Below are 144,179 nucleotides of genomic sequence, written 5' to 3' on the forward strand. Positions count from 1 at the left end.
TAAGACACTAGTTCGGCCTCAGCTGGAGTACTACTTCCAGTTCTGGGCACTGCACTTTAGGAAGGATGTGAAGGCGTTAGAGAGGATGCAGAAAAGATTCCAATGGTTCCAAGGGTTAGGAACTTCAGTTATGAAGATAGATTGGAGAAGCTGGGTCTGTTTTCCTTGGAGAAGAGAAGGCTGAGAGGAGATTTGATAGAGGTTTTCAAAATCGTGAGGGGTCTGGACAGAGTAGATGGGGAAAAACTGTTCCCACTCATGAAAGGATTGAGAATGAGAGAGCACGGATTTAAAGTAATTGGTAAAAGAAGCAAAAGTGACATGAGGGAAATTTTTTTCATGCAACGAGTGGTTAAGATCTGGAATGTGCTGCCTGAGTGTGGTGGAGGCAGGTTCAATTGAAGCATCTAAAAGGCAATTGGACTGTTATATGAAAAGGAAGAATGTGCAGGGATACGGGGAGAAGGCAGGGGAATGGCACTGGATAAATTGCTCATTCGGAGAGCTGGTGCTGTCACAATGGACCAACTGGCCTCCTTCTGCACTGAAACAATTCTGTGATTCTGTGATATAATAAAAGCAAAATACTGCAGGTTCTGAAATAAAAACAGTAAATGCTGGAATTAAATACAGCAATGCTCAAACAGCTCTCTTAATTAAATCAGAAAGTGCTGGAAATACTCAGCAGCTCTGGCAGCATCTGTGGAGAGAGAAGCAGAGTTAACGTTTCAGGTCTGTGACCTTTCATCAGCTCTCTTAATTCTCTCTCTTCCCCCAATTATCAAAAAACAGAGACACTCTGCAAAAGTTCCAGAAAAATTCATGAAATTCAAGTTTTTAAATCTCTCACCCTCAGTCGTAAAAAAAATCAATCAAGATCAGATTTTAAAATCTCTCTCTGTCTCCCTCCCGCATTATCAAAAAATCAGTAGATTAAATCCAGCTCCCACTTTTAAAATCTGTCTCTAAAAGCTTTTCAAATGCTCCAAAATTTACATGGCAGATCCTGCAGCGAAGGGAATAATGAATGAAAATGCCTACACAGGCTAATATAATAAAAGCACAATACTGCGGATGTTGAAATGAAAACAGAAATTGTTGGAAGCTACAGCATGCAGGTAGGGCAGATTAGTATGGAGAGAGAATAAAAGTTAAAATTTTGTGTCGGCGCTGACTACTGCTGTTGATTGACATGTGCAGTGGCCAATAAGCTTCGCTTGTATTGCTGAAAACTTGGAGAAATGATAGCTAGGCAGTGTGGTTCTCACTTGCCTCCCAAACATCATTTCCGCAGAAGTCGGTAAGCCAATGTCGAAGGATGTCACTCTCAGGGGTAACATGGCGATCTGGAACTCTTGATTTGTCACTCTGCACTTGCAATCAACATCTTAACGATGCAGACCATTCGCTCAGCAAGACTTTTGAGTTGAAGTAATGTGGTGAGGCAGTCATATGGCTTGTGCCCCATTTGGCACACATATCCCTAAAAAGTTTGCTAATGTACTGTGGCCGGTTGTCTGATACGATTTCTTGTGGTGTACCAAACAAACTGAATATAGCGCTCATTGTGTTTGCAACAGACAAGCTTGAGATATCTTTAATCTGCAGGATGATTGGTAACTTGAAGAAATAGTCTATGACTAAAAGAAAATGATCACCCTGAACAGTGAACAGATCTATCTCAATCTTGGACCAAGGATGCGATGGAACTTCGTAAGGGTTTAAAGAATCCCTATGCTGATTCAGCTGCTCCCTCTGGCATGCCTCGCGCATTCTCATGACCTTTTCTATATTGCCATTAATCCCTAGCCAGTATACAGTTTCTCGCGCCAGGCACCTTGTCCATTCTATGCCCATATGCTCTTTGGTGCAACGGCAACAAAATGTCCTGGCGAAGAACTTCAGGTATAGGTACCTGCTTACGCTTGAATATTATGTCTCTTGAAATGCCTAATTTATCTCTATATGGCCAAAAACATCTCGAGTTGGTTTGCACTTCCTGAATCATGTCTGAACAACCTTCGAGAATGACTTTCCACAGTGCCATCAGTAGTGGATCTCTAGCTGTCTCCTCTTGAAGCCAGATGCAATTTGTGTTGACTGAAACTCATCAAGTTAACTTTGAGTGTATCCTTGACTTCGATATCCAAGATATCCACTTGCAAGTCTATCGAAACATGCACGGTTTTCTTCAGATTCGGTAACCTACTTAAGAGTGTCTGAAGTGATCATTCTGTTACCTGGTTTGTAGCAGACTTCGCAATCATATCCTTAAAATTTGATGAGAAGTCTCTGCAGTCTAGGTGGTCAATGGTTTGTGCCAAATCATGTCCAATGGTTTGTAGTCCGTTTCCAAAATGCATCGTTTACTGAAGAGGTATAAAAAGATGTACTGAAGAGAATAAATAAAAATAAAAAATAAATAAATATGGAATCTTGTTACCCCGAACACAAGAACCAGAGTCTCCCGCTCTATGCTTGAATAATTTGATTTCACTTTTATTAAGCTCTTCGAACCAAATGTGGTTCGACCAAAAGAGCATAATGCGCGCCCCAATCCTTTCTGAGATGCGTCTACCTCTAGGCCCGTTTCCTTCATTGGGTCATAATATTGCATAACACTTGCTTGCTCCAACAATACCTGTTTCAGTGATTCAAACGGGTGCTGATGGTCTTCCTGCCATAGGTACAGAACATCTTTCCTCGGCAACTGTCTCAGCGGCGATGCTCGCTCTGCCAAGTTAGGTATATATGGTGCCAAGAAGTTAAGTAATCCAAGGCACAGCTGCAAGTCCTCCTGGTCCTGGGGAGTTGCATTGCTTTCACGTCCTCTATTTTCCCTGGACCTGGACGTAAATGGAACGGGAGTATTTTGAGCCAAAAAGGTTGATTTGACTCACGTTCACCAAGCACTTCTTACTGTTGAAGACAAGACCTTCATGACGAGCTGCTGCCATCAACAAGTGTAGATTGCAGTCATGTTCCTCTTTCGTTTTTCCCATTATCACAATATTGTCTGGAATGCATATGAATCCTGGCACTTACTCTACAATTCTATCCATGTACAGATGGAACAGATCCTGACTAACACATAAGCCAAAAGGCAACCTCTGAAAGCAGTATCTCCCAAGTGGCGTCCTGAAGTTAATTATCTCTTGAGACCCTTCTGCTAGATGAACAAACCAATACTCGTCTTTGGTGTCCAACTTGGAGAAAAACTTTGCTCCTGAGAATTTAGGATTCAATTTCTCTAGTGTTGGAAGCTTGTGTGAGCATCTTTTTAATGCAAGATTCAGCTGCCTTGGATTAAAGCATACCCATATTGTGCTGTCTTTCTTTATTATGCATGTAATTCGGTAGCAGCAGAATTCAACCATAACCTTATAACCTCATGGTCTGGCACATCACCTGCTCTACCATTACCATCAAACCAGGGACCGACCCTAGTTCAATGAAGAGTGTAGGTGGGCATGCCAAGAGCAGCACCAGGCATACCTAAAAATGAGGTGTCAGCCTGGTGAAGCTACAACACAAGACTACTTGTATGCCAAACAGCGGAAGCAGCATGCAATAGACAGGGCTAAGTGATCGCACAACCAACAGATCAAATCAAAGCTCTGCAGTCCTGCCACATCCAGTTGTGAATGGTGGTGGACAATTAAACAATGAACAGGAGGAGGAGGCTCCACAAATATCCCCATCCCCAAGGATGGGGGAGCCCAGTGCATCAGTACAAAAGAAAAGGCTGAAGCATTTGCATCCATCTTCAGCCAGAACTGCTGAGTGGAGGATCCCTCTTGGTCTCCTCTTGAGGTCCCCAATATCAAAGATGCCAGTCTTCAGCTAATCCAATTCACTCCACATGATATTAAGAAACGGCTGAAGGCACTGGATACTGCAAAGGCTATGGCCCTGACAACATTCCAGCAATAGGGGCGGCACAGTGGCGCAGTGGTTTGCACCACAGCCTCACAGCTCCAGCGACCCGGGTTCAATTCTGGGTACTGCCTGTGTGGAGTTGCAAGGTAGGTGGTAGGGAAATATAGGGACAGGTGGGGATGTTTGGTAGGAATATGGGATTAGTGTAGGATTAGTATAAATGGGTGGTTGATGGTCGGCACAGACTCGGTGGGCCGAAGGGCCTGTTTCAGTGCTGTATCTCTAATCTAAAAAAAAAAAATTCTCCCTGTGTTTGCGTGGGTTTCCTCCGGGTGCTCCGGTTTCCTCCCACATACCAAAGACTTGCAGGTTGATAGGTAAATTGGCCATTATATAAATTGCCCCTAGTATAGGTAGGTGGTAGCGAATTATAGAGACAGGTGGGGATGTGGTTGGAATATGGAGTTAGTGTAGGATTAGTATAAATGGGTGGTTGATGGTCGGCACAGACTCGGTGGGCTGAAGGGCCTGTTTCAGTGCTGTATCTCTAAATAAATAAAAAAAATTAAAAAAAAGTACTGAAGACTTGTGCTCCAGAACTAGCTGCACCCCAAGCCAAGCTGTTCCGGTACAGCTACAACACTGGCATTTACCTGACAATGTGGAAAATTGCCCAGGTATGTCCTGTGCGCAAAAAGCAGGACAAATCCAACCGGGCCAATCACTGCCCTATCAGTCTACTCTCGATCATCAGTAAAGTGATGGAAGGTGTAGTCGACAGTGCTATCAAGCAGCACTTGCTCAGCAATAACCTGCTCACTGATGCTCAGATTGGGTTCCGCCAGGGCCACTCAGCTCCTGACCTGATTACAGCCTTGGTCAAACATGGACAAAAGAGCTGAATTCCAGACGTGAGGTGAGAGTGACAGCCCTTGACATCAAGGCAGCATTTGACGAAGTATGGCAACAAGGAGTCCTAGCAAACTTGGGGTCAATGGGAATCAGGGGAAAAACCCTCCGCTGGTTGGAGTCATACCTAGCACAAAGGGAGACAGTTGTGGTTCACAGAATCACAGAATAATACAGTGCAGAAGAGGCCCTTCGGCCCATCGAGTCTGCACCGATGCATTAAAACACCTGACCTGTCTACCTAATCCCATTTGCCAGCACTTGGCCCATAGCCTTGAATGTTATGACGTGCCAAGTACTCATCCAGGTACTTTTTAAAGGATGTGAGGCAACCTGCCTATACCACCCTCCCAGGCAGTGCATTCCAGACTGTCACCACCCTCTGGGTAAAAAGGTTCTTCCTCAAATCCCCCTTAAACCTCCCGCCCCTCACCTTAAACTTGTATCCCCTCGTAACTGACCCTTCAACTAAGGGGAACAGCTGCTCCCTATCCACCCTGTCTTTGCCCCTCATAATCATGTACACCTCGATCAGGTCGCCCCTCAGTCTTCTCTGCTCCAGTGAAAACAACCCAAACCTATCCAACCTCTCTTCATAGCTTAAATGTTCCATCCCAGGCAACATCCCGGTGAATCGCCTCTGCACCCCCTCCAATGCAATCACATCCTTCCTATTATGTGGCGACCAGAATTGCACACAGTAATCCAGCTGTGGCCTTACCAAAGTTCTGTACAACTCCAACATGACCTCCCTGCTTTTGTAATCTATGCCTCAATTGATAAAGGCAAGTGTCCCATATGCCTTTTTCACCACCCTATTAACCTGCCCTTCTGCCTTCAGAGATCAATGGACAAACACGCCAAGGTCCCTTTGTTCCTTGGAACTTCCCAGTGTCAGGCCATTCATTGAATACTTCCATCTCACATTACTCCTTCCAAAGTGTATCACCTCACACTTTTCAGTGTTAAATTCCATCTGCCACTTTTCTGCCTATTTGACCATCCCATCTATATCTTCCCGTAACCTGAGACACTCCACCTCACTGTTAACCACTCGGCCAATCTTTGTGTCATCCGCGAACTTACTGATCCTACCTCCCACATAGTCATCTATGTCGTTTATATAAATGACAATCAATAGGGGACCCAGCACAGATCCCTGTGGTACACCACTGGACACTGGCTTCCAGTCACTAAAACAGCCATCTGTCATCACTCTCTGTCTCCTACAGCTAAGCCAATTTTGAATCCACCTTATCAAGTTGTTGTTGGAGGTCAATCATCTCAGTCCCAGGGCATCACTGCAGGAGTTCCTCAGGGTAGTGTCTTAGGCCCAACCACCTTCAGTTGCTTCATCAATGACCTTCCCTCCATCATAAGGTCAGAAGTGAGGATGTTCGCTGATGATTGCACAATGTTCACCATTTACAACTCCTTAAATACTGAAGCAGCCTGTGTCCAGATGCAGCAAGATCTGGACAATATCAAGCAAGTAACATTGGCGCCACACAGGTGTCTGGCAATGACCATCTCAAACAAGAGAGAATCTAACCATCTCCCATTGATGTTCAATCGCATTACCATCACTGAATCCCCCACTATCAACATCCTGGGGGTTACCATTGACCAGAAACTGAACTGGACCAACCACATAAGTACTGTGGTTACAAGAGCAGGTCTGAGGCTAGGAATTCTGTGGCAAGTAACTCACCTCCTGTCTCCCCAATGCCTGTCCACCATCTACAAGGCACAAGTCAGGAGTGTGATGGAATACTCTCTGCTTGCCTGGATGGGTGCAGTTCCAACAACGCTCAAGAAGCTCAACACCATCCAGGAAAAGCAGCCCACTTGACTGGCGCCCCATCCACCACCTTCGATATTCACTTGCTTCACCACCGACGCACAGCGGCTGCAGTGTGTACCATCTACAAGATGCACTGCAGCAACTCACCAAGGCTCCTTCGACAGCACATTCCAAACCTGTGTCCTCTACCACCTAGAAGGACAAGTGCAGCAGATCTATGGGAGTTCCTCCCCAAGCCACACATTATCCTGACTTGGAACTATATCACCGTTCCTTCACTGTCGCTGGGTCAAAATCCTGGAACTCCCTTCCTAACAGCACTGTTGGTGTACCTACACCCCAAGGACTGCACCGGTTCAAGAAGGCAGCTCACCACCACCTTCTCAAGGGCAATAAGGGATGGGCAATAAATGCTGGCCTAGCCAGCGATGCCCACACCCCTGAATGAATAAGCAAAAATTAAGCTGCACCAGTCGGTGTGCTGATGCACACAGCGGATAATTCCGTTTCGTTCTATGTCATCCAGCTCAGCCTTTAGCTTCTCCTGTATGTGCAGACAGCACTTCCTGGGAGGATTGATCGACGGAGTTGCTTCCTCCTTTAGGTGTAACATAGCATCACCTCTAAATCTCCCTATGGCTTCGAATTTGTCTGGGTATATTAGTTGTAAATCGTGGTCTGACTCGATATGTTCGTTCCTGGCATCTTCTGTTGTCGTTGATGCATTGGAGATCCCGTGAATGGTTACAATGTTCAATTCCCTGCACACAGGTAACCCTGCTACTACTGTTTCATCCGTATCCACTAGGTAGAATACCGGCGGTGACCATGCAGATCTGCCGTAACTGCACTTCAGTATTATTGTGCCGATGCAATGGATGGGTGATCCTTTGTGTGCTGTTAATCTGGCCGTTGAAGATTGCACCATCAACTCCCAATGGTTGAGGTACATGTCCTTTAGAATTCGAACTGGTAAAATGCTTGCACTCGCTCCAGTGTCAATCTTGGCAGCGAGTTTATGTTTACCACTTTTCTTTGGCCATGTGATGCTATTTGTAGTAAGGGCCTCTGATTGCATGATGGCATCCACACATCATTTAATATTAACAATATGGAAAGCTTGTTCATTTCAAATTGAAAATTTCTCCTGTTTAACTCTTCGTTGTGTTCTGTCCTATTGCTGGCTTCATGTATGTGATTGCTCTTCTGTTGCGTTCTGGTGCAGCGCTTGTTGTTGCCAGTATGCGCCACATACTTTTTTTGGGTTGTGGTTTTTTTTGGTTGTGCTATCGGGACCAGCCTTCCTGCACTGGTATGTCCAATGGCCTCTTAAGTTGCACACCGTGCAAAGGTCTTGGAACGTCAGACGACTTCATAGTGGATGCAGGAGACTACATTTCTCACATGATTTGCTTGGTTTTTGCACCTTAGTCACTGCGCCAATGCTTGTAGCCAAGCCTAATGCCTGCAGTTGTTGTGGGTCCAGACATGATGGCTTCATATTTTCTGCTGTCATTCAACAATGCATCAATACCACGACCTTTCTTCTTCTCCAGTAGGTCTTTTTGGAATGCCTTTTTTTGGTGTTGAAGCTCTGTGTGAGCCACCTAGTCTAATCCCACTCTCCTGCTTCATTCTTTACCTTTTAATCAGAATCATACAGCACAGAAAGAGGCTGTTTGGCCCATCGTGCCTGTGCTGGCTCTTTGAAAGAGCTTTCCAGTTAGTCACATTCCCTGCTCTTGTCCCATTGCTGTGCAATTTTCTTCCCAGAATTGGACACAATACTCCAGCTGAGACCGAACCTAGTGATTTATGGTTTGGCATAATTTCTTTGCTTTTGTACCATATGCCTCTATTTTCAAAGTCAAGGACCCTGTATTCTCATAACATTTAAATATTCCCCTTTTTTCAAGTAGTGATAGTGATAGTTCCAAAATCCTCTCTGACAGCTCAGCCTTGGAGAAGTTACAGTCTCTACCCTTGTCTTGGCACCTGCCGATGAACAGATCGATTGACTTCTGGATGCTGACTATAAGTCATTAGCTCCAACTGTTGGATTCTGAAGTTCACCTTCACACGAAGCTGATCCTCCAGTGCGCTCCAAAGTTTGGTAGGATCCTTCTGATCTTCCTCAGATAGCCCGATGTGTTGATTCTGTGGAGCCCCTCCTTTTTAACAGCAATCTTAATCTTAACTGCCTGTTTGTCGGTATCTGCAACAGCTAAGTCTACGAAGCATAGCTCCATCTGTCTGGTGGAAAAAGTTAAATTCTCACATGACTTCTGCTGCCTTTCAGTCCATGCTTGGGAACTTGGTAGTCATGCTTCTGATGGTCCATGTCTCTCACAGCTTCTTCTACCTTAAAAGGGATTTAGACTCTTCCAGCTTAAAAAGGATTTTCAGCCTGCAGTTCCAGTATGCGCTGCGACATTGTTTCTCTGGAGGTGGTCAGGAGCACTGTGTCTCGAAGCTCTCCCTGAGACTGCAGTACCAGTCTTTGCCACCCTATGGCACAGTTTCCTGGTTCCCACGCTCATGTTAGGCCCCGTCACAAAGCAGTCCCAGGAAGGAGACTCTCTAATAGCTGCCACAGCACTTTTTTTCTCCAGCTGGGTCAGAATGGACCCTGGATGGCGCTATCCTGGACCAACCTGCAGTGACTTGGACCGAGTGATTCTGGACTGGCCTGCTTCTTCTACTGACCACCACCACCACACACCCCCCCCCACACCCCCCACACTCCAACCCTGGTTCGGCAATTGTAAAATTAGGTACTCACTGTGCTGCTTGGATGTTTTAAAGATAACTTGCCTTTTTCTGCTCTTGGTGTAGGCAGCCCGTGTGATCCAACACTTCTACTGTGGTTCTCTCTCACTCTGGGCTGGCTGCTTTCAACAATCTTGCACCACGGACCCGATTTTCAGTTCCACTTCTTAAATTTCAACTTTTTAGACTCTGCAATGTGGTCTGGTCTTCAAACGCATACCGCTGCCATGATGTCATGTTCCTTGCTTGCTGCACATGAATATACCAATCATACTGAGACATACATACATATGAATTAGGAGCAGAAGTAAGCCATTTTGACCCCCTAGCCTGCTCTGCTATTCAATAAGATCATGGCTGATCTGTTTCTGCTTCGAATTCCACATTCACATATACACCTGATAACCTTTGATTCCCTTGCCTAACAAGAATCTATCTACCTCCTCCTTAAATATATTCCCGCATCCTCCACCTTCTGAGGCAGAGAATTCCAAAGTTGCACAACCCTCAGAGAAAAAAAATGTCTCCTCATCTCTGTCCTAAAAGGGCTTTAAAACAGTGTCCCCTAGTTCTGGACTCTCCCACAAGAGGAAACATCCTTTCCACATCCACCTTATCAAGACCATTCAGGATCTTATATACTTCAATCGAGTCTCCCCTCACTTCTAAACTCCAGTGAAAACAAGCCCAGTCTGTCCAACCTTTCCTTATAAGACAACCTGCTCATTCCAGGTATCAATCTAGTAAACCTCCTCTGAACAGCCTCCAATGTACTTACATCCTTCCTTAAATAAGGAGAACAAAACTGTGCACAGTATTCGAGATGTGGTCTTACCAATGCCCTGTATAGCTGAAGCATAACATCCTTACTTTTATTTTTAATTCCTCTCGTAATAAAGGATAGCATTCCATTAGCTTTCTTTATTATTTGCTGTACCTGCATACTAACTTTTTATGACTCATGCACTAGAACACCTAGATCCTTCTGCACCCTGGAATTCTGCAGTCATTCTTCATTTAAGTAATACTCTGCTTTTTTATTCTTCCTGCCAAAGTGAACAACTTCACATTTTCTCACATTATACTCCATCTGCCAGATTATTGCCCACTCACTCAATGTATCTATATCAGTCTGCAACCTGGCTGGGTGGCACAGTGGCTAGCACTGCAGCGTCACAGCTCCAGGGACCCAGGTTCGATTCTGGGTACTGCCTGTGTGGAGTTTGCAAGTTCTCCCTGTGACTGCGTGGGTTTTCGCAGGGTGTTCTGGTTTCCTCCCACAGCCAAAGACTTGCAGGTTGATAGGTAAATTGGCCATTGTAAATTGTCCCTAGTGTAGGTAGCTGGTAGGGAATATGAGATTACTACAGGGTTAGTATAAATGGGTGGTTGTTGGTCGGCACAGACTCGGTGGGCTGAAGGGCCTGTTTCAGTGCTGTATCTCTAAATAAATAAACCTCCTTATGTCCTCTGCACAACATACTTTTCTACCTATCTTCGTGTCATCTGCAAATTTAGCTACCATGCCAACGCTCGCCTCAGCTAAGTCTGATATAAATTGTAAAAGTTGAGGCCCCAGTACAGACCCCTGCGGGACTACACTCGTCACATCCTGCCAATCAGAAAAGGACCCATTTATGCATACTCTCTGTTTACTGTCAGCCAGCCAATCTTCTATCCATGCTAATATGTTACCCCTACACCTCTTTTAGGACAGAGGTGAGGCAATTTTTTTTCTCTCAGAGGGTTGTGCGACTTTGGAACTCTCTGCCTCAGAAGGTGGTGGAGGCAAGGTCTTTGAATAACTTTAAGGCGTGGGTTCTTATTAGGCAAGGGAATCAAAGGTTATCAGAGTAGATGGGAGTGTGGAATTTGAGACACAAACAGATCAGCCATGATCTTATCGAATGGTAAAGCAGGCTAGAGGGTCCAAATGGTCTACTTCTGTTCCTAATTCGTATGTATGTTTTTATGTATGTAACCTACCACGTTCACCAAACTTCCAGCTTCACTCTGGCAATGTCGCACTCAGGTAAATATATCCTCTCACTATGTCCTCTCACTGCGTTATGCTAAGAACTGGTCTACTTTATATAGAGATCCTGATCACTCACTAACTCAGCTTCTGCTGCAATAATTAGCACCTATTGAAGCTCACTACTTTCAACTGATTGACAGGTAACTGACACTGCTGGCTGCTTCTTGTTTAACAAGGCTATTTACTTAACCAGGAGATTTTAAAGCCTGACTCTTAATCTAAAATTTAAGCTTGACAAAAATTACCAGAACCTACCACATGCACCAAATTTCCAGCTTCACTCTGGCAATGTCTCACTCATGCAAATGTCTCCTCTCACTGCGTCCCCTTACTGCTAGACGACTGGTATGAACAAGATAGGTTCTTTTAGTTGAAGACTAGGACTGTTACATATATAGCATAGGAGAGCCCATGAGGCCCGTCTAACCTCGGAATCCACACACTACATCTGCACAATCACAAGCCATGTGGTATCACTTCCTTTTGCGATGACCACGCCCACTCTTTCTACATTCCCTTAAAGCAACAAATTACAACACAGGCCAGTGAGTTTCTATAAAAAGAAAAGATATAAATATTTTAGGTGTAGAGCACCTTTATCAGAACTGAAAACTGAACAATTAGCAAATCTTTTTCTAGGGTGCCAAAAAAGGTAGGAGGCGAAGTGACAGATATTTAATTCATCAAGACTTTAATGGTTTGATGTCATGCAAACTGCTTAATATAGGAGCTTGTTAGTTCATAAAATGCCAATTCAGTGATGCAAGAACATTATAAGAACAGACAAATAGCTAAGATAGTGAAAAGCATGAGGTCTGAAAACAGGATGTCTGGAAACACATGGTCGGCGAGTATGTACTATTTAGCCACTTCACAACACTTAGGAAGACTCTTGTATTTTCACAACCTCAGCCAATTACGTAGTTTGAAAGTGTAGTCATTGTTGTAATACAGGGAAACACAACAGCCAATTTGTACACAGTAATGTCCCACAAACAACAAATGACCATATAGTCAGTTTTAGTGATGTTGTCTGACAGATATACGTTGGCCAGGACATTGGGAGAACTTCTCTTTGAATAGAACTAAGGCATCTTTTATGCCCACCTGAGGGGATAGATGGGGTCCGAGGAAAACATCTCATTCAACAATGCAGTACTCCCTCAGTACTTAAGTCCCTGGCTTGGGGTTTGAACCCACATTATCCTGACTCAAAATGTGAAAGTGCTACCACTGAGCTAAGTTTGAAACTTAAGTATGGCCAGAAGCTAATTTCCCTAAATAGTGAAAAAATACTGTGTATACTGATCATATATTATATGATCATAGAGCTGGCGGGCAGCCATAAAGACAGGGCTAAATTGTGGCGAGTCGAAGAGACTTAATAGTTGGCAGGAAAAAAGACAGAGGCGCAAGGGGAGAGCCAACTGTGCAACAGCCCCAACAAACAAATTTCTCTGCAGCACCTGTGGAAGAGCCTGTCACTCCAGAATTGGCCTTTATAGCCACTCCAGGCGCTGCTTCACAAACCACTGACCACCTCCAGGCGCGTATCCATTGTCTCTCGAGATAAGGAGGCCTAAAAGAAAGAAAAAGAAAAAAGAAAAAAATACTGATCATATATTATATAAACAAACTGTTAAGATTTAATGCTTAACTTCTATTTTCAAAGTAAAATTATATTGTGTTCTTAGATCTAGCAGAGCCAGCATGGAAATGCTACTGGTTCCAAGAATACTGAAACTGTAAGAGGGAATTTTATTCGATGCACTGACAGTATCCGAGTTGAGTATGCATATCAGTTAGCAGTATTAGCTTGAAGATGGGAAAGGCAGCATCTCACCATTTTTTAAAAACTGAATGTTCAATTGACACAACAGAACTCAAATTCTTTTCAATATTGCTACTTGAAAAAAGGGGAATATTTAAAAGTTATGAGCATACAGGATCCTTGGCTTTAAAAATAGAAGCATTTGGTACAAAAGCAAAGAAATTATGCCAAACCATAAATCACTGGGTTTGGTCTCAGCTGGAGTATTGTGTCCAATTCTGGGGAGAAAGTTGCACAGCAATGGGACAAGAGCAGGGAATGTGACTAACTGGAAAGCTCTTTCAAAGAGCCAGCACAGGCACGATGGGCCAAACAGCCTCTTTCTGATTAAAAGGTAAAGAATGAAGCAGGAGAGTGGGATTAGACTAGGTGGCTCACACAGAGGAAATATGACCGCAGACCTGTAGTGTCAAATGGCCTTTTTCGTTTCATACATTACAGTGACTACACTTCAAAAGTGCTTAATTGGTTGTAAAGCGTTTTGGGATGTTCTGAAGTCGTGAAGGGTGCAATAAACAGGCACGTCATTCTTTATTGCACTATAATTCCAAGTAAGCTTTAGAACAAAAAGTGAAATTGCATTTTTTGAAAGTAGACACCATTGCAATTATGACTTCCGTCGGTAGATGTCAGTATTCTTTACAATGGAAATAACCAGTCACTAAGGCCTCCATTTTATCCCACCCTCTATGGGCTGGAAGGGGTCAAAATATCAGTATCGAGCAACACAAACCCTTTAATTTTCTACAGAAATAAGGCTATTGATGAGGTTCTAGCAAAAGGCAGGTGGGGGCCTTATTAACATTCCAATGTTGCGGCCTGATTGGAGCTGTTAGCTGATGAGATGGGAGATGCCGACTGGCTAAAGTGATAAAGAACTACTCTTCTTGCACTCCTTGTGGGCCAGGAGGAAGAGTGCTCCCCTCCCCCACCCCCAAGGCCCCAACCAGATATCTGACCATTTGTCTGCTCCCCAACCCTGAATGCTAGCCGTGCTTCCGAGTGCCAGGGACCATCCCCATAGGCTCTGACTGCAGCCTTCTGCTGCTAATTTTCCCCTCTTCCTGCCAATATTCTAAGGAAGCCCTAGGGTTAAGATCAGCAGGGCCTCTATGTCCCCAGTCTTGCAGGATCTTTGCCTGATTAGGGGCTCTCCTGCCCTGTTCCCCACTTCCTATTAATATTAGTGTCTAAATTTCAGTAGAGAATATCAATCCAAAGATTACACACATCCTGGCATCAAGGATGTTGAGATACATTTTAAAGGAAGCTATTCCAAAGTTAGTGTTTGAATACAAGAGATTTTTTGACTAAATGAAGGGGAAGAATATGAAGTGGGAAGTCAGTACTGACAACCAGGTATTCAATAAATTCAAAAAGGAGTTACATGAACTATTTTTATTAAAGCCAAGTTAATAAATGGAAAATATATTTCCTTCTTATGCAGAACAATCCTTTTCATTACAGAATTCGTATTTGTCAGTATGTAAATTTCATATCTATCCTTTCAAACTCCTGCCTATTCAATTTCTGGCCTAACATGACCAAATCTATGAAAAATCACTGTTAAAATTAATGCATAAACTTTAATTTTCACTTAATTCATAGGGTGTAAATCATAGTGTGCAAAACTGAAGCTTCGCACTTGAGTGTAATCCAGATTTTGTTACTGCAGTTGACTCATGATGGCATCCATCAAATAACAAACATGCCAGCATGATACATTCTACACTGGTATATACCAGCAGGATACCATTTCACCGAAGGAGACTGACACATTTTTCAATGCTAATTATGGCTGCAGGCTGTATATTGTGACACCACTATTCCCAGACAGGAGATGATTGGATAAGTCCCCCAAACAATCAGGCTTGGAGAATACACTGCTGCAAGTGACTGGGATTGATTTTATGCACAAAAGCAAAATACTGTAGATGCTGGAAATCTGAAATAAAAACAACACAGAAGATGTTGGAAATACTCAGCAGGTCTGGCAGTATCTGTGGAGAGAAAAACAAAACTAATGTTTCAGGTCTGAGACCTTTCATCACAACTGGGAAAAGTTAGAAATGTAATAGATTTTGAAAGGGGGGAGGTGGGAAAAAGAACACAAGGGAAGGTCTGTGATAAGGTGGAGGGGAGGAGAGATCAAATAACAAAATGGTTTATGGTGCAAGTCCAAAGGGAGTTGTAATGGGACAAGTAAAGAGGACAAGTGTTTCTTTCCTGCCTTAAACCTCAGTCCCCCAACCCTCCTGGTCTTTTACAGAACATGCAATGATCTGAGAGAGGGAACTAGAGATAGTGAGACTGAGAGCGGAAGCACAGAGGCATTAATAAGATGAGCAGGTAGATGATTGGTTGGTGAGTTTTAAGGTTTACTTTCTCTCTAAACTAGGGCAGTAGTTTAAAATGGTACTGGGGAGATGTAAGTATTTTATTAAATTTGTAGCTTAAGTAGTTAAACTAAATATAACTACAAATTATCAGTGATATTTCTAAACTTGAAAACAAACTAAGTAGTTAAATAAAGCACAATAGAGATGGAAGGGCAGGTGATGTGTTGCCACTGTAGCACATGGGAGCTGGTGGATATCAGTGTGACCCACTATAACCACATCTGCAGTAAGTGTCTGTAGCTCGAGGAACTTTGATGAACTGGAGTCTGAGCTTCGGACACTGCGATGCATCAGGGAGGGGGAAGGTTACCTGGACCCTTTGTTCCAGGAGGCAGTCACACCCTTTAGGTTAGATACTTCTGATTTGGTCCATGCTGAGGGACAGGAGGGTGTGAATACGAGTGAAGTAGGTATGGGGATCCAGGAGGTCGCAATGGAGAAGCCTCAGCCCTTCCACTTGACCAACAGATTTGAGGTTCTTGCAGCTTGTGTGGACGAGAGCAGGAACTGCAGGGAGGATGAGCAAACTACCACAGCACCATGGTGTAGGGGGCCATTCAAGTGGGGGGAGTAAAAAGGAATGTAGTAGTAGTAGGGGACAGTATAGATAGGGGGAAAGATACTGTTCTCTGCAGCAGACATTTAGGAAGGATAGGAAGAAAGGAAAAGGAGGTGGGGTAGCTCTGTTAATAAAGGATGAGATTAGTACAGTGGTGAGAAATGATCTTGGCTCAGAAGATCAAAATGTAGAATTAGTTTGGATGGAGATAAACAGCAAAGGAAAGAAGTCACAGTTGGGAGTAGTTTATAGGCCCCCTAACAGTAACTACACTGTAGGACAGAATATAAATCAAGAAATAATGGGGGCTTGTAGGAAAGTTCACTTCTCTTAGGCAGTCCCTCGGGAATGAGGATGACTTTCTTCCACTCCAGGGTTGTGAGTCCTTAGGTAACTTACTAATCCAATTCTGGATCCGCACACTCTGCCACAGGTGGGGCAGGTAGTGTTTGCTGAGGCGAGTGAATGGGATTCTCAAGTTTCCGAATGATCCTTCTGCTGTTTGCACTTGGTCGCTGCCTGGGCACGTCAACGTTGTTCGAACTGGCTGGCACCATCGCGGATGCTTTTTCTCCATTTTGGGCGGTCTCAGGCAAGAGATTCCCACGAATCAGTGGAGATGTCATATCTTTCAGGGAGGCCTTAAGGACATCCTTGTGGCGTTTCCTCTGCCCTCCTGGTAGCCTCTTGCCATGATGGAGTTCGGAGTAGAAAGCTTGTGTTGGGAGTCTTGTGTCAGCCATGCGGACGAGGTGGCCCGCCCACGTAACTGAATAGCTATTACCAGCCTCGGTACTGGGGATGTTGCTCTGAGACAGGACCCAGTTATTGGAGCGCCGGTCCTGCCATTGAATTTGCAGGATCTCGCGTAGGCACTGCTGGTGATACTTCCCTCCGGCTTTGAGATGTCTGTTGTACAGTGTCCATATTTCCGACATATACAGGAGGGCAGGTAACACTGTGGCCCTGTAGACCTTGAGCTTGGTGCCATGTTTGAGGTCTGCGTCGTCAAACACTCTTTTCCTCAGTTAACCGGAGGCTGCGCTGGCACACTGGAAGTGACGCTGAGTTTCATCGTCAATGTCTGCCTTTGCTGAGAGGAGGCTCCCAAGGTATGAGAACTGATCCACGTTGTCCAGTGGTTCACTGTAGATCTTGATACGCCTCAGCACAACCCCAGCTGACATGAGATTGAAAAGGCCATTTGACAGCTAAAAAACAATAAGGCCACCGGCGTAGACAGAATTCCCCCCGAAATTCTAAAATACAGTGGAGAGGCACTCTTGACACATCTGGGAGGAGGAGACCATGCCCGGGGATCGCCAAGACACCATAATTGTGATCATCTTCAAAAAAGGCGACAAGACCAACTGCGGTAACTATAGAGGGGTATACCTGCTGTCCGCCACAAGATCATCGCAAGAGTCCTTCTCAACTGCCTCCTCCCCGTGGCTGAAGATCTCCTACCGGAATCACAATGCGGATTCCGTCCATCAAGAGGCATAGTGGACATGATTGTCGCAGCAAGACAACTCCAAGAAAAATGTAGGGGAGCAGCAGCAACCTTTATACATGGCCTTCTCTGACCTCACAAAGGCCTTTGACTCTATCAACCGGGAGGGATTATGGAACATCCTCCTCAAATTTGGCTGCCCGGAGAAATTCGTCACCATCCTCCGCCTGCTGCATGACGATGTGCAAGCTGTAATCCTTGCCAACAGATCTGCCACTGACCCAATCTGAGTGCAAACTGGGGTCAAGCAAGGCCATGTCATCGCACCAAAGCTTTTTTCCATCTTCCTCGCTGCAACACTCCACCTCATCTCCATGAAGCCCCCAATTGGAGTATATCTACTCTACAGGACGAGCAGGAAACTATGTAACCTATGTCGCCTCCAGTCCAGAACCAAGGTCACCCCAACCTGTCATCGAGCTGCAATATGCTGACGATGCTTGATAATGCGCTCACTAAGAGACCGAGCTTCACACTTTTGTCGATGCATTCACGGAGGCGTATGAAAGAATGGGCCTCAAGTTGAACATCCGGAAGACAAAGGTCCTCTATCAGCCTGCTCCTGCAGCGCAACACTGCCTCCCGACTAGGAAAAGTACTGCAATAATCATTGGTGATTTTAATCTTCATTTTGATTGGACTAATCAAACCGGCAAAGAAAACCTGGAAGATGAGTTCATAGAGTGTATTGGGACAGTTTCTTAGAACAGTATGTTCTGGAACCAACCCAAGAGCAGGCTATTTTTGACCTGGTAATGTTTAACGAGACAGGATTAATAAATGATCTCATAATAAAGGATCCTTTAGGGGAAAAGTGATTATATGATGATGAATTGCATATTCAGTTTGAGGGTGGGAAGTTTGGGTCTGAAACTAGTGTCTTCAACTCAAATAAAGGAAATTACAAGCATGTGAAGACAGAGTTGGCTAAAGTGGACTGGAAAAATAAGTTAAAAGATAAGACAGGAGAGAAGCAGTGGCAGACATTTAAGGAGATATTTCATAATTTGCAAAGATATATTCCATTGAGAAAGACTTTCAGAGAAGGATGTACCATCCATGGCTAACTAAGGAAGTTGAGGATGGTATCAAATTGAAAGAAAAGGCGTACAATGCTGCAAAGATTAGTGGTAGGCCAGAAGATTGGAAAAATTTTAGAAACTAGCAGAGGATGACTAAAAAATAATAAAGAGGGAAAAATAGAGTATGAGATTGAACTAGCAAGAAATATAAAAACAGGCAGTAAAAGCGTCTACAAATACATAAAAAAAGAGTAGCTAAAGTAAGCGTTGGTCCCATAGAGGATGATACTGGGTAACTAATAATGGGAAACAAGGAAATGGCAGAGACTTTGAACAAGTATTCTGTATCTGTCTTCACAGTAGAAGACACAAAAAGCATCCCAAGAATAGCAGAAAATCAAGAGGCAAAAGGGAGGGAAGAACTTAAAACAATTACTGTCACTAGAGAAAAAGTATTGGGAAAACTAATGGGACGAAAGACTGACAAAGTCTACTGGACCTGATGGCCTGCATCATAAAATAAGTGGCTGCAGAGATAGTGGATGCATTGGTCGTCATCTTCCAAAATTCTCTATATTCTGGAAAGGTCCCAGCTGATAGAAAATTGCAAATTCAAGACAGGAGATAGAAAGCAGGAAACTGTAGGCCAGTTAGCCTAACATCCGTCATTGGGAAAATGCTAGAATCCATTGAGGAAATAGTAGCAGGACATTTAGAAAATTATGCCACCAGGCAGTGTCAACATGGTTTTATGAAAGGGAAATCGTGTTTGACAAATTTATTAAAGTTCTTTGAGGATGTAACAAGCAGCGTGGATAAAGGGGAGCCAGTAGATTAAGTGTTTTTGCATTTCCAAAAGGCATTCGATAAGGTGCCACATAAAAGGTTACTGCACAAGAGCTCATGGTGTTGGGAGTGATATATTAGCATGGATAGAGGATTGGCTAACTAACAAAGTCAGGATAAATGGGACCTTTTCAAGTTGGCAAACTGTAACTAGTAGAATGCCACAGGGGATCAGTGCTGGGGCCTCAACTATTTACAATCTATATTAATGACTTGGACAAAGGGACCGAGTGCACTCTAGCCAAATTTGCTAACGATACAAAGATAAACATAGAAACATAGGAAAAGAGTCAGCCATTCGGCCCTTCGAGCCTGCTCCGCCATTCAATACAATCATGGCCGATCATCCAAACTCAGTAACCTTTTCCCGCTTTCTCCCCATATCCCTTGATCCCATTAGCCCCAAGAACTGTATCTAACTCTTTCTTGAATATATTTAATGATTTGGCCTCAACTGCTTTCTGTGATAGAGAATTCCACAGGTTCACCACTCTCTGGGTGAAGAAATCTCTCCTTATCTCAGTCCTAAATGGCTTACCCCTTATCCTTAGACTTTGGCTCCTGGTCCTGGACTCCCCGGCCATCAGGAACATCCCACCTGCATCTAGTCTGTCCAGTCCTGTTAGATTTTTTTAGGTTTCTATGAGATCCCCTCTCATTCTTCTAAACTCTAGCGAATACAAGCGTAATTGACCCAATCTCTCTTCATACGTCAGTCCTGCCATCCCAGGAATCAGTCTGGTGAACCTTCGCTGCACTCCCTTCATAGCAAGAACATCCTTCCTCAGATAAGGAGACCAAAACTGCACACAATACTCCAGATGTGGTCTCACCAAGGCCTTGTATAATTGCAGCAAGACATCCTTGCTCCTGTACTCGAAATCTCTCGCTATGAAGGCCAACATATCATTTGCCTTCTTAATAGCCTGCTGCACCTGCATGCTTACTTTCAGCGATTGGTGCACAAGGACACCCAGGTCTCGCTGCACCTCCCCCCTTTCCCAATCTATTGCTGTTCAGATAATAATCTGCCTTTCTGTTTTTGCCACCAATGTGGTTAACCTCACATTTATCCACATTATACTGCATCTGCCATGTATTTGCCCACTCACTCAACCTGTCCAAATCACACAAAAGCAAGTTGTGAGGAGGACACAAAGTGTCTGCAAAGAGATATAGATTGGTTATGTGAGTGGGAAAAAAATTGGCAGATGGAGTATAATGTGGGAAAACTCCACTTTGTCAGGAAGAATAGAAAAACAGATTATTTACATGGAGAGAGACTGCAGAATGCTGCGGTACAGATCTGGGTGTCCTTGTATATGAATCAAAAAAAATTAGCATGCAGCTACAGCAAGTAATTAGGAACACAAATGGAATGTTAGCATTTATTACAAAGGGGATGGAATATAAAAGTAGGGAAGTCTTGCTACAACTGTACAGGGCATTGGTGAGAGTGCAGCTAGAGCACTGCTTCGTTTTGGTCTCCTTACTTAAGAAGAGATATACTTACATATACTTTCCTATCCTGAGTGGTGTGAAACAGGGCTGTGTTCTCGCACCCACACTTTTTGGGATTTTCTTCTCCCTGCTGCTTTCACATGCGTTCAAATCCTCTGAAGAAGGAATTTTCCTCCACACAAGATCAGGGGGCAGGTTGTTCAACCTTGCCCGTCTAAGAGCGAAGTCCAAAGTACGGAAAGTCCTCATCAGAGAACTCCTCTTTGCTGACGATGCTGCTTTAACATCTCACACTGAAGAATGCCTGCAGAGTCTCATCGACAGGTTTGCGTCTGCCTGCAATGAATTTGGCCTAACCATCAGCCTCAAGAAAACGAACATCATGGGGCAGGATGTCAGAAATGCTCCATCCATCAATATTGGCGACCACGCTCTGGAAGTGGTTCAAGAGTTCACCTACCTAGGCTCAACTATCACCAGTAACCTGTCTCTAGATGCAGAAATCAACAAGCGCATGGGTAAGGCTTCCACTGCTATGTTCAGACTGGCCAAGAGAGTGTGGGAAAATGGCGCACTGACACGGAACACAAAAGTCCGAGTGTATCAGGCCTGTGTCCTCAGTACCTTGCTCTACGGCAGCGAGGCCTGGACAACGTATGCCAGCCAAGAGCGACGTCTCAATTCATTCCATCTTCGCTGCCTTCGGAGAATACTTGGCATCAGGTGGCAGGACTATATCTCCAACACAGAAGTCCTTGAAGCGGCCAACATCCCCAGCTTATACACACTACTGAGTCAGCGGCGCTTGAGATGGCTTGGCCATGTGAGCCGCATGGAAGATGGCAGGATCCCCAAAGACACATTGTACAGCGAGCTCGCCACTGGTATCAGACCCACCGGCCGTCCATGTCTCCGTTATAAAGACGTCTGCAAACGCGACATGAAATCGTGTGACATTGATCACAAGTCGTGGGAGTCAGTTGCCAGCATTCGCCAGAGCTGGCGGGCAGCCATAAAGACAGGGCTAAATTGTGGCGAGTCGAAGAGACTTAGTAGTTGGCAGGAAAAAAGACAGAGGCGCAAGGGGAGAGCCAACTGTGCAACAGCCCCAACAAACAAATTTCTCTGCAGCACCTGTGGAAGAGCCTGTCACTCCAGAATTGGCCTTTATAGCCACTCCAGGCGCTGCTTCACAAACCACTGACCACCTCCAGGCGCGTATCCATTGTCTCTCGAGATAAGGAGGCCCAAAAGAGAAAACTTACATTGGAAGCAGTTCAGTGTTGGTTCACTGGGCTGATTCCTGGGATGAAGGGGTTGTCTTATGAGGAAAGTTTGAGCAAGTTGGGTCGATCCTCATTGGAGTTTGGAAGAATGAGAGGTGATCTTATTTAAACCTACAAGATTCTGAGGGGTCTTGACAGGTAGATGCTGAGAGGCTGTTTACGCTCGTGGGGGAATCTAGAACTAGGGGGCACAGTTTCAAAATAAGAGGTCTCCCTTTTAAGACGGAGATGAGGAGGAATTTCTACTCTTGAGGGTCGTTAATCTTTGGAGTTCTCTTCCCCAGAGAGCAGTGGAGGCCGAGTCATTGAATATAGTCAGGGCTGAATGACAGATTTTAGATCTACAAGGGAATCAAGGGTTATAGAAGGAAGGCTGGAACATGGAGGTAAGGCCACAAGCAGATCAGCCATAATCTTATTAAATGGTGGAGCAGGCTTGAGGGGCTAAATGGCCTACTCCTGCTCCTATTATGCTTTTATGTTTACCCACGAAACAGCTATTACATTTCTAACTTTGCTCTGTTCTGATGGAAGGGCACAGACCTGAAACGTTAACCGTTTCTCTCTCCATAGATGCTGCCAGACCTACTGAGCATTTCCAGCACTTTGTTTTTATTTCAGATGTTATGCTAGGCCCCCACCTGCCAAGAATGGGGCACATCAATTTTATCCTGAACATTGATTTTTTTTAAAAAAACTGTTGTTGGAGCGAGGAAATTACTTGTTAAACAGATCAGCCATGACTGGAAAAAACATGTAGATACTAACAGACATTGAAGGTGATGCAACGCATCCTAGGGCCTGCTAAGGAGTATACAATCCACAAGGGCCAGGGCTGGTTAGACCAGCTGGTTACATGACTAACTGGCTGTTCCAGGGTTTTCTTTTGAACTGGCGACCGAGAGTTTGAACTGTGAAAGACTGTTTACTCCTGGACTGAGAAGATCTCTCCTGTCTGGTCCCATCTCTTTCTCACAAGCCTCTGAATCCACTGAAGACACATGAACCCTGAGAGAGAAGTCTCCTACAGCGAACAAGGTTTAAGAAGAATACTGGGCTCCAATAAAAAGCAAGAACTACCTATCAAGGACTCTACAGTGAGCTCGAAGAACAGTAACAAAAACTCTTCAGCTTTTGCCTCAAACTTTTCACTTTATTTTTTCTTCTGCTCTTTTCTGTCTCTATTTGCATGTGTGTATCACGTATGCATGCTCGCGTGGGCGCATCGTGTATCCGTAGGTATCAACCAAATGAGAGTTCAATTTTAATAAATTTCAACTTTTCTTCTTTAAACCTAAGAAAACCTGTTTGTGCTAGTTTATTTGCCTTATAATTGGAAAGCAGTGAACAAGGATTCACCAAGGGGGAGCTAAAAACAGTGTTATTAAAAATTAAACAAACAGTTATGGTCAGACCAGGTGAAGGCTGAGAGGGACCCCTAGACACCTTTCTCACCTGGTCGTAACAGATTTCCAGCATCCGCAGTAATTTGCTCTTATTCTGCCTTAAATCAGTGTCCTCTGGTTCTGGATCCTTCGGCTAATGGGAACAGTTTCTCCCTGTCTATTCTGCCCAGACCCCCCGTGATTTTGAACATCTCTATCAAATCTCCTCTTAATCTTCTCATTTCCAAGGAGAACAGACCCAGCTTCTCCTATTCACATAACTGAAGTTCCTCATCCTTGGAACCATTCTCATGAATCGTTTCTGCACCCTCTCTAATGCTTTACCATCCTTCCGAAAAGTGTGGGGTCCAGAACTAGACACAATACTCCATTTTATACAGATTTATCGTAACTTCCTTGCTTTTGTACTCTATACCCTATCTATAAAGCCCAAAATCCCACATGCTTCATTAACCAATTTCTCAACCTGCTCTGCAACCTTCATTGATTTGTGCACATATACCCACCCCTCCCCCACCCAGGTCCTTCTGCTCCTGTACTCCCTTTAGAAATGCACCCTTTAATTTATATTGCCTCTCCGCATTCTTCCTACAAAAATGAGTCACTTCATACTTTTCTGCGTTAAACTTAATCTGCCACTTGTCTGCCCATTCCATTAACCTGTTTATGCCCTCTTGAAGTTTATCACTATCCTCTTCGCAGTTCAGAATACTTCCAAGTTTTGTGTCATTCACAAATTTAGCTTTGTGCAAGTTACTGTATTACAAATCTGCACTTTCTATAAATTTTACAAACAAGTGAAAATAAAAACCTTTGCATCAAAATGCACTAATGGAGTAGATAAGTACTATCTGCTTTCAAGTAGAAACAAGAGACAAGCTTACACGAAGATTTCAAATGGAGCAGCGTTGTACAGGTAAAGACCAATAACTTAAATTCTTCAATTATTTTATTTATAGGCATTTCTGTACAATGATTGAATGTTCTGACAGCATAAAACAGTTAATCTTGCAATTAAATTCATGAGTTATTAAAAGTCCTTCGTCATTCAAGTGGTGACATTGATTTCTTATCGCTGAAAGCACCACAATTTGTTAAAGTGCTACATTTGATAACATAACATGTGACCTATGAACAGCTCATTCACTGTTTGGAAAGACCTGTGAATATTTAAACAAGTTCCTTAAAAAATGACTTCACTTTCATGCCGAGCAAGTGCTGGTGGTAGTGTTGTTCCACAGGGGCCTTGAAAATTAAATCTGCAAAGAAAAACATATTCCAACAATTAGACCGATTTATCTCTTGGGGGAGCAGAGGGAAGGGGAAGGAAAGAGAGACAGGACTGGATTGGAAGGTAGCAACTACAGACCAGGGGGCAGGGAGAGGGCATTGAGGACTGGATGAGGCTTGAGGAAGAAAGGGAGATGACGAACCAGGGTTGGGAGAAAGAGATCTAGGGAATGGGTATCGGGAGATTAAAGCTTGGGTTGGGGACAAATGGAAACAAAGTTGCAGAATGTTGGGGACTGGGGCCCAACATTTCCTGTAGAGACAGGAGCAACAGCTGCAACACGGTGAGTGGAAGTGGCGCTGAGAGGAGCAGCCAGCAGAGGATGAAATCTGCAGACTTTATTGTGGGTCAAAATTGAAAAATAGTTTCCAGTGGTGTGCCAATGGAAAACTGGTACCGAAACTGAAGATTATCACTGTATGACCTGATTTTACATTAGGGTCCCATAAATAGAATAGTGAAATACAGGAGGGTACAGGCTGGCAGTGGCTCACAGTAATGCTATGGAACTAGGAGGGGCAGGCCCGCTCCTCCACATTCTACTAAAGGTGGCACAAGCAAAAAAAAACTTCCTCAAACCTTTAAGGGCCACTGTTGAACTAGCAACTGGTCAACACTTTCTCCACCTAATTTTTCCACACATTTTGCAGAAGGGCCCTGAAACAGGCGTTGGACCCTTTGCAAATTTAAATTGAACCAAAATCAATTTCGGCCAGCCACAAGGTATGCTTAAAAACAGTGAAGACCAATATATTGGCAACCATGCGCTGGTACAGACTCAGTGCAGGACCTTGTGCTCAGAAATTGCAAACATTATACCCAAAAGACAGATATCAGTTTGTACCAGTGTGTCCAGATAATTTTTGCTGAATGTGGCCATGCCAAATACCAGAATGGTGGATCACACTCACCATGTAAATTAAGTTTGCCACCCCGTCTTAACAAATACCAAAATTTCCATTGCACGGTTGTTTTAAACTACCCATTATTGGTAGATTAATAGAAGAATCAAAATTTTTCTGTCTCATGATATTTCAAACATTTTTTCAGTTACTCTTCATATCCAACCTGAAATTTTAGAGGCGGTCATATACATCCAGGAAAATTTAATGAAGTCACTTCAGTTAATGACAAATCTTATTTAAATCTGAGCTCTGACATCAAGCTAATGGATTTTTAACAATTTAAATATCCTCTGCCACCAACAATCACTCTCAGCTGTTGCACTACCAAATGTAGCCCAATTTCTTGTTGTAGTTTGGCCTGATCACTCAAACAATACAACAAGGTCGAACAATGCGTCAATCACCTATCTGGCTTTGAAAACTCCCACCACAGCCTCGGGAGTTAATTATGTGATTTTTAAAGTTGTGGAGAACCAAGCTTGGCAGAAAAAAAGAAAATGTCAGAAAAGCAGGTAGTAAGTTTTTTTTTAATAGTTAAGGTTAAATTAGTGCATATAAAATTGTTAAATTGTATGCTTTAAACACAAGATTAACATTAAACGATTGTCAGTCCCCCTCCACATATGAAGTATCAAGAGTTTTAAAGTAGCTGGCGTCATGAAATATAGTCACTCAGTAACAGATCCATACACCCCTCATCTGAACTAAGAAATCCCTACGCTCCAGGAATTCAACGTAGTATAGCCTCCAACCTTGCCAATAAGGGTTCTGCTCGAGTAACTCCCAGCAAAAATAAAGTCATCTAAACCTAACCATTAGGGATGGGGGTACGTTCCAAAGGGTGCAGATTTTGCTACACTGGCAGTCTATGTATTCGTCCTTGGAGAACCAAAGACTGTAAAGAATCACATCCTTAAAACAAAAATTCTAAATGTTTTAATTTGCTCAAAATATATTTAGACCTCCCATAGTACCAACCATAAAAAAGCATTATTAATGAGCAGATATGGTGATATTTTCATGCATCATAGAGGGGTCATTCAACCCACTGTGTCTGTGCCAGCTGAATTAGTCACACCCATTTGTTGTTTTCTCACAGCCCTATAAATTTTTCCATTTCAAATATACATCCACTTTCTTTTGCAAAGTTACTATTGAATCTGCTTCCACTACCCTTTATGGCAGTGTATTCCAGATCACAAAAACTCAAAGCATTAAAAAAGTCTCATCTTCCCACTGGTTCTTTTGCCAATTATCTTTTAAATCTTGGTGCTCTGTTTACCAATTCTCCTGCCAATGAAAACTATTCTTTACAAATGAAACATGGATGTAGGATGCGATATTTCTAACCGATACCTAGGTGTTGATTCTCTCTCGGCCCCTTTATTAATCCTCACCTGCTGACTACTCTCAATAATTTTACCTAGCCAAAACCATATTTCTGTAGAATTTTGAACACCTCTTATTAAATCTCCCCTTAGTTGGTGCAGGGAAGTGGACTTTAGATTCCTAGGGGAAGTGGGATCTATACAAGCCAGAAGGGTTGCACTGTAACAGATCAGCCATGATCTAGCTGAATGGTACAGCTGGCTCGAGGGGCTGAATAGCCTACTCCTGATCCTATTTCCTATGTTCCAATGTCCTGGCAGGGCAGTTTGCTATTTCTGTGGGAGAAGGTTTAAACTAGTTTGGCAGGGGGATAGGAACCAAGATGGAGCATTAGAAAGGAAAAATAAGGTGCATAAAGGCTTAAGAGAGACATAGCATTACAGTAAAAAAATAGTAAGGTATTACGTGGGGTCAGATTAAGTGGAAATAAAATAAGATCTAATTCAGGCTTACAATCATCGAATAGTAAAGCATAGGAGGTGGCTATTTGGCTCATCGAGTCTGCGCCAGCTCTTTTGAAGAGCGATCCAGTTAGTGCCTCGCCTCAGCTCTTTCCCCATATCCCTGCAATTTTTTTCTCCAAGTATTTATCCAATTCTCTTTTGAAAGCTACTACTGAATCTTTATCCGCCACCCTATTGAGCAGTGCATTCCAAATCCTAACCATTCATTGCGTAAAAAGGATTTTCCTCATGTCTGTTGCTTTTGCAATTACCTTAAATCTCTGCCCTCTAATTATCAGCCCTTCAGTCATTGAGAACAGTTTGTCTTTATTTACTCAATCTAAACCCTTCATGATTTTGAACAATTCTATCAAATCTCCTTAGCCTTCTCTGTTCTGAGATCAACCCCAGTTACGCTAGTCTATCCACATAACTGTAATGCCTTATCCATGAAGCCAACCTAAGGGTCACAATTTTAAGTTGTATAAGGCCAGATCAAGGTTACATGTCAGTAATTCTTTTCCCTGAGAATAGTGGACCTCTGGACCAGACGAGAACGGGACCTGTTTCTGGTTGCGATAGACATCACCTCCTACAAAGGGTCGATACTGCAAGAAATTCAGGCCAGAGAGATCTCCTGGAATAGTTTCAATCACCTAGATGGGTCAGAGAGGAATTTTCCAGATTTTTACCCAATAAATTGGTTTACAGTGCATGTATGTAAACACATGAAGCATGGTAAATAAGTTTGGTAAGCTGCAGGTGCAGATAGTCACATGGGATGTCAGAGAACTTCCAAGCCTGATTGTGAAGAACACACTTAGACCAGGAAACTTCGGTAGAGACTGTTTACTACTTGTCACAGAACTTACTTCTCCACTCCAAACAACCCACAGCCAGTGCTGGCTGGCTCTTCTCTATATATACACATTTGAATACAATTAACTAATTGTACAATTAACTAATTCAACACCTGCTCACCCCATTATCTTGAACTACCAGATATTTATCATCCATCAACAGAATTTCAGACCCTAACATGGGAATATGATGTTATGGTGATAACGAAGACCCCTGGCCCAAAAAAGGGCTGGACTGGGTACTAAATATTCCTGGATATAAGGTGCTCGGGTAAGAATGGGAAGGACCGAAAGGAGGAGGGGGTGGCAGATTGATTAAGAATATTACAGTACTGGAGAGAGGGGATGTCTTGGAGGGGTTAAGGACAGAATCTATTTGGTTAGAGTTAAGAAACAGTTGAGGTGTCATTACACTATTCGGTGTGTTCTATAGGCCACCAACCAGTGGGAAAGATATAGAGTCACAAATTTGCAAGGAAATTGCAAAGAGCAGCAAGAACTATACAGTAGTGATGTGGGGGACTTCAATTATCCTAATATGGATAGTAAGAGTGTAAAGGGCAGAGAGGGGGGGGGGGGTGGGAAAGAGTTAAGAGCTTCTGGATAATTTAACTGAGCAGTACATTTCCAGTCCAACAAGGATCTGATTTGGGGGAATAAGGTGAGTCCAGTGGATCAAATGTCAGCAGGGGAACTTTGAGGGAACAGTGATTATTGTATCATAAGGTTTAGATTATCTATGGAAAAGGAGAAGGAGCAATCTAGCGTAAAAATACTTAACTGGAGGAGGGCCTTAACTGGAAGAGTTGAGAATGGATCTGTCCCAGGTAAATTGGAATCAAAGATGGGCAGACAAAATTATAATTGAACAATGGGCTGCCTTTAAGGAGGAGATAGTTTGGGTACACTTGAGGTACGTTCCTAGGAGGGGGGTGCGGGTAAGGTAGGACAACAAAAACCAGAGCTCCCTGGATGATGAAGAGGATAGAGAGTAAGATGAAGGGGAAAAGGGGAAGTATGACAGACGTCAGGCTGACAATAAAAGTGAGAAACAGGCTGAGTATATAAAGTACAGAGGGGAAGTGTAAAAGGAAATCAGAGGAGCAAAGAGAGAGTATGAGAAGAGACTGGCAGTTATCATGGAAGGGAATCCAAAAGACTTCTGTAGGCACAGGTAGTAAGAGGAGTGGTGGGATTGTTTAGGGACCAAAAAGGAGACCCAAATGTGGAAGCAGAAGGCATGGCTGAATGAGCACTTTGTTTCAGTCTTTACCAAGGAAGTGGACGCTTCCAAAGTCATAATGCAAGAGGAGGGAGTTGACATAATAGATGGGCTAAAAATTGATAAAGAGGAGGCATTAGAAAGGCTGGCTATAGTTAAAATTGATAAGTTACCAGGACTGGATGGGATGCCACGGGAAGTAAAGGTAGAAACTGTGGGTGTACTGGCCACAATCTTCCAATCCTCGATACAGGGAGTGTTTTCAGAGGATTGGAGAACTGAAAGTGTTATACCCTTTTTCTGAACAAGGGTCTAAGGATAACCCAGCAACTACAGGCCAGTCAGTTACTCAGTGGTGGGAAAGCTTTTGTAAATGATAATCTGGGTCAAAATTAACAGTCACTTGGACAGGTGTGGATTAATTAAGGAAAGCAAGCACAAATTTGTTAAAGGCAAATCATTTTTAACTAATAATACAGAAGCAAAATACTGTGGATGCTGGAAATTTGAAAAAAAAAAACCCCAGAAGATCCTGGAAGTATTCAGTAGGTCAGGAAGCATCTGTGATGAAAGGTCATCGACCTGAAATATTAACTCTCTTTCTCTCTCCATAGATGCTGCCTGACCTGCTGAATATTTCCAGCATCTTCTGCTTTTATTTTGTGTTTAACTAACTTGATTGAGCTATTTGATGAAGTAAACAGAGAGGGCTGATGAGGGTAATGCAGTTGATGTGATGTATGTGAACTTCCAAAAGAAATTTGATAAAGTGCCACATAATAAGCTTGTATGCAAAGTTGAAGCCCATGGGATAAAAGGAACAGTGGCAGCATGGATACGAAGTTGGCTGAGTGACATGGAACAGAGGGCAGTGGTAAACAGCTGTTTTTCGGACTGGAGAAAGGTATACAGTGGTGTTCCCCAGGCATCAGTACTAGGCTTTTCTTGATCTATATTAATGACCTAGACTTGGGTACACAGGGCACAATTTCAAAATTTGCAGGTGACACAAAACTTGGAAGTATAATGAACTGTGAGGAGGATAGAGATGGACTTCAACAGTACATAGGTGGAATGGGCGGACACAAGACAGATGCAATTTAAGGCAGAGAAGTGCGAAGTGATACATTTTGGTAGGAAGAACGAGGATAGGCAATACAAAATGAAGGGTACAATTCTAAAGGAGGTGGAGTGACAGAGACCTGGGGGTATATGTACACAAATTGTTGAAGGTATCAGAGCAGGTTGAAAAAGTGTTCAAAAAGGGGTCCTGCGCTTCATAAATAGAGGCATAGAGTACAAAAACAAGGAAGTTAAGATGAACCTTTATAAATCACTGGCTCAGCCTCAACTGAAGTATTGTATCCAATTCTGAGCACCACACTTTAGGAAGGATGTGAAGGCTTTAGAGAGGGTGCAGAAAAGATGTACTTTCTATGGTTCTGGGGAGGAGAGACTTCAGTTATGTGGATAGACTGGAGAAACTGGGATTGTTCTCCCTTGAGCAGAGAAGGTTTGATAAGAGGTATTCAAAATCATGAGGGGTCTAGACACAGTAGAGAGACAGAAACTGTTCCCATTGGCGGAAGGGTCGAGAACCAGAGGGGACAGATTTAAAGTGACTGGCAAAGGAACCAAAGACGACATGAGGAAAAACTTTTTTATGCAGCAAGTGGTTATGATCTGGAATACACTGCATGAAAGGGCGGTGGACACAGATTCAATCACAGAGTTCAAAAGGGAATTAGATAAGCACCTGAAGGGAAAAGATTTGCAGGGCTATGGGGAAAGGGCTGGGGAGTGAAACTAGCTCAACAGCTCTTGCAGAGAGTTGGCATGGATATGACAGGACGAATGGCCTCCTTCTGTGTTGATTAACATTCTCTGCTCTAAGGCAAACAAACTTTGTCAACTGGGCAGTTTAAGTGGCAAATGAACCTCAACATGGGTAAATGGAATTTTTACCATGAAAAATAGAAACATCACCTACAAGTTAAAAATAAGAAACTGAATTGGATAAAAGAGCAAACTGACCTAGAGATACAGGTGAAAAAAACATTAAAAGCAGCATTATAGGTCAGCAAAACAATTAAACATGTTAAAGCACTGGGATTTGTTTCAGGGAAAGAGAGAGTTCAAAAATAGTGAAGTTCTATTACAATTGTATAGGATCCTGGTCAGGCCACACTTGATAACACTGTGCACAGTTCTGGTCTGCATACCATATAAAAGGCATAGAAGGATAAATGCAAAAAAATTATAAAGCTGGTACCTGCACGGAGAGATTATGGCCAATTGGAAAAAAATTCAACAGATTGGGGCTTTTTTCATCAGAAAAAGAGAATTGAGGTGATCCGATGTTTCCATTGTGCCATGTTTTTGCAAATTTCAACTAGTTGTTTTTATAACCTCCTGAAGTCTAATGCTTCCAATATTAGTATTAATTTAATGATTCACTTATGTTAAACACCAAGTTAATGGCACATTTCACTGTGCTGCATCAATGCACACCTATAGCATGAGTTCTGATTACTTTTAAGATACTACTACTGTGAAGGAGAACCTCCAGTTAGTCAAATAGTATGACATTTTAAGAGTATATATATATATTAATAAGGGGTACTTAATTGGAAATTCCCTATAACTCACAGGATTATCAGGCCATTCAACTCCTTCAGCTTGCTCCACCATTAATTAGATCATGGCTGATTTGTACACATCAGTACATACCCACTTTAGTATCATATTCCTTAATACCCTTATCTAAATACAAAATCCATTGATGTCAGTCTTGAAAGCTTCAACCACCCAGCATTCAAAGCCATTTTGGCAGGGTGGATGTGGAATAAAGAGGATTTCTACTGCCATTCGTGAAAGAGAGCTGATTTCCCTCCAAAATAGTCTATCTCTAATTTTTAAGATTATGTCCCTTCATTCTCGATATCCTTACCAGAGGAAATTATTTTTCTGTATCTATCTTACCGAGTTCTCACTGACATTTTGCTTTCCTATTCTGCTCCCAATGGCACTTTGAACCTCCTAGAGATCTGCTGCTTCTTTGTGGGTGGGAAGTCCTGATCCTGCCAAACTTGAGAATTCCCACCACAGCAGAGTCCCATCCTCTACAGCAGTAGCAGCAGAATCAGGCCAGTGCAAGAAAAGGACTCATTTTCTTCATCCCAGTGGATTAAAAATAGTACATGCTTTTGTATGCCTGGCAAACACTCTGTCCACAGCATATCACTGGATAAATCTTCATACCTGAATTTTGTGGTGGCATTTGTGATCAAAGTATTGAACTCTGCTACTGGCACACCCCTCGCAGCTACCTGGGGAGCAAACAATGCTGCTGGATAAACAATTGATGATGTCCCAACCTTAGAAAACAATTTCAAAAGATTTACGTAAGCATAAGTATACATAAGTAAATATTTGAAGAACCCAATTATTGAAAGCCACCACCTCAGTGGGGTGGCTCAAAATTAAAAAAAGACTTTTAAGGACCCAAGTGGATGAGTCACTGGGCTAGATTCTAAAAGGCCGGCAAAAACAAATGGTAGCCTGCTCATGCAGGCCCACATGCCAAGCAGCCACCGTGATTCCAAGCACAGCAGCTCATTTAAATAGCCGGGGTGGGCCGCCCCTACCCTCCAATCACTTGGAGGGGGCAGGCTTTCCGTTCCCGGCAATGGTGTCAGCTGCCTGTGCGTAGGCGCTGACGCCATTTTTAAAGGGTTGTCAGCCCGACTGGTAAATTTAGATATTCGAAGAGTTATTGAAAGTAAATAAATACATCTCTTTTGCCCCTCTCCCACTCCCCCAATAACAATTAAATTATTTGCCCTCCCCCCCCCCCGCAAAACACTTACCTTTACCATCTGACCTTCCCCCCCCACCCCCAAACTGCACAAACTTTAAACTATAACCCTTCCCATCATCCCCTACATGCACGACGTTAATTTGACTCCGTTTCCCCACTCCCCCCCCTTCCCGCCCCCACCCCCAGCCCTGCATTGAGAAATTTACCTCCTCTCCCCACCAGTGTTGCACCTCATTTCCCAGACGGGGATCTGAAGGCACAGCAGTGCTGGCTGCCAGGGTGAAGATCGCAATGAGACTTCAGGAGGCAATGGGGGAGTCATTAATTCAGGTATTGTAATTTATTTAAATATTCAAATTGTGGTCCCATCAGCGAGCAGCAGGGGGTGCCGCCACAAAGCCTCACCGCCGCTGGCAATAGCAGGCCAGGCCCTGCCAGCGTCAATCCGTGGCAGGCCTCATCCAGGGCCATCTTCATACCCCTCCATCACGGATCCCAACATCGAGGGCTCTATAGAATCCAGCCCACTGTTTCACCACTTCACTACTCCACCTCGCCTTTGTTTCCTGACAGTGCTACCTCACCTGGCTTCATGCCTTAATGTAGACTTACAGCATGCTTCTGAAATGACTAACAAGACTAGAAGAGAAAGCCATGCTATACCAAAAATGTGTCCATTAAGATATTCAGAGTATCTTTGACAAAGCTTAAGTATATATATAAACCTTCATAAAGGGATTAGTCCAAAACATTAAGCATTTTGGGAATTTTAAAGTTGTTTTCTTCATGTTTAGAATTGGTTTAACATGCCTGTACTTAAGATATTGTCATGCAGGCCCCCACCTGCCAAGAATGAGACATTAATTTTACCACATGAACATTGATTTTTAAACTGTTACTGGAGTAAAGAAAGAACTTGTTTAAAAAAAAACACCAGACCCTTGACTGGAAAGACATTTGCATAGTAACAGACAGTACTAGGAAAGGACAAAGGGGCCACTCTCTGCTCCAATTTAATCCACAATGGACTTTTGATTACCAGACGTTGAAGGTGGAGAGGCTAGCATTCCCGGTTAACTGCTCAGATGACCGAATACACAAACAGACGTGATCAGACCAGTTTAGTCACATGACTAACTGGCTGTTGGAGTTTTTTGAATTTGAACTTGCAACAGAGAATTTGAACTCAGAAAGCTCTTTGCTCCTGGACTGGAAAAAACCTTTTTCCTATCTGCTCTCATCTCGCTCTCACCAGCTTTGGAAACCATTGAAGACATATGAACCCCAAGAAAGAAATGTCTCCTACAGTAAACAAGGTTTAATAAGAATACTGGGCTCCAACAAAAAGCAAGAATTACCTACAAGCAAGAACTACCTACAAAAGGACTACAGTGAGCTCGAAGCATAGTAACAAAAAACACTTCTGATATTGCCTCAAACCTCTCATTTTTTCTTCTGCTCTTTTCTGTCTCTATTTGTAAGTGCGTATCGCGTATGTGTGCTAGCATGGGGCGTGGAGCATATCTGTAGGCGTTACCCGAATTAGAGTTTAAGTTCAAATAAATTTCACTTTTCTTCTTTAAACTTAAGAAAGCCTGTTTATGCTCATTTCTTTCCCCTATAATTGGAAAGTCGTGAACGAGGATTCACCGAGGGGGAGCTCAAAACACGGTGCGTTTAAAAATTAAATCCTGTCACAATAAGGCTGAAAGAGACCCCTAGACACATTTTATCACCTGTTCGTACCAATATTGTTTAATTCTAATGCCAACTTTTCTGGTGTATAATAAATAATTTATAACGTCATGGTTTGCAGCTAAGGTTTCTTTAGGGGGAAAAAAAGTCCATTATGTTAAATGTAAAATTAAATTCCAATGTTTCCCCAATTTTTGTTTAATATTTGTTCACAGGATGTGGGGGTCGCTTGCAAGGCCAGCATTTATTGCCCATCCCTAATTGTCTTCAAGAAGGTGGTGGTGAGTCACCTTCTTGAACTACTGCAGTCTGTGTGCTGTAGGTAGACAGTGCTGATAAGGAGGGAGTTCCAGGATTTTGACCCAGAGACATTATATTTCCTAATCAGAATGGTTGCTGGAGAATTTATAGGTGTTGTTGTTCCCATGTTTCTGCAGCCCTCGTTCTTCTCGGTGGCAGAGGTCTGGGTTTGGAAGGTAATGCTGAAGAAGCCTTGGCAAGTTGCATCTTGTAGATGGTAGACGCGGCTACTGTTCTGATAAAGGGTCGCAGACCTGAAACATTAACTCTGTTTCTCTCTCCACAGATGCTGCCAGACCTGCTGAGTATTTCTTGCACTTTCTGTTCTCATTTCAGGGTTCCAGCATCCACAGTATTTTGCTCTTACACACTGCTACTACCATGCGCCAGGGGTGGAGTGAGTGAGTATGAGGTGGACGATGGGAGGCTCAATTGAGCCACTTTGTCCTGGATGTTACTGAGCTTGATTGTTGTTGGATCTGCACTCATTCAGGCAAGTGGAGAGTATTCCATCACACTTATGACTTTTATGTCTTGTAGATGGTGGAAAAGCTTTGGAGTCAGGAGGCGAGTTACTCACCACAGAATACCCAGCCTCTGATCTGCTCTTGTAGCCATAATATTTACAAAAGACTCGTCAGCAAAGTTGAAATCCTTGGAATAAAGGTGATAGTGACAGCATGGATACAAAGTTGGCCGAGTGACAGGAGCAGTGGTAAACAGTTGTTTATCAGACTGGAGGAAGGTATACAGTGAGGTTGTCTGGGGTCAGTACTGGGACCACTGCTTTTCTAGATCTATATTAGTGACTTAGACTTGGGTATACAGGGCATAATTGCAAAATTTGCAGATGACAAAATCTGGAAATATCGTGAGCTGTGAGGAGGATAGTGAACGACCTCAAGAGGATAGACAGGCTGGTAGGCTGGTGGAATGGGCAGACAGGTGGGAGATAAATTTAACAGAAGTATGAAGTGATACATTTTGGTAGGAAGAATGAGGAGAGGCAATGTATACTAAAGGGTACTATTGTAAAGTGGGTGCAGGGAGAGAGTGATCTGGGGTATATGTACACAAATTGTTGAAGGTGGCAAGGAAGGTTGAGAAAGTGATTAAAAAGGCACATGGGATCCTTAGTTGTATAAATAGAGGCATAGAGTACACAAGGAAGAAAATTATGACGAACCTTCATATAACATTGGTTTGGCCTCAACTGGAGTACTTTGTCCAATTCTGGGCACCATGCTTTAGAGAGGATGCAGAAAAGATTGATGAAAATGGTTGCAGGAATGAGGGATTTCAGTTACGTGGGCAGGCTGAGATAGTTGTCCTTAGAGAAGATTGAGAGGAGATTTGATAGTGACCTTCAAAATCATGAGGGGTCTAAGACAGAGTGGAGAGAGAAAAACTGTTTCCATTGGCAGATGAGTAAAGAACCAGAGGACAGATTTAAAGTGATTGACAAAAGAACCAAAGGCGACATGAGGAAGAAATTTTTTTTTTGTACACGGTGAGTGGTTACAATCTGGAATGTACTACCTGAAAGGGTGGTGGAGACAGATACTTTCAAAAGGGAATTGGATAAGCAGCTGAAGGGAAACAATTTGCAGGTCTATGGGGAAAGGGTTAGGGTGCAGGACAAGCTGAAATGCTCTTGCAGAGAGCTGGCACAGACATAACAGGCTGAATGGCATCCTTTTGAGATGTTATCATTCTATGATTCCATGACAAAAGCAAAATACTGTGGATACTGAAAATCTGAAATAGAAAATTGCTGGAAATACTCAGCAGGTCAGGCAGCATCGGTGGACTGAGAAATTATTAACGTTTCAGGTCAATGACCTTTCATCAGATTAGTATTTCCACAATTCCAGCCATGAGATCAGCCATGATCGTATTGAATGGTGGAGCAGGCTCGAGGGGCTGAATTACCTACTCCTGCTCAGAGTTCTTAATACCTTATTTTCTGTTTTTATATACTATGTTTCTATGAGGCTGGTCAATTAAGTTTCTGGCCAATGGTAATCACTAGGTTGTTGTTTCCAAAGGATTAAATTATGGTAATGCTGCTGGGGTCACCAAGGGAATGCAACTGAACTCTTGCTGGAGATGTTCATTGCCTGGCGCTTGTCGCATGAATGCTACTTGCCACTTATCAACCCAAGTCTGAATGTTGTTCCCGGTATTCCTGCACGTGGACTGCCTCATTATGAGGAGTTGCGAATGGAATTGAACTTGGTGCAATCGTTGGTGAACAGCCCCACTTCTGACTTATCATGCAGGAAAAGTCATTGATGATGCAGCTGAAGATGGTTGGACCAAGGTTACTACGCTGAAGAACTCCCACAGCAATGTCCTGGGGTTGAGATGATCGGCCTCCAACAACCACATCACCTTCCTTTGTGCTAAGTATGACTCTAGCCCGTGGTGAGCTTTCTCCACACCCCGCCCTGATTCCCACTGATTTCAATTTTATTAGGGCTCCTTGATGAAATGCTCAATGTTAAGAGCAGTCACTCTCACCTCACCTCTGGAATTTAGATCTTCATTCTAGGACCGGGACTGTAAAAAGGTCTGGAGCTGAGCAGTCCTGGCGTCACCCAAATTGCGCATTGGCGAGTTAAGTGCTGGTTTGTTAATGATTCAGAGTAGTCAGGGGCTGCAAATGGCTGCATTCTGGTTTTTGTGGACAGGACATACCTGGGCAATTTTCCACTTTGTCAGGTAGATACTAATGTTGTAGCTGTACTGGAACAGCTTGGCTAGTGGCACAGCTGGTTCTGGGGCACAAGTCGTCAGCACTACAGCTGCGATGTTGCCAGGGTCCAGAACCTTTGATGTATCCAGTGACTGCAGCCATCTCCTGATATAACAATGAGTAAATCAAACTGCCTGAAGACTAGCTTCTGTGACGTTGAGAATCTCCAGAGGAGACAGGGACGGATCATCGACTTGCTGGAGATGGACATTGCCTGGCACTTGTCGCATGTGCCCTTGCTACCCTCAGCGCTTCTTTCAAATGGTGTTCAACATGGAGCTAATTGATTCATCGCTAAGAGAAGGCAGTAAATGAAAATAAGCAGGAGGTTTCTTTGCCCATGTCTAACCTGATCCCATGAGACTTCATGGGGTCCAGAGTCAAATGTTGTGGACTCAATTGCATATGCAATTCCTGACTGTATACCACTGTACCACCACTCTGGTGGGTCTGTCCTGCAGGTGGGACAAGATGTATTCAAGGGTGGTGATAGGAGTCTGGGACTTTGGCTGAAAGGAATGATACTGAGAGTATAACTGTTAGGCTATTGCTTGACTAGTCTGTGGGACAGCTCTCCCAATTTTGGCACAAGTTGCCATATGTTAGCGAGGAGGATTTTGAAGGGTGGACTGGGCTGGGTGAGTCTTTATCACACCAGGTGCCCATGTTGATGCTGGGTGGTCTGGCTTGTGTTATTTTTAGACTTTTTAATAGCAGTTTGATACAACTGAGTGGCTTGCTAGGCCATTCAGAGGGCAGTTAAAAGTCAACTGCATTGAGCAGGATCTGGAGTCACATATGAGCCTTCAGGGCGAGGACAGCAGATTTCCTTCCTTAAGGGATATTAGTGAACCAGATGGGTTTTTAATGGCAATCTGATAGTTTCATCTCCACATTACTGATACTAGATTTTTTTTAAATTCCAGATTTATTTCAATTTCCCAGCTGCCATTGAGAGATATGAACTCATGGACCTGGATCAGTAGTCCAAGCCTCTGGATTACTAATATAAAAACAGAAAATGCTGGAAATACTCAGCAGGTCTGGCAGCATCTGTCTAGAAAAAAAAGTGTTAACATTTCAGGTCAATGGCCTTTCACAATTCAGAAGGAGACATAACCTTAAAATTAAAGCTCGGCTATTCAGGGGTGATGACAGGAAACAAAAGACATCCTCACACAAAAGGTAGTGGAAATTTATAACTCTCCCTCAAAAAGCTGATGAGGCTAGGTCAATTAAATTCCAACACAGATTGATATTTTTTGTTGGACAAGGGTATTAAGAGATATGGAACCAGTGCAGGTAAACTGAGTTAAGATACAAACCAACTATGATTTAACTGAATGGCCGGAACAGGCTTGAGGGGTCGAATGACTGATACTATTCGTATGCTTCTAAGTCCAAGAAATAATTTACATTTAGTTTGTGTCTCATCTCTCTTAAATTTCAGTCTTGGTTGTCACAGTAGTTACTTCTAATTTTCAGTTAATGAGAAAGCATAGTCTTAGTTAATTATTTTCCTCCCCATTTTAGTTAAGGAAAACATCAGGATCTACTTGCTCTGTATAACATTCACTGGAAAAACCCACTGAGCCATCAGTAGTGCACACAATATACATCTAGATGAAATTCGGAGACGTCAGGTTAGATATTAAAGTCCCTCTGCCGTCGGGAACAGTGGCGGGGGGGGGGGGGGGGGGCAATGAAGATCAGTACAGCGGAGGCCCACCACTAACTCAGACGGCAGCAGGCCCCGTAGCAATCTCGGCAGTGGAGGCGAGGCCTCATGGCAGCTGCCCCGGCGCTCAGCGACAGGACCCCCATTTCAATATGTAAATTAATTTACATACCTGACTTAATGAAGGTCCTGTCGCCTCCCTAATTGCTGCACTGACCTTCATTCAGGCGGCCGACAATGCCACGCCTTCGAATCCCCATTCGGGGAAATGTTGTACGACACCTGCGGAGGTTTGGGGGGGGAGGTTTTTTTTCATCTGTGCAGAGGCGGTCTGATGGGAAGGGGTAAAGGACAAAAGACAAACTTTGGGAGGGGGGGGGGGGTCAGAAAGGTCAAATAGGTCAAATCTTGAATACAGGAACTCCGGGGGGGAAAAGGGCAGGAATGTTGTGAAATGCCATTGTGGGGGGTGGGAAAATACATGGAAAGGTCATTTCAATCTTTTTGCAAGACTTTAACTTACTGGGCCCTTTAAATTTTAAATGTGCATTGAGGGCTGTAAGCCTTTTAAAAATGGCGCCGGACGCAGTTGCCTGCGGCAGCTCGCCCACACCAACCATGCGTGCAGTGGGGGGTGGGGGGAGTTTTGCAGCTATGCAAATGAGCCGGCGTGTTTGAAATTGCAGCGTCTCCATGACGTGGTGCCCCTGTGCCGGGCCACATTTATTTTTTACGTCCACCACCTACGTCGGTGGCAGACTCTCTTAAAATGCAGCCCATCATTGTTGATCAGCCTTCCATTTCAAAGCAGTTCACTGACCCTCCTAGCTGAAGCAAAGGGGACCAGCAAAGTATTTCTGGGGACATTTTAGTTCCAGCTTGAAAGACAGGTATGCAATACCAGAATCAAAAGCTGTGTTGGCATTGATGGCTGCTTGAAGAAATTGTTTTTCCAAGTCCCCTTTGTAAAATAGGAGATATGGGTAGGAGGGGGACATGTACATACTTCATTTCCACAGATCCTCCTAAATAGGGAAAATAACAACACGACCACTGAATAAACAAAGGGAGACCTTGGTTTGCAGCAGGTATCCATTAAGTCTTGGGGTGATGGTGGTATTCCAATATCAGCAATATCTTGTAAGATGATCAGTTTGATTCTGAAAGGATGATATCTTCCACTTTGTATCAGTGTTTATCTTACCCAGAAACTATGAAGTTTCTGCTGAATATGGAACATATTTTCCAAAGACGCTTTTCTATTCAATAATTGGCTAGTCAGAGGAATAAAGCTCTATTTACATAGTTATTTCATCTGCCAAAGTAAGCCACGTCAATGCATAATTTTATGGTATCTTTTTTTGCTTGCCATTGATCTAAGTTTTTAAAATAAACAGGTCGAAAATTATGAATGATACAAACATACATTTCTAGGATTGGTTTCCTACCATTCTATGCCAGTGTTAAAATAGACAAGTTATGCCACTGAAATGTGAAGTCTCAACAATTAGACTTTTGCATTCTCAGTTACAAAGGCACTGGTCACCATGTCACCAGTTTAGTCAGTCAAAAGTGAGATACTTGCTCTTGCACTGGTCAATGGTTTTTAGTATCAAGCAAACATTGGCTTATCATTTCCATTGAGTAGATCACATTTGGAAAACAATCTTGTCAGTACAGTAACTTAATAAAATATGTACTTACTAAAAGGCAAAGGTCACAGATCTCAAGCTCCTTGTTCACTTCCATCAGGATATCAGAATCTAGGGTCTCTCCAAACCACACCACATGTGGACGAAGTAGACCATTGCAACCAAATTCTTCACACCTAAAGAAATTATATATAATGCTAAAGAACTATTTAGTAGGAAAGTTTAATTTTGTGTTTTGCTGTTCCATTTGTAGAGAAAAGCTGTTCCATACACTCCACAGATAGTTTGAACCAGCTTCCAGGAGACTCTGGAGATCACCACCATAAATTAACAGATGGAAACCCAGCACATGGATTATTGCAAGGGAAGAGCAGAATAGGCACTGAACCTATGCCCAATCCTTTAGTTATGCACCACAGCATTGGGCCAGCAGTCCATCCCCTTAAAAACTAATTAAAACGACTTCCTTCTTGTGCATTTATAGCACGTTCCACACATCCATCTATAAAGCATGGGGCTGAGATAGAGCAGAAACCAAAATTAGCATACAACATTTGGATCAAGGAAAAGCTTTCCACCCCATCAAGTTTAATCCTTTACATGATCATATATCCTCAGTTTATTTAATCTGCCAAGGAAGGTTAATAACCTTCAAAATCACTCACTATGTGCAATATGATACCTCAAAGAACTTTGCAGAGCAATACTCAACGAATGTACACAAAACCAGGTGGGAAGAGAAAGACCAAGATTGTCAAGAGGACAAAAGCACTGACAATAGAGAGAGCCTTAAGTACATTTTGAAGTCAGGAAAATTGGAAAGTGAATAAGGTAAGGGAGGGAACAAGTCATTGAAGGAGGGCTACCAACATGGTGTAGAGAGCCCAAGGTAGGCTGGTGTTGGAGGACTAAAGTGTGCAGGGAAATAGGACTGTAGATCATGGCAGCAGAAAATATTGAAAAGTAAACATTACTACACATAATTTAACCCTGATATGGTTTCAACAAACCACAATATCTGTAGAACATTTGTCTATGACTTACAGTTCATTTAATAATCATTCATCAAGCACGTCTGAAAATGAGTTGATCGACAATTAATTTTTAAAATTGTTTTTCGCAGATAATGCTCTTTTCCCCTTTGTCCTAATCTTTATCCTTCCTAGATCATATATTGTTTACCAGCCAACTAGCCAAGCAACTAATACCCCAGGCCTCTGCCAATTCCATTTTTGAGGTATGCAAAAGTAGCAAAAGGTGCTTTGCCTTCCTCGGGAATCAACAGATATTACAATCCTGCAGTACAGCAAACTGAAGCACACAAGTGCTCTATCATGACATTTGCAAAACCACATTGATCCAAGTCTATATTTCAAAGTAGCTCATTCTGAAAAGCTTGAGAGATGTGACAAGAAGCCATATAAATGCAAGTTGTTCTATGTCAATTCTAAGCCATTTGATTCTAAGGAAAGGGGAAAAATAGTTTGGTGAATTTGGCGTGGATTTTCTGTTCAAGGTGTGAGATGAGTTCCTCACTGAATGGGAGAGTCTGCACAGTGTGCAGTACTTGCATGTACTTTAAAAGTTTGGTATGTAGCAGTTACATTATTTTTATATAGAGTTACATTGTGTACAGTAATGAGTTCTATGATCACTATATCAGGATACAAACATTTCTACCTGGGAAGATTCTCAACCGGGATTTTGGCATCATCTGTATTGGGATCTGGTGCACTGGAAATAAATGAGAAGAAATATGCGTTTAAAATTACAGCAACATTTTCAGTTTCCTTCAAATGCTGTGCTACACAGTAGTTGAAAATATATCTGTTTAATTTACAGCATTCACCATTTCTATTTCCAGTAAACAAATTTTAATCTAATTTCCAGAGAAATGATTTGTTCACCACATTTTTCTCCACCCAAACCCAAAAGTTAATCATCCAACTCATCAGGGTTAGCTGACTGCAAACCACAAACCTTGACAGAAATCATTAACTGGACAGAATATGCTTAAGATGTGGAAACTGATTCCCAGTCCTTAAGCTGGTTTTTGTCTCCTCAGACAAGCCAACAAAAATTGGCAATCCAACCCTGAAGGAAGGCCGAGTACAAACAACAGTCAAGACTCCAATTTGGGTTTCTTAGCTGCACTGCGTTCAGCAGCTTTACAGAATTATCACATACATCTCAAAATTAATTCTATTAAGTTGTTACCCTTTTCCGGCTAAAGCTGGACATATTGGACTCCTGTAATTCTCTGCTACATGTTTACAGTTTGTGCAGCGTGTTTTGAATAAACTGCCTAAAAGAACAAAATTAAATAGTTTAAAACATAAAACGAAATGTTAAAGCATCAACTTACAGATCTGATAAGAAACTGAGAAAACAGTTTAAAAATACATCTGCTCCTAGTTAGTGTTATAATTAAACTTGTGCGCTATAGTCATTGATTTTATTTTTCTCCAACAAAAAAAGAGACAGAGTCATCCTAAAGTCAGAGGATAGATGGATCAATACACAGTGCAGTGTCAGTACAACTACTAACAAGTGGGGTGACACCCCTTCCACAGGATATTGCCATAACTCAGCATCTATTTTCAAGTATCATTTAGGAGTGGGATTCAGAGTGATCTGCTAGGGAAAGGTCAATGCTCCACTACTAAGCTTTTTAGATGGCACATCACAATCCCTAAACACTTTCTATTTGGACTGCAAAGTACTAGTTGAGTTGAAATGGCTCCATTAGACGGAGGTTTGTGTGGAGATAGTATACATGCACAAGATGGATGGAAGTTTGGAAAATTTAATCAATTTCTAAGAATCTATCTACACCTGATAGATAGTGTAGGGCATGTACTTCCTGTACACAAACATTTCATCCCATTACAAAGGTTTTGGTCATGCATTGGCAGCTGGTTTTGGGGGGGGGGGGGTGCGTGCAGGAAGGGGCACACAAGAGGTGGGGTTAATATTTAAAAAATCTTTACCAACAATTCACTACCTGCAGGAGTGAGACTGCACAGTTTCAATTGTTCCCTTCTGGATCTCCAAAGTTGAGTTGCGTATCAGAACTCTAAATTGTGTAATTAACAGACTCCTTATTGGATAAAAGCTGACCCCTAAATGTCTGTGGCGAGATTCATTCATATTTATGTTGCAAATTCAGCAATTTCTTGCCACTGCTGTGGAGTGTAACAGTGAGCTTCCGTTTTTGCAAATGGTGCAATGGCACAAATCATGGTGACTCACAACTGACGAATTATCTTCTGTGCCACGAATTGTGCCTTTTTTTAAAGCAACAAATAATTCTCTTATTTTTCTAGCAATTTCTGAGTCATTGTTACTGGTGCACTGTATGAAGAAAGAGAAACAACCTAAGAAACTTGCTGCAATGTAGCATTGTCTGTTGCCTCAGTTATTTTAGATGGTTTCTTTTATTTACTTAATTGTTGATTTTACTAAATATTTTAATACATATATTCACATTATACCACTGACTCCTAAAAGTGCAGCCTCTGTGGAGGGAAAGAGAGAAAAAAGAATAGAACAAAAATAGTAAAGGGTAACAGGAAAAAAATGAAAAGATGGACTTTTAATTTGGAATTTTTACAAGCTCTGAAGTTGGATTTACATTGGACATCATTCAGTTGCTTAAATTTTGGAATGAATATTTTCAGATTATAAAGGTGTTTATAATGCTCATTATATAAATGGTAGGAGGCTCTGTCCTATAATGCCAATGAGTTTTGTATCAGACAATTACTCTTTGAAATTGCATTTTTTTACTACAATGTGTTAAACCACTCAGCGAAGGAAAGATGGAAAACATCAACGAATAAGAGCCACAGTTAGAGAACGAGGGAAGAAAAAATGCAGAGAAAAGGAGAGAGACAAAGAAAGAGGATGAAAAGGAATATTGCAAAGAATAGCAAACAAAAGATAAATGGAGTAAAACAAAGAAGGAAGAGTAACTGGCATCTCTTTTTGTGTTAACCTTTTTAGCTATCGAATACTTTTTTTGCTATATATAAACAACTTGGATCTTGAAATGCAGAACCGAATCTCAAAATCTGCCGATGACACCAAACTTGGAGGTGTGGCAAACAGTGAGCATGATATGAACTGCCTGCGACGGGACGTGGATAGGCTAGCAGAATGGGCAGACAAGTGGCAGATGGAATTTAATACTGACAAGTGTGAGGTGATGCAAATTGGCAGAAGGAATAGGGAGAGGCAATATATACTTAATGACACAGTTCTAAAGAGTGTGCAGGAACAGAGGGACTGGGGGTGCATATGCACCAATCTTTGAATATGGCAGAACATATTGAGAGAGTGATTATAAAGCATATGGGATCTTGGGTTTCATAAATAAAGGCTTTGAGTACAAAAGCAGGGAAGTTATGCTGAATCTTTATAAAGCTCTGTTTAGGCCCCAACTGGAGTACTGCATCCAGTTCTGGTTACCACACTTTAGGAAGGACGTGAGATCCCTTAAGAAGGTGTATAAAGGAGATTTACCAGAATGATTCCAGGGATGGAGGATTTTAGTTTCAAGGTTAGGGTTGGAAAAGCTCGGTTTGTTCTCCTTGGAACAAAGAAGATTGAAGGGTGGTGGAAGTGGGGACAATTACTTCAAGAGGAAGTTGGATGACCACTTGAGGGAAATCGACTTGCAGGGCAACAAGAATCGAGTGCGGGAGTGGGATTGACGGGATAGTTCTGCAGAGAACCGGCATGGACTCGATGGGCCAAATAGCCACCTTCTGTGCCGTGAATGACTCTGACTATGACTAATATAAAAACCAGTAATGACATGCAAATTTGCACCTCAAGTCAAATTGGTGACTGAGACAAGCAGACCTGGTTGGAACATAACTGGGATTTCCTCCTCTAGTACCTTATCTACTGGGTGCCCAAGCAAAATTCAAATTCACTGTGGTCACTAATCAACATGTGTCATCACTACCTTATTAGTAATTCAGTTCATTTTTCCCCACCACAGACATTACAAGTGCCAAGACAAATAGCATTGACTACAAATCATGACTTTCAGAGTACAAAGCAGTCACATACCATGAATTTCAAATATATCTTTTGATCCTGCTCTTTTGTGAAGTTCATCAATGTTCTGAGTGATGACCACAACCTTTCGGCCTTGCTTGCTCAGTCTAGCCTCACATTCAGCAATAGCAAGGTGTGCAGAATTTGGGCTTTTACTCAGCATCAGTTCACGGCGGTAGTGATAGAATTCCCATACTCTAGAAGGATTTCTTGAAAATGCTTCCGGGGTAGCCAAGTCCTATTAATAGAGAAGTACACATGCAAAACACTCCTCATTTAAGAATATGTATCGAGGTGTCTGAACTGGCACCCTCATCGCCCACATGCACTCCTCGGAAACCCAGTCACATCAGTTCTATTTGGTTCTGTTAGTGATTTGTGGGCCTGAAGATTAGGAAAGGGCTGTTTGGCACTGCTGTCTCATTGACGAATAAATTCTAAATCAAAATGGTTAGATTGTTAGCCTCAGCAACTTGATACATATGCAAATTAATAGGAACAAAGAATTTACAGTACAAAAACAGATCATTTCACCCAACTGATCCAAGCCTGCTTTAAACTTCAAAGTTGGCCCTAAAGTTCCACGGTATGCAGCAAAGTGGCCTCTGAAGACAAAGCTTGGACATACTTATAAAATGTACTGTCATGAAGACCCCCACCTGCCAAGAATGAGGCATATTAACTACATATTAATATTAATTTTAAACCATTGCTGGAGTGAAGAAATTACCTGCTTAAAGAGATCACCAGACATTTGGCTGGAAAACCATTTGCATACTAAGAGACAGCGCTTGGACAGACAAAAGAGTTGCTCACTGATTCAGTTGAGAGATTGGCCTGGGCAATGGTGATCCACATCTTGTCAGGGTAAGAGACAGCACTACACCGTCACCCACCCACCACCACCACCCCCCCCCCACACCAAGAGCTTTGAAATCCACAAACGCAGGAGTTTGTTTAAATAATGAGTCACATGATTAACTTGCTGGCCCAGGTCTGGTTTTGAATTGTGCTCACAGGACAGTTTGAAGACAGCTTGCAACTGAACCTGGAACCAGACAGCCTCTCTCCTGGCTGGTGCTCTCTCACAAACCTCTGGACCCACTGAAGTGAAGCAAGAAGACTCCTACATCGAAACAATATGAAGTGTGCACTGGGCCCCAACGAACAGCGTCACGAAGTTGTGTCGTTAACCGAATTAGAGTGCAAGATTAATAAACTTTCACCTTTCTTGTTTAAATCTAAGAAAACCTGTCTGATTTGATTTCTTTGCCTTGCAATTGGAAAGCAGCGAATAAGGATTCACCAAAGGGGAGCTAAAAACATGATGTTTTAAAATTAACCCCGGTTACAGTTAAACCAGGCAAAGGCTGAGAGGGAACCCCTAGACCCCTATCTCACCTGGTCGTAACAGTACCTATATGCAAATATCAACCCTCTTACTCAAGATAGTTATGGAAAAGGATAGGACTGGTCCTCAAGTTGAAGTCCTAAATTGGGGGAAGGCTAATTTCGATGGTATCAGACAGGAACTCTCAAAAGTTGAATAGGAGAGGCTGTTTACAGGTAAAGGGGCATCAGGCATGTGGGAGGCTTTTAAAAGTGAGATAGGAAGAGTTCAGGGCTGGCATGTTCCTGTTGGATTGAAGGGCAAGGCTGGCAAGTTTAGGGAACCTTGGCTGACGAGGGATATTGAGGGTCTGGTCAGGACAAAGAAGGAGGCATATGTCAGGAATAGGCAGCTGGGATCAAGCCAGTCCCTCGAGGAGTATAGGGGATGTAGGACTACACTTAAGAATGAAATTAGGAGGGCGAAAAGGGGCCATGAGATTTCCCTGGCAGATAAGATAAAGGAGAATCCTAAAAGATTCTATAAGCATATTAAGAGTAAAAGCGTAGCTAGGGAGAGAGTAGGTCCCCTTAAGGATCAGTGTGGTAATCTGTGTGTGGAGCCATGGGAAATGGGCGAGGTCTTAAATGAATACTTCTCATCTGTATTTGCCGTGGAGAAGGTCGTGGAAGCTAGTGAGTTCAAGGGAGGGAACAGCGATATCCTGCAGCATATCAACATTACAAAGGAGGATGTGTTGGAGGTTTTGAAGCGCATTAAGGTGGACAATTCCCCAGGGCCTGACCAGGTGTATCCTAGGATGCCATGGGAAGCAAGAGAGGAGATTGCTGGGGACCTGGCAGAGATTTTTGTATCATCGTTAGCCATGGGTGAGGTACCGGAAGACTGGAGGATAGCTAATGTTGTGCCTTTATTTAAGAAGGCAGCTGTGATAAGCCAGGGAACTACAGGCCGGTGGGCCTTACATCAGTGGTGGGAAAGCTATTGGAAGGGATTCTGAGAGACAAGATTTATATGCATTTGGAAAGGCATGGTCTGATTAGGGATAGTCAGCATGGCTTTGTGCGTGGCAAATCATGTCTCACGAATTTGAATGAGTTTTTTGAGGAAGTGACCAAGAGGATTGACGAGGGCAGGGCGGTGGACGTTATCAAAAGCCTTGCTAAAGTCCATGTAGACAAGGTCCCGCATGGTAGGCTGGTCCGGAAGGTTCGAACACATAGGATCCAGAGTGAGCTAGCCAACTGGATACAAAATTGGCTTGGTGACAGGAGGCAGAGGGTGGTAGTGGAGGGTTGTTTTTCAAATTGGAGGCTGGTGACCAGTGGTGTGCCACAGGGATCGGTGCTGGGCTCTCTGTTGTTTGTCATATATATTAATGACTTGGATGTGAATGTAGGGGGCATGATTAGTAAGTTTGCAGATGACACCAAAATTAGTAGTATAGTGGACAGTGAAGAAGGTTGTCTAAGGTTACAACAGGATATAGATCAATAGGGAAAGTGGGCAAGGGATTGGCAAATGGAATTTAACGTGGACAAGTGCAAACTGATGCATTTTGGGAAGTTAAACCAGGGCAGGACATATACAGCGAATGGCAGGGCCCTGGGGAGTGTTGTTGAGCAGAGACACCTTGGGGTTAAAGTACATAGTTCCCTGAAAGTGGCAACATACGTAGACAGGGTGGTGAAGGCAGTGTATGGCATGCTTGCCTTCATCGGCTGACACATTGAGTACAACAGTTGGGACGTCATGTTACAGCAGTACATGACGTTGGTTAGACCGCATTTGGAATACTGTGTGCAGTTCTTGTCGCCGCACTACAGGAAAGATGTGATTAAGCTAGAGAGGGTGCAGAAAAGATTCACAAGGATGTTGCCTGGTTTGGAGGGCTTGAGTTATAAAGAGAGATTGGATAGGCTGGGTCGTGGTATATAAAATTATGAGAGGCATAGGTAGGGTAGATAGCCAGAGTCTGTTTCCCATGGCAGGGGTGACTAAAACTAGAGGGCATAGATTTAAGGGGAGAGGGAGGAAGTTTAAAAGGGATCAAAGGGATAAATTTTTCACACAAAAAATAGTGGGTATCTGGAATGAGCTGCCAGAAGAGGTGGTGGAGGCAGGAACAGTAGCAATATTTAAGAGGCATCTGGACAGGTACTTGAATGAGCAAGGCATAGAGGGATATGGAATTAATGCGGACAGTTGGGATTAGTATTGATAGGCATTATGGTTGGCATGGAGCCGGTGGGCCAAAGGGCCTGTTTCTATGCTGTATGACTCTGAGACTCCAAGAGTAATTTGCAAGTAATTTTCAAACATGTTTTAATATCATAAATAAGAAAGCAATTTACACACCAGTTAAACCTTATCTAATATTGAACTTTGCTGCCTGGATTGATTTCAATCGATTGGACTCCGAGCAGGCAATCCTCTCCTCCCAAGAAACAAGGCTAAAAATTACCCCTCCATGTTTCTCCAACGTCAATCATGAAAAAGGCAGATTAAATTGCATGTTGGACTTCATAGTACTTAACCCCAGTAATAAGGCTGCCATTTGAACATTTTCAGCAATTTCGTTTTTTTTTTTATAAAGTATTGCTGAAAATAGAGACATGTTGAAGCTTCTTGTCTTGCGCTCATCAGGACAATTCGCAAGAATACCAATATAAGGAAAATTTATACTGTATGAGAAGAGTGCTGCTACGAACAGGTGAGAAAGGTGTCTAGGGGTCCCTCTCAGCCTTTACCTGGTCTTACCGTAACAGCGTTTAATTTTAAAAACACCGTGTTTTTCGCTCCCCCTTGGTGAATCCTTGTTCACTGCTTTCCAATTATAAGGTAACGAAACCAGCACAAACAGGCTTTTTTAGGTTTAAAGAAGTTGAAATTTATTAAACTTAAACTCTAATTCGGTTTACGCCTATGGATACGCGACACACACATGCAAATAGAGACAGAAAAGAGAAGAAATAAAGTGGAAAAGACTGAGGCAATATTTGAAGAGTTTTTGTTACGGGTCTTCGAGCTCACTGTAGAGTCCTTGATTGTAGGTAGATCTTGCTTTTCGTTGGGGCCCAGTATTCTTCTTAAAGCTTTTTCGCTGTAGGGGAGACTTTTCTCTCTTGGGGTTCATGTGTCTTCAGTGAATTCAAGAGGCTTGAGAAAGAGACGGGAACAGGCAAATGGGAGAGACGGTGGCAAGCCAGCCAAGAGAGATCTTCTCAATCCAGGAGCATTCTGCTTTTTGCCTAAACTATTTGTACAAATTCAAAAAACTCAGGTCGCCCAGCAGGTTAGTCATGTGTCTAGCTGGTTTGACCATGTCCGTTTGAGTATTTGGCCATCTTAGTAGTCAACCAGGAATACGAGCTTCCCCCACCTTCAACGTCTGGTGATCAAAAGTCCATTGTATGTTGAATGCATCAGGGAATGGTCCTTTGTCCTTTCCAAGCACTGTCTGTTAATATGCAAATATCTTTCCAGCCAAGATCTGGCAATTTTTAATTCTTTCTTCACTTCAACAACAGTTTGAAATTTAATGTCCATGTGGTGAAATTAATATGCCTCATGCTTGGCAGGAGAACCTGCATAAAAGTGTGCTGATTTGGTTGGCAAGTTAACACTGATTGGTAGAGGCGTTGCCATGGAGAATGTACCAGTTAACAGTGACTGACGATTAACTGCCAAGCTTTGTTTGAAATTTAAACCAGGAAGCTTGACTCGGATTGGTCAAGGCACTGCCCTGAGGAATGAACCAGCGAATAGCTGTCACTTATTTTATTTAGCTGAAACAGGCACAATGTCTGTACATATTCTCTCTGTCTGCGAAGAAAAGGGCCCTGTGTATCAATATATGCAGCTGCAAATGCACCACATGCCAAGCCCTGACAATCTTAAATTGGTTGTCAGCATAAGTCTTAGCACAGTGAAGATTATTTAGCAAATGTTGTCCAATCGCGGAATCATAATCTAATGTTGGACACTGTGGTTTAAGTTTTGCAGGCATGGGCTAGTTGGGTATGGCCCGTACCTTGCCTGTTGCAAACAGCAGAAGGGACGTGTTTGATACGATCCGCCAGTCTTTGAGACGTATGGCCGATATACCTAGCATCACACTGGCATTGAAATTCATATATCACACTATTCATTTGTGTGATAGGCAGGGCATCTTTTTGGCTTGACGGCAGCATCCTGTTAGTGGTGAACATAACACGTGTTGCTACTGCATAGTAGCAGCGTGAAACAGCTAGCTTCACCTGTTGCACAAATTCTCGGGATGCATTACTCTTCCAGGGTAATTTGAGGTCGACCGGGCATTTTTCAGGGCAAAAAATGACAGCCTTAAGCCAGTTCATAAGTTTGCGCGATATACAGCAAAAAATGATCTGATCAGGGTAGCCATTGTCTTGCAGGATCTCTTTGATTCGCCCTATTTCAGCATCAAGCTTGCATGGTGAGCAAATGGCTCGGGCCCTATTTACGAGGTTGCCGATAAGGCCTATCTTATAGCGCGCGGAACTGCAAAAATCCTAGCGAGTGGATTGACCAGTGAAGGTAGGTTTGCAGTAGACCGTGGTAGAGAACCCCTTAGCAGATTTCTCAACTAGTAAGTCAAGGAAAGGGAACTAATTTGACTGCTCCATTTCAAAGATGAATTTGAGCGCAGGATGAAGCCCATTAAAGACATTAAGGCAGGGTCCGGTTCTTTGCAGACAGAAAGAATATGTACAAATATTACGCCTGTTTCAGCTAAACAAAATAAGTGACAGCCATTCGCTAGTTAATTCCTTAGGGCAATGCATTGACTAATCAGAGTCAAGCTGCCTGGTTTAAATTTCAAACAAAGCTTGGCAGTGAATGGTCAGTCACTGTTAACTAGTGCATTCTCCATGGCAACGCCTCTACCAGAGTTCACTTGCCAACCAAATCAGCACACTCTTCTCATACAGTATAAATTTGTTGTTTTCCCTTACATTGGTATTCTTGCGGACTGTCCTGATGTGTGCAAGATGAAACGCTTCAACGTTTCTATTTTCAGCAATACTCAAGTTCTGTACTACCAAATGACTGTTTTTTTTTAAAGTTTTCAATAGGTGACAGGCATTAGTGCTGGAGAACAATTGTTTTCCACTTTTTCTCCAGGAACCAAAAAGTTACAAAAATAGGACATCCAAAACTCTGTTGCTCACGTCTTAATTCACAGCACGTCCCTTTCACCTATCACCCCTGCGCTCACTGAGCTCCACAGACTTCCGGCCAAGCAACGCCTTGATTTTAAAATTCTCACCCTTGTTTTCAAATCCCTCCATGGCCTCGTCTCCTCCCGATTTCTAACCTCCTCCAGCTCCTCAACCCTCCCAGATATCTGTGCTCCTCTAATTCTGGCCTCGAACATAAGGAATTGGAGCAGGAGCAGGCCATTCAGCCCCTCAAGCCTGCCCACCATTCCAAAAGATCAAGGCTGATCTGCCTCAGACATCAACTCCTCTTTCGTGCCAGCTCCCCAATATTTCAAAAATCTATCTACCTCCTCTTTAAATACTTTGTGATCTAGCCTTCACAACTCTCTGGGGTAGAGAATTCCAGACATACACTACCCTCTGAGAGAAGAAATTCCTTTGCATCTTAGTTTTAAATGAGTGTCCCCTTATTCTGTAACTATGTCCCCTAGTTTGAGATTTCCCCACTAGTGGAAATATCTTCTCAACATCTGTCAAGCCCCCCTCAGAATTTTGTACGTTTCAATAAGATCGCCTGTCATTCTTCTAAACGCCAATGAATAAAGGCCTAACCTGTTTAGCCGTTCTTGATAAGTCAACCCCTTCATCCCAGGAATCAGCCTAGTGAATCTCTTGAACTGCCTCCAATGCTAGTATATCCTTTCTTAAATACAGGATCCAAAACTGTACACAGTACTCCAGGTGTGGCCTCACCAACACCCTGTACAGTTATAACAAAACTTCCCTATTTGTAAACTCCAACCCCTAGCAATCAAGGCAAAAATTCATTTGCCTTCTTAATTACTTGCTGCACCTGCATGCTAACTTTGTGTCTTTCATGCACAAGAACACCCAGATTCCTCTGTGCTGCACTTCTTCGGAGTTTCTTTCCATTTAAATAATAGTCTGCTTTTTGATTCTTCCTACCAAAGTGCATGACCTCTCACTTTCCTAGATTAAACTCCATCTGCCAAGGTTTGGCCCACTCACTCAACATATCTATATCCCCTTGCAGATTCCTTACGTCCTCATCACAACATGCCCTCCCACCTATTTTTGTATCGTCAGCAAATTTGGATATGCTACACTCTTTCCCCTCCTCCAAGTCATTAATATAGATAGTAAAAAATTGAGGCCCTAGGACTGATCCTTGTGGCTCTCCACTAGTTACGTCTTTCCAACCTGAAAAAGACCCATTAATCCCGACTCTCTGCCTTGTGAGTTAGCCAATCCTCAATCCGTGCCAATACATTGCCCCCAATACTGTGAGCTCCTATCTTGTGCAAAAATCTTTTATGTGGCACCTTATCGAATACCTTCTGGATATCCAAATACACTACATCTACTGGTTCCCCTGTATCAACTCTGCTTGTCAATTCCTCAAAGAACTCTAGCAAATTTGTCACACATGACTTCCTTTTCACAAAACCATGTTGACTGTTTGATTGCGTTAAGCTTTTCTAAATGTCCTGCTATTTCTTCTTTAATAATGAATTCTAGCATTTTCCCAATGACCGATGTTAGGCTGACTGGCCTATAGTTTCCTGCTTTTTGTCTCCCTCCTTTCTTGAACATGGGCGTCACATTAGCGGTTTTCCAATGCCCTGGGACCCTCCTAGAATCCAGTGAGTTCTGGAATATTTCAACCAATGCCTCCATCATCTCTGCAGCCACTTCCTTTAAAACCCTTGGATGTAGGCCATCAGGTCCTGGTGACGTGTCTGCCTTTAGTCCCATTAGTTTGTCAAATACTTTGTCCCTCATGATAGCATTCCCAATTGTAATCGCTCCGCCATTGGTGGCTGTGTCTTCAGTTGCCTAGGCCCCAAGCTCTGGAATATTCTCCCTATACCTCAGCGCCTCTCCAACTCGCTTTCCTCCTTCAAGACACTCCTCAACACCTACCTCTTTGATCAAGCTTTTGATCATCTGGCCTAATATCTCATGTGGCTTGATGTCATATTTTGCTTTATAATTAGGGTGCTACCAAATTCAGTCAAATTTTACAAATTTCATGGTCACAGCAGTTTAAGAATAGTCAATTTCACATATTTAAATAGAAAATTTCAGTGTCACAACATACCATGAAAATGATCTATTTAAAACAAAAAAAGACAAGGGCAGGTTTCTGGTTTCAATTGGTATTTATTGTATATATAAAAACTATTGTAAAAAGATTATAAAACAGGTCACATTGTTTACTCACTGTCAGTGATTGAACGGGAGCATGAAGCAACCTGCAACTATCTCTTTCTTCATTCCCTGCCTCTGCACTGTGAACACCTGTCTGTGTTTAGACACAGCTCTTTCTGCACTAACAGTTTGTTGGAATTGTCAGACAGCGCCATGCTAGCCTTGCAAGTTGGGAAATTCTGCATTCCACAGGGTTCCAAACTGCAGCACAGGCAAAGTACAATCTGCTTCTTTTGCAATGCTTTTTTAAGCAGGAATCACCAGCTTACAGTTTTTGTTAAAGCCAGAAGTCACAAATGAGTTTAAAATCCACCATCAACAGGTACAAAGATATGCACAGCTTTCAGGAACGCCAAAGTTTGTTGAAACTTCTGAGCCACTTCTTCACCACTTGACTCTTCCCCGTAGCAGTAATATTGCTGGAGCTTCTTTGCGATGCAAGAAAACACCTGTTGAGCACAGGCATTTAATTCAGCATCATCAGAGTGTTGTTTGATTGCGCTTCAGCCCAGAACAGTACATGCTTTTCTTTATTGTAAGCTTTGTAGATTGTGATGTTGTCGAGATTCAAACTAGGTGATTAAATCCATCAGTCGAATAGCATCCTTGGCAACAAACTTAACCTCAATAAGCTGAGCATCGTTCAGAAGGGTTATATTGTTTGTTAAAACCTATGTTTTTGGTGTCAGTGTGAGTTCTTCTGAGATGAAGTCGGAGTAGTATTTCAGGTGAGCTGCATGATACTGTACTGCCTAAAACCAAGAATTCCAACGTGTAATTACTGGTCCTGGAGGAAGGGTGATATTTTGTTCCCCAATTTCAGCTGTTACAGCCACATTTGTAATGCGTTGCCTGTATTGAAGCTTGAGGCTAGGGTAGTGTTTGAAGATCTTTTTAATGTAGCTGACTAGTTTATAGACTTTACCAAACTTGTTTTTCCACAGCTCACTGACGAGAAATTATATGCGCATTACATGCAATATGGACAGCTTGAGGCATTACACCTTGGAGCACAGATTTGAAAGATTTTGTCATGTAAGTTGTATCGTCACTAATGAAAGCAGACCCTTTGTTGAAATCTGCACCATATTTTGAAACGGTTTTGATTATCGCATGAGAAACTGTGGTGTGATTAACAGCTTCTAAGTGGATGCAGTCTGTGAGCACTGTTAGCTTTCCTGACTGTACATTTACGACCTTACCCAGACATAAAATCAAAACATGCAGCACATAGTTGTCTTGTTCATCGATGGACTCATTACAAATAATTGCAAAAGATTCACAGGCGTTAATCTGAGACTTCATCTCCTCAAAACGTGTAGCAAAATCCTTCAGTAGGTAGTCCTGTCGTAGCTTATTTGTACTTGGCAAACAACCACTATTTTCCACATTCTTCTTTGGCCTCCTCGAGAGACAATGGGTAAGTGCCTGGAGGTGGTCAGTGGTGTGTGCAGCAGCGCCTGGAATGGCTATAAAGGCCAATTCTAGAGTGACAGACTCTTCCACAGGTGCTGCAGAAAAATTTGTTTGTCGGGGCTGTTGCACAGTTGGCTCTCTCCTTGCGCCTCTGCCTTTTTTCCTGCCAACTGCTAAGTCTCTTCGACTCGCCACACTTTAGCCCCGCCTTTATGGCTGCCCGCCAGCTCTGGCGAACGCTGGCAACTGACTCCCACGACTTGTGATCAATGTCACAGGACTTCATGTGGCGTTTGCAGACGTCTTTAAAGCGGAGACGTGGACGGCCGGTGGGTCTGACACCAGTGGCGAGCTCGCTGTACAATGTGTCTTTGGGGATTCTGCCATCTTCCATGCGGCTCACATGGCCAAGCCATCTCAAGCGCCGCTGACTCAGTAGTGTGTATAAGCTGGGGATGTTGGCCGCCTCGAGGACTTCTGTGTTGGAGATACGGTCCTGCCACCTGATGCCAAGTATTCTCCGGAGGCAGCGAAGATGGAATGAATTGAGACGTCCACATTACGTTGAATGAAAACCCGCAGCTTTGGGTGATCAAGTTTTTCCAATGGTATGTTGGCGCTTGCAAAAGTATCCACAAGTTATATTGTAACCAACTGACAATTTTCTAAGCTCTCTGTTGACTTCTTAAATAGAGATGAAATTGTTGCTTGTTTTGTTGCGTGTTTGTTTTCCAGCAGTTGCTCTCTTTCTGCTGCGATGGCTTTCAGACTCTAAGTGGCACTGAACCGTTGCTCGCCGTTTGAGATCCAATGAAACATTGCAGCTTGCACAAAACAGTATTTCACCATCAGCATGCAGAATTTGGCTTCCAAATTCTTTCAGTCGATGTGCTGCAGTAATGGTTGATTTGTACATTCTGGCATTCTCACTTGTCTGTTAATACTCGAGATTGCTTCTCTCAAAACTGCACTGGAAGCCTCCCCTCATCTATCAATCAGCAAGTTGAGCTTTGTGTCAATTAGATAAACGTACAATGTTCGCAACATGGTCAGCAACCATTGAGGTGAACCTTGCGTCAATGAATAAAACACGGCAAGTTCACAAAATGGCTGATTTCACGGAGGACCCAAGATCTGATGGTCCGTGATGCGTATTTCACGGCCATGAATTTGGTAGGGCCCTGTTTATAATGCTCCTGGGACGTTTTATGACATTAAAAGTGCTTCATAAATACGTTTGTGATGGAATCCATGGTTTGTGGGATTAGCGGGGAAGTGTGTGCGAGCGGTTGTCTGAACAGATGACTTATCAAATGTTCTGTTAGGTGCACTGGCCGTGTTTTTTTTTGAGACAGACTCTAACTGAAAGGGAATCAAAGTGAGGCAGAAACTAAAACTTCGGGTTTCTGGGGAAACTGAAACTGGTTGGAATCAGGAAAAAAAAAAGCCATCTGGGCTCAGGTCACACAGGGGTGCAGCGCAGGCAGGCTGAAGAAAGTGAAGGCAGGATCCAGGAGCTGGCAATAGGCAAATATGAGTTGCTGCAGCTGTTTCTGTTACTTAAAGTAACTGATTAATCAGTCCTACCCATACAGTGCATAGGGTTGTCAGTGAAGGGCTCGGATAAAAGTAAAACTGGTGATCCATACCATCAAAACTGTTGCGAGCAAAACTGAAGTGGTTGTGGAGAAGTGCGCTGTTTAGGTGAAGACTGTACCAGTGGAATTCAGGTTGAAGGGGAACTGCTGTCGGATAAGAATTGGTGGCTACACCTTTGAAGAAAGGAGCTGGAGAGCTACCTGAGGCAGTTCAGAGCTTTAACATTGTGGCCGTAATTGGTGCCATATATGCTGATCAGACCACCCAGTAAATCCGTGAAATCTATCTTTGTTGCATCCGATAGTTAATGTTGACTGTGATTTGTCTGTTAATTCATGTTTAATTTATGTTGATTTTGGTTTGATTGTTAAAGTAAAAGTAAAGTAGAAATCTTGTCCATTTGTTTTTTTTAAATTTGGGGTTGTTTGTTAAATTCGGTTCTTTTGGTTTGTTGATCTCCATAGGGATCATAACAAGTTGTTATGTTGTAGTTATAAAAACCTCTTTCTGTAATGTCACACCCTCCCACACTTGTAGAGCTCTGCCCCAATGTGAATTAATCATAATCATCTTTCCTGGGCAAGTCTCACAATTTTGTGAAAAACTTGGGCAGATATTTATTGTGGGTCAACCAGGTACTTAGACAGGGTTCCCTAAAATCATTTTGTGTAAAATTCTACACAGATTTTACAGTGCCAGTCTGACCCTGATTTGGAAACCAGATCTAAGAGGTACAAGCACAACATCTTAAATCATGCCATTCAATTTAGCTATTAAAAAAAAAAATTAAATAAAGAACTTTATTAAAGTGAAATATCTAGTGGAAAACTTGGTATGATTGTCTGACAAAATAAAATTTTGAAGTCAAAATAACAAATGTTGGAATCTGAAATGAAGATAGAAAATTGCAAATATATAGGAAGTGTATCATTAATATTTGGAAGCTGTCGCTAGAAGGTTCCAACCAAGTTGTTCATTTATTTTTACTCTTTCAGATTTTTGCTGTGCATTTCCAGTACTTTGTTTGTCAAACTAAAATGCAACACAACATACTGTGTTATTCACAACTGAAAGTATATAGTGAGAGCGCCAAGTGAAGTTAAGCTCTATTGGTGCCGAAACACAAGTTAACAGCTTATGGTCACACACAGTTAGTTCCAAGTTTTGGATGTGCCATCAAGGGTTGCACAGCATCACTTCTCTTACAGCATAGAAGATGGGGAAAAACAAATATATATTACGTCAGCACACCACCTACTGTTATATTGGCACTGAACTATGGCAGATAAAAGCTGCAGTGCAGGAAGATTTTTTTTCCCCAGTGTTTTAAACCAGCATCCATTTTAAAAAAGATTGCTAACCATATAAAAATGCGAGTATTTAATGTCCAATTATTAATAAAAATACCAATCTAGATTTTATAAACTCAAGATTGCAGCAACAGCTATAATCCTCAGCCTTCCTTCACATCATGGATTTGAAGTCTCTTCTCACAAAAGAAAGATGTACAACAGGTGTTACTGAAATGTGCTGCTATAATATACGATATACAATAAAAATAATGAATTATCTGGGATATTTACAGACATCAAGGACTACATTTTGACATGAAATATTACCAAATGTCTTATATTCTCCTGCAACTATTTTTGTGGATCACAGGGAAATACCTGGGCTTGCCATTTCCTCCAGAAGCCGCCTGCTCCACGGAAAGTGGGGACTCCGCTCTCTGCACTAGCTCCAGCGCCTGTTATAATGGTTATGTGTTTGGCCTTTGCAAAGACTTCCCGAAATTCAGCCAAATCTTAAAAAAAAACAAAATTCCCAATCAAGATATGCCTGCTGTATAACAAAGATCCAAGTTGTAATTTCACAAATCTGCGCCGCATGTGAGGAGCCACGTCAGATGCTCGTGCATGTGCTGTTTACGACTTCTAACAGACAAGGTTCACTGTTGGCAGCAGATTCAAAAATACCTCTCTGGTATTTTGAAAGTCCAATTACATTTAATGCTTTCTGTCCATTTACAGTTCTCTGTATAAATGGAACGGTTTCAATGTTCACACCGTTGCTTCAGCTTACCTCTGCTATGTGGGTTACTCCTGTGGATGATGTCAAAAATCCTCCAAAATGATGTGGTTTATAGTTTTGTAGGTACTTTGCCATTATGTTCAGAAGCACTTATGAATCTCCAATAGTAGATCTAGCACCCAATTCCAATGCTATTATATTGAATTATCTTTCAATGCATAATATTGCATCCATCATATTGAAATGGGTCAAACATACCAGAACTAAGTGTACAGGAAAGACTGAACAGGTCGGGGCTGTTTTCTCCAGAAAAGGAGAGGTGACCAGAGAGATTTTTTAAACTATGAAGGGGTTTGGAAGGGTAGACTTGGGGTGTGGGAAAGGGGAAAGTGTTCAAAACTTGGGGTCTTAAATATGATCATCACTAACCGATGCCCAATAAGGAATTCAGGAGGAACATCTTTAGTCAGAATGTAGAATGCACTACCATATGGAATGAGTGAAGCGATTAGCATAGATGCATTTTAGGGGAAATCTAGATAAGGACATGATTGAGAAAGGAATAAAGAATGTGTTGAAGGAGAGCAAGGCTAGAGGTGGCTTGTGTGGAACAGAATTACTGGCAAAGACCTGTTGGGGTCAAATGGCCTGTTTCTGTGCTGTAAAATTCCACATAATACATTGCACAGAACTGCAGACTCTCTCCCTTCTCTTTCTCACCTGTCTCCCACCAGAGAAATGAGAATAGAACATAATGGCAGATTTAAGATTCCAAACATTTATGTTCACAATTGATGCACATACACAATATTCACAATTTCAGAGTCAGAGAGCCATTTATGGCATAGGAGAACATTCGGCCCATCAAGTCCGGGTCGGCTTTCCACAGAGCAATCCAGTCAGGCTTGATCCCTGTAGCCCTGCAAATTTATTTCCTTCAAGTGCCCATCCAATGTCCTTTTGAAGTAATTGATTGACTCCGCTTCCAACACCCCCATGGAGAGAGTTCCAGGTCATTACCACTTGCTACGAAAATAAGTTCTTCCTCACATTCCCCCTGCATCTCTTGCCCAAAAACTTTCAATCTGTGTCTCTAGTCCTTGCATCATCAGTTAATGGGAATAGTTTTTCCTTGTCTAACTTATCGAAGCCCGTCATAATCTTGCACACCTCTATCAAATCTCCCCTCAATCTCCTTTGCTTCAGGAAGAACAACCCAGCTTTTCCAATCTAACCTTGTAATTAAAATCCCCACCCCGGAACAATTCTGGTAAATCTCCTCTGCCCCCTCTCAAGGATCCTCACATCCTTCCTGAAGTGTGGTGACCAGAATGGGACGCAATAACCTAGTTACAGGGGAGACGGTAGCATACTGGTAATGTCACTAAACTAGTAATCCAGAGGCTGAGGCTAATGCCCTGGGGACATGGGTTTGAATCCCACCATGGCAGCTGGTGGAATTTAAATCCAATCAAATAATAAAAACAAAATCTGGAATTGAAAGTTAGTTTCACAGCACCATTGCTGAGACTATCCTTGTCGTAAAAACCCATCTGGTTCATTAATGTCCTTTAGGGAAGGAAATCTGCTGTCCTTACCTGGTCTGGCTACAGGTGACTCCAGACCCACAGCAATGTAATTGACTCTTAACTGCCCTCTGAAATGGCTGAGCAAGCCAATCAGTTGTCAATTAGGGACGGGCAACAAAAGCTGGCCTTGCCAGCGACGCTCATGAAAGAATAAAAAATGAGGCCTAATCAGAGCTCTATAAAGATTCAGAACAACTTCCCTGCTTTTGTACTCTCATGCCTCTATTTATGAAGCCTAAGACTCCATGTGCTTTGCTAACCACTCTCTCAAAACGTCCTGTCACCTTCAAAGATCAATGCACAAGTACCCCCAGGTCCCTTTGTTTCAGCATACTCTTCAGAACTGTAGCATTAAGTCTACAATGCCTCACCCTATCCCTTCTGCCAAAATGCATCAGCTCACATTTGTCTGCATTAAATGCCATCTGCCACTTGTCTGCCTATTCTGCTAGCCTATGTCCTGTTGCGGGTGATTCATATCATTGTCACTGTTTGCCACTCCTCCAAGTTTGGAATCACAGCAAATTTTAAAACTCTACTCTGCATTCAAGATCCAGGTCATTTATATACAGCAAAAAAAGCGGTGGTCCTAGCACTGACCTTTGGGGGAAACCACTGACTGCCATCTTCCACTCTGAAAAATAACCATTTACCACGACTCGCTGTTTTCTGTCCTTAAGCCATTTTTAAAATTCAATTGCACACTGACCCTCCTATCCCATGAGACTCAATCTAAACTCAGATTTATTTATACAGCTTTGTAGTTATTACTTTTGAGAAGACTTGCACTTACATAGCACCTTTCATGACCTCAAGACACCCCACTGTGCTTTACAGCCATTGAAGTACTTTTGAAGTATAGTCACTTGTAATATAGGCCTCAGAAACTATTGATAACATGCATCAGTTAGCAACTAGACAACTGAAAAATGTTGAGAAAGGAAATATATTGAAGTACAAATTTAGAGTTCCTGTGCTTCCAGTATGGAGCCACATTCAAGAGTCAGTACTACCAAACAATAGACCAGGGGTGTCCAACTTTTTCACGTGAGGGGCCACATTACAATTTTTGTCCTACATAGTGGGTTGGTGAGCAAATTTCAGAAAGAAAAGGCATTAGAAATTTATATTATTCAAAACAACAAAAAAAATTTGAATAAAAGCAAAATACTGCAGATGCTGGAAATCTGAAATAAAAACAAGAAATGCTAGAAATACTCAGCAGGTCTAGCAGCAACTGTGGAGAGAGAAACAGAGTTAACGTTTCGAGTCAGTGACCCTTCTTCAGAACTGGCAAATATTAAAAACGTAAAAGGTTTAAGCAAGTAAAGCGGGGGTGGGGCAAGAGATAACAAAGGAGGTGTAGATAGGACAAGGTCACAGAATAGCTGACCAGAAGGTCATGGAGCAAAGGCAAACAATATGTTAATGGTGTGTTGAAAGATAAAGCATTAGTACAGATAGGGCGTTAGTTTGTTCAGTTTGCTTACCCACTGTTTTTTTCATGTTTGTACTTGCAGCTGTTCAATTTTCAGTCCGTTAACACCCTATCTGTACTAATGCTTTGTCTTTCAACATACCATTAACATATTGTTTGCCTTTGCTCCACGACCTTCTGGTCAGCTATTCTGTAACCTTATCCTATCTACACCTTCCCCTTTGTTATCTCTTGCCCCACCCCTGCTTTACTTGCTTATAACCTTTTACATTTCTAATATTTGCCAGTTCTGAAGAAGGGCCACCGACCTGAAACGTTAACTCTGCTTCTCTCTCCACAGATGCTGCTAGACCTGCTGAGTATTTCCAGCATTTCTTGTTTTTATTATAAAAAATGTGCATTGTGAACAAGCTTTAAATAAGACGACTATTTAATTTACTTCCTCTTCACTATGTTGAACACTGATTTAGTGAGATACCTGGCATTGTTTTTGCTTGCACAATGTCTGCCACACACCTGATGCAGCAATGAATAGATGTCTATCTGTCAGGAATGATCTTGATCTCTTTCTATGTCTCTCTCCCTCCACACTCTGTCTCTCCCCCTGTCCCAATCAGTACTGTACCCCAGTTATACAGTGACAGACCTGTTCCCACCACTACTATACTCTAGTGTTATACAGTGACACCAGTACAGCAATGCAGTGGGACATCCATCAGTGCTGTAAATATTTCACAAGGGCAGTGTTTACAATGTAGTAGGTTCTTAGTGGCAATAGCAGGCCAGTTAGGAACAATGGGGAGGCTCCAAGCAGGTGCAGTGACATTTCTGATCAGAAGACAGAACTGATGATCACTGCTTGGGTTTCTGCTGAGTCTCTTGTCCAACCAGTCCTCAATCGGGGGCCTTGCCAGTGGGCTCCTTATCCCTGCAGTGTCAGTTCTCAGTACAAGCCCAGTAACACTGGCAAATCACAGCCCTTCAACAGAAAGCAAACAACCACAGGGGAACAAAAATAAGGTGTTAAATCCCAGCTGAGACATGTGCTTATTCCCGCTACAAGCAAGTGGCTATGCGGCAGCTGTCTCCACACATTCAGACTAAATTGCTCACCTTCTTCAGTTCGTGAAGCAGGTAGTACAAGTGTGCTGTATCCAGAGCTCCAGTCTGGGTGAGTGTTGCGACCACCGCTCCGCTGGTGAAGCCGAGCCACAGGCAGCCTGATGTCAGTCACACAGGATTGGCAGGCCGGATTCAAACCTATGGTGGGCCAGCTTCTGGCCCGCGGGCTGCATGTTGAACAACCATGCTACAGACCTTTCAAACCCACATTCTCTTTGAGCTTGGCTGGGGGTGAAGCATCAATGAATTTACCCACAAGTATCCATCCATTATATGTAGGACATTTTAAACATAAAATGGACACCAAATTTCAAAGTCAGGATTCTAATTTCTATTATAAGAGCAAAATACGGGAGACACTGGAAATCTAAAATAATAACAGAAAATGCTGGAAATCCTCAGCAGCTTTGGCAGCATCTGTTGAAAGGGAAACAGTTAATATTTCAGGTCGATGACCCTTTGTCAGAACTGGGAGTACTAAGAGCCATAATAGTTTTTAAGCAAGGCAGGGAAAAATGGGCGGGGGAAGGAAAGAACAAAAAGGAAGATCTGTGTTAGGGTAGAAGACAAGAGAGATTAAATGATAAAAGGATGATTGGGCAAGGCAAAAGGTAATGAGACAAGTAAAAAATGAATTAATGGATCTAGAGGTATAAATGGATACAGCAGAATAGCTGCCATCCAAAAACAAAACAAACCAAGTGGAAAAAAAATGAAGGCAGAGTTCACAATTTGAAATTGTTGAACTCAATTTTGAGTCCAGAAGGCTGTAAAACATCCAACTGAAAGATGAGCTGTTGTTCCGAGATTTATTGTAGTGTAGCAGGCTGGGGACAGAGAGGTCAGAGTGGAGTGGCACAGAAAACTAATCTCAGGATTCTGCTTGCAGTCACCCAATCTGTAATTTGTCTCTCCAATATGGAGGAGACTGCATTGTGAGCGGCAAGGGGTGTTCAGGGCCTTGGATGGTGAGAAAGGAAGACGTAAAAGGGCAGATGTTGCATCTAGAGGTCTTGACTGGAGGTCATCCAAAACTCTGCTGCACGTGTCCAAACTCGCACCAAGTCCCATTCACCCATCACCCCTGTGCTCGCCAACCTACGTGGACTCCCAGTCAAGCAACATCTTGATTTTAAAATTCTCATCCTTGTTTTCAAATCTTTCCATGGCCTCGCCCCTCTTTTCCTCCAGTCCCACAACCTCTACGCTCCTCTGATTCTAGCCTCGAGCATCCCTGATTTTAACACTCCACCATTGGCAGCTTTGCCTTCAATTGCCAAGACTCTAAGCTCTGGAATTGCCTCCCTGCAATTCTGGTCCCTCTACCTCACTTCCCTCCTTTAAGACACTCCTTAAAACCTACCTCTTTGACCAAGCTTTTGGTCATCTGACAATATCTCTTTATGCGGCTCTGTGTCATATTTTGTTTGATACTGCTCCTGTGAAGTGCCATGGGACATTTTATTAAAGGCACTATATAAATATAAGTTGTTGTTGCATGGGAAGGGGATGGATATTGTGGAGTCACCAAGGCGTGGCAGTGGGAACAGTCTCTTCAGAAGGCTGAAAGGGGAAGACATGTTAAGCAGCATGCCGGAGGCAGTGGAAAATTATCCACTGAATGTGAAGGCTGGTGGAGATAAAGTTAGAGGCAGTTTTGGGGGGAGAAGAGGGGTTTGGTGATGGGGAAAAAAAAATCGCAAGGGTTGAGAGAGGAACTGCAGGAAAATGGAATTAACACGGTCAAGAGCTCCATGAACCAAGGTGCAGGGAAGGAATCCTCGGTTGAGAAAGAGACATATATTGGAAGTGCTGGCAGGGAAGGTTACAATCAGAACAGATGTGACAGATGAAGAAACTGGAAGAATGGAAGAGTGTCCTTACAGGAAGCAATGAGAGAGGGAGTGCAATCAAGGTGGCTGTGAAAATCTGCAGTCAGTGGGCTTATAGGGGCTGTGGATTGATAGCCTATGCCCAGAAACAGAGACAGACACGTCAAGGAAGGGAAGGCAAGAGTTGGAGATGGACCATGTGGAGGGTAGAAATTGGAAGCTAAGTTGATGAAATGTTCCAGTTCATGTCGAGAGCAGAAAATGATACCGATACAAATCATCAATGTACTAGGAAGCAAAAGAAAAAGGTACGGGACGGGATCTGAGTAGACTGGAACAAAAATGTTCAACATATCTAGGCTGACACTCCAGTGCAGTATGAGGATGCGCTACACTGTCGGAGGTGCTTGCTGTCTTTCAGATGAGACGTTAAACCGAGCCCCATTTTCCCTCTTAGGTGGAAGTAAAAGATCCCGTGGTACGATTTGAAGAGAAGTTATTGCTGGTGTCCTGTTCAATATTTATGCTTCAATCAACATCAAAACATAGATTATCTGGTATTACCACACTGCTGTTCATGGGAGCCTGCTGTGTGCAAATTGGCTGCCGCATTTCCAACAATACAACTGTGACTAAACTTCATTGGCTATAAAGCACCTCGGGTGTCCTGTGGTTGTGAAAGGCACTATATAAATTCAAGCATTTTTTTTCATATCCCACAAATAGGTAGGCATGGCTGGGACCCATAGGTTCCTACAGTAACACCTTTTATTTGGAGGAAGTGAGTGGAGTCACATTGAACAACTTCTCCTTTAACTTCACAATAGTTCCATCCTTGCTTTTCTATGTTAGGTGGTTATGCCAAATCTTTAGAAATCACTGGTTAGACCTCAGCTAACGTATTGGCAGGAATTTTACGGTGGATGGACGGGAGTCGGACTCAGACATGGAAGTCGGTGGTGAACCCGCTTCAGTCTAGCCCAGGGATCCGTCCCGTATTTTGTGTCTCCCCGGGCTTTAATTGTCCCGAGGCGGGACTTCCACCCATTTGAGGGAGAAGGTCCCGCCTCAGTCAGCTGCCAGCCAATCAGCAGCTCTTCATCCCAGCAGCACCACTGGGAGCGGTGGCCACTGCTGGGACTGCAGCCTAGCCAATGCCATGGATCGAGGAGGGAAGGTAAGTAAGGGCATGCCTCACCAGTGGGATCGGTCCTTCCCTGGTGAGTCGTTTGGGGGGGGGGGGGGGGGTGCCTTGGGTCCCGGGGGTGGGTTGGGAGGTGGGGGCGGCCCTCAATCGGACACCCTGTGCCCGACTACCATGCCACCACCCCCCCAGGCGCGAAAAGACCAGCAGCTATCGCTGGGTAAAATTCCCATGGAGGCGGGCAAGGGCCCTTAAGTGGCAGTTAAGTGACCACTTAAGGGCCTTGATTGGCCTCGGGCAGGCAGGCTGTTTCCCACCCCCCGCCCGACGCTGTAAACTTGTCCGGAGGCGGAAGTGGGACGGGTAGGCCTCCCAGACCCTGTTGCTCAATTTTATGCTGCCCCCACACCACCATCCAACCTGCTGGGGCGGCGTAAAATTCTGGCCATTAAGTCCAATTCTGGGCACCACATTTTAGGAAGGACATCAAGGTCTTAGAAAGGATGCACAGGAGATTTACCAGAATAGTACCAGGGATGAGGGACTACAGTTGTGCAGAGATATAGAGAAGCTGGGATTATTCTCCTCATAGCAGAGAAGGTCAAGGAGAGATTTCAGAGAGGTGTGCAAAATTATGAAGGGTTTTGATAAGAGTAGATAGAAAAAAACTGTTTCCACTGGCTGGATGGACCGTTACCATAGGGCAGATATTTAAGATAACTGACAGAAGAATTAGAGGGGAAATGAGATTTAAAAAAAAAAAATACAGTTTTTAAAATCTGGAAAACACTGCCTGAAAAGGGTGGTAGACGCAGATTCAATAGTGGTTTTCAAAAGGAAATTGAATACTTGAAAAGGAAAAATGAACAGGATTATGGTGAAATAGGAGCATGTGACTAATTGGGTAGCTCTTTCCAAGAGTTGGCACAGGCACCATCAGCCAAATGGCCTCCTGCGCTGTAAGATTCTATGAGTAGATCAGTGTGCTGAAGACCCTCACATATGAGAAAACAGACACTGAGCAAGTTGGGGAGGAGAAAAGTGACCAAAAACATGCCTTTTCAGCCACGTTTAAGGTCAATTTTAAAGGCAGAGAGAGAGGTAGCAGAGACTAGAAATAGGAGAGTGTTGGCCCTGATCACTGAAAGCTCTGCCACTGTCAGTGGGTAGATAGGGTGGAGGATGCATACAAGGCCAGAAATGCAGGACCTAAAGCTTACCGCCTGGGTTAGGAGGCTGGGGAAGGTAGCAGAGACAGGTGGAGTAAGGCCTTCTTAGAAAGTCAGAAGGGACATTTTGCTAGCTGATGGAGGCCAGCAATTCGTGATAATAGTGCAGGGCAACATATAGGCAGCAGAGGTCTGGATAAATCAAGAGTTCAAGGTGGAAGGAGGTCAACAATGGAGAAGTCAAGTATACAAGCAACAAACGTGCAGATTAATGTTTCTGCATCAGTTGAATGGGAGCCAAGGAGGGAGGATGTAAATAAATGGTCTTAGTAATGGGTTTGAAGCTCAGTTTTGGGTCATACAGGACAAAGCTATTTAGAATACTTTCTGAAATCACTCAACATTCAACAACATTTGTTGCAGTTTAAATTCCTAAGTGGTTAAAAAAGTCACAGTGTGCTTTAAACTGTCCCATAACTAAAAATAAGATATTCACATCTGAACTTTGTCATTGCTTTTTTTGGTGCTGTACAAGCTGCACAAGATTTGCAAAATTGCATTTTTACTGATCAACAGTTATTTGGATACCCCAGCTGCAAAGAACATATAAATGCAAGCTGTTGCCGTTTAAATCTCAACCAACTACTGAAGTAAGCTAACCTCCCTAGCAAAGACTGCTCTCCTGTTTGGGGGACCTTGTGGTGCACAAATCTGCTGCTGTTTTTAACCTACAAAACAGTGGCTACCTCAAAAAATTTACTGGCTGGATTATACTTTGAGATGCTTAGAAGGACTTGAAAGGCACTTTATAAAAATACAAGTTTTTCCCCCCTATATACAATGTGTTCTCCATTTTCTAAAATTACTTTTTTGTTCATTATTTAATACAAGTTCCTTCTTCTACTACTACTACTAACTTTTCACAAAAGCCACTTTCACTTTAAGGAAGTGCTGTCAACTTCGGGAAAATGTTTCTTCTGCCATTGGTGGCATTTCCACATATAAATAACCTGAAGAGCCTACAGTACTGAAGACGCACTGTACGGGCTTTATGGTAAACTGTTGGGTTACCAGTCTTCCCTTCTGACCCACTAAAAGTGCCCACCCGCTTTCATCCACCGCCATGTTTGCCATAACTCAGTAGCATAATACAAGTACAGACACTCAAATCAACTCCACATCCATTCACAGGCTGGTTACATGTAATTTTGTCACATCACCACACCTGTGTCTTGCTTAAACTTGACTGAATTGATGCTGCTGACCCAGACCATTACATTCTTGTCTAGTCTGCGGGAGCTTTTCATAAGCATCCCTTGTTACAAACACATTGAACATAGTTCAGCCTTTCAAGTAATCTTGCAACTGATCTATATAGGCTGACACCAAACATCAAAACAAGACAGAGTAATGCACATAGAGGCAAGTTAAGAGTCACTCTCCCCAGACCCAGTCAGGTAAAATCAACCAATTAATTTATTTTTAAATGTCCTACTACTCAAGCTACTGCACTAGCTATCTATTATTCAAGTTAGTTAACAAGCACTTTTTCCAAACACTAATGTTATGGACAGATGGGAGCTGGTGTGGCTGACTTTCACTTTTCACCTCTCAACTGAACGCAGATAGTGTTTTAAATGAAAGTGTTTTAGTCCGAGTGTTTTAAGGATCAAATAAATAGACGAACGACAGGTTTCCTCACAGGTTAAAAAAGATAAATATTCATTTTTACAAAATAATGGAAAATATTCACAACTTCACCCACTCATGCATTCACAAGAAAAGATAGATTTTGTGTGGCCCCGAGGCAGGAGGCACAGAGTATCGCGATGAGTGACAGAGGGCCCATCACCTCCCCGTTGCCAAGCCAGCTTACAGGGGGCAGGATAGACTGATGGCCCAGAGGCCAATTGAGGCCTTTAGTGGCCCATTAATGGCCAATTAAGGGCCACTTCCCGCAGCCATTGGGATCTTACCAGCAGCAGGGCGTGCCTCCGCCACACGGGGAGGACACCTTGTAGCAGGAAGTGCCTTCCCTGCGGGCTTGGGGGGCAGGGCAGGTCCCTCTGATGTGGAAAATAAAGGGTTAATAGGGTTACTAAGGTTCATATAGCTAAAGTTGTTTTTTCTCTTGATGAACTTTTCCATCAAGAGGCCCTGGTCTTTTATCTGTTGTAAGAGATAAAATTGGGAAGGGCAAAATTGCAAAGAACTGGTATTGAGGTGTTGAAAAGAAGTGCATAAGCAATAGTAAGATAACCAAATATGGGCATATGAGTAACCAGCTGTATTAATTCCGCATCGTTATTGTATAAATATTTCTTCTGTAACCATGATTTTTATCGAGACTTTGGCATGCTGAAGGCTCTCCCCCACATGCTTGTAATAAAAACTTTGAGTTCAGCTCACTCTTGACTTTGAACTGGCTTTTGTCCCACAACACCCACCTTCATGGGCAATTTGTGGCCCCCGGAGGACTCCCACTGGGAACCACTTTACGCCCCCCACTGGACGACCACCACAACCCCCCCACCCTGCCTGGGCCTTCTGAACTGGACCCGGCAACCCCGCCTCACCTCGGCCTGAACGTTCATTGTCTTGAAAAGGATGAAGAGATGCAGGCTCCTGGTGGTTAAGTCTCAATCTGAAGTAGATGGTGGACATCCTGGTTCACTTTCCCAGATGGGGGAGTTCCAAAGTCACCCTGCAATTTCTGTGCTGTAGTAGTTAAAAGATGTTGTCCCGCTTAGTTAGAACTGTCTCAGCTGTTCTCGCACGAAAAGACCTTCTCTGGCTGTTCTTCCTCCCTCCCTCTCCAGAGAGATACCTTTCAAGGTAAAAACTTGTCAGGTTGGGGTGTTGGTCAGGTGACTAAGGGCACCCTCCCCTTGGGTAATTCATACAATGTTCCAGGATATGGGAACCATTGTTACATGATGGCGTCTGAATGTGGTCCAATTTGATAAAAGGTGTTATTTCACAACTAATATTTCGGCCTTGGCTTCGGAGTCAGTCTGTCCGCAAAAGTCTTTGTTAGCTCCATTCCTGCAGATTGGAGTTGTTAGCATGGAATGGGCTGTTTTTTCATTTCAATGTATCTTCCCCAAAGCTAATTCAGATGTGGATAATGGGTTTTGTCTTCAACAGACAAACATGTTTATTGACAGTACAGGAGGGGACACCAGACCTCTACACCATTTTGTTTGTGACACAAATGCGTCCTTTTTCTGTAGTTAGTCCAACAGTTGATTTTTATTTCATAATTCCTCCAGTTCATTTCATATTTCACCACTCTGCTTCCTTCATGAGCGTGACAACAAACATACAAAAATGTCGTCCGGGGAAGATCTATTGGTCCAATCAGTCTGTCCAACAGTTCTAAGCATCAAAATAAACATGTGATCCCAAAGGCAAAAAGGATTAAAAACTCAGGGCAATTAGGGGATAAAACTGGAATCCATCTTTGAAAGCCCCCTTCCCCTCCACATCAAATTAGCTCCAATTTACATAGATACCTCTTACAGTCTACAGCACAAACAGGCCATTTGGCCCAAATGGTCTGTGCCAGAGTTCATTCTCCACGAGCCTTCTCCCACCCTCTACTTCATCACACCCTGCACTTCATTGCAGTATATCCTTCTATTCCTTTCTCACTAACTTAACTAGCCTCCCCTTAAATACATCTATACGATTTGCACCAACTACTCCACATGGTAGTGAGATCCACATTCTCACCACTCTCTGGGTAAAGACGTTTATCCTGAATTCCTTACTGGATTTATTAGTGACTCTCATATTTATGGTCTCTAGTTTTGAAATGCACCCCCCCCCCCAGCCACACCAACCCCACATGGAAACATCTTTGTCTAAAAGTATGAAATGGCTCAATAGGGTAAAAACCTATTAGGTCACCCACAGCCTTCCCTTTTCTCGAGAAAAGAGCCCCAGTTTGTTCAAGTCTTGTCCGATAGGCTGTGGCTCAGTTCCTGTTGTACAAGGCAATGTCTACACCAGCCAGGAGCAGTCCCAACTCTTACTTGAAGGAATTCAGTGAATCAATCGCCAGGATTTTACCAGCCCTCTGGGGACTGCCTGGGAAGCTGATAAAATGGCAGCGGAAGGCATTGGGAGGGAAGCCAGATGTCTTCCCACTGCCGCAGGATATTTTGAGGCAGGAACAACAATTGCTTTGTCAATTCACAGCCATTTTACACACCTGCTGGCATTTTACCGACTTCGGAACAGCCCCCCCATGTGGAGACTGCCATCGAAGTGCCCTCCAGTGGCATCTGGGGGTGGGGGCAGAGGCCTTCCTTGCCGGGGACTCCATGTCCGATGGAGGAGCTTCCTCTGCAGCACCGATACCACCACGGAAGGGTTCGCCCCTCTGATCACTGGGGCCTACTTGCCTGGCCCCAGCACACGCAAAAAAAATTTCACCAGCCCTTTGAGGACACCTCAACATGGAGGCACCCTCTGCTTCACCCTGCAGCCTCAGTAGTGGCCATCTCTATCAGCAGCACTGCAGAGGCTACCAACCCTCTAATTGGGCAAGCAGCTGAGAGGCAGGCCACCGATCTTAAAGGAACGGCGGTCCTCGCAGCAGCTTTTTAATTGGCTGCTGCCAGAAAAATCCCCTCCGCGGTCCCGCCGTTCACCTGCACAGGCTCGGGACCTGCATTTGGGCCCAGCAGCGGGACCCACAGCTTGCCATTAAAATTCCCAAGTGACCCCTGACAACAGAGTGGCCTACCAATGTCATCAGAGTGCTCCAAGCTGTGCACATGCGCAGCCTACATCTTGCCAGAACAAAGTGGTGCATGTGCGGGATGGCATCATTTCGTAGCGCCAAAGTCATTGCATCACCACATCTGATCAGACTTCGCGCATGTGTGATAAAGCGCTAACGGGTATCCAGTCCCCCACTCAGATGGAAGGAGCGGCTAAATGGGAGATTTTGAAGCTGGAGCTCGATCCCGACTGCTCGTTCCTGCCCCACTGGCTGCTTTCCATCCTTGGCAACTCGCTCCAGGCCTCGACGCTTTCTCCCCCTCCCTCCGACTGGCTACTAGCACCCCCCCCAACAAACGACCTTGCTGCTCCTCCCCCACCACTCCCCTGACCAATTGTTCCCTACTCCACCCCGCTCTCCGGCTGCTCGCTCCCTGCTTCCGCCTCGCCAGCCACTAGCTCCAGGCTGCGCCGCTTCCCTCCTCTGGGCCACTTGCTCCTATGTCGCCCCGTCACCCCTGACAGCCCACCTTGTTTCTTTGGGCGGCACGCAGAGAACAACCAAAGATGGGAGCAAGTGGCCAAGAGGAGGGAAGCGGCGCAGCCTGGAGCTAGTGACTGGGGTGGGGGGTACTGGGCAGCAGGGAGCGAGCGGCAAGAGAGTGGGGTGGCGGAAAGCGAGGAACTATCAGCCGGAGTGGGGGGGGGGAGCGAGCAGCTGAGGGTGGTGGGAGGGGAATGCAGCCAGTGGGGGAGAGGGAGAAAGCGTCGAGGCCTGCAGTGAGTTGCCGAGGGGAGAGAGCAGCCAGTGGGGCGGGAGCGCGTAGCCGAGTTGAAATCAATCCTGGTCAGTCATATAAAATGTGGATAACAAATTGGCAGCACATTTTATATTCTGCCCGATTCTCTTCTCCATCAAATCGGACTGCCAATTCACTATCTCCCAAAAGTATCAGAACATGGAAATTCAATCATAAAATTCCTTTTGTATTTATTAGGATTACTGGAACATTAAATGGGTCTGAGAATTACAGTTAGTATCCTATTCTACATACTAATATTACTGGGCTTCCACCCAACTTAATGCAAGGTTAGTTTGCTAGAACTAACTAGCCATAAGCATTTCCTGTGATAAATTGAGCAGCACCATCTTTAATAAAAAAAAAATACTGCAGATGCTGGAAATCTGAAATAAAAACAAGAAATGCTGGAAATACTCAGCAGGTCTGGCAGCATCTGTGGAGAGAGAAGCAGAGTTAACATTTCAGGCAGGAAGGGAATGGGTGACCACCAGGCAGAACAAGAGGACCAGGCAGGCAGTGCAGGAATCTCCTTTGGCTATCCCCCTGCAAAACAGATATACTGCTCTGGATACTGTTGGGGGGGGGGGGGGGGAATGGCCTCTCAGCGGAAAGCAGCAACAGCCCAAATCATTGCATCACGGTTGGCTCTGCTGCACAGGGGAGGAGTAAAAAGTGTGGGAATGCAATAATTATAGGGGATTCAATTGTAAGGGGAATAGATAGGCATTTCTGTTGCCGCAAAAGATACTCCAGGATGGTATGTTGCCTCCCTGGTGCTAGGGTCAATGATGTCTCAGAGTGGTTACAAGACATTCTGAAGGGGGAGGGTGAACAGCCAATGGTTATGGTACACACTGGTACAAACGACGTAGGGTGGCACAGTGGTTAGCACCGCAGCCTCACAGCTCCAGCGACCCGGGTTCAATTCTGGGTACTGCCTGTGTGGAGTTTGCAAGTTCTCCCTGTGTCTGCGTGGGTTTTCGCCGGGTGCTCCGGTTTCCTCCCACCACCAAAGACTGATAGGTAAATTGGTCATTATAAATTGCCCCTAGTATAGGTAGGTGGTAGGGGAAAGATAGGAATAGGTGGGGATGTGGTAGGGAATATGGGATTAGTGTAGGTTTAGTATAAATGGGTGGTTGATGGTCAGCACAGACTCGTTGGGCCGAAGGGCCTGTTTCAGTGCAGTATCTCTAAATAAAATAAATTTTAAAAAGAATGAGGTCCTAAAACAGAATATAGGGAGTTCGGAAGCAAGTTGAAAAGAAGGACCTCAAAGGTAGTGATCTCAGGATTACTACCAGTGCCACGTGCTAGTCAGAGTAGAAATAGCAGGATATATCAGATGAATATGTGGCTGGAGATAGTGGGGGGGGGGGGGGGGGGGGGAGGGGGAGGGTTATAGATTCCTGGGGCATCGGGACTGGGTCTGGTAGAGGTGGGACCAGTACAAACTGGACGGGTTACGCCTGGGCAGGACCGGGACTGATGCCCTGCGGGAGAATTTGCTAGAGTGGTCGGGGAGGGTTTAAACTAAAATGGCAGGGGTTGGGAACCTTTGCAAGGAGTCAGAGGAGGGGGGAATCAAAGACAAAAACAAAAGACAGTAAGGGGAAGAAGAAAGTGATAGGCAGAGAAATCAAGGGCCAGAATCAAACAGGGCCACAGTGAAAAAAAGTGGGAAGGGGCCAAGTAATGTTACAAAGACAAGCCTTAAGGCTTTGTGTCTTAATGCGCGGAGCATTCGCAATAAAGTGGATGAATTAATCACGCAAATAGATGTAAACGGAAATGATATAGTCAGGATTACGGAGACTGACTGCAAGGTGACCAGGGATGGGAAATGAACATCCAGGGATATTCAGTATTTAGGAAGGACAGACAAAAGCAAAAAGCTGTGGAGTTGCATTGCTGGTTAAAGAGGAAATTAACGCAAGAGTGAGGAAAGATATTAGCTCTGACGATGTGGAATCTGTATGGGTAGAGCAGAGAAACACTAAGGGGCAAAAAACATTAGTGGGGGTTGTATATAGACCCCCAAACTGTAGTGGTGATGTAGGGAACGGCATTAAACAGGAAATTAGAGATGCATGCGATAAAGGACATCTGTAATTATGGGTGAATTTAATCTGCATATAGATTGGGCAAATCAAATTAGTCACAATACCGTAGAGGAGGAATTCATGGAGTGTATACGGGATGGTTTTCTAGACCAGTATGTTGAGGAACCAACTAGAGAACAGGCCATCCTAGACTAGGTATTGTGTAATGAGAGAGGAATAATTGACAATCTGGTTGTGCGAGACCCCTTGGGGATGATTGACCATAATATGATAGAATTCTTCATCAAGATGGAGCGTGACGTAGTTGATTCTGAGACTAAGGTCCTGAATCTTAGTAAAGGAAACTATGAAGGTATGAGACGCGAGTTGGCTATGATGGATTAGGAGACGTTACTTAAAGGGATGACGGTGGAAAGGCAATGGGAAACAATCAAAGAGCGCCTGGATGAACTGCAACAATTGTTTATTCCTGTCTGGCACAAAAGTAAAACGGGAAAGGTAGCCAAACCATGGCTTACAATGGAAATTAGAGATAGCAATAGATCCAAGGAAGAGGCATACAAATTCGCCAGAAAAAAAAACAACAGACCTGAGGATTGGGAGCAGTTTACAATTCAGCAAAGGAGGCCCAAGGGATTGATTAAGAAGGGGAAAATAAGAATACGAGAGCAAGCTTTGCAGGGAACATAAAAACTGACTAAAAGTTTCTATAGGTATGTGAAGACAAATGTAGGTCCCTCACAGTCAGAAACAGGGGAATTTATTATGGGGGAACAAAGAAATAGCTGACCAACTAAATGCATACTTTGGTTCTGTCTTCACAAAGGAGGACACAAATATCATACCAGGAATGTTGGGGAACACAGGGTTTAGAGAGAGAGGAACTGAAAGAAATCAGTATTAGTACAGAAATGGTGTTGGGAAAATTGATGGCCGATAAATCCCCAAGGCCTGATGGCCTGCATCCCAGCGTACTTAAGGAAGTGGCCCTAGAAATAGTAGATGCATTGGTGGTCATCTTCCAAGATTCTATAGACTCTGGAACAGTTCCTACAGATTGGAGGGTAGCTAATGTAACCCCACTATTTAAAAAGGGAGGTAGAGAGAAAACGAGGAATTATAGACCAGTCAGCCTGACGTCAGTCGTGGGGAAAATTCTAGAGTCCATTATCAAAGATTTTATATCAAAGCACTTGGAGAACAGTGGCAGAATCGGACAGAGTCAGCATGGATTTACGAAAGGGAAATCATGCTTGACAAATCTACTAGAATTCTTCGAGGATGTAACTAGTAGAGTTGATGAGGGGGAGCCAGTGGATGTGGTTTATTTGGACTTTCAGAAGGCTTTCGACAAAGTCCCACATAAGAGATTAGCATGTAAAATTAAAGCGCATGGGATTGGGGGGAGTGTATTGCGATGGATAGAAAATTGGTCAGCAGACAAGAAACAAAGAGTAGGGATAAATGGGTCTTATTCCGAATGGCAGGCAGTGACTAGTGGGGTACCGCAGGGATCAGTGCTAGGACCGCAGCTATTCACAATATATATCAATGATTTCGATGTGAGAACTAAATGTAATATCTCCAAATTTGCAGATGACACAAAACTGGGTGGGAGGGTGAATTGTGAGGAGGATGCAGACAGGCTTCAGGGTGATTTGGACAAGTTGAGTGAGTGGGCAAATGCATGGCAGATGCAGTATAATGTGGATAAATTTGAGGTTATCCACTTTGGTAGCAAAAACAGGAAGGCAGATTATCTGAATGGCTATAAATAGAGAGGGGAATATGCAACTAGACCTGGGTGTTGTTGTACACCAGTCACAAAAGGTAAGCATGCAGGTGCAACAGGAGGTAAAAAAGGCAAATGGTATGTTGGCCTTCATAGCGAGAGGATTCAAGTACAGGAGCAGGGATGGCTTGCTGCAATTATACAGGGCCTTGGTGAGGCCACATCTGGAATACTGTGTGCAGTTTTGGTCTCCTTATCTGAGGAAGGATGTTGTTGCTATAGAGGGAGTGCAGCGAAGGTTTACCAGACTGATTCCTGGGGCGGCAGGACTGACGTATGAGGAGAGATTGAGTCGGCTAGGATTATATTCGCTGGAATTCCGAAGAGTGAGGGAGCGATCTCATAGAAACCTATAAAGTTCTAACAGGACTTGACAGGATAGATGTAGGATGGATGTTCCCGATGGTGGGGGAGTCCAGAACCAGGGGTCATAGTCTAAGGATACAGGGTAAACCATTCAGGTCTGAGATGAGGAGAAATTTCTTCACCCAGAGAGGTGAACCTGTAGAATTCGCTACCACAGAAAGCAGCTGAGGCCAAAACATTGTATGTTTTCAAGAAGGAGTTAGATATAGCTCTTGGATTTAAAGGGATCAAAGGATATGGGGCGAAAGCAGAAGAGGTTACAGCATTGGATGATCAGCCATAATGAATGGCGGAGTAGGCTCGAAGGGCCAAATAGCCTACTCCTGCTCCTAGTTTCTATGTTTCTAGGTCAGTGACCCTTCATCAGAACCGGTAAACATTAGAAATGTAACAGGTTTTAAGCAAATAAAGTGGGGGACAGGTTTTAAGCGACACCCGGGTCCACTCCTCCATTACCCCCCCCACCTCGTCCCCTTCCCACAGCACCTTCCCATGCAATCGCAGGAGGTGTAATACCTGCCCATTTACCTCCTCTCTATCCAAGGCCCCAAACACTCCTTTCAGGTGAAGCAGCAATTTACTTGTACTTCTTTCAATTTAGTATACTGTATTCGCTGCTCACAATGTGGTCTGCTCTACATTGGGGAGACCAAGCGGAGATTGGGTGACCACTTTGCAGAACATCTCCGCTCAGTCTGAAAGCATGACCCTGAGCTTCCAGTTGCTGGCCAGTTCAACACACCTCCCCTGCTCTCATGCCCATATCTCTGTCCAACTTAAGTTCAAGGAACAGCATCTCATTTACCGATTAGGCACACTACAGCCTGCTGGACTGAACATTGAGTTCAATAATTTCAGAGCATGACGTGCCCGCTTTTTATTTTTAGCTTTTTTTCTTTTTTGTTTATTTTATTTTAGTTTGTTTCTATTGTGCCTACCCACTGATTGTTTTCATGTTTGTGCTTGGGGCCAGGCTGCTCATTTTTCTGTCAATTAACACCCTCTCTGCACTAACGCTTTGTCTTTCAACACACCATGAACATACCGTTTGCCTTTGCTCCATGACCTTCTGGTCAGTTACTCTCCACCTCTTTGGTTATCTCTTGCCCCACCCACACTTTATTTGCTTAACACCTGTTACATTTCTAAGATTTGCCAGTTCTGATGAAGGGTCACTGACCTGAAAAGTTAACTCTGCTCCTCTCTCCACAGATGCTGCCACACTTGCTGAGTATTCTCAGCATTTTGTTTTTATTAGCGCCATCTTTAATCCTGGCAGCTGCCTGAACATCACAGACAGTGACATTCCAGTGGAAGAGACTGCATTTGCACGTGCTAGTTCTGCACCACCTAGCGGTTGCGCTGTCAGCAAACGCAGCCTAAACTTCCAGCTAATGTTCACTGCACCAGCCAGCAACCTGTTTCACATGTTCACAGTTCCTTGGGAATAAGAGTTGCCCAACATCCAACCTGCTTGTCCTCACATAACTTGTAAATGTGAACCTGTGGTCTTCTCTAACCTATTCTGTTGAAATAATTGCTCTACATGCACATAATCTAGCCCCTTCATTGTTTTATAAACCACCCAAATCACCCCCAAGTCTATACTTCTCCAGTACAGAGACCCAGCTCACTTAACCTATCTGGGTAACAGGCATTTTAAAGTGGGAATTTGATGTGGCCCTGCGCTGCACCTTGTCCAAAGCCTCAATACCTCCTCCATATGACGAATTCAATTACATGAAATAATTCTTTGACTATTGGAACTTGCAAGGTTTGCAGGTTTTACATGATTTGTGTTCCAAATTAAATCCCTGTCGTCAACAAAGTACCTACCAGAACTTTGGCGGCTCATTTCGATCTGGCTCAGTTGCAACTTGGAAGGTCGTTTAAAGCAATTGCCCACCTGCGAAACAAGCTTCCTGGCAGTGAACTGAAGAAGAATCATTTTGTTTTTATTAGCGCTGACTCTGAAACAAGAGAAACGCTTTTTCAAAAATGATCGCTAAAAAATATAAAAAATACCTTACAAGTGATTCAGTTCCTGGTCTGTTGACTTTGCTCAATGAAGACAGAAACAGGAATGATTTCACTGTACTGTACACAGGGCACTCAAAGTGGGAGGAGCTTAAAGTACAGAACGCAAGGGCAGAGCCCCAGGTGGGTTTAAACTATGCCTGTGTGTGACCGAACCGCGTATGTTTAAAGGTGCTTGCTAACATTACTATCATGGTAGAGTCAGGCAAGGGGCCGCGCTCGGCTCTTGCCGTGTCCCCGCGAGGACTCGAGCCGAGGTTGGAAGAAGCCGGGAATACAATCCGAGGTCCTGCGGCCCATAGACTCTCCCTGGTTCTCCTCTCCGTCCCCCAACCTGGGATCAACTACCCGCGCAAACGGAGGTGACTCCCTCTCTGGCTAAAATTACCGAATATATTAACGTGGCCCGAACTCACCTGCGCTTCGAGGGGAAGGGGCGGGAACAACGGCAAACAGCAGCAGACTGCACCTCCCCGCACCGAGCAGAAGTGACTGAGCGCCGTTTACACCGTGGGAAGCGAGCGCCCCCTGCAGCGCTGGCGGCTCCTCCTCAGAGTACAGCGTGGAGCGCCGCACGTCCCGCTGCAATGACAGCGTACACAGAACACATAGCCAGAGCTGCCACAGGGCATTTACCAACAATCGCAACAGGGAAAACTGATCCTAATCGGACAGCACTGCAAATCTGCAAAATGCATCCCCATTCTTCTTGCAGACCTATTATCAAGCATCACTCACCGTTAAGGAGAGATTAAACAGTATTATAATGCTGGAGAGCGAAGATGTCCCAGAGGGATCAAGGACTGAATCTCTGATTAGAGTTAAGAAACAATAGAGGTACCATTACCATCAAAGACCACCAAAAAGTGGCAAAGATAATAGGCAAGCAAATTTGCTGGGAAATTACAGAGAGGTGCAAAAACTATTGAATAGTGATAAAGAGGGACTTTAATTATCCTAATATAGACTGAAATAGTAATAGTGTAAAGGGTGGAAAGGGGGATGAGTTTCTAAAGTGTGTTATAGAGTCATTTACAGCAGAGAAGGAGGCCTTTGAGTCCATTGAGTCCATGCCGGCTCGCTGCAGAGCAATCAAGTCAGTCCCACTCCCCGATCCCCATAGTCCTGCAAGTTTATTTCCTTCAAGTGCCCATCCTAATTTCCTTTTCACATCATTGATTGTCTCTGCTTCCACCACCCTCGTAGGCTATGGGTTCCAGGTCATTACCATTCGCTGTGTAAAAAAGTTCTTCACATTGCCACTGCATCTCTTGCCCGAAACCTTCAATCTGTGTCCCTTAGTCCTTGTACCACCAGTTAATGGGAACAGTTTTTCCTTATCTAACCTATCTAAGCCAGTCAGAATCTTGTACACCTCTACAAAATCTACCTTCAATTTTATTTGCTTCAAGGAGAACAACCATAGCTTTTCAAGTGAATTTTCTTGATTAGTATATTTTCAGCCCAACAAGGAAGAAGCCATTGTTGGATCTGGTTCTAGGAAACGAGGTGGGTCAAGTGCATCAAGTGTCAGTCAGGAAACATGTACCGAACAGTGATCATACTCACCATGGAAAAGGAAAAGGGGCAATCTAGAGTAAAAATACTAGATTGGAGGAGGTCCAATTTCAGTGAGCTGAAAACAGATCAATCTCAGCTAAGCTGGAACCATAGATTAGCAGGCAGAAATGTACCAGAACAATGGGTTGATTTTAAAGAGGAAATGTTATGGGTACAGTTCAAGGTGATTCCCATGAAAGACAAAGGGAGCTCCAGGAAAGCCAGTTCTCTCTGGATGACAAAACTGGAAGGAGCTTATAGCCATGGTAAAACATAAACTGAGCATGTGGGAGCAGTGTTTTCTCTCCATTGTGGGTAAGAACCTGGTCATAAGGTGCATGGCGCTGACATTGTTACTGTACAAGGCGTAGGTCTGGCCCATACCCCACTCCTGTGCTGTGGCGGTCACCTGAGCCATCTTCTGCTTTATCTGGAGATCGAAAATGGACCGTGTCCATCGGGACACGATGTTCAAACCTCTGGAAAAAGGGGGAAAAAACGTACCCAATGTCACCCTCATCCTGATGGCCACCTTTGTGTGCGGCTGCATCAAGCTGTGCATAGAACCCCAGTTCGCAAACACCAAGTGTCACTACCTGCTGAGGTTCTATCTGTCCCCGATGTTGCGAAGGAGGGTCTGGTCACATTGCCGTGAAATGCTCCATTCAGTTGGACTGTGCCGTACCACCTGTCCCTCATGGAAAAGATTGTGCGGAAAACGCCTTTTACGACAAATCCATCAGGCAGTGGTCTGCACGGAATGTCCTCAAGGCCCTACGGGAAAAGGATGGATGCCCGAGCAGACTGTCAAAGTCATTTGGCAGAATGCCTCATCACCAGAACTTTCAAACAAGCGCAAAGATGTAGCTTGGCTGGTGGTGAGAAGGACCCTCCCCATCAGATCCTTCCTGCACGCCTGGAGTCTCACCACCTCCGCACACTGCCCTCAAGGTGGCTGTCGTGGGGAATAGACCATTGTACACCTCCTTCTGGAATATGACTTTGCAAAGCAGGTCTGGAAAGAGATGCAAACGTTTTTGTTGAGGTTCATCGCGAGCAGCTCTGTAACACAGGCGACTGTGCTGTCCAGGCTGTTCCCAGGGACACAAACCATGATAAAGATCAACTGCTGCTGGAGGACCATCAGCTTGGTGAAAGACGCTCTTTGGTCTGCCTGAAACTTGCTGGTCTTCCAGTGCAAAGACTTGTCCACAGCCGAGTGTTGCAGACTGGCACATTCCAAGGTCCAGGACTGTGTGCTGAGGGATGCCACAAAGGTTGGGGCAGCCACTGCAAAGGCTCAATGGGGAAAGGCCACTGTGTAAGGTCCTCCCGCCATTGTACACTAAGGGGCTGGAACCGATGTAAAAAAACCCTCTGGCTGTATGCACCAAGATATGTTTTTGCTGTGTAATGCAAACGTACATATGAACATACAAATTAGGAGCAGGAGTAGGCCACTCAGCCCCCCCATCTGCTCCGCCACTCAGTAAGTTTATGGCTGAACTGATTACTCCACATTTCCACCTACCCCCGATAACCTTCCACCCCCTTGATTATCAAGAATCTATCTACCTCTGCCTTAAAAATATTCAAAGACTCTGCTTCCACCGCCTTTTGAGGAAGAGAATTCCAAAGACTTTTGAGAGAAAAAATTGCTCCTCATCTCTGTCTTAAATGGGCGACCCCTTATTTTTAAACAGTGATTTCTAGTTCTGGATTCTCCCACAAGGGGAAAAAGCCTTCCAACATCCACCCTGTCAAGACCCCTCAGGATCTTATGTTTCAATCAAGTTGCCTCTTACTCTTCTAAATTCCAGCAGATACAAGCCTAGCCTTCTCGGTAACTCCTGAGGCCTGCTTGTTCTTAAAGCAGTACTGATCCTTTGCTGTCTAAAAGACACACCACATACTTCCCCCCAAAAAGCTACAGGATCATAACACCGCCGCCCCTGGCAGAATGAAATGCCATTCCTGGAATGCGTTTCATTACAATGGGTAAAAAAAATACAAATTGAAAAAACGCTAACAAAAGGTTGTACCAAGGAGGCTACAAAGGGATATAGGTAGGCTAAGTAAGTTGTCAAAGATCTGGTAAGTGGAGTATAATATGGGAACGTGGAAAATTGTCCACTTTGGCAGGAAGAATAAAAAAGAAGCATATTATCTAAATTGTGAGAGATTGCAGAGCCCTGAGATGCAGAGGGATCTGGGTGTCCTCGTGCATAAATCGCAAAAGGTTAGAATGCAGGTACAGCAAGTAATTAGGAAAGCTAATAGAATGTTATTGTTTATCGTGAGGGGAATTGAATACAAAAGTAGGGAGGTTAAGCTTCAGCTATACAGGGCATTGATGAGACCACATCTGGAGTACTGTGTACAGTACTGGTCTCCTTATTTAAGGAAGGATGTAAATGCATTGGAGGCAGTACAGAGAAGGTTTATTTACCTGGAATGGGTGGGCTATCTTATGAGGGAAGATTGGACAGGCTAGGCTTGTATCTGCTGGGATTTAGAACAGTAAGAGGTGACTTGATTGAAATATATAAGATCCTGAGGGGTCTTGACAGGGTGGATGTGGAAAGGATGTTTCCCCTTGTGGGAGAATCTTGAACTAGGGGTCACTATTTAAAAATAAGGAGTCACCTATTTAAGACAGAGATGAGGAGCAATTTTTTCTCTCAGAGGGTGGTGAGTCTTTGGAATTCTCTTCCTCAAAAGGCAGTGGACGCAGAGTCTTTGAATATTTTTAAGGCAGAGGTAGACAGATTCTTGATAAATAAGGGGGTGGAAGGTTATCGGGGGTAGGTGGAAATGTGGAGTAATCAGTTCAGCCATGAACTTATTGAATGGCGGAGCAGGCTGGAGGGGTCGAGTGGCCTACTCCTGTTCCTAATTCATATGTTCATATGAACCGTGCTTTTAATGGTTCTGCCTGCGAAGGTAACAACACTAATACTTCATCCCCTGGTTTTAGGGTAGGTTGTGGTTTTCCCACCATTTGACAGGTATGGCATGCCCTACAAAATTGTCTCATATCCTTTGTAAGACCTGGCCAGTAATAATGTTTGCTTATGTATGATTTGGTCTTCTGAATTCCCCTATGTCCTGCAAAAGGAATGCTGTGTGGTAACCTTAATAATCCTGGTCGATATTTAGTTGGTACCACTATCTGTTCAACAACTGTCCAGTCTCCGTCGGCAGGCCTATGAGGCGGTCTCCATTTCCTCCTCAAAACCCCATTTGCCATATAATAGCCTTCCAGAACTCCTTTCGCCTCAGCTTCTGACAGAGCCATCTGTGCTATTCAGTATATCTCTGGATTAGCTTGCTGTGCTGCAATGGTAAACTATCTGTTAAATAACTCATTTGGATTATCTAAATCCCCAAATAAGGTTTCATATGCCTGGCTATTTATTTGTGGTGCCCCTTTTACCTCCGACAGTGGATCCTGTTCAGCCATTGCTCGGGTAACTACACACGCAGGAAATATTCCCAGAACTTGTTCCTGTTATTGCTCCGTTTCCTTAATTTCACTTGGTTCCTATGTAACTATTGGAGAAACTGATACTTTTGATCCTGCCAAATCATTTCCTAGAAGTAGATCAATTCTCTTTACTGGTAAACTATGGATAACACCTACAGTAACTATCCCAGATATTAAGTCACTCTCTGGGTGTACTTTATACAAAGGTATACATACCCCGCCAATTCCATTAACTAAAACTTTAGCATTCAAGGCACTCTCTGGTGGAAACCTCATATCTTTCCCCAGCAAGAGTGTTTGGGTTGCTCCTGTGCCCCTGAATATAATGATAGATTTTCCTGCCTCACTTACAGGATATGGAGTTACTCTCCCCTTTGACAAAAATTCATTATAACTCTCAGGTATTTAATTCTTAACTTCTGCACTCCTTTGAGCTTTAGTATCTGGTTTCACATTCACAGCTGTCGTTAAAGCTATAGCCTGGTCTGCTATACTCTCAGTCAGAGTTGTTTCCTCTGCACTAACTTTGCTTACCCCAACAAGTCCTATGGGTTACCTCACAATTTCCAGCATTCTGAACAAAGATGACCTGTTTTGTTGCAATGATAGCACTTTGGCTTGCGAACCTCACTTCCACCCTCAGCACCTTCCTTTCTGACCTGAGGAGGTGATCCTGGGGCAGTCCCAGCTGTTCCTTCTTGTCCCCGGCTACTTGCCTTCCTTTCTCGTGTTTATGGGGGTGACAGACAAAATAGGTTGGCTTATTCACAAGCTCGAAATCATCAGCAATTTCTGCTTGCCTAGCTTTCAAAACTTTCAGGTTATCCACCTGAGTTCTCACTACTGAAGGAATGGAGTTTTTAAACTCTTCTAAGAGAATCAATTCTCGAAGGTTCTCATATGTGGTTTCTATCTTTAATGCCCGTATCCAACGGTTAAAATTCATTTGCTTCACCCTTTCAAATTCTGAATATGTCTGCCCAGTCAATCTCCGTAAGTTCCTAAACTTCTGATGGTCAGCTTCAGGGACTAACTCATACGCAGTGAGAATAGCCTTTTTTGCCATCTCATAATCTGCAAAGCCTCTTCAGAAAGTATGGCATAAGCTCCATGAGCTCTGCCTACAAACCAGCCCTGAATAAGCAATGTCCAGCTTTCTTTCAGCCATTTCATCTGTTTGGCTATTTTTTCCAAAGATATGAAAAATACCTCTATGTCCCTTTCCTCAAACTTAGGAAGAGCCTATATAAATTTCAACAACTTCTCCCTGGGTCCTGATCTAAATTCAGATTTATCCTGACCGTTTTGTCTTAGTTCCATCTCTTTTAGCCTAAATTCCCTCTCTTCTCTTTCACTTTCTCTCCGAAACGCTCTCTCTTTCTCCCTTTCCTCTGTTTCCAATTCAAGTTTTCTTAATGCTGTTGTTTTTTCTTTTTCCTATTGAAGCTCCAGTTTTTTCATTTCTAACTGAATCCTAGCCAATTCTACTGCATTATTCTTGGACCTACTATCCTCTTGTCTCTCATATTCCCTTTCTTGTTCCTCGTATTGCCCTTCATCTTCATCATCATCATCATCTTCTTGTACTAATTCCAGATGTTCGGCTATTATGTCAATTATCCCTGCTTTTTTGGCACCTGATTTCAATTCCAACCCCAATTTCGCTTCCAATTCTTTTAATTTGTTCTTAGTTAAAGTTATCAAGTCACTCAGGGAAACATTCTGCTTTCCCAAAAACTCTGCCACAACCACTAATGCCATTACAATGGTGTAGACTATACCTTATTATACAAGAGACCTGGTTCTTTTAATTTCTTTGTAATTGATGTTGGATTTAGATCCCAACAATCGAGTTTCCAATTGATATGATCCCAGACTCGAGAGCAATTAATACGATGCCAAACGTAGGACCCCAATTTAAATGTTAACCCAGAGACGAGTAATTACTATGATTCCAAATGCCACCCCTCCAAAGTAGTCTGATTCTGATCCCAGAAGCGAGCCACTGAATTAAGTATGATTCAACTGCCAGCGAGCCCCCAATTTAGATATGATTCAATCCAGAGAAAGCCAATTGAGATGTGTTTCAAATCTCGAGCGAGCCCCCGATTAATGTGCTATGACCAACTGCTCCAGTCAAAGCCCCCAGTCAAAATATACAATTCTGATTGTGGTGGGAGAAACGCACTGTTAATTCTATCCCGCCTCCCCCACAGATCACCTAACATATCATTTAAAACTTTCCAAATGAAAGAAAGACCCAGCCAAATTGTACCATTTATTAACCCCCTAATGAGGCTAACCAAACCAGGTGTCTTTAAATCAACAAATTAACTATTTAATTAGAAAAACTAAATTCTTCAACACGACTAAGATATAAACAACATTTAAAATAGAAAAATTAGCGTCCTTACAAATTTATGCTCCTGCCGGTGGTGAAAAAAGTCCAAGGTTGCTTGAAGTTCTCAAAGCTGTCCGATGGGGAGAAAAAGGTTCTTCAACAGTAGAACAGTCCGTAGTCTAATTCCAACAGTAAGTGATGCTTTCCTTCTCCAGCGATGAATTTCAACAATTAACAACTTGCAAACACTTTCAATAGCATCAATCTGACTTTAGAGTTTTTGAGGGAAAAATGATTGTCATAATCTAACTTCCCTTCCTTCAGTTTCAATTATCAGAGATCTCTGTTTTGGCTTGACGTTTTTAGAATTTTGAGAGATAATAATAAATAAGCAGACTAGATTCTCTTCCTTCAGTTTCAATGGGCTGAGAGCTCTCCTTTCAGGTGCTAACACACAGCTGTCTGTCCGTCTTCTGTTAGAACAGGCTGTTTGCACTAAAAGCCAGTTGAAAATTAAATTGTAACAAATGTATCTCTCAATGCTCAGTCCGAGTGGCTATATCCAAGGTAATGAGAATGCACCTTCTTGGTAACTCCTGAGGCCTACTTGTTCTTAAAGCAGTACTGATCTTTTGCTGTCTTAAAGACACAGCACATATTTCCTGGAAAAAAAACTACAGGATCATGACAATTTGTCAACCAGTTTTCAATTCAGTTAACCAATTTGCTCCTTAATCTTCTTTATAATATGACCAATGTTCTGGAGCTGTGAATAATATCAGAGCAGTTTTCCACTCATGAAATTTGCCTGGTTCAGAGAATCTTTCCTGGATTGTCCTCTGTGAGGTAATTTTACAACACACTGTTTGACACAATATGATAATGGTAACCAAAAAATTCAGTTAAATGCCATTATTTCAACTCGCCTAAGTGAGAATTCTATGAATTGTTTCAAAGCCTGTCATAAACACTAGGAGGTAGATCAAACTAAAGTAAATAAGCTATTCCTCAGAGAAATGACCTTGAAATCCTCATGCATTATTAGGTCATAATTTAAGTGAGGGTGAATGCTGTGTGCTAGACACTCAGAAATTTGTGTGTTTGCATTGCTCGCTAATACAATGCCTCAAATCTTAACTAACTCCCCCCAACCCTGCCCCACACCACCCCAGCCACCTGGATTCAGGGGCAGGGGACAGTTAAAATGGAATAGGGGACTTACCTCCTCCTTTCTAGCTCACTATAATTTTAAATTGCACGTGCAAGAACACTTGGACTAAGCCAGTGGGAACCTCCTAAGGTTCAGGCTTTGATGATGCCAACAGAGTCTTATCCACCATTTTAACATGAGGCCTGAGCAGGTGCCTGTGGTGGTTTCCCCACCAGGTCAAACCTTCCAGGAAAAACAGCCAGGACTTAAAGCGGCCCAGCGAAGTGATATTTCACATTTTGCTTTTAGTTTACTTGTAGAGCAGGAGTGCTCTTCCAGGTCTCACAAGGAAAGTTCAGGCCACCTACCCTTGACAGAATTCCCCTCCTGGAGCCTTCTGATTGACTTAACTTGTGCCAGAGCCATTCCTGTTGGTCCCTGGCCACAGACACCTGCTGACTGTTTACTGCTCCCACCCACTGGCCAAGTAGTAATTCCTGCCTGGTTTGGGCAGGAGTCCAATATTGCACAGTAAATGAGGCCCAGGAGCCAATATCCCTCTGAGCCTCAGCATGCAAGTTTGACACTTGTTCTGGCCCCACTCTATGTCTCAATCCTACTCTAAGTTCAAATTGAGGTCTATGTATCTCAGCCAATTTAGAGGAAAGACACTATGGAATAAAACAGGGAATTCTTTATTCATTACTATTCATTGAATAGTAGTGTATATGGTATTTTGGGCTCCCAGTGGTATAATCAGTGACATATGCCACATCCATCCATACATTATTAAAAATAGTGGGGAGTGGGGAAACTTTTATCATGGAGGAGTGCATGGCTTTTGGAGCGGGTAATGGGTGAAAATAACAGCGTTCTAACCCACCAATTTCTGGGTTTCACCGCAGTTAGGCTGCCTGTTCACAACCCCATTGGGAGAGGTGGGCTGGCAATTAACATGTTAATCACTCAATTAGAGCAATATTGAAACAATTTTTCAGCTTAATGTGTGATTCATGCATTTCCTCGGCTGCCTGAAAGTCGCCAGCATTTTGTTATACTGTCCTCTCTCTTGGAGAGATGTAAATAAAGTTAGTTCAATAATAGCTGCTTGCTGTGAGTCCACAAGTTAGTCTTATTCAGTGCAATACAATAGAAAGATGATGATGAGATGGGATTGAATTCTTTTTTACATTTAATTTGAGAAATTACAGTCTAAAGAACATTGCGATATACTTTCTGGAACTCACAAAGTTGATTTTGAGGAAGTTTGGGGCGATTTGAAAGATTGCTCTGTTTGGGTGCACATCGTGTTCAGGTACAACTCAGTGAGTCAGCACAGTACATGATTGGAAAAAAAATGGCACTGAAGACATATTTTGGGACAATGGGGAAATCAACCCTGACAAAGAGGATTGGCCTAATTACAAATGAAGGTTACACATTTGGCTGAAAGCAAATAAAATAGGAGATGAGGATAAAGGGCGGCACAGTGGTGCAGTGGTTAGCACCACAGCCTCACACTCCAGCAACCCAGGTTCAATTCTGGGTACTGCCTGTGTGGAGTTTGCAAGTTCTCCCTGTGTCTGCATGGGTTTCCTCCGGGTGCTCCGGTTTCCTCCCACAGCCAAAAAACTTGCAGGTTGACAGGTAAATTGGCCACTATAAAATTGTCCCTAGTATAGGTAGGTGGTAGGGGAATATAGGGACAGGTGAGGATGTGGTAGGAATATGGGATTAGTGTAGGGTTAGTATAAATAGGTGGTTAATGGTCGGCACAGACTCGGTGGGCCGAAGGGCCTGTTTCAGTGCTGTATCTCTAAATCTAAATGTTTTCCCCATCACATTGGGGCTAGATGTTTTTGAGGTGATGCCTAACTGATGTTGCTTGCTAGACCCCAATACTATTCTGAAATGAATGAGATTCTGAACTTATATTATGGCACGAATAAGAATGAAATTGCACTGAGAGTTGCATTCCATGAAAGGAAGCCGTTGCCAAGTGAGACTGTTGCAGATTATCTTCTCAAATTAAAGAAATTCTCTCGTCACTGTGGGTATGGATTGAACTTAGAAGTCAACCTTAGAGCCACGTTTGTTGGAGGTCTAAAGAACAGTAAAATCCAGGCCAAGCTTTTGAGTAAAGGCAATAAGCTGACATGGAAGGAAGCCTGCAATGAGGCCTCAGCCATAGAAATGACAGGAAGAGATAGTTGCAGATTGTAAGGAAGTTCTTTTCCTGAGCCGGCAGGGGAAGTCCACTGGATTTCAGCAGGAACCAGGCCACAGCAGCCAAGTTCACAGACTCAGAGTCAGAAATCTAAATCTGCTGTTGCCACGGTCACCACCAACCATCTAAACACCCTCATTTGCAGTCAAAGTGCTATGCCTGTGGGGAAAGTTGGTCATATCCAGACGGCATACAGGAGTAGAGGAAACAGTAATGCTCCAGGTCAGGGTAAAGCTCCAGGTTGCAGCAATGCACCAGGTTGAGATCATGATAGATCTAAAGCTAGTTCAGGAGCCTGGAAGTCCTTGAATGCATGTATGATAGATATGGAAACATAAGTTGATGTTATCGAGCAGGAAGATTAAGAGTTGTACTCAGTCACAGAGCAAGAAAAACAGCACAGGGAAGATGAGATAAGTGCCCATAGTAAAAATGATAATCAGAGATTTGCAACTTACTTTCATCATTGAAAGAGCTGCAGCAGTGTGTTATCTCAGAAGGAGAGTACAAGAAGTCCCTAAGTCACATTCCCTTATGCAAAACTTGTGAAACTGACTAGTTATTCCAATAATAGTATTCCAGTGTTCAGTGAAGTTAGTGTTAGTGTGGAATACGATGATGCATTCTATTACTTGCCATTGAGGAGGGAACAAAGTCTCCTGATAGGAAGGGATTGGCTTACGAAAATACGGTTAAACTGGGCCGAGTTATTTATTATTTACAGTAGGGATCAGTAAGAGTACGTCTGACATTGAGGAAGTGCTAAGAGAGCATAAAGTGGTCTTTGAGCAAGGAAGACCAAATGATAAAATTAGGTCTCACAAGGACAAAGTCAAGATAAAGGGCAATGCACAGTCAACATTTTGCAAAGCTAGGCCAGTGCCATATGCACAGTTAGAAGCAGTAAGAGCTGGATAGTTTATAAGAAGGCGAAGAGCAGTGAATGGGCCACACCCATTGTGGTAGTTCAAAATGCAGATGGGTCCATTCGGATTTGTGGCAATTATAAACAAACAGTAAATAAGGTGGTTGAAAATTATACTTACCCACTGCCTAGTAGTGATGATTTGTTTTCTAATTTAGCAATAGGAAGGTGTTCCGTAAGATAGATCTGTCAAATGCATATGTGCAACTAGAATTAACTGACCAGAGCAAGGAATTGCTTACCATTCATACACACAAAGGATTGTACCAGTACAAAAGGTTACCATCCATGGGGTCTACTGCTCCCTCAGTGTTCCAGAGTGTCATGGATTAGGTACTAAATAGGATGAAAGGAGTGCGTTGCTTCTTGGATGGCATTTTAATTAGCAGTAAGACAGCAAAAGGGCACATTGTGAGGTTGAATGAAGCCCTAGATTGACTTCAAGAGTATGGCATAAAGCTAAAAAGTACAAGTGTTGCTTCATGGTGTCAAATGTAACATACTTGGGTCACCAAAAAAATGGTGAAGGTACCCACCCAGTGCAGGAGAAGGTTGAGGGGATTTTGAAAGCAAAGAGACCAGAGAACAAAGAAGAACATAGAACTATAAGACTCTATGATTCTAACATTCATAGGAATTGTTGTGTATTATTCTAAGTTTATCCCTGACTTAGCTAATACATTCGCTCCATCATATCAACTGCTCAAAAATGGAATAGATTGGAACTGATCTGTGGAGTGTCAGAAAGTATTTGAAGAAGTAAAGGAAATACTGACGAGTGATGCTGTTTTGGCCCACTATAATCCCAAGAAATAATTGGTTTTAGCATGCGATTCATCACCACAGGGTTTAGGTGTGGTGTTATCTCACATAATGGAAGATGGTGTGGAGAAGCCTGTAGCATATGCTTCATGCACTTGAATGTAGTCGGAGCAAAATTACTCACAAGTTGAGAGAGAGGCATCAGCAATCATACGTGGTATTGCAAAGTTCCAAAAATGCCTGTACAGTAGGAAGTTCACGTTGTTAACCATAGAACCATAGAAAAGTTACAGCACAGAAGGAGGCCATTCAGTCCACCATGTCTGCGCCGGTTGAAAAAACTAGCTGCCCAATCTAATCCCACCTTCCAGCATCTGGTCCGTAGCCTTGCAGGTTACAGCACTTCAGTGCATGACCTTTTAAATGAGTTGACGGTTTCTGCCTTCACCTCTGATCTGGGCAGTGAATTCCAGACACCCACCACCCTCAGGGTGAAAAGGTTTTTCCCCATGTCCCGTCTAATCCTTCTACCCATCGCCTTAAATCTGTGCCCCTTGGTAATTGACGTAGGGGAAATAGGTCCTTCCTGTCTACTCTATCTGGGCCCCTCATAATTTTGTACATCTCAATTAAGTCACCCCTCAGCCTCCTCTGTTCTAAGGAAAACAACTCTAGCCGATCCAATCTTTCTTCACAGCTGCACCTTTCAAGCCCTGGCAACATTCTTGTAAATCTCCTCTGTACTCACTCCAGAGCAATTATGTCCTTCCTGTAATGTGGTGACCAGAACTGTGCACAAAACTCCAGCTGTGGCCTAACCAGCATTTTATACAGTTCCAGCATTACATCCTTGCTTTTGAATTCTATACCTCGGCCAATAAAGAAAAGCATTCCATATGCCTTCTTCACCACTCTATCTACCTGTCCTGCCACCTTCAGGGACCTGTGGACATGCACTCCAGAGTTTCTCACTTCTTCTACCGCTCTCAATATCCTCCCATTTATTGTGTATTCCTTTGCTTTGTTTGCCCTCCCCAAGTGCATTACCTCACACTTCTCCATATTGAATTCCATTTGCCACTTTTCTGCCCATTCGACCAAACCATTGATATCATTCTGGAGTTCACAGCTATTCTCTTCACTATCAATTATACGGCCAATTTTTGTGTCATCTGCAAATTTCCCAATCATGCCTCCCACATTTAAGTCCAAATCATTAATATATACCACAAACAGCAAGGGACCCAACACTAAGCCCTGTGGAACGCCACTGGAAACTGCTTTCCATTCGCAAAAACATCCATCGACTATTACCTTTTGTTTCCCATCACTGAGCCAATTTTGGATGCAACTTGCCACATGTCCCTGTAACACCAGTTTGCCATGTGGGACCTTGTCAAATGCCTTCCTAAAATGCATGTGGACTGCATCCACTGCACTACCCTCATCAATCCTCCTTGTTACTTCCTCAAAAAATTCAATCAAGTTAGTAAGACACGACCTTCCCTTAACAAATCCATGCTGACTATCCCTGATTAATCTGTGCCTTTCTAAGTGGCAGTTTATCCTATCTCTCAGAATTGATTCTAATAATTTACTCACCACCGAGGTACATAAGAACATAAGAAATAGGAGCAGGAGTAGGCCATTCAGCCCCTCAAGCCTGCCCCGCCATTCGACAAGATCATGGCTGATCTGACCCAGGCCTCAACTCCTCTTTCAGGCCTGCTCTGCATTACCCTCGACTCCCCGAGATTTCAAAAATCTATCTACCTCCTCCTTAAATACATTTAGTGACCTAGCCTCCACAACTCTGAGGTAGAGAATTCCAGAAATTCACCACCCTCTGAGAGAAGAAGTTCCTTTGCATCTCAGTTTTAAATGTGTGAGCCCTTATTCTATAACTATGTCTCCTAGTTCGAGATTCCCCCACCAGTGGAAACTTATTCTCAACATCTACCCTGTCAAGCCCCCTTTGAATCTTATATGTTTCAATAAGATCACCTCTCATTCTTCTAAACTCTAATGAATAAAGGCCTAACCTGTTTAGCCATTCTTGATAAGACAAACCCTTCTTCCCAGGAATCTGCCTAGTGAACCTTTTCTGAACTGCCTCCAATGCTAGTATATCCTTCCTTAAATACGGGGACCAAAACTGTATGCACTTCTCCAGGTGTGGCCTCACCAACACCCTGTGCAGTTGTAACAAGACTGCCCTATTTTTAAACTCTAACCCCCTAGCAATAAAGGCCAAAATTCCATTTCCCTTCCTAATTACTTGCTGCACCTGCATGCTCACTTTTTGTGTTTCATGTATAAGAACACCCAGATCCCTCTGTACCACATTATTTTGTAGTCTTTCTCCATCTAAGTAATAATCTGCCTTTTTATTCTTCCTACCAAAGTGGATGACCTCACACTTTCCCACACTGAACTCCATCTGCCAAGTTTTTGCCCACTCACTTAACCTATCTATATCCCTTTGCAGATTCTTTGTGTCCTCATCACAACATGCCTTCCCACCTATTTTTGTATCATCAGCAAATTTGGATACACTACACTCTGTCCCTTCCTCCAAGTCATTAATATAGATAGTCAATAGTTGAGGCCCTAGGATCGATCCTTGTGTCACCCACTAGTTATGGCTTTCCAACCTGAAAAAGACCCATTAATCCTGACTGTCTGCCTTCTGTGTGTTAGCCAATCCTCAATCCATGCCAACACCTTACCCCCAATACCCTGAGCCCTTATTTTGTGCAATAACCTTTTATGTGTCACCTTATCGAACGCCTTCTGAAAATCCAAATACACTATATCTACCAGTTCCCCTTTATCAACTCTGCTTGTGATATCCTCAAATAACTCTAACAAATTTGTCAAACATGATTTCCGTTTCATAAAACCATGTTGACTCTGTTTGATTGCATTATGTTTTTGATTAGATTAGATTAGAGATACAGCACTGAAACAGGCCCTTCGGCCCACCGAGTCTGTGCCGAACATCAACCACCCATTTATACTAATCCTATACTAATCCCATATTCCTACCAAACATCCCCACCTGTCCCTATATTTCCCTACCACCTACCTATACTAGTGACAATTTATAATGGCCAATTTACCTATCAACCTGCAAGTCTTTTGGCTTGTGGGAGGAAACCGGAGCACCCGGAGAAAACCCACGCAGACACAGGGAGAACTTGCAAACTCCACACAGGCAGTACCCGGAATCGAACCCGGGTCCCTGGAGCTGTGAGGCTGCAGTGCTAACCACTGCGCCACTGTGCCGCCCTTTTTCTAAATGTCCTGCTATTTCTTCCTTAATAATGGACTCTAGAATTTTCCCAATGACAGATGTTAAGCTAACTGGTCTATAGTTTCCTACTTTTTGTCTCCCTCCCTTCTTGAATTGGGGGGGGGCGTCACATTAGCGGTTTTCCAATCCGCTGGTACCCTACCAGAATCCAGTGAGTTTTGGTATATTACCACCAATGCCTCCACTATCTCTGCAGCCATTTCTTTTAAAACCCTTGGATGCAGGATTGGCGACTTGTCTGCCTTTAGTCCCATCAGCTTGTCTGGCACCTTTTCCCTTGATAGAGATTGTTACAAGTTCCTCCCTCCTATTTACACCTTGCTCATCTATTATTGTCGGGACGTTTACAGTGTCCTCCACCGTGAAGACCGATGCAAAATATTGGTTTCAATTATCTGCCATTTCCCTGTTCCCTGTTATTAATTCCCCAGTCTCATCCTCTAAGGGTCGCGCACTTACTTTAGCTACTCTCTTCCTTTTTATATACCCGTAGAAGCTCTTACTGTTTGTTTTTATATTTCTTGCCAATTTACTCTCATAATCAATTTTCTCCCTCTTTATTGGTTTTTTAGTCATCCGCTGCTGGTTTCTAAAAATTCCCAATCCCCTGGCCTACCACTAGCTTTCGCCACATTGTACACCTTTGTTTTTGATTTGATACTCTCCTTAACTTCCTTTGTTATCCACGGGTCAGTCATCATTCTCATCGAGTCCTTCCTTCTGACCAGAATTAATGTTTGCTGAGTGTTATGAAGTATCTGCTTAAAAGTCTGTCACTGCTCATCTACTGACTTTCCCTTTAGTCTATTTTGCCAGCTCGCTTTAGACAACTCTTTCTTCATACCTCTGTAATTGGCCTTGTTTAAGTTGAAGACACTGGTTTGAGACCCGAGTTGCTCTCCCTCAAACTGAATTTGAAATTCTACCATGCTATGATCGCTTCCCCCTAAAGGATCCGTAACTACGAGATCTCTTATTAATCCTACCTCATTACACAATACCAAATCTAAAATAGCCTGTTCCCGGGTAGATTCTACAATGTATTGTTCTAAGAAACAATCCCTGACGCATTCTACAAATTCGTCTTCCATTTTACCCTTGCCAATTTGATTTGTCCAGTCTATATGCCGATTAAAATCACCCATGATAATTGTAGTACCCTTCTTACACGCCTCCATTATTTCCTGATTAATACTTTGCCCCACAGAGAGGCAACTCCTCGGGGGCCTATAGCCCACTCCCACCCAATGATTTCTTTCCCTTGCTATTCCTTATTTCCACGCAAACTGATTCTATATCACGATCTATTACACCTATATCTTTACTCACAACTGCACTGATCCCTTCCTCTTTTAAAAAAGCTACCCCACCTCCTTTTTCTTTCTGCCTATTCTTAATGCCAAAGGGATCAAGGGATATGGGGAAAAAGCAGGAACAGGGTACTGAATTAGACCATCAGCCATGATCTTTTTTGAATGGCAGAGCAGGCCCGAAGGGCCGAATGGCATACTCCTGCTCCTATTTTCTATGTTTCTATGTTTCTTCTGGAATGTCGAATATCCTTGAACATTGAGTTTCCAGTCCTGGTCATCCTGCAACCACATCTCTACGGTAGCTATCAAATCATATTCATTTATTTCTATTTGTGCCATCAGCTCATCAATCTTGTTACAAATGCTACGTGCATTCAGATAAAGAGCCTTAAGCTTTGACTTTTTATCATTTTTACCTACTCTGGTTCTAATTTCTGCTGTACTCTTATGCTTGTATTCTCTGTCCCTTCCTGTCACACTCTGATTAACGTATGCTCCTTCACTACCCTGCCCCTCTGCTCTCTCGTTACTTTTCGACATTTTAAACTTCCTTTCAATTGAACCCTCCCCCCCACTGTTTAGTTTAAAGCCTTATCTACAACTCAGGATTCACCAGGATACTTGTCCCAGCATGGTTCAAGTGAAGCCCATCCCAATGGAACAGCTGTCTCCCCAGTACTGGTGGCAGTATCCCATGAATTGGAACCCATTTCTCCCACGCCAATCTTTGAGCCACGCATTTACCTCTCTAATCTTATTTACCCTACGCCAATTTGCATGTGGCTCAGGTAGTAATCCGTAGATTATTACCTTTGTGGTTCTGCTTTTTAATTTAGCCCCGAGCTGCTCATAGTCCCTCAGCAGAACCTCTTTCCGAGTCCTACCTATGTCGTTCGTACCTACGTGGACCACAACTGCATCCTTCCCCTCCCACTCCAAGTTCCTCTCTAGCCCAGAAGAGATGTCCTTAACCTTGGCACGAGGGAGGCAACACAGCCTTCGGGACTCTCTACCTTTGCTGCAGAGAACAGTATCTATTCCCCTAACTATGCTATCCCCTATTACTACTACATTTCTCTTTTCTGCCCCCACTTGAATGGCACTCTGAACCACAGTACTATGGTCAGTTCGCTCATCCTGCCTGCAGTCTGTGCCCTCATCCACACTGGGAGCAAGAACCTCGTACCTATTGGATAAGGGCACTGGCTGAGGCTCCTCCAAAGCTAAATTCTGGATCCCCATGCCTGCCTCACTCGCAGTCACACCCTCCTGTCCCTGACCATGGTCCAAATTTGATGTAATTAATCTAAGGGGTGCGACTGCGAGTGAGGTTGTCTCCTGAAACACAATGTTTAAGGTAACTCTCCCCCTTGCTGATGTGTCGCAGTGTCTGCAGCTCGGATTCCAGTTCATCAACTCTGAGCCGAAGTTCCTCGAGCAGCCAACACTTGCTGCAGATGTGGTCACAGTGGATCGCATCGGCGTCCACCAGCTCCCACATACTACAACTGCAACACATCGCTTGCCCAGCCATCTCTATTCTATTTAGTTAATTAATTTTGTTCTCAGTATTTAAAAAATGAATTATTTAAGTGTAGGCTTAACCTGTAATGATGTCTCATGATTTAAATCATTTGGCCAAAACAAAAAAGAGACACAGAAGAAATACCCACCAATCACTTACCAGGCTCTCTTGTGACGTCACACTTCGATTTTTGTTGGTCAAGCAGGTCCACTGTTCCCGCTCTCATCGTCGCCACTTCTGTTTTCTCTCTCTCTCTCTGGTCTCCGACGCTGTTCCTTTTGGTGCGCTTAATTACCCTTAATTTACTCCCTTAAATTACCCAAAAATTAGATAATTTACACTACAGACCTTGATTCCCTAAAAAAAATACAAACACTACCTACTGCATTCAAAAAAAAACTGTACACCTTTCTCTTTACTTTGGTTACTTACCCAGCTATTTAGAGTTATTCCCTAACAACAGTTACTCACCAACCAATCACCTTGCAGCTTTCCTGTGATGTCACTGTTGACTTTTTTTCTTTTTTTCAAAACTCCAGCGCGCCTGGACTGCTCTCTGCTTCCGAAAGTAAATGAAGGCCCCGAGCCTCGTGCTGAATTTATCCGCACCCAGTTCTAGGCATTCCCACACAGGTCCGACTGCTTTCCACTCCCAAAGGTAAGTGAAGGCCCCGAGCCTCGTGCTGAACTTATCCGCTCCCGGTTCTAGGCATTCCCACACAGGTCTGACTGCTCTCCACTCCCGAAGGTCAAATTGACCAGCCTATCATTATTTGGCCTATCCCTTGCACACTTTTTTAAAAATGGTACAACGTTCGCAGACCTGCAATCTTCTGGTACGTTGCCTGTGTCTAGTGAGGATTTGAAGATGATCCTCAAAACATCCACTATTTCCTAAATAAAAACAAGAAATGCTGGAACCACTCAGCAGGTCTGGCAGCATCTGTGAAAAGAGAAGCAGAGTTAACGTTTCGGGTCAGTGACTTTACATATACAAATGACATGCCGGTGTCTGCCAGAGAAATTAGTGAAGAAACTCGCAAGGATCAGGTTCTCAGTAAAGTGCTCAATTATGTCACAGAATCACAGAATTGTTACAGTGTAGAAGGAGGCCATTTGGCCCATCGTGTCTGCATTGGCTCTCCGAATGAGCAATTCGCTTAGTGTCATTCCCCCACCTTCTCCCTGTAACCCTGCACATTCTTCCTTTTCAGATAACAGTCTAATTCCCTTTTGAATGCTTCAATTGAACCAGCCTCCACCACACTCACAGGCAGTGCATTCCAGACCTTAAACACTCGCTGCATGAAAAAGCTTTTCCTCATGTCGCTTTTGCTTCTTTTACCAATTACTTTAAATTTGTACGCTTGCGTTCTCCATCTGTTCATGAGTGGGAACAGTTTCTCCCTATCTACTCTGTCCAGACACCTCATGATTTTGAATACCTCTATCAAATCTCCTCTTAGCCTTTTTTCCAAGGAGAACAGTCCCAACTTCTCCAGTCTATCTTCATAACTTAAGTTCTTCATCCCTGGAACCATTCTCGTGAATTTTTTCTGTACTTTCTCCAATGCCTTCACATCTTTCCTATAGTGCAGTGCCCAGAACTGGACACAATACTCCAGCTGAAGCCAAACTAGTGCCTTATACAAGTTCAACATAACCTCCTTGCTCTTGTACCACGTGCCCCTATTAATAATGCCCAGGATACTTATGCTTTATTAACCACTCTCCCAACTTGTCCTGCCACCTTCAATGACTTGTGCACATATACACCTAGGTCCCTCTGCTCCTGCACCCCATTTAGAATTGTACCCTTTATTTTATATTGTCTCTCCATGTTCTTCCTACCAAAATGTATCACTTCACATTTCTCCTTTATTGAGCTTCATCTGCCATCTGTCTACCGATTCCACCAACTTGTCTATGTCCTTTTGAAGTTCTACACTATCCTCCTCACAGTTCACAATGCTTCCAAGTTTCATATCATCAGCAAACTTTGAAATTGTGCCCTGTACACAGAGGTCTAGGTCATTAATATATATCAGGAAAAACAAGCGTCCCAACACTGAGTGCTACTAGTTAAAGAATGAGCTGCTGATGAGAAAGTGGAGACATCCTCACAGACATGTGGACGAAGAGTGGACAGTGGTTCACCAGAGAGTGGTGCCGCCAGGTACCATAAGAAAATACTAAGAAAAGCCAATGGCTGGACATGTCGGTGTACGAAAAATCCAAGCCTGCATAAGCCAGCATTTTGACTGGCCAAAACTCCACAAAGATGTGGTGGAATTCTGTAAAACTTGCCACACGTGCCAGGCTGTGGGGAAGTCCCAACCTGCAGTAAAACTTGCACCCCTAATTCCCATACTGACTTTCAGGTAACCCTTCAACAGAGTGCTGGTGGATTCGGTAGGACCCCTGTTGATAAAAAAAGGGGCTACCAGTATCTTCTCACTATTATGGATTCCCAAAGGCCATTCCCCTAAGAACTATCTTTGTCAAGGTAGTGGTGGAGGGGCGAACCTAATTCTTTACCCGATATGGGCTGCCTGCTGAGATCTAGTCGGATCAGCGCATGAATTTCATGTCTGGGATCTTTCAAAAGGTCATGGGTAATCTGGGCATAACCCAGCCTACCACCCACAGTCACAAGGGGCTTTGGAAAAGTACCACCAGACCCTAAAGACAATGATCAGAGAATACTGCTATGAGTACCCCCATGACTGGGACAAAGGGCTGGGATTTCTCCTGTTTGCCACGAGGGACTCTTCCAATGAATCCACCAGCTTTAGTTCCTTTGAATTAGTTTATGGAAATGAGGTGAGACTTAAACTAATCAAGGAGGGGTTTTTGAGACACAGGGATGAGTCTTCTATGTTAAACTATATCTCCATGTTCTGGGAGCGGCTCACAAGGGCCTACGCAGTGGCTCAGGAGCACCTACAAACCTCCCAGACAGCTATGAAAAGGCAAGCAGATAAACGTGCCAAGGCCAGGACATTTCGGCCCAGAGACCATGTATTGGTACTACTCCAAATTCAGGGTGAACCCCTGAAAGCCCGGTTCCATGGCCTATACCGAGTGGAAAAAAGGGTTAGCTAGGTAAATTATTTGATTGACACCCAGACCAAAGTTAAAAACAAGGGCTGTGCCAGATTAACATATTAAAACAATACCACAGCCGGGGAGGGGACAGACAAGCATGGGTCTGTCAGACAGTCAGAAAGGAAGGGTCAGTGAGGACGAGTTACAGGAATGCCTGGGGGATTCCCAAATTCAACCACCTAATACCCATAGAGTCAACAACCAAAATGTTGGGTAACTTAGACACCACACTCTCCTATTTAAATGAAGAACAAAGAAAAGCCCTAGCAAGGCAGCTCACAATATTTAAAGAATTCTGTAAGGACACACCAGGCTGCACAACCTTAACCCTACATGATGTGGAGGTAGAATAGACTCCTCCCATAAAACAGAACCCTTATCGCCTAGATCCCAAGAAACTGGCCAAGGTTTGGGAGGAAATACAGCACATACTAGAAAATGACCTGATTCAGCCCAGCCAGAGCAGCTGGAGCTCCCCAGTTGTGCTCATGCCCAAGTCCGATGGCTGAACTGGCTCTGCATTGATTCATCTTCTTTGGCCTCCTTGTCTCGGGAGATAATGGATAAGTGCCTGGAGATGGTCAATCTATCCATACTGCAAAAACAATCCACTCCTGCTTACGGCAGACTCCTCCAATCTCCCTGCAATCATAGGCAGTGCGCTTGAAGGCACAAAATCTCTTCTGCTGCTCGATGGTTATCCTCTTCATCAACAGCCCTCAAGGGATAGAGCGCCTGTGTCCAGCTGAATAGAGCTTGGAGAAGACTGCACCCTCCGATGTGGACTCTCTGACAGCCAGGCATGTCAATACTCCGCTTATCTCCAGTGCTGCCTCCTCTGCATTTGTGAGTTGCGAGATAGTTGGAAAGCCACCTTAGTTCTTAGCCTCTCCCTGGTGTTCTGTGCTCTCTTTTCCTGCAAGGAGGAAAAGAGCAGACCTATTACTGAGTAATGGCATGTGTTCACCTGATGAAGAGAGAGTGCATTTGGTGAGGGTGACTATGAGGGAGAGGCATAACATTGCATAAGGATGAGGGGAGTGTGAGTGATAAGTGGATAGATGTGAGGAAGGTCACAGTCATAAATGGATTGGTGCACCTGCAAAGTAAGTGGACATGAGGAGTGATGTGATAGAATAGCTTGAGAAGGCAGAGTGAGGGGTTGGGGTGATGCGCACAGCAGGATGTAGGTCAATGTGCCACTGTACTCACCTTTCTTGACCAGGTTGGGTCATTAAAGTGCTTCTTGCACTGCATCCAGGAGCATGGCATTACGCTTCTGCTGCTGCACTTCTCAGCAACCTCCAATCATGCCTTCTTGGTCTCTGCCGAAGGTTTCTTCCTCCCGTTGCCCCTTGGCTGCTCCCAGCTCCTAGCAGCACATTCAAGGAGGCATCATTGAAATGGGGCCCAGCCTTTGCACATCTCACTTCCATTCCTCAACATCCTTCTTTCCTCACTTGAACTCCAACATCTCCAAATTGCATATTTGTATTTTTTCCTTTTAAACACTGGAGTTGAGATTGTGTCATGTGGGTCCTCCTCATGCCCGCTGCCCTGATTGGACGGGAAACCCAGAAGTAAAATGATAACGAGGTAGTTGCATAAAAAGCCACTGCCAGATGAGCTTAACATACTTCTGCAATTCCCACATGATTATAGGACACCCTGCACCACCACCCAACCACCCCATCGCCCCTTCACAGATAAGGGCAGGGCCAATATGTCTATCAGTGGTGCTGTGGGGATCATTTTATTAAGTAGAATGGAGCTCAGCTAAAGTTATGTGACAGCCCCAATGTATTCGCCCAATGGAACATTATGATATGATTGAAATGCTATATTTAATTTAGCGTAATCCCTAATCTGACCATGACTTTCCAGATGCATATAAATCCTGTCTCTCAGAATCCCTTCCAATAACTTTCCCACCACTGATGTAAGGCTCACCGGCCTGTAGTTCCCTGGTTTATCTCTGCTGCCCTTCTTAAATAAAGGCTATCCTCCAGTCTTCTGGTACCTCACCCGTGGCTAACTGGGAAGTTACTTGTATCCTCAATAGTGAAGACTGATGCAAAATATCTGTTCAATTCATCTGTCATCTCCTTATTATTCATTATTAATTCCCCAGATTCACTTTTTATAGGACCAATGCTCACTTTATTAACTCTTTTTCTTAAATATCTATCGAAACTCTTACTATCTGTCTTTATATTTCTAGCTAGCTTTCTCTCGTACTCTAATTTTATCTTCCTTATCAATCTTTTAGTCTTCCAACTTATGTTGGGGCTTCACACAGAGCATGGAGGCCATTCTGTCCAACATGAACCTCGTGGTCAGCTCCATGAACACGACAGTGGTGCATACCATGATGAAGCCTCTGATGGCAGCTCTGACAGCTTCCATGGCAACTCACATTTGGCTCTGAGGGGTCAATGTTGGCAGCAGCTTCATCAATTCTGCTGTCTGTTCTCAGCACAGCAGTAGAAGTATTGAGGCCTTGCCCCAGCAGAGTAGCCTTGACTCCACGGAAGAGGCACCAACTGTCCTCTCTCAGGATGACTTCATCCTTTACCACTCCTGCTGTCAAAGCCCCAATTAGTGCCACACAGCCAGCTAGACCAGACTGCCCATGCTGAGATGCTGCAGTCTGCAGCTGTGCCCTCAAGGCCCCAGGCTGCTTGAGGTCGCCTGTTTCAGTGCTGCATCTATAAATAAACAATTGAGTTGTTAGATAATTTTAATTTTATTCTGAATTTGGCGTTAGTGTTTATAATTGTCGTGAAGTGAAGGCAGGGCCTATATGGCTTAAGGAAAGCAATTGGATGCTGGTTCTATGGACGATGGTGATAAAGGCCTGTTGGTGTATTGGGGAAGAGATAGATGGTTCATGTAAATGGTTCCTTGATGAACTTCTCCCTCAGAGTTCTGGCAGCTCATAGAGCTAATGGCCATTCGGCCCATCGAGTCATTGTAAGCTCTCCACAGAGCAATCCAGTCAGTCCCACTTTCCCGCTTGATTCCCGTAGCCCTGCAAGTTTATTTCCTTCAAGTGCCCATCCAATTTCCTTTTGAAATCATTGTTTCCACTTCCATCACCATTGTGGGCAGTGAGGTCCAGCTCATTAGCAAATCCTCATATCCCCCTGCATCTCTTGCCCAAAACATTAAATCTGTAACCCTAGTCCTTGTACCATCAGTTAATGGGAATAGTTTTTCCTTGTCTAACTTATCTATGCCTGTCATAATCTTGTAACACCTCTATCAAATTGCCCCTCAATCTCCTTTGCTCCAGGGTGAACAACCCCAACTTTTCCAACCTAACTTTGTAGCTAAAATCCCCCATCTCTGGACCCATTCTGGTAAATCTCCTCTGCGCCCTCTCAAGGGCCCTCACATCCTTCCTCAAGTGTGGTGAGCAGAACTGGATGCAATACTCCAGTTGGAGGCTAACCAAAGCATTCTAAAGGTTCAGCATAACTTCCCTGCTTCTGTATTCTGTGCCTCTATTTATGAAGCCCAAGATCCCATATGCTTTGCAAACCACTCTCTCAATATGTCCTGCCATCTTCAAAGATCAATGCACATGCACCCCCAGGTCTCATTGTTCCTGCTCTTCTTCCTCTTCATGCTGCCTCCCCTCCTGCTACAATTCTTGTTGCAAATGGGCACAAACCCACCCAAACGTGCACTGCAAAGCTCCTCTGGAACAGTTCAGGTAGTGGAAACATTGTTAGAACATGCTGTCTGTCTGCACAATGACATTTTTGATGGCAGTGTGGCTCTCATTGTAGGCCACTTCTGTAGCTCTGCTTGGGTTCCTGACAAGGGTATGAGCCAAGTCTGAAGGGGATAGCTCTTGTTGCCAGACAGTATAGAGGACTGGTGCAGGATGAATGCATATTGACTGCTGCCAGGAAATCTGGCACAGAACTGCATGAGGCGCTCCCTGTGGTTGCAAACAAGCTGGACCTTGAGTATGTAGAATCCCTATCTATTCAGAAAGATGCCAGGCACTGAAGGCAAAGTGGCTACTGTCTATGTTACCTTAGACCTTGGGGAAGCCTAGTGCTTTCTGCCCTTGCTTTGCTCCATCCATTGGGAAAGACATGTAGGTGTTTCTCCTGGCTTAGAGAGCCTCGATGACCTCCCTGATATAACAGTGGACTGCAAACTGTAATATGACACTGATGTCACCTGCTGTTTCCTGGAATATGGATAAAAGTGAACGGTCATGGTGACCTTCACTACTAGGAAAAAAAAGTAGGAAAAAAAAAGTAATCTGGGTACCTTAAAAACTGATAACTGTGATATAGTTGATGAAAGTAACAAATTGGCAGACATGCTAAATATTTACCTTGCACCAGTATTTGCAATAGAGAAAGAGGACAGCATGCTGGCCATCTGAAAGAAACTAATATTGAATCAGGAATGAGGACTCATCAAACTTAACATATGCAAAATAATAGTAATGCAGAAGATACTAGCATTAAACAGTGACAAATTCCCAGCTCCAGATGGTTTTAAACGAATTAGATGAGAACATTGCAGATGCCCGACTATAATCTTCCAAATTCTCTCGATTCAGGAACCATTCCTTTGGATCGGAAAACTGCAAATGTCACCACTATTTACGAAAGGTGACAGAGAGAAACCAGGGAATTATAGACCAGTTAGTCTAACATCTGTTGACAGGAAATTACTAGAGTCTGCAATTAAAGGTAGGGTGACTGAACACCTTGAAAATTTTCAGCTAGTTAAAGACAGCTAGCATGAATTTGTAAAGGGTAGGGCATGCATTAGGAAACTGATTGAACATTTTGAAGAACTGACTAATGTAATGGACAGGGGAAAGTAGATGGATATTATTTATCGCAGTGTCTCCTGACAACACAGAGCATGTGCAGAGCGATCGCAGACGTCATTTGCCAGCTTGCTAGTATAGGTGCTTGCATGTGCGCGGCGCCATCACCACGTAATGACATCAGATGTAATGATGTCCAAGTGTTGCCTCACCCCTCAATGGCTGTGATCGCCGCCTCCACCACCCCAACAGTGCCCTGCTCCTCCACAGCGATCGCGGCCTCAATCACTGTTTATATTCCCGCTCCTTCCCGCGATCGACAACTCAATCACCACTTGTCTTCCCTGCACCCTCCCTCCATTCTCTCCCACTCCTGCCTGCTGGCCGCTCCATCCCACAGCTCCCGACTGCTCACCGCTCACTTCCTGCCTTGCCACTTTCCCCATCACCACTCACACTCTGCCACTCCCCCCCCATCCCCCACCCCAACCCCTCACTGCTGCTTCTCTGGGCGGTGAGGTGGGGACCGAGTGACACGAGGAAGAGAAGTGGGAGGAAGCACGGTACTGTTGGGGGGGGGGGGGGGCGTTGTGGAGGCGACGATCGCGGCCATTAAGGGGTGAGGGTGTTTCAATTCAATTTGTTTTTTGTGTCAAATTGATCAATGCCATTTTTATTACTGACAGCTGCCTGAGACATTACAGACAGTGACATTTCAGTCGATGAGGCTGCATTTGCACATGTACCAGTACTGCGCCACCTAGTGGTTGCATTGTCAGCAAATGCAGACATTATTTATGTGAAGTTCCAGAAGGCATTTGATAAAGTCCCTCATAAGAAATTGTTAGCTAAAGCTGAAGCTCACTGAATTGAAGACAAATTATTAACCTGGTTAGGAAATTGACAGACAAAAGGAAAGAAAGACTTGTATTTATATAGCACGTTTCATGACCACAGGACATCCCAAAGCACTTTACAGACAATGAAGTATGTTTGAAGCATAGTCACTGTTACAATGAAGAAAACACAGTAGCCAACTTGCACACAGCAAGCTCCCACAAACAGCAATGTGATAATGACCAGATAATCTGCTTTTGTGACATTGATTGAGGGATAAATATTGGCCAGGACACCAGGGATAACTACCATGCTCTTCTTTGAAATAGTGCCATGGGATCTTTTACATCCACCAATGTGGGCAGACAGGTCCTGGTTTAATGTCTCATCCAAACAACAGCATCTCTGACTAGATCACTGCTTCAGTACTGCTCTGGAGAGTCAGCCCAAATTTTTGAACTCCAGTCGTGGAATGGAACTTGAACCCACAACCATTTGAATCAGAAGTGAGAGTGCTACCTGTCATGATATTAACTGAGTGTTATGTGGACTTGCATATTAGACACAATACACTACATGCTGTACTCGTTAGCAGGTCATCTGACCTGGGGGGTTCAAGGGTCTGATAGCACATGTTGAAGAACTGTATCTGAGTGACAAGATGGCTGAATAAAGTCTGTGAGCCAAAGCTAAATCTCAGTCTTGCTAAGAGTCATTACTGGAGGATCTGACAGAGAAGACGAGGAGTAAATTAAGTTAGTGAACCGTTGCAGTTAGATATGGATTTTGGCGGATCGGAATTATCTGGGATTAGGGGAGTAAATCTGTTTGATCTCAACGGTGAAGCCAGTGTAATGAGTGTGCGATGGGTCGCATGGCTAGAAGAATTTGAGGTTTATGCAGACAGCAGGGGCCTGTTTCTCGATGGGGTGATGTCGACACAGTGAGCGTAATGGAGGACTTTGTTGTTCTATAATGCTGGGGCATCAGTGAGAGACACATTCAAAACATTTAATGGCACAGGAGAATGGAATGATTATGATCGGCTGTGGATGCATCAAACAATGATTATGTGGTGAAATTGAGTGTAACATTTCAACGACATGTTTTCCAGCGGGTGAAGCAGACAGATGGGGAAACTGTTGTACAACTTGTCACTAGATTTCACTAAGCATCTAAGGGCTGTGATTATGGAAATAATTTGGATTATCAGCTCAGGGATCAAGTCGTACAAAGTTGCCGGTCGAATTACTTGAAGCGCAAGTTGCTTGAAAAAGCAGATGTATGAACCTTGGTGGAAACATTGAGGGTGGTGGTTTTGTTTAAAGTTGAGCAAGCTCAATTGCAGTTGCTGAAATTGGATGCAGACACTTCAACATCATGGTATTCTGGATCAAACTCAACCCAAGTGAACAAGCTTAGATCCTCCAGAGGGCAAGGTAGGAGTAGCCCAAGTTAAAGCCTAGCCACCCGACCCGAATCCGACTAGACCCAACTGCATGTGTCGAGTTCGGGTTGGGTCAGGTCGAAATTCCAAGTCCAACATTCGGGCTTGGGTCGGGTCGGGCTGGATACTGCTTCCGGGAAGTCACAAGATCAGGCTTACCCATGATTCACCACAACTCCATCTGCAGAAATAACCTGCTGCCAGAATGGATGAAGGATATTCGTGCTGGGTCGGGTCAGGTCAGGCGTGAAAAAAAATTAAAGGACACGGGCTCGGGTCGGGTTCGGGTTGGCTGTGGTCGGGTTGGGCCCAGGTCGGGTTTTAATTTTATACCCGAGACAGGCTTTAGCCCAAGTAAGACTGAGAAAGAATGATTCAAATATGGAAGTTTAGGACATTTTGGGAAGGATTCTTGCTGCCCTGCTAAAGGCAAGACCTGCCAAAATTATGGGGGAAAGAATCACTTTGCTAGGAAGTGCAGAAGCAAAACTAAGAAAGGAAATTCTGGAAAGGAAAACAGAGGACAGAGGAATGAACAAGGCAGAAATGTATGCTGAACAGAGGATGACGGCAAGGATGATGGTGAATGTGATGTTTGCAGTCAATGATGGGAAACATGGAAATGTTTCAGTGCTAATTGGAGGGGTGAAGGTGAACATCATCATGGATTCTGAAAGTGATAGCAATGTGATTGGTAGGACATCATTGGAAGAATTGAAGAGGAAGAGAATCAAATGTAATTATGGAAAAGTGTGAAGAAGTTGTACCCATACACATGCAAGACTATGGGATGTTTCAAGGTGCAGGTAGATGACGAAAAGGTAGTTGCAGAGGGTGTCCAGTAGTGGAAGTGCCCAAGCCAAATGGAGACATAAGACTGTGCATTGACATGAGACAAGTGAATGAGGCAGTGGTTAGAGAATGCAGTCCTATACCAACTATAGATGAGATACTTCAGGAGATGTCGGCAAGTTGGACTTAAAGTGGGGGTACCACCAGCTAGAGTTGCTCCCAGATTCTAGGAAGGTGACAACATTTGTTGCACTCTATACCAATAGAAAAGGCTGTTACTTGGCATAAACACAGCACCTGAGATTTACCAGCACGAAATCCATAAAGTAATTCAAGGTGTGCCAGGAGTGGCCAATATTTCAGATGACATAACTGTTTATAGTGCCTTTTGTGAAGAACATGATGAGAGGTTGAGACTAGTGTTGGCAAGGTTACAAGCAGTGGGTCTAACAGTGAATGCAGACAAATACCTATTTGGAGTGTTAGAGCTGGTATTTATGGGTCATACGTTGACCAACCAAGGTACTAATCCAACAGGAGAGAAAGTTATAGAGGCAAGAGAACCACAAAATGCAAGTGAGGTGAGAAGTTTTCTTGGTCATGTAAACTACTATCCAAAATTCATACCAAACTTTGCTACAATAGCTGATCCATTGAGGAAGTTAACAAGGAGAATGAACGATTTGTGTTTGGCCAATAGCAGAAGGATGCATTCAGAGCACTGAAGGAAAGTTTGATGAGTGCTCACATTCTTGGATATTACGATTCCCAAGCACCAACAAAGGTCATTGCAGATGCCAGTATGGTGGCACTAGGAGCAGTGCTAGTGCAGATACATGCTAGAGGACCCAAGAGTCATTGCTTACACAAGTCGGTCTTTGATGGATGTGGAGAGGCGATATTCGCAGACAGAGAAAGAGGCCTTGGGACTGGTCTGGCTATGCGAAAGATTTCATGCATACTTGTTTGGCAGCAATAAACCACTGGAGGCAAATACTCTCTGAGGTCAAAACCATGTGCTAGGATTGAGAGATGGGTACTTAGATTTCAGCAATACAAGTACAAAGTTAGTCACATTGCAGGGAAGACGAACATTGTGGATTCACTATCAAGAGTACTGGCAGTGGACAAGAGGGAAGGGTCTACACTAGAGAAGGAAGCAGAATCATTTGTGCGATTTATAGTAGTACACTCTATGCCCAGGGCAATGACAACTAGGGAGATAGAGAGTCAGACAGAGATCCAGAACTAGAAGACATCAGGCAGAGGATCAAGACAGGAGAATGGGAGAAGAGTACACACAAGTCCACAAGTTCTGAAGAAGGGTCACTGACCTGAAACGTTAACTCTGCTTCTCTCTCCAAAGTTGCTGCCAGACCTGCTGAGTATTTCCAGCATTTCTTGTTTTTATTACACAAGTCCTATGTTGCTGTGAGAGATGAACTGTGCACAATGGGAAAATGTGTTCTCAGAGGCAAAGGATTTGTAGTGCTAAGGCAGCTAAGGAATAGCATGGTGCCATTGGCTCATGAAGGTCACTTAGGAATGGTCCATTTTAAGAAAGGGGAATGTTGTAATAACACTTAAACCATGTAACTACTCCATCCAGCATCACAGGAAGTGATGTCATTCAGCATGTGATTTCATTCAGCATGAGTTGAGCAAGACACCTGGTCACACAATATGCTGTGTATTGCTTCAGGTGGTTTGGGTCAGCTAACAACTAGACATCCATGACAGGATTTGACAAATTTTTCTGCATCCTTCTCCATTCCAGGCCACCAAACCTTGGATCTCAGTTTCTGCTTTGATGCACAGTGGTTTAGATTAAGTTTCACAGTAATTAAGATTCACAGTGGGTTATCCTACAGTTCATTTTCATGCGCTTTCGAATGATCACATTGTCGGATGAATCACATAGGGGACAAAATGCTTTGGCTGTTCCGGCAGTCTCCCACCATAACTCCCATGGAATGCCCTGGGTCGCCGTCATTTCCAGCAATTTTCAACTTGCCTTGTAAAGGGCAGAAGCCTGCTGTTACATGCCAATTTTCATCAACTGGTGGAGCCAGTGGTGGACTCCTTCCACCAGGGGTTCTCACTCCACTGACTCAGTTGGGACCAGGGTACCGCTGGAGGTTAAGATACTGAGTGAGTTACAACATACTATCCAGGAGCCTGGCTCGGGAAGCAGCCAGAACCCTCCAAGGAATGTCTACCTTTGAACTGGGTCAGTCCCTTTACACAGAAAAATGAGGAAGATGCAGTTGGGCTTGGAGAGGTGGCTGTTTGGGGGCCTGGAACTTCCAACTGTATGGGGCTGGCAGGCATCAGTGATATGGCTGCAGAGCTATCTGTGCCCATTTGTCCCATGGTGACATGGCAAATTCCTGAAGTCTGTATTCAGAACATTGGCTGCCTTGAAATGATTGTATCCCAAAGAATTTTGAGGCCATCTTGATGAACGTCTGATTTTCAGCCTCTAGTTACTTCTGTGAGAAAAAAATTTCAGTCACATGATCTCTCCTATCTTTTTGTCTATTTATAAAAGATTACTCTGCATGGGGTGGAAGGGGTGGGAGAGTAGGGCGACTGATTTGTGATCAGTTTCGTAACAGGAGAAAAACTAATGGCTACATTTCATTTTAATTTATACATGAATAATCTTGGGTTGCTATTTTAATATACTATTCACCTGAAAGTACTATTTTATATTAAGAACCAAAGAACACCATGGGTAAATATTTTTAAATCATAATGGAAAACTAAATGATTGGTACCCTTCAATTCAGATATGAAAATGAGTAGGTGGGTCACTTGCCTTGTTTCAGATAAAGTTATGTGAGACCTTTCTTGTATGGCCAGTGGAAACATCATGTGGTTTCACACCAGTTCACAAGATAACAGTTTTCTCAACCATAAGCACAGAAGACAATGCAATTTAAACAGGTCCAGCCTCACTTCCTTTGTGGAGACCTACCACACATGTATTAACTTGTGTTTGGTGTAATGTACTGCATTGCTCATTCTACCAGTCCCTGTAAGTAATACTCTGCTTAGTTGATTTTAAATTCTTGCTATAATTTTGTGAAAACAAATGCAATTTTGCATAACTTCCATTTCAGGTCCTCACAATCTGCAATTAGATATGGCGAATATTATACCCTGTGAACTGCTGCATTTTAAAATCTAGTGGCTATAGGTCTTAGGTTAAAGGTAAAGTACCGAGACAATGTTCGTCCAAATCTAACAATGCGCATGAACTGCTACAGCCACTATGTGAGGAAATAAATACTGTATTTAATTATATTATTATACATCACTCTCCTCTGATAAAACCACTCCAGGATCATCCTTTTTTTCCCCCATTACCAAAACACTCTCCCTGTCCCCTTCAACCTGTGCTACAACAGCTGTGAGAGTTCATGGACCTCTTTGTCAACAAGCTGGCTCTGCTGCTTTCCCCTTCCCCTTGCCACCAAGCCAAACCTTTCCCCTGATATAGCCCTCAACCAACGCTCAACCCTTGCTTGCTTCTCTCATATTTCCCCTCATGTCCAATCTGATTTTATCTCATCCATGGGATTCACCACCTGCTCCCTTAACCCATTCCCTCTGGCCACCTGCTGAGAATTTTCAGCATTTTCTCTTTTTATTTCAAATTTCCAGCATTTGTGCATTTTGCCTTTCAATGGAGGAATTGCAGTTAATCATTTTATAGCAGCAGTGTTCCTCTTGAGTCAATAATAGCCTACTTTTACAATCTGGGCTTTTAAAATGCTACTTTCTCTTTCAATAATTGTAAACAGCTTCCTAAGAGCAGCTCCTCTTCCCCCAATAACAGGAAGTGCACTTTTAGGGCTGAATTTTGTGTAATGGGGGGCCCCAACACACAGCTGAAAAACTGAGGGGAACCACACCTCAGCCCTTTGGAGAACCCCCAACTCAATTTTAACGGAGTTCGGGCAATTACCTGCCTGGTGTCATGGTCCCCGTCCCTTTAAGGATGGGGATCCCACCTTCAAGAGCTGCTGGCCAATCAGAGAGCCGGCAGCTCAGTAGTATCAGCAGTGCCACTGGGAGCAATGGCCACTGCCGATACTACAGGAGGCCTGGGACCAGGACCAGCGCTGGAGCCCAGGACCCCAGGTCAGTGTAGCAGGGCTGTCTGGTAGGCCTTGGCGAGGGGGTGATGGGTGGTCGTTGAGGGTGGGGGGGTTGTTTGTGGGGGACAGTTGGGGGGTCCTCAGTGGGCCTAGATTGCCCACAGAGGAGGTTCCCCCAAACCCACAGAGACGCCCCCTTGTTTTACTGGGCGACCTCCCCACACAGCGGAGGCCCCCCCAGCGGCGTGGGATAAGGCACTTAAGAGGCCATTAATTGGCCTCTGGGCGGAAAAGCCCTGACTTTATCGCCCCTGCCTCCCGCCGCTATTTTATGGGCCACCCGCCTCCCATCCCATCACCTGGGGGCCCATAATATTCAGCCGCTTATGAGCTCAACCCTTGCTGAGATAACATGGTCATGGTTTAGTAATTACTTATTAATGCAGTAAAGTCATTGACCAGAGTCAAAAAGGCATTTTAGAGGTGAGCGCACCCAGTTTCGTAGGAGCAAAATTCATAATCTAATTGAATGGTGGAACAGTTTGAGGGGTTGAATGGCCTACTCCTGTTTCCATGTTCTTAAAACCTTGAGGTTCTAAAACAAAATTATTTTATTTTCATGTATTCTAAATGTTCTCTTCATGTAACAAGTTCATCGGTGTCCATAAATAATCAGAAATAATCTTTGGCTGTGTTTTAAAGCAGCAAATGCTGGAAATTCTTAGCAAGTCAGGCAGTTTCTGTGCAGTTAATGTTGCAGTTCAATTATTGACCTAAAACATTAACTGTTGCTCTCTCCATAGATGCTGCCTGACCTGCTGAGTATTTTCAATCTTGTCTGCTTTTATTTTAGATTTCCAGCATCTGCAGTATTTTTCCCTTGTCTTTGTTACGTGGCTTTGGTTCTCTTCTATACAGTAAGTCAATAATGGTAGAGAGATGGAGCGGGTTTAGGGAGGGAATTCCAGAGTTTAGGGCCTTGGCAGCTAAAGACACAGCCTCCAGTGGTGGAGAGATTAAAATCGAGGAGGTGCAAGAAGCCAGAATTAGATGAGTGCAGATATCTTAGTGAGTTGTAGGACTGGAGGAGATTACAGAGTTAGGGAGGGGTGAGACTGCGGAGGAATTTGAAATCAAGAATGAGAATTTTACAATCAAGGCATTACATATCGGGAGCCAATGTCAGTCAGCGAGCACAAGGGTGATGGAAGAACAGGACTTGGTGGGAGTTAGGATATTGTACTTTCTTGTCAATGTGCTATTAGTATCGAATGAAGAAAGCAGACTCTGGGTTAAATTAACAGCAGTTTATTTACAGGCGTCTTCTTATTAGGTTATCTACATGAACACTGAGCAGCACCAGGTAGAGACGCGTGATGTCACATCCTGTGATGATGCTTCAGATCTATATGCATAATCTACCCAGCAACAGCTTATGCACATTATACTACAGATACAGGCAGCAGAGTTTTGGAGGAGCTTATTTTTATGGAGGGTGAAAGATGGGAGGCTATCTAATAAAGAAGATTTTCACAGAATTATAGAAATTACAGCATAGGAGGAGGCAATTCTCCCCCACTGCTAGGGGTTTCTCCTGTAACCTGATTTCACCCAAATTCTTTTATATTCTTCCTTTTTGAATATTTATTCCCTCCCCTGTTAAAATAAGCTTTTGCCTGTACCTCAATAGTCACATGTGGAGAGGGATTTCCCAGTCTAATAACTCTCGGTCAAGAACCTTCTTCCTTCCTTCACCCTTGGTCCTTCCAGTGAGCATCCTTGGTTTCAGTTCCCTCGTTCCCCACTGACTCACCAGTGGAAAGAATCTTTACCTATTTACCCACAGTAAGGTCTCTGAGTTTCACTCACCTTTATACTGGCTGCTCCTCTTTCAGTGTCACACCCACTCACCATGTTGCTGCAGCTGCTCCTAGCTCTGCAGGGAATGCTGGCACCATATCCACCCCATTCTCAGTCCTTGTTAGAATCCCAGTGGCCCAGATCCCCTTCCATCCCTCATTCCCCTTCTCTCCTTTGATCACCTATCCCCATCCCCACCCCATCTCACTCACTCCGTCCCTGAGCCTCGATTCCCCAGACTCTATTTTTCCTGCAGCTCCAGTCTCCTTTTTTCATTGAGCCCTCATTCTTCAATCGCCATCTCTCCCCAAGCCATCATTCTTCAGTCTCCTTCTCTCCTCGAGCCCTCATTCTTCAATCTCCATCTCTCCCCGAATCCTCATTCCTCAGTCTCCATCTCCCCCCGAATCCTCATTCATCAGTCTCCATCTCTCCCCGTGCCCTCATTCCTCAGTCTCCATCTTTTCCCGAGCCCTCATTCCTCAGTCTCCATCTCCCCCCGAATCCTCAATCATCAGTCTCCATCTCTCCCCGCGCCCTCATTCCTGTCTCCATCTTTTCCCGAGCCCTCATTCCACAGTCTCCATCTCTTCCCGAAGCCTCATTCTTCAGTCTCCATCTCTCCCCGAGCCCTCATTCCACAGTCTTCATCTCTCCCCGAATCCTCATTCCTCAGTGTCCATCTCCCCCCGAATCCTCATTCCTCAGTCTCCATCTGTCCCCGAGCCCTCATTCCTCAGTCTCCATCTTTCCCCGAGCCCTCATTCCACAGTCTCCATCCCTCCCCAGGCCCACACTCTTCAATCTCTATCTCTCCCCGAGCCCTCATTCCTCAGTCTCCATCTTTCCCCGAGCCCTCATTCTTCAGTCTCCATCTCTCCATGGGCCCACACTCTTCAATCTCCATCTCTCCCCGAGCCCTCATTCCTCAGTCTTCATCTTTCCCCGAGCCCTCATTCTTCAGTCTCCATCTCTCCATGGGCCCACACTCTTCAATCTCCATCTCTCCCCGAGCCCTCATTCCACAGTCTCCATCTCTCCCCGGGCCCTCATTCTTCAATCTCCATCTCTCCCCGAGCCCTCATTCTTCAGTCTCCATCTCTCCCCGAACCCTCATTCTTCAGTCTCCATCTCTCCCCGAACCCTCATTCTTCAATCTCCATCTCTCCCCGGGCCCTCATTCTTCAATCTCCATCTCTCCCCGAGCCCTCATTCTTCAATCTCCATCTCTCCCCGGGCCCTCATTCTTCAATCTCCATCTCTCCCCGGGCCCTCATTCTTCAATCTCCATCTCTCCCCGAGCCCTCATTCTTCAGTCTCCATCTCTCCCCGGGCCCTTATTCTTCAATCTCCATCTGTCCGCGAGCCCTCATTCCTCAGTCTCCATCTTTCCCCGAGCCCTCATTCTTCAGTCTCCATCTCTCCCCGAGCCCTCATTCTTCAGTCTCCATCTCTCCCCGAACCCTCATTCTTCAATCTCCATCTCTCCCCAAGCCATCATTCTTCAGTCTCCATCTCTCCCCAGGCCCTCATTCTTCAATCTCCATCTCTCCCCGAGCCCACATTCCGCAGTCTCCATCTCTCCCCGAGCCCTCTTTCTTCAATCTCTATCTCTCCCTGGGACCTCATCCCTCAATCTCCATCTCTCCCTGAACACTCATTCCTCAGTCTTCATTTCTCCTGAACCTTCATTCCTCCGTTTCCAAAGCTCTTCAAGCTCCTATTCCCTAGTTTTCCCCTCTCCACTCAATTCTCGCACTTCCCTCTGAATTCAGAGTCCCCACCCCCACAGTTTTCAGAGCGTACCTAATTTCAGAGGTTTTCAGAGCCCCCATCCCCTTGCCAGCTTCCCACCCCCTCATAAGAACATAAGAACTGGGAACAGGAGTCGGCAATTCAGCCCCTCGAGCCTGCTCCAACCAATCAATATAACCATGGCTGATCTCATTTTGGCCTCAACTGCACTTTCCTGCCCGTTCTCCATAACCTTCAACCCATTACTAATTAAAAATCTGTCTATCTCCTCCTTAAATTTACCCAATGTCCCGGCATTCACCGCTCTCTGTGGTAGTGAATTCCACAGATTCACGACCCTTTGAGAGAAGTAATTTCTCCTCATCTCTGTTTTAAATCTGCTACCCCTTATCCTAAAACTATGACCTCTTGTTCTAGATTGCCCCACAAGAGAAAACATTCTCTCTACGTCAACTTTGTCAATCCCCTTAATCATCTTATATACCTCAGTTAGATCTCCTCTCATTCTTCTAAACTCCAGAGAGTAAAGGCCTAAACTACTCAATCTCTCCTCATAAGACAAGCCCCCCATCTCTGGAATCAATCTAGTGAATCTCCTCTGAACTGCCTCCAATGCAACTACATCCTTTCTCAAGTAAGGGGACCAAAACTGTACGCAATACTCCAGGTGCGGTCTCACCAATGCCTTGTACAATTGCAGCAACACTTCCCTACTTATATACTCTATTCCTTTAGCAATAAATGCCAGAATTCCATTTGCCTTCCTTATTACCTGCTGTACCTGCATACTAGTTTTCTGCGATTCAGGCACGAGGACACCAGATCCCTCTGCACTGAAGTACTCTGAAGTTTCTCGCCATTTAGATAATAATTTGCCTTTCTATTCTTCTGACCAAAATGGATAACCTCACACTAATCCACGTTAAAATCCATCTGCCAAATTTTGGCCCATTTATCTAATCTATCCATATCCATTTGTATATTTCTTATTTCTTTATTGCAACTTACTGTCCCACCTATTTTAGTGTCATCTGCAAATTTGGCTATAGTACCTTCTATCCCTGTATCCAAGTCATTTATATAGATTGTAAATAGTTGGGGCCCAAGGACTGAACCCTGTGGCACCCCACTAGTTACATCTTGCCAACCAGAAAACGACCCATTTATCCCGACTCACTGTTTTCTGTTGGTTAGTCAATCTTCTATCCAAGCTAATAAATTGCTCCTAACCCCATGTGAACTTACCTTGTGTATTAACCTTTTGTGCGACACGTTATCAAATGCCTTCTGGAAGTCCAGATAAAGTACATCTACAGGATCCCCATTATCCACTTTGCTTGTTACAGCTTCGAAGAACTCTAGCAAATTAGTCAAACACAATTTACCCTTCATAAAACCATGCTGACTCTGATAGATTGCTTTTTGACTTTCTAAATGTCCTGTTATTACTTCCTTCATAATGGATTCTAACAATTTCCCAATGACAAATGTTAAACTAACTGGTCTATAGTTTTCTACTGTCTGCCTCCCTCCCTTTTTGAATAAGGGCGTTACATTAGCTTTTTTCCAATCCACTGGAACCTTTCCTGTATCCAGAGAATTTTGGAATATTATAACCAATGGATCCACTATCTCCACTGCCACTTCCTTTAAGACCCTAGGATGTAGGCCATCAGGCCCTGGGGATTTGTCTGCCTTCAACCCCAATAGTTTGTTCAGTACTTTTTCACTAGTGATGATGATTGTTCTAAGTTCCTCCCTTTCTATAACCTCTGCATTACCTGGTACTATTGGGATGGTACTAGTGTCCTCCACCGTGAAAACTGAAGCAAAATACTGATTTAGTGTCTCTGCTACTTCTGTGTTCCCTTCTATTAACTCCCCTGTCTCATCCTCCAATGGATCAACGTTCACTTTAACTACTCTCTTCCCTTTTATATACTTGACTGCACTACAATCAATCGCAGCTCTCTGAGGGTGGAGGGAGGCAGGAAATTGAAATCGCTGATTTCTCAGGCTGCTGGAGACAGCGCACAAGGTAGGAAACTTGGATTTCATGAAGCTTCCAGTTATTCTGGAAGGGTTGTGAACCTCAGTCAGTCTTTGTTTCTGTCTCTTTCTCTTTGTCTCTGTCTGTACTTCTCTCTTGCTCCTTGCTTCCCTTTACCTTTCCCCTCTCACTTCATTGTTGCCCCTTTGTTTCCCTCACTTTTTCCCTCTTCCTCTTTCCTTCCTTTTTCTTTCCTTCTACCTTCACCTAATGTCAATGTTTTGGGTGTTTTGAAGAAGGATCTGCACCTAAAATAAGAACCTGTTATGTTCTCTCCAGGTAGTGACTTGCTTATTGTCCATTTCAGCATTTTTTTTTTGTTTTAAAAAGTAACTAGTTAGTTATCCCCTGGCAAAGTGTATCTGCAGGCTCGGCAGTGGCCGAAATTCAAGAGGTCAAAAAGTTCATGCCAGGCAGAATGTGGTGGATGAGGTGAAGGTATTCGGTACCAGGGTCAACCACTTCCTTCTGCTGTTGGTCCATTAGATCAGCTCCTCTCCCACTCTAGTAAATGCAGCTGAGCTGGTTTTAACTGGTTGTAAATCCCCCATTAGGGGCTGGATTTTGTTCTCCGGCAGCGGGTGCGGAAAATGGCAGCCGCTCCGCATGAGACCTGTGCCGCCGCACCACCGCGATTCTGTGACAGGCGGGCACTTAGCATATTGATGACGGCCACCCCCCACAATCATGTGGCAGGGGCAGCCTCGGCAATGCTGACTGGTGTCAGCTGATACGTGAGCAGGTACTGGCACCATTTTTGAAAGGTTGCCAGCCCTGGAAACAAATTGCAGAGTTGTTCCCGTCCCCGCACCCCCATATCCCAAAATATTGCAGAGTTGCCCCTTCCCCCCTTATTCTTACACACAATGCAGAGTTGACCCCTTCCCACCCCCATCTAGACTCAGAATGCAGCGGTGACCCCTTCCCCTCCTCGGTACTGCCAGCTTTGGTGATACATGCAGATGGGTATTTTAAATATTTAAACTAGGGTCCCATCACAGAGCAGCGGAGGGGCCGCCACAGAGCCTCGCCGCCACCGGGAAGGTTGGGCCCTGCAATCCCAGTGTCAGGTTCCGCGGCAGCCACTGCCGTTCCGATTCTCCGGACCCCACAAAACCTGACGCTGGGCTGGGAACAAAATCCAGCCCCAAATGGGGGATTTACAGAATCAGCCACTCAACCAGAAGCTCTAGGAATTCAAACAGGTAGAACCATCATGGGCGGCACAGTGGCGCAGTGGTTAGCACTGCAGCCTCACAGCTCCAGGGACCCGGGTTCGATTCTGGGTACTGCCTGTGCGGAGTTTGCAAGTTCTCCCTGTGTCTGCGTGGGTTTCCTCCGGGTGCTCCGGTTTCCTCCCACATGCCAAAAGACTTGCAGGTTGACAGGTTAATTGGCCATAATAAATTGCCCCGAGTATAGGTAGGTGGTAGGGAAATATATAGGGACAGGTGGGGATGTGGTAGGAATATGGGATTAGTGTAGGATTAGTATAAATGGGTGGCTGATGGTCGGCACAGACTCGGTGGGCCGAAGGGCCTGTTTCAGTGCTGTATCTCTAAACTAAACTAAACTAAACCAGCTCAGCCACATTTACTAGAGTGGGAGAGGAGCTGATCTAATGGACTAACAGCAGCAGAAGAAAGTGGTTGGCTCTGGTACCGAGGAGTGTACGGAACAATCTACATGATTTTTGTTTGCATATTTGCAAAGAAAGTGTGCATTTGTAACAAGATGCACAACTCCGAATCTTTTGATAGGTGATGAAAACCTTATAAGGGGAGTCTTATAGGAGGAGAGTGAAGTACCCAAAGTAGTATTCTTTTACTAACAGAAAAGAAAGTCCACAAAGTATTGATTAGCGTTGAGTCTTTTTGTGCAGCACAAATAATCTTTTGTGATTTTGAAAGTCTCTCAATAACTGCACCTGCCCTGATATGAATCCGTGGAAACTGCTCCCAGGACTCAGTAATGACTCTCAGATGATCTCTCTTCAGCTGTCTTTAAGCTCAAATTCTCTTTGATGTCAGAACAGCATATCAAAAGAACAATATTATTTGGAATAAAACCAGAAAATACTGGAAATACTCAGTAGGTCACACAACACTTGTGGGGAGAAAAACAGAATTTATGGGCTTGATTTTTAGCTCCTACTGGGGCTGGGAATGGAGGTGAGTGGGCACTAAAAATAGCACCACCACCCTGTGTGCTGGTTCCCCGGATCCATCCCACCCCCAGGCTATTTTCCCAGAGGCGGGATGGGGGTGGGTGCAGCAGGGCCACCCGCCTGCATGCGGCATGTAGCCAATTAAACCAATTACAGGCTCTTTATGGCTCGTTAATGGAGGCTGACTGGGATTTTCCAGTCAGCCTCCAGGTTCCCGGAGGCGGCAGGTGCCAGTTTAGCTGCCTGGAGGCAGCCTCCCGGTGGCAGACCAGGGACAAGTGCTCCAGGCAGGCTTAGAGACCCTCCATGCCTGCATGGGTGCTGCAGCAGCCTCAGGCCACCCTTTGGTGGGGCCACCCCCTCCCACCCCCACCCACCACAATGGTGGCCGGGCTGCAAAGGCCATTTTTTATTTAAAAGTTGAAAAAGTTGTAAATAGGGCGCCTTCATTTTGAAGTGCCCTCTTCCTCACTTACCTCGCATGACATCCCGCTGCTTTCAAGCTGGAGGGCCTCTGATTCGCCCTCCAGATTCGTGAGCCCCCCTGCGCTGTCCTTAATTGGACAGCGAGCCCACCCTCTGGCCATTAGTTGCCCACTCCAGGGAAAATCACATTGAATGACTGTTTCCCATACAGTGTTAGCTTCTGACCCGCATTTGAGCCTGATCGTGGGGTTCAGAAGCCTGCAGGGAAAATGCTCCCTTACGTTTCAGGTTGACGACCTTGGAACTATTTGACATGAATGATGCAATTCTTGTAATGCTACTTTAAAATTAAACACAAAATTATTGAACAATTCACCATAGAATGCTGATGTCGAACTCAGACAGGGATTTCCATTTGTTTGCTCAGTTGCAGAAAAATTCACAATATGTGCTGAGCAGCTATCTCTCATCTATGCATAATTTCACAATTTACTGCATCTGCTAAATAAACACCAAATCAAAGTGCACACTTCAATGGAACCTGACAACACAGCAGACAGGCTTTTATAGGTCTGGATTTGAAGAAACAGCCTATCAATGTGACAAGTTGGCACTATTCATGCACAATATAATCTATATAATCTAATGATAGGATCAACTGCTGATGGCACAATGTACAAAATGCGTATGTGATGGGTGTGTTACATGTGATGATACCATGTGACACCATGACATCCTCAAGAAAGTCTATATCAAGGAGCACAGAGGTGGGCGGGAGCAAAATTTTGTGCGCCAGCTGATGTGCTGGTTTTCTGGTACCATCCCATCTCCAGGCCATGTTCCTAGAGGCAGGATGGGGGGGCATGGGGGGACAGGTCTACCCACTTGCAAGTGGCGGGTAGCCAATTAAGGCAGTTTAAAGGCCTATTGTCGGAGGCCAACTGGAATTGTTCAGTCGGCTTCCAGGTCCCTGGAGGCGTCGGGGAACAATGTGGCTGCCTGGAGGCAGCCTCCCAGAGGCAGCCCATGGGGGCAGCACTCCAGGCAGGCTTTGAGGCTCTCTCCGACTGCCTGGCTTCAGCTGCAGCTGCAGGCTGCCCTGTGGCGGTGTTCCCCCTCCACATTGTTGGTCTGACTGCTAAGGGCTTTTTCTAATTTTTAAGTTTAAAAAAAGGTTGGAAGGAGGATGTAATAAATACGACTGACTCCAGTCTTTTCCAAGTTTAAAGTGTGATTCTTTCCAACATCTGGGAACCATAAACAACATAAAGCCGAAACATGATGGCAGCAACTGTCTGTGAGTAAACCTAGAACATTTTTAAAAACATCAGATTGAGAAAAGTGACCCAAATTAGTGCCAGAGAGAGAGAAAGAAACACTGAGTGACTCGTGTGAAAATTCTAAAAAAAAAAACAAAATGTCAGCCGGGACAGGAATGGATGCACTGCTACACCCATCATGAATTGGGGAGCTGATGATGTCGTAGAGGTATTTGAGAAGTTTAAACAAAAGTGCAATTTGGCATTCAGCAGTTTCCTAAAAGGCACTAGTGAAGAGGAGAGGATCAGCTGTATCCTTCTGTGGGCTGGAGATAAAGAGTTAAATTTATTTAACAGCTGGGACCTAAGTGAAGAGGACAGCAGAAACCCAGACAAAATTTTAGAAAGATTCAGCACCCATCTCCAGCCAAAATCAAATCATCGGATATACCAATATGAATTTCAAGGCCTCAGACAGGAACGAGGTGAGCCTATTGACAATTTTGTAGCAAGATTGAAAAATGCAGCCAGAAAATGTAAATTTAAGGACACAGATGGTCCAGCTATCCTGGGGTTGCGCAGTTGTGAAGAGCTGCAGATTATCTCAGTAAACCATGAGGTGAAGGAGGCGACACTGAGGGTTGAAGATAGTACACCCGTTGTAAAGCGGCCTCCGATAAGAAGCAAAGATGATCTGGTACAAATGTACCCAGAGTGTTTTGATGAAACGGTTGGATGCTTCAAAGATTTTGAATATCACATCACTATAGACCCAGCAATGAAACCAGTGATTCATCCCCCACGTAAAGTACCAGTAGAACTAAAAGGAAAGCTTGAAAGAGAGCTCCAAGAAATGGAAGAAAAGAAGGTGATCTCCAGAGTCACAGAGCCTACTGATTGGGTAAATTCTATCGTGGTGAGAGAGAAGGCAAATGGGCAGCTAAGAATTTGCATAGATCCCAAAGATCTTAACCAAGCAATAAAGAGGGATCACTACCCTACTCCAACATTGGATGAAATCACACCAGTACTGGCAGGGGCAAAGATTTTCAGCAAGCTTGATGCCAGAAATGGCTAAAGAATGTGAAGCTAGACGCAGAATCTTCACTGTTGACAACATTCAACACACCCTTTGGACGGTACAAATTCCTGTCTCTACCCTTTGGCCTCAAAGTGAGCCAGGATGTGTTTCAACAGAAAGTAGACGAGACATACAGGGGATGCACAGGAGCAGTCGGCATAGCTGATGATATCCAGATATATGGTGTGGGTGGAAAAGATCATGACAGCCATCTACATGAAGCCATGGAGAGAACCAGGAAAGCTGGGCTTAAGCTAAACACAGACAAATGCATTGTGAAAGTGACAGAATGCCAGTTCTTCGGAATGCTGTACACACCTGACAGAGTTAAGCCGAGCCCTGAAAGAATCTCAGCCATCTCGGGGATGAAAGCCCCAAGAGATAAGAGAGAGTTGAGAAGTTTCCTTGGTTTGATACAATACATGAGATCTTTAATTCCGCACATGTCAGAACACACGTCAAACCTGCAGGAGCTGATGAAAGAAGATGCAGCCTACCAGCGGTCAGTCACATGACAGGAGTTTCAACAAACTCAAAAAGGTAGTATACAAGGAGACAAGTCTGTCATACTATGACAGAAAGAAACCTGTCACTCTGCAAGTAGATGCTTCCACAAAAGGACTGAGAGCAGCCCTGGTACAAGAGGGAAAGCCAATAGCATTGGCGTCCAAAGCTCTGGCATCAGCTGAGACAAGATATGCCAACATAGAGAGAGAGCTTTTGGTAGTCATGTATGGATGTGAGAAGTTCCACACATATCTCTATGGGAGGAAGTTCACAGTGGAGAGTGGTCATTGTCCACTGGAGCAGATCTACAAGAAAAATCTATGTAAAGCACCAGCAAGACTGCAGAGGTTACTCTTGAGGCTTCAGAGCTATGATTTCACTCTGAAATATAAGCCAGGAAGAGAAATTATGCTGGCAGACACCCTATCGCGGCTATCACCACAGGAGAAACATGAGATAGAAGATCTAGGCATAAAGATTCATCACCTAGTGAATGTAACACCACCGAAACTGAGTCAAATTAGAGATGAGACCAGCAAAGACGAGGAGTTACAGATGCTATCTCAGCAAGTGATCCAGGGATGGCCTGATAGCATACAGCACACACAGCTAGCAATAAGGCAGTACTAGTCTATCAGAGATGACATCTCATTCGAAGATGGTGTTCTGCCAGCCAGATCCAGAATAATCATACCCAAAACAATGCAGGAAGAACTTCTCCAAAAGATATAAGAAGGCCATATGGGAAGAGAGAAGTGTAAGCTCAGAGCCGAATCAGCTGTACACTGGATAGGCGCTATAGTACAAAGCATGGTGCTGTAATAAACATAACAGACTCCAGCCTTTTCCAAGTTTAAAGTGTGATTCTTTCCAACATATGGGAAACAGAAACAACATAAAGATGAAACAGAGGGCACCTCTATCTTTGGGCGCCCTCTTTCTCACTTACTTGAAAAGACCACCTGCTGCATCTTCTGAGCTAGAGGCTCTCCTATTGGCCCTCCAGCTTCAAGAGCCCACCCACCATCCTTATTTGGACAGCGAGCCCGTCCTCTGGCCTTTAATTGACCAATTCAGGATAAATCACAACTGGGTGACTGTTCCCCACACTGTGTGGACTTCTGACCCCCATTTGACCCTGACGTCAGAGTCTGAAGCCTTCAGGAAAATGCCTGCCCCAAGTTGCCATTGATGTACTTCTTTTACTAGGCACAATTATACTACCTGCAAGTGCTAAGGCCTAGACCTAAATGGGTCTTCTTGGCCACTGGGTTAACAAAATTCAGCAGATTTACATTAAAATTGCTATTGGCTCTAGGAGCTGGTAGACAATATAAAATTGGCTTTAGACACTCAGAGTAGAATTCATTTTGACTTCATTTGCACCGAAGTTTTAAAAAAAATTACACAACCGCAAAAGGACTAGATTTCAATTTTCATCACAATTACTTAGAGCCTACTTACTGAAGCCTACTGAGATAGGCTGAGTCTGCACCTGTAAAGTTAACTTAATTGTTCTCTCTACAGATGCTAATTGGGTTGCTGAGTGTTTCTTATAATGTGGTCCTGGCTCAGAAGCACAGGCATCACTTCTCTTTGACTGATTTGCTCAGCTGTAGTGCATTTTTGTCACCCTGTTCTATAAAATGAAGTCAGCTCATTTAAATAAATGTTGGAGTCTGCTGATGCACAGCTCATGATGTAGTTGGAGCATTCAGGGATCAGGGGTCAGAATATCTGGCACCTGCAACTCTTATAGGGCTGTTGGATGCTCTTAAGAAGAACTAGTTCCAATTTTTTTTAAATGGCACAGTGATAGAAGAGTGACATTTCAGGATGTTGCTTTCGAGATGCTTCTGCAGCGACGTTCTACTAAGAAGGCTGGATATTTTTGGATTGGAGGCACACTGACAGAGCAACCTGGATGGAGATCGCAGAAATAAGCAATGCTGCCTCACCTGTGATCTGAACCTGAGTGCAGAAGGGGAAGAAATTTGTTGCATTATACAAAGTTGCCAAGGTAAACATGCTCATAATTTGCAAAATTTAACAGTGCTGTCTCACAAGGCACCTTAAAACACTCACTGTAAATGTGATGCAGCTTCACTAGGAATAGTGTGCAACTCTCCAGTTCATTGTATGCGGAAAGTAAACGAACAGTTACTGTCATGTTTTACCAGGGCACTTTGCATCGCTGCCATCACCAAGCATTTGCCCCATGTACCATGAAATGCAGCAATCTACATATATTGAACATGCTACCCACACAAGGGGCAGAATTTTAACATTTAGACCCCCTGCTACAGGGAGGCCAGCAGCGGGTCAGGAATCCAGAAATTGCTGGACCAGGCTTTGCAGTGACTCTTTAAGTAAGCCACTGAGCTAGCATCCGGGTTCCAGGTTTCCTGACCAATCAGAGCAGGCGGGTGTGATCATGCTCCTTCCTGACAGGCTTTCAAACAAAGGGCCTCCAGAATGGATCCATTAGAGAACTGTAAGATAAGAGACAGCTAGCAGAATGATGGAGGCTCAACATGGATTCTCTGAGGCAACCCTGGAGGTTCAGGCTGCAGAAAAATACTATTGCCAGCACAGGAACAGGCCATTCGGCCCTCCAAGCCTGCGCCAATCCTGATGCCTGTCTAAACTAAAACCTTCTGCACTTCCTGGGTCCGTATCCCTCTATTCCCATCCTATTCATGTATTTGTCAAGATGCCTCTTAAACGTCGCTATCGTACCTCCTTCCACCACCTCCCCTGGCAGCAAGTTCCAGGCACTCACCACCCTCTGTGTAAAGATCTTGCCTCGCACATCCCCTCTCAACTTTGCCCCTCGCACCTTAAACCTATGTCCCCTAGTAACTGACCCTTCCACCCTGGGAAAAAGCTTCTGATTATCCACTCTGTCCATGCCGCTCATAACATTGTAAACCTCTATCATGTCGCCCCTCCACCTCCGTCGTTCCAGTGAAAACAATCCGAGTTTTTCCAACCTCTCCTAATAGCTAATGCCCTCCAGACCAGGCAACATCCTGGTAAACTTCTTCTGTACCCTCTCCAAAACCTCCACGTCCTTCTGGTAGTGGGCGACCAGAATTGTACGCAATATTCCAAGTGTGGCCTAACTAATGTTCTGTACAGCTACAGCATGACTTGCCAATTTTTATACTCTATGCCCCGACCGATGAAGGCAAGCATGCCATATGCCTTCTTGACTACCTTATCCACCTGTATTGCCACTTTCAGTGACCTGTGGACCTGTACGCCCAGATCTCTCTGCCTGTCAATACTCCTAAGGGTTCTGCCATTTACTGTATGCTTCCCACCTGTATTAGATCTTCCAAAATGCATTACCTCACATTTGTCCAGATTAAACTCCATCTGCCATTTCTCCGCCCAAGTCTCCAAACGATCTATATCCTGCTGTATCCTCTGACAATCCTCATCACTATCCGCAACTCCACCAACCTTTGTGTCGTCTGCGAACTTACTAATCAGACCAGCTACATTTTCCTCCAAATCATTTATATATACTACAAACAGCAAAGGTCCCAGCACTGATCCCTGCGGAACACCACTAGTCACATCCCTCCATTTAGAAAAGCATCCTTCCACTGCTACCCTCTGTCTTCTATGACCGAGCCAGTTCTGTATCCATCTTGCCAGCTCACCTCTGATCCCGTGTGACTTCACCTTTTGTACCAGTCTGCCATGAGGGACCTTGTCAAAGGCTTTACTGAAGTCCATGTAGACAACATCCACTGCCCTTCCTTCATCAATCATCTTCGGCCCATCCTCCAAAACCTCAATCAAGTTCGTGAGACACGACCTCCCCTTCACAAAACCATGCTGCCTCTCGCTAATAAAAGGAGCAGACATGGCTTTGAAGTGGCTGAGGAGTTCAACAGCAGGAGTGTGGTTCATTTGGAGAGAGGTTCAATGACCTCATCAGGGTAGGAAAAGTGAGCGACAACCCCCACACTCTGACATCCCTAGCATTCTCCTGCACAGCACCCCTCAGTTCAACACACCCTGCACCTCCACCCATTCCTCTCTCCCGAGGCACCTCCTCACATCCTTATCTGAGCAGCCACCAATGACACTCACCCTCATCTTATTGGCATCTCACACCCATCTCTCACAGTCACCGTCCACAAATATTTTCATTCCATCCTCACAAAGCATTCCATTTCTCACACTCAAAGCTCTCTGATTTCTCTCCTTGCAGGAGAAGGGAACACACAACTACAGGGAGAGGCAGAGAATCTCCAATCATTGCCACCCTGACCACTTTGGAGAAGGAGAGTGGTGGAGTGGAAGGAAGCCATTGGAGAGGTAGATATGGGGTCTCCCAGATACCTGGTGACAGAATTCGATATCTCACAGCCATATAGCACACAACACACACTCAGGTTGAACTGATGTCACCAGTAACTGAAATATGATCATCTGCACTGTAATAACTTTGAACCATTTCCCCTTGTCAGTTCTAAGTCATGGACTTCATCTCCCACAGGTCCTTCAAGTATGACACAGGAGCTGGTGCGGTGGGAGGTCGAAGAGATCAAGCTGAGGTCACGCACTCTGACAAAGCACCGTCACTGGAGTCATGCTCACCCTCCACCAGCTCAGATACACAAACCTCGGGGGGTGGGGGCGGGGGTTGGGGGTGGGAGGGGGCCTAAGAGGTAGTTAGCAATGTCGTCACAAGGTAAGCAGGAGCAGGTAATAAGGACAGCGGTGGAGAGTCCCTGTCGTAGGATGTAGGACACTCCAAGTTCCGCTCAGCTGGACACAGATGCTGAGTCCTGGGGGTCATCCATGGAGAAGGACTAATCTGGAGCAGTAGCAGAAAATGTGTGAGGTACTGTCAGCATTTCCAGAGATACTGCATGCCATTGGGGAGAGTTTGGAGAAGTCAGTCTCTAGCATGAGTGCCATGATGTCTCAGGCCTTTGCACTGATGTCCACTGCCATGGAAAGAATAGCCCCTGCATGGAGGATCAGACATGGCAGGCAACTGAGTGCATGCTTGCCCTGACCACTTGCCTGTACACTCAGTCAGCCAGATTAAGTAGGATGGAGGAAATCCTTGCCTTGGCCATTCAGCGCCTCACGGAAGGGCAGCAAAGCGCCCTCCAGCTCTCGGACAACCCGTGCGTCCATGAGAGGGAAAATGGAGAAAGGGCACTTGGCAGTGGGGACTCTGCTCAAGGCACTCCCATTCCTCTCTCCTTGTCTTCACCCACCGCAATTCAGAGCCCTACATGCTGCCGTCTGCCCGATTGCCAAGTCTGCCCCTGCAGAGGTACAGGTGGGGCAGTCTTTGGCTTGGCCATGATGGGCCCCAAACCCACAGGATGTCCCCACGACCATCTCAGCTGTCAGAGCAGGGGAATAGGCAACCTGCCTATAGCTCTGCTGAAGCCACAAGTGGGTAACACCATGTAGAAGTAACAGGAAGAGGAAGAGAAAGACTTTGGGCTGGATTCTATTCCAACGACAGGGGTCCCAGCAATGGACCAGAAGGTGGGGCGAGAACCAGCCTCGGCCCTCTGTCACACCCCTGTTGGAATTGTATGGCGGGCAGGCAATTAACTGCCCGCCATTGGGAATGCCAACCCTTTAAGGGACGAGCTCCTGCCTCCAGAGCTGCCAGCCAATTGGAAGGCCGGCACAACTGCAGTACTGGCAGCTCCACTGGGAACAGTGGCCACTGCCAGTACTGCAGGAGGCCCTGTGGTAGGAAGACTGGAGAAGAACCCGGGAGAGGTAAGTGAGGTTGGGGTCACTGGAGCCATTCAGGGTGGGTCTTCCCGAGGGTAATGATTGCCGCTGTGGGGGCCTTCTGGGGGCCCTGGATTTCTCCCAATGGAGGGACCCCTTTCCCCACCCGTTGACCCTGCTAGGAGGCTGCCAGGCTTTACTTGGTGGTATCTCCCCGTGGCGGCATGCCCTTCACCTTCTACAAAATTGAAATGGAGGTACCAAAAGGCTCTTAATTGGCCATTAATTTACCATTTAAGGGCCTCAATTGGCCTGGGGTGGGAAGTCTGCCCTTGGCCTTCCCCGCCCTGGATAAAATGGCAGAGGGTTTGGGAAATATCGGGGCAGCACCTCCTGCCATTTTGTATGCCCCCCCATGCCTCCGTGCCCGCTTCCAAGGGCAGAACAAAATTTTGCTCTTTGTAGTTCCACAAAGAGAATCACTTGGGTGTTTGCAAGTTCATCACTGTGTCAAATTTACCGTGTGTCAATTTTATTGCAAACTTTATTTAAAGTCTCCATTGTCCAGTCATCTCCACTGTTGCTTCTCACCTGCCACAACTTTGAGGAAAAGGTCGAAGGTGGCAGGACAGGTAGATAAAGTGCTGACGAAGGCATATGGAATGCTTTTCTTTATTGGCCGAGGTATAGAATATAAAAGTAGGGATGTAATGTTGGAACTGTATAAAACGTTGGTTAGGCCACAGCTGGAGTATTGCGTACAGTTCTGGTCACCACATTACAGGACATAATTGCTCTGGAGAGATTACAGAGGAGATTTACAGGGCTTGAAAATTGCAGCTATGAGGAAAGATTGGATCGGCTAGGGTTGTTTTCCTTAGAACAGAGGAGGCTGAGGGGTGACTTAATTGAAGTGTACAAATTATGAGGGGCCTAGATAGAGTAGACAGGAAGGACCTGTTTCCCCTAGCAGAGAGGCCAATTACCAGGGGGCACAGATTTACCATGATTGGTAGAAGGATTAGAGGGGACTCGAGGAAAAGCTTTTTCACCCAGAGGGTGGTGGATGTCTGGAATTCACTGCCCGAATCAGTAGTGGAAATGGAAACCTTCAACTCATTAAAAAGGTACCTGGACCCGCACCTGTGGCGCTGTAACCTATGGACCAGTCTATGGATCAGGAGCTGGAAGGTGGGATTAGATTGGGTGGTTAGTTTTTTTCAGCCAGCGCAGACACGATGGACAGATTGGCCTCTTTCTGTGCCGTAACCTTTCGGATGGTTTTGTGTTCTATGGAAAATGGCATGACCATGAACAAAAGAACAAAGAACAAAGAAAATTACAGCACAGGAACAGGCCCTTCGGCCCTCCAAGCCTACGCCGATCCAAATCCTCTATCTAAACCTGTCGCCTATTATGAGAGAAGACGAAGGCTGGAATTTTACCAGGAGCAAGTTAATGTTGCTGGGATTGAAAGTGGGTGGTGTAGCTACACGGATGGAGTGTGGAGTTGTGATCACAATATTCTCAGGGTCAGCCAATTAATGGCCAGCAGTGCAGGGGGCGGTGCTGGAGCTGGCCAGTTAGGCAACACAGGCAAGGGAAAGTTCTGGCTCCTGAAACACATCTTTAAAAGGCAGCCAGCAGGACTTGTTGATGCAGAGAGGGAGCAGTGAGAGAGCCCTAGCGACAGCACCAATTGTGGACATGGCTGAAGGCCGATCAAGGGTTGCACCAAGATTCAATGATGTCTCCCTGGAGGTACTCTACCAGTCTGTAAGGACATAGAGGGAAGTCCTGTTCCCTTGGGCCAGCAGGAGGACACTGGCTCACCAAACCAAGCAGGCCTGGATGGAGATAACAGAGGAGGTGTGGATTTGTCCCCCATACCTGGCTGCAGTGCTGAAAGAGGGTCAATGACTCGATGCATTCTGGCAAGGTGCGTGCATCGCATTGTATTAATCTTGCAGCCTTAAATGTGATTGAAGATGAATATGAGATTGGAGAAGGGGTTGCCCACCAGTTAGTAGAGATGCACAGGCATCAGCATTGGCTGTTAGATGCACGTTAGCTTCTCTATGCGGGATATTGGTCAGGCAGAGGTGACTCCTGGAGAGCCACTGCTGATTGGCCACTGGCAAGATGCATGCCTGTGGTACCACATTGGGCAGACAGGCTGTCACCAACATAGGAGTCATGCATTCCTTTGATGGGCGAGCAACAATGGGGATTTATGTGCATGCAGGAGAAGATGGCTCACAATGCAAGGGAAAGGTCAAGAACCAGAGGGAGCTTTCCTTACATGGCCATCCTCACGTAAATGGAGGAAGAGGCACTGCAGCTGGGAGGAGTGGAGGGAAGCAACTCAATTGTGGATGGTGAGATGGGTGTCGAGTCCTGAGAGAGTGTGTGGTCTAATGGATGGGTGCAAAAGACCTTCTGGCAATCACAAACCATCTTGCTCATTTGTGCACCACTGGTTACATAGAGCTGCAGATGATGAGTAGTTAGAAGGACATGTTAGAAAGCGGATAGCCTTCTCATCAGCGGTATTTCTCTTGTAGTTTATGGACAAGAGCAGCCAGCTGTCAAGCCTCAGCGACAGCCCCACATCTCTGAGGAGGAGGAGGACCAACACATTATTCCAATGTATCTTCCACCAGCGCAGGTACTCTCACTGTGGTGGGAAGTTGCACGTAATCAGGAATGGAGTCACAACCTGGTGAGTGGAAGCGCCTGAGAGTTGACAGAGGCAGTGACAGTTGAAGCCACTCACACTCAGAGGACTGTGGGAGGGCCTGGAAATGCTCAGCGGCATGCTGATGACATGCTTCTGGAGTCATCCACAAGGAGTAGGTGCTGGAGCTGCAGTGTGAGGTGTGTGAACATCTGACAGAGTTTGCAGAGGCTTTGAACCAAGCACAGATGATGGAGAAGTCCATCCAGGCCATGAGTGCAGCCCGCATGGCTTCCTCCATTGAAAGATAGGCGACCCTCGGCAAACTGCATATCCAGCAAACTGTTCAGTGGATGCTCGAGATGCTAGTGGACCTGCATGCCATCGCCACCTCCCTGAGCTCTGGCGAGCAACGGCTGAGTGAGAGGGGGATGAGATATCTGGAGCCATCGCCTGACCCTCCAACTCCTCAGATGAGCAGGGAGGTACAAATGCGCCCTGAAAGGATAGAGGAGCAGCTGTCTGTAGCATCTGAGGGCTTCTCTCAGGCTGCTCCTGGTGTGTGGACTGTGATTCCTCAGCCTCTCTGATAGTGACAACTGCACCTCACAAAGCCATGGAGACAGAGGTGGCTCCTACACCTGTGCAGGAAGCTCTCAATATGCCAGAGCCCTCAAGACATCAGGCTACCAGAGGATGGCTGCCACAGTCATCAAAAGCCACAGAGCAGAAAGATCAGCAGCCTGCCTCCAACTCAGCTGACAGCACAGGGGGAGCACCACATAGGAGCATCCACAAATGCATAAAAAGTCCATCTCAGTGCACTTGGGTTTCATAGGTTTATATTTTGATACTAGGGCCTGGAATTTCAGTCCAGGGTTGGGAAGCTGATGCCTGGAACATTTTCGGGTCCTGACCCCATTGACACGATTTTCAAATGGAAAGGGCCTAACCGGCCCAGGGGCAAGTCTGGAGCTCAATTAGTGGCGCCTTGGAGCTGCCTGGAGGCGGAAGATAGAAATGGAGGGCCCTTTGAAAAGGCAAGTAGCAGTCATGACTGGGCTTGCCATTCACTGAGGAGATTGTGCAGGAGGGTTTGCAGAGGGCCAACATTGGCATGGGCAGGCATCCACAGATGGCCCCAAGGTTCTCAGATGCCTCTCTTGAGGCGTTAACCAAGGCAATTGCTGAGAGGCGAGAGATATTGTTCCTGGCGTCCAACAGAAGAAGTGCGCCCAGCGACAAGCGACACCCAGGTTACAGACTTCGGTTGGGCTTAAATCAAGATTAGAATGGGGAGGACTGGGTGAGCCACACACCACCAATGATCCGGAGGAGGAGAGTGAGGAAGAGTCAGCTGTGGGCAGTCCTAGAGTCATAGAGTTTTACAGCACAGAAACAGGCCCTTCAGCCCAACACGCCTGCGCCGACCATAAAGCACCCATCCTAACTAATCCCATTTCCCCGCACTTGGCCCATAGCCTTGTATGTTATGGTGTTTCAAGTGATCATCTAAATACTTCTTGAATGTCCTGAGTGTTCCTGTCTCTACCACCTCTTCAGGCAGCGTGTTCCAGATTCCAACCACCCTCTGGGTGAAAAAATGTCCCCTCAACTCCCCTCTAAACCTCCTGCCCTTTACCTTAAGTCTATGCCCCATAGTTATTGACCTCTCTGCTAAGGGAAAAAGTTTCTTCCTATCTATCCTATCAATGCCCCTCATAATTTTGTGTACCTCAATCAGGTCCCCCCTCAGCCTTCTCTGCTCCAAGGAAAACAACCCCAGCCTATCCAGTCTCTCTTCATAACTGAAATGCTCCAGCCCAGGCAACATCCTGGTGAATCTCCTCGGCACCCTCTCCATTGCAATCACATCCTTCCGATAATGTGGTGACCAGAACTGTACGCAGGACTCTAGTTGTGGCCTAACCAGTGTTTTATACAGCTCCATCATAACCTCCCTGCTCTTATATTCTATGCCTCGGCTATTAAAGGCAAGTATCCCGTATGCTGTCCTAACCACCTTATCTACCTGTGCCGCTGCCTTCAGTGATCTATGGACAAGCACCCCAAGGTCCCTCTGACCCTTTGTACTCCCTAGGGTCCTACCATCCATTGTATATTCCATTGCCTTGTTAGACCTCCCAAAGTGTATTACCTCACACTTCTCAGGATTAAACTCCATTTGCCACTGCTCTGCCCATCTTATCAGCCCATCTATATCGTCCTGTAGTCTAAGGCTTTCCTCCTCACTAGTTACAACACCACCAATTTTCGTGTCCTCTGCGAACTTACTACCTCCTATATTCACATCTAAATCATTAATATACACTACAAACAGTGAGGGTCCCAGCACCGATCCCTGCGGTACACCACTGGTCACAAGCCTCCATTCACAAAAACAACCCTTGACCATCACCCTCTGCTTCCTGCCACTAAGCCAATTTTGAATCCAATTTGCCAAATTGCCCTGGATCCCATGGGTTCTTACCTACTTAACCAATCTCCCATGCGAGATCTTATCAAAAGCCTTACTGAAGTCCATGTAGACTACATCAACTGCTTTACCCTCATCTAGTTACCGCCTCGAAAAATTCAATCAAGATTTGTTAGACATGATCTCCCCCTGACAAAGCCAAGCTGACTATCCCTGATTAATCCCTGCCTCTCCAAGTGGAGATTAATCCTGTCACTCAGAATTTTTTCCAATAATTTCCCTACCACTGATGTTAGACTCACCGGCCTGTAATTACCTGGTTTATCCCTGCTACCCTTCTTGAATAATGGTACTACATTCGCTGTACTCCAGTCCTCTGGTACCTCTCCTGTGGCCAGAGAGGATCTGAAAATTTGTGTCAGAGCCCCCGCTATCTCCTCCTTTGCCTCACATTGCAGCCTGGGATACATCTCATCAGGCCCTGGGGATTTATCCACCTTTAAGCCCGCTAATACAGCCAATACTTCCTCCTTTACAATGCTAATTTGATCAAGTATATCACAATCCCCCTCCCTGATCACTACACCTACATCGTCCCTCTCCATCGTGAATACAGATGAAAAGTAATCGTTCAAAACCTCCCCTGTCTCCTCCGGCTCCACACACAGATTGCCTCTATGATCTCTAATGGGCCCCACTTTTTCCCTGGTTATCCTATTGCCCCTAACATACTTATAAAATGCTTTGGGATTTTCCTTTATCTCGTCTGCCAGTGATTTTTCATGTCCCCTCTTCGCTCTCCTAATTACTTTTTTAAGTACCCTCTAACACTTTCTATACTCCTCTAGGGCCTCCGCTGTTTTCAGCACTCTGAATATGCCATACGCCTATTTTTTCCTTATCCTATCCTCTATATCCCTTGACATTCAGGGTTCCCTTGACCTGTTGGTCCTACTCTTCACCTTTACAGGAACATGCTGCACCTGAACCCTCACAATCTCCCTTCTAAATGACTCCCACTGGTCTGATGTAGACTTTCCAATAAAAAGCTGCTCCCAGTTCACTTTGGTCAGATCCTGTTTTATCATATTGAAATCTGCCTTCCCCCAATTCAGTACTCTTATTTCCGGTCCCCCATGTCCTTTTCCATAGCAACCTTAAATCTTAGAGTTATGGTCACTAACCCGAAATTCTCCCCCATTGCCACTTCTACCACTTGTCCGGCTTCATTCCCTAGGATTAGGTCCAATACTGCCCCTCCTCTTGTAGGACTCTTTACGTGCTGGCTCAAAAAGCTCTCCTGAATGCACTTGAAGAATTCCGCCCCCTTTAAGCTTTTTGCACTGAGACTATCCCCTCTAATATAGGGGAAGTTGAAATCCCCTACTATTATTACTCTATTATTTTTGCACCTCTCTGAGATTTGCCTATATATCTGTTTCTCTACTACTGCCTGACTGTTTGGAGGCCTGTAGTACACTCCCAGCCAAGTGATTGCCCCTTTTTTGTTTTTAAGTTCTACCCATATGGCCTCATTAGAGGAACCTTCTAGGATATCATCCCTCCTTACTGCAGTAATTGTCTCTTTAATCAACAGTGCAATACCACCTCCTCTTTTACACCCCCCCACCCCCCCCCCCCCCCCCCCCATCATGTCTGAAGATTCTATACCCTGGGATATTAAGCTGCCAGTCCTGCCCTTCCCTCAACCATGTCTCAGTAATAGCAATAATACCATATTCCCATGTGTTAATCAACACCCTCAATTCATCTGCCTTACTAGTAAGACTCCTTGCATTAAAATAGATACAAACCAGCCTTGCATTATTTGCCTGAGCCTTAACAGGTCCACATTTACTCTGTCCTCCGGACTGACTTAGCTTCACACTTATATTTGATTGTACAACACCCCCTACTGTGCTTCCACTCTGTATCCCATCCCCCTGCCAAATTAGTTTAAACCCCCCCCCCAACAGCACTAGCAAACCTCCCAGCAAGAATGCTGGTCCCGTTCTGGCTCGGGTGCAACCCGTCCATCTTATACAAATCCCACCTTCGCCAGAAACAGGCCCAGTGATCCAAGAATCTAAAGCCCTCCCTCCTGCACCATCTCCCCAACCATGCACTCATCTGCTCTAACCTCCTATTCATATACTCACTAGCCCATGGAACCGGAAGAAACCCAGAGATTACAACCTTTGAGGTCCTACTTTTTAATCTGCTGCCTAGCTCCGTAAATTCTTTTTGCAGGACCTCATCCCTCTTTCTACCTATGTCATTGGTACCAATGTGGACCACAACCTCCAGCTGTGCACCCTCACCCTCCAGAATACTTTGTAGCCGCTCGGTGATATCCAAGACCCTTGCACCAGGGTGGCAACATACCATCCTGGAATCACGTCTGCGACCACAGAAATGCCTATCTATTCCTCTAACCATAGAATCCCCTACCACTATTGCCCTCTTGTCCCCTTTTCTCCATCCCAGCGCAGCCGAGTCAGCCATGACATTCTGGTCATGACTCTCGGTGCATTCTCCAGAGGAACCCTCTCTCTCATTGGTACTCAGAACTGAATAGCAGTTAGAAAGTGGGATGTCCTCTGGGGACTCCTGCACTACCTTCCCTGACCTCTTCGTCCGGCAGCCACCCAGTCACCCCCCAACTGTGCTTGCCTCGGCACCTGCTTGACTACCTCCTGCAACGTGCCATCCATGTAGTCCTCCGCCTCACGGATGCACCACAGTGACTCCAGCCGCCGCTCGAGCTCCGAAACCCGAAGCTCAAGCTTCTGCAACCGGAGACACTTTCTGCAGACATGTTTGCCAAGGTCACATGGCACTTCCACGACTTCCCACATTGCACAGGATGTACATTCCTTGGCCAAGCTGCCCTGCCATTACTTACTTTTACAATGAAAAAAAAAACTTACATGTGTAATATCTTACCAGCTATTTACAATCAACCTTTATCCCCTGTACCTTTGAGGCTGAGAAAGAAAAAGACCAAAGAGCACCTTCCACTGCCCCCAGCCAATGAAAATACCCACATTTAACTTACAGTCTCACTGCATGCAAACAGCACTAGTATAGCCAGTAAATACTAAAAATTTACAGGTAGCTATCCTAGGGCTTTAATTTAAAAGGAACCTTTTTTTTTACCTCCAATCAATCAGTTATAACAGCTGCCGCCTACCGACAAATCAGTGCACAGAATTTCAGTGATGTCACTGTTCGTTGTTTTTACACTAAATCCAAATAGAGCACTCGCAGAAACAGTCAGAGAGCCTGCCGCTGCCATCCCCGACTTCAGGTTAGTGAAGGGCCTCGAGCCCCGCTCTTTCTTTAACAGGTCTGATTCCACTCCCGATTCCTTCCAGGTCCGCTGCCGCCGTGCCCGACTTCAGGTTAGAGGATGGAGCTCTGACACAGCCATGCTTCGTTGGGTGAAAATACTGGACCTCAGGTGTTACAAACAAGGAGGGTTTTTTTCTGGAACATCAGAGGCAGATGAGTTCCCGTATGTCAGAGATCCCTGAGGCATTGCGGAGCCATGGGCAGACAATGGAGTAGTCCATGCAGCGCATGTGCACACAGGACTCCAGGATTTGATTGCATGAGCTCCTCCAGTGAGAGAGTGGCCAACTACTTGGAGAACCATATGCACTCCCACTCTGAGTGGATGCAAGAGAAGCACGTTGACATGCACGGTGCGATTGAGACTCTCAGTAGCATTGATTGTTCAGTGTCACTGATGGCGCAGAGATGCTTGGAGCAGATGCCAGCTGTGTCCCAGCTGGTGGCCTCATCCAGCATGTAAGAGTGCCAGGAAAGGGCTGAGGCAGTCAGAGGCTGAGGATGGGGCCACCCCTCAGGGGACAGCAGCGTCATCCCTCACCTCCTCAGCCCTTTTGACTGAGGAACCATCCATGCTGCAAGGCCCTGTGACAGAGGCTGCCCCTGCAAGGACTCAGGTGCAGCAGCCTGTGGCGGAGCCCCCATGGTACCTCCATGTCAAGGATGGGAGTCAGGCATCTCAGCTATCTGCAGAGACAATCGAACACACTGCCTCCACCTCATCCTCAACTACACAAAGAGACCCCCACCCCCACCTAGGAGCAGACAGGAACACAAGGTGCCATGCTGTTCAATGCACTTTTTGGGTCAACTGGGTAAAGTTTTCTCAATTTGTTTGGTCATTTATTTCTCCTTTAATGACAATAATTGCTGAGTATCTTGATCAGACTTGTGTGTCATTAATGCTTGATGTCAAAAGTGAAATGCAGGTTAAAAGGCTGCGGGGGTGGGGGGGGTGGGGGTGGGGAACGGTGTGCACCGGGGGGACCAGGGACTGGTGCAGTTCTATGTTTTGTAATATGGAAGAATGGTAGCGGTGGAGATGATATTCTCAATGTTTTTGGGTGGCAGTGGTACTCTTCCGATGTGTGTGTTTGCTGGATAATTTATCACTCTGATGGAGGTCCATCTCTGTGAAAACTGGGTGTTTCCCGTGGACAAAAGAGACAGGCCAGTGTCTCATTCTGGGCAGAAGCCAGAAGGGCTGTCCGCTCTCTCTCTCCAGAAGGCCTTTTGGGGCATTCAAAGCCTAGCTGCCAGCTGCTAGATTTAAGACAAAGACACTGAGAAGCAAGCCCTCTGCTCAACTGTCTCCAAGGCCAACTACCAACATAAAACTTCAGGACCACGAATTCAACCGGATGACCACTAAAGTCACCAGACAACACAGACTGTATTAGTTTTATTTGTTCTGGACTCTAATCCAACGCAAATCTATTCCTATACACTCTGAAATCTATTTCAGTGTGTGTGATTCTCGTGTGTGTGTCTGTATGTGAAAGTGTAGCATATTTTCTTTTAGATCGGGTTTAGATATTTTAAGTATAATAAACTCACCTTTTTCTTGTTTAAACTCAAGAAAACCTGTCCAATTGGTTCCTTTATGATCAAAACAAAGGTTAAAGCTAAAACACTCACTAAAGTGGTAAGCACATCCACTGTTTAAAAAGGAATAAACCCTGTTGCAGTCAAATAAGAGGAAGGACAAGAGGGGAGCCTTGTGACTCCTCCTCACTTGATCCTAGCAGAAATTTGGGGACTCAAGTCCGTGGTCATAACCCAACAACAAATGAGAAATTTGACGTTGGAAACCAAATTAATCCTGATCAAAATTTTAAAAACTTCGCTATAGGTTTTCTTGTGGTTTTTGCTGCTAGGATACTAACATGCCCATATTCGAGGCCAGTACCTTCCCAAGCCAGGGTGAAGTAACTTGGGACAGGTTAAATGCCCTATCTATTGAAGAGTTGAGGAATGTAGCTGGGCAGTTAGGGATTACTATCTATCCAAAAGCTAGGAAACCCAAAATCCTAAAACTTGTGGCCAACTATTTTGCACTCAAAACTGAAGAACAGGAGAGTCAGAAACAGAATCACAGAATCTCAGAATTGTTACAGTGCAGAAGGAGGCCATTCGGCCCATTGTGTCCACACTGGTTCTTCGCAATAGCAATTCACTCAGTTCCATTCCCCTGCCTTCTCCATGTTACCCTGCACATTCTTCCTTTTCATTTCACAGTCTCATTCCCTTTTGAATGCCTCTATCAAATCGCCTCTCAGCCTTCTCTTCTCAAAGGAGAACAGCCCTAACTTCTTCAATCTATCTTCATAATTGAAGTTCCTCATCCCTGGAATTCTCGTGAATCTTTTCTGTACTCTCTCCAAGGCCTTCATGTCTTTCCTAAAGTGCGGCGCCCAGAACTGGATGCAATACTCCAGCTGAGGCCAAACTAGTGTCTTATACAAGTTCAACATAACTTCCTTGCTCTTGTACTCTATGCCCCTATTCATAAAGCCCAGGATACTGTATGCTTTGTTAACAACTCTTTCAACCTGCCCTGCCATTTTCAATGACTTATGTACATATACATCCAGGTCCCTCTGCTCCTGCACCCCCTTTAGAATTGTACCCTTTATTTTACATTGCCTTTCCATGTTCTTCCTACGAAAATGAATCACTTCACATTTCTCTGCATTGAACTTCATCTGCCACCTGTCTGCCCATTCCACCAACTTGTCTTTGTCCTTTTGGAGTTCTACACGATCTTCCTCACAGTTCACAATACTTCCAAGTTTTGTATCATCAGCAAACTTTGAAATTGTGCCCTGTACACCAAGGTCTAGGTCATTAATATATAACAGGAAAAGCAAGGGCCCCAACATTGATCCCTGGGGAACTCCACTACAAATCTTCCTCCAACCAAAAAACATCCATTAACCACTATTCTTTGTTTTCTGTCACAACTCAGTTAATTCACATCCATGTTGCTACTGTCCCTTTTATTCCATGAGCAATAAATTTGCTCACAAGTCTGTTGTGTGGCACTGTAACAAACACCTTTTGAAAGTCCATGTACATCACATCCACAGCATTACCCTCATCAACCCTCTCTGTTACCTCCTCAAAAAACTCCAGCAAGTTAGTTAAACATGATTTTCCCTTAAGAAATCCATGTTGGCATTCCTTAATTAACCTGCATTTGTCTATGTGACTATTAATTTTGTCCTGAATTTTTTTTCTAGAAGTTTCCCCACCACCGAAGTTAAACTGACTGGCCTGTAGGTCCTGGGCTTATCGTTACACACCTTTTTGAACAAGGGTGTAATGTTTGCAATTCTCCAGTTCTCTGCCACCACCCCCGAGTCTAAGAAAGACTGAAAAATTATGGCCAGTGCCTCCACGATATCCACCCTCACTTCCATCAGTATCCTTGGATGCATCTCATTCACTCCTGGTGCTTTATCCACTTTAAGTACAGACAGCCTATCTAATACATCCTCTTTATCAAATTTAAACACTTCTAGTGTCTGAAGTATTCTGTAACAAGGAGGCGACCATCACCTTGAATGTGAAATAAATCTGTGCCGATCTTCGCTCATGGATATGAAGGTGTTTCATGTGGGATCTGTTGATTCGGCTGACAAGTTTGATATGCCTCACAGGATTTCACCACCATCTCAACGTCACTGTTGATTCCTGGCCAGTAGACCTTCTCTCTGGCAAGACGTCTGGTATTCCTAAATGCCCTTGATGCAGTTGGATTCTTTTGGGCCTCCTTATCTCGAGAGACAATGGATACGTGCCTGGAGGTGGTCAGTGGTTTGTGAAGCAGTGCCTGGAGTGGCTATAAAGGCCAATTCTAGAGTGACAGGCTCTTCCACAGGTGCTGCAGAGAAATTTGTTTGTCGGGGCATGCAGTTGGATTAGAATATCAGAATACAAAACTTCAGGCATCAGGACTTGTTTCCCTTTGAAAATCAGTCCTTGTGATATACCAAGCTTGTCTCGATGTGGCCAGAAATAGTGGAGATGTTCGGTTACTTTCCGTATGGTGTCAAGCCATCCTTCCACAATCACCTTCCACAATGATAGGGTAGGATCATGTGCCGTCTCATCTCTTAGTTGCTCACATTTGTGGCATCCAAAAATCACGATGTCGATCTGCAGGATATCCTCAATCTCAGTATCCACACCATGGACATGCAAATCTAGTGAGACATCTGTATCTTTATTTGGGTTAGGCAACCTGCTCAGGGTATCCAATGTGACCATTTTGCTGCCCAGTTTATATCAGATGTCACAATTGTAACCCTGGACCTTCACCAAAAGTCTCTGCAACCACGGAGCAGCACTCGTGAGCTGCTTGCGCCATATGATTTCAAGTGGCTTGTGGTCAGTCCCCACGGTAAAATGTTTTCCGAACAAATAGGTGTGAAACCTAACGATACCAAGAACCAGAGCTAGGGTTTCACATTCAGT

At 44.3% G+C, this 144,179-nt stretch overlaps 1 protein-coding gene across 4 annotated transcripts; it reads right to left on the minus strand.

Annotated features, from left to right (window-relative positions):
* Positions 1–24,653: 24,653 nt before the first annotated feature.
* On the minus strand, positions 24,654–81,225 carry sirt5 (sirtuin 5). 4 transcript variants are annotated; one of them, XM_068058037.1, is made up of 9 exons: positions 81,117–81,225; positions 80,500–80,633; positions 60,254–60,387; positions 46,815–47,040; positions 43,953–44,040; positions 43,416–43,469; positions 41,788–41,911; positions 33,094–33,209; positions 24,654–24,981 (listed from the first exon to the last, which is right to left on the minus strand). In XM_068058037.1, the coding sequence occupies exons 2-9, from the start codon at positions 80,609–80,611 to the stop codon at positions 24,906–24,908; spliced, it is 930 nt and encodes a 309-aa protein (XP_067914138.1). In that variant the 5' UTR covers positions 80,612–80,633; positions 81,117–81,225; the 3' UTR covers positions 24,654–24,905. The 4 variants fall into 4 exon arrangements, with proteins under 4 accessions (XP_067914138.1, XP_067914148.1, XP_067914157.1 ...); XM_068058047.1 differs by having other exon boundaries at positions 80,500–80,596; positions 81,117–81,219; XM_068058056.1 differs by lacking the exon at positions 81,117–81,225 and adding an exon at positions 80,694–81,046 and having other exon boundaries at positions 80,500–80,596.
* Between the last annotated feature and the right edge of the window lie 62,954 nt (positions 81,226–144,179).

This window comes from Heterodontus francisci, chromosome 2 (genome assembly GCF_036365525.1).
Source record: "Heterodontus francisci isolate sHetFra1 chromosome 2, sHetFra1.hap1, whole genome shotgun sequence".
Lineage (NCBI taxonomy): Eukaryota > Metazoa > Chordata > Chondrichthyes > Heterodontiformes > Heterodontidae > Heterodontus > Heterodontus francisci.

Coding starts and splice junctions, on each gene's coding strand:
- sirt5 (XM_068058037.1), bottom strand. CDS start 80,611: ATGATTCTTCTTCAGTTCACTGCCAGGAAGCTTGTTTCGCAGGTGGGC. Junction 43,470..43,952: donor CCAGCTTTAGCCGGAAAAGG/GTAACAACTTAA, acceptor ATTTATTTCCAG/TGCACCAGATCCCAATACAG. Junction 41,912..43,415: donor CCGGTTGAGAATCTTCCCAG/GTAGAAATGTTT, acceptor TAATTTCTTTAG/GTGTGAAGAATTTGGTTGCA.